General features: G+C 44.5%; 1 protein-coding gene across 1 annotated transcript; it reads left to right on the plus strand.

Annotated features, from left to right (window-relative positions):
- Nucleotides 1-10,697: 10,697 nt before the first annotated feature.
- zgc:64106 (uncharacterized protein LOC393348 homolog) lies at nt 10,698-121,035 on the plus strand. Its single transcript, XM_060827940.1, has 6 exons — nt 10,698-11,000; nt 34,392-34,631; nt 43,624-43,713; nt 98,289-98,480; nt 109,089-109,198; nt 119,715-121,035. Exons 1-6 carry the CDS (start codon nt 10,823-10,825, stop codon nt 119,919-119,921), a joined length of 1,017 nt encoding a protein of 338 aa, XP_060683923.1. The 5' UTR covers nt 10,698-10,822; the 3' UTR covers nt 119,922-121,035.
- Nucleotides 121,036-121,896: the final 861 nt, after the last annotated feature.

Genomic DNA, 121,896 nt, shown 5'->3' on the forward strand with positions numbered 1-121,896 from the left:
ATCTTACTGACCTGGACTGCAACCTTACCCACCTGGACTACAACCTTACTGACCTGGACTGCAACCTTACCCACCTGGACTGCAACCCTACCCACCTGGTCTACAAACTTACCTACCTGGACTACAACCTTAACCACCGGGACTACAACCTCACCGACCTGGACTACAACCTTACCGACCTGGACTACAACTTTACGACCTGGACTACAACCTTACCCACCTGGTCTACAACCTTACCGACCTGGACTACAACCTTACCCACCTGGACTACAACCTTACCCACCTGGACTACAACCTTACCCACCTGGTCTACAACCTTACCGACCTGGACTACAACCTTACCCACCTGGACTACAACCTTACCCACCTGGTCTACAACCTTACCGACCTAGACTGCAACCTTACCCACCTGACTACAACCTTACCGACCTGGACGGCAACCTTACCCACCTGGACTGCAACCTTACCCACCTGGTCTACAACCTTACCTACCTGGACTACAACCTTACTGACCTGGACTACAACCTTACCCACCTGGTCTACAACCTTACCGACCTGGACTACAACCTTACCCACCTGGACTACAACCTTACCCACCTGGTCTACAACCTTACCGACCTGGACTACAACCTTACCCACCTGGACTACAGCCTTACCGACCTGGTCTACAACCTTACCGACCTTGACTACAACCTTACCCACCTGGTCTACAACCTTACCGACCTGGTCTACAACCTTACTGGCCTGGACTGCAACCTTACCCACCTGGACTGCAACCTTACCCACCTGGTCTACAACCTTACCGACCTGGACTACAACCTTACCGAACTGGTCTACAACCTTACCCAGCTGGACTACAACCTTACCCACCTGGACTACAACCTTACCGACCTGGTCTACAAACTTACCGATCTGGTCTACAACCTTACTGACCTGGACTGCAACCTTACCCACTTGGACTACAACCTTACCGACCTGGACTGCATCCTTACCCACCTGGACTGCAACCTTACCTACCTGGTCTACAATCTTACCTACCTGGACTACAACCTTACCCACCGGGACTACAACCTCACCGACCTGGACTACAACCTTACTGACCTGGACTACAACCTTACGACCTGGACTCCAACCTTACCCACCTGCTCTACAACCTTACCCAACTGGTCTACAACCTTACCCACCTGGTCTACAACCTTACTGACCTGGTCTAGAACCTTACGTACCTGGACTACAACCTTACCCACCTGGTCTACAATCTTACCCACCTGGACTACAACCTTACCCACCTGGTCTACAACCTTACCGACCTGGGCTACAATCTTACCGACCTGGACCACAACCTTACCGACCTGGTCTACAAACTTACCGACCTGGATTACAACCTTACTGGCCTGGACTACAACCTTACCCACCTGGATTACAACCTTACCGACCTGGTCTACAACCTTACCGACCTGGACTACAAACTTACCGACCTGGACAACAAACTTACACACCTGGTCTACAACCTTACCCACCTGGATTACAACCTTACCGACCTGGTCTACAACCTTACCGACCTGGACTACAACCTTACACACCTGGTCTACAACCTTACCCACCTGGTCTACAACCTTACCGACCTAGACTGCAACCTTACCCACCTGACTACAACCTTACCGACCTGGACGGCAACCTTACCCACCTGGACTGCAACCTTACCCACCTGGTCTACAACCTTACCTACCTGGACTACAACCTTACTGACCTGGACTACAACCTTACCCACCTGGTCTACAACCTTACCGACCTGGACTACAACCTTACCCACCTGGACTACAACCTTACCCACCTGGTCTACAACCTTACCGACCTGGACTACAACCTTACCCACCTGGACTACAGCCTTACCGACCTGGTCTACAACCTTACCGACCTTGACTACAACCTTACCCACCTGGTCTACAACCTTACCGACCTGGTCTACAACCTTACTGGCCTGGACTGCAACCTTACCCACCTGGACTGCAACCTTACCCACCTGGTCTACAACCTTACCGACCTGGACTACAACCTTACCGAACTGGTCTACAACCTTACCCAGCTGGACTACAACCTTACCCACCTGGACTACAACCTTACCGACCTGGTCTACAAACTTACCGATCTGGTCTACAACCTTACTGACCTGGACTGCAACCTTACCCACTTGGACTACAACCTTACCGACCTGGACTGCATCCTTACCCACCTGGACTGCAACCTTACCTACCTGGTCTACAATCTTACCTACCTGGACTACAACCTTACCCACCGGGACTACAACCTCACCGACCTGGACTACAACCTTACTGACCTGGACTACAACCTTACGACCTGGACTCCAACCTTACCCACCTGCTCTACAACCTTACCCAACTGGTCTACAACCTTACCCACCTGGTCTACAACCTTACTGACCTGGTCTAGAACCTTACGTACCTGGACTACAACCTTACCCACCTGGTCTACAATCTTACCCACCTGGACTACAACCTTACCCACCTGGTCTACAACCTTACCGACCTGGGCTACAATCTTACCGACCTGGACCACAACCTTACCGACCTGGTCTACAAACTTACCGACCTGGATTACAACCTTACTGGCCTGGACTACAACCTTACCCACCTGGATTATAACCTTACCGACCTGGTCTACAACCTTACCGACCTGGACTACAAACTTACCGACCTGGACAACAACCTTACACACCTGGTCTACAACCTTACCCACCTGGATTACAACCTTACCGACCTGGTCTACAACCTTACCGACCTGGACTACAACCTTACACACCTGGTCTACAACCTTACCCACTTGGACTACAACCTTACCAACCTGGATTACAACCTTACTGACCTGGACTACAACCTTACCCACCTGGTCTACAACCTTACCGACCTGGTCTACAACCTTACGAACTGGACTACTACCTTACCCACCTGGACTACAACCTTAGCGAACTGGTCTACAACCTTACCGACCTGGTCTCCAACCTTACCCACCTGGAATACAACCTTACCGACCTGATCTACAACCTTACGACCTGGACTACAACCTTACCGAACTGGGCTAAAACCTTACCCAGCTGGACTACAACCTTACCCACCTGGACTACAACCATACCCACCTGGTCTACAAAATTACCAACCTGGTCTACAACCTTACACACCTGGACTACAACCTTACCCACCTGGACTACAACCTTACCGACCTGGTCTACAACCTTACTGACCTGGACTGCAACCTTACCCACTTGGACTACAACCTTACCTACCTGGACTGCAACCTTACCCACCTGGACTGCAACCTTACCCACCTGGTCTACAAACTTACCTACCTGGACTACAACTTTAACCACCGGGACTACAACCTCACCGACCTGGACTACAATCTTACTGACCTGGACTACAACTTTACGACCGGGACTACAACCTTACCTGCCTGGTCTACAACCTTACTGACCTGGTCTACAACCTTACCTAACTGGTCTACAACCTTACACACCTGGACTACAACCTTACCCACCTGGTCTACAACCTTACCGACCTGGTCTACAACCTTACCCACCTGGACTGCAACCTTACCCACCTGGAGTACAACCTTACCGACCTGGACTACAACCTTACCCACCTGGACTGCAACCTTACCCACCTGGTCTACAACCTTACCTACCTGGACTACAACCTTACTGACCTGGATTACAACCTTACCGACCTGGTCTACAACCTTACTGACCTGGACTACAACCTTACCCACCTGGTCTACAACCTTACCGACCTGGACTACAACCTTACCCACCTGGACTACAACCTTACCCACCTGGAATACAACCTTACCCACTTGGTCTACAACCTTACCAATCTGGACTACAACCTTACCCACCTGGTCTACAACCTTACCGACCTGGACTACAATCTTACTGACCTGGACTGCAACCTTACCCACCTGGACTACAACCTTACCGACCTGGACTGCAACCTTACCCACCTGGACTGCAACCTTACCGACCTGGTCTATAAACCTACCTACCTGGACTACAACCTTAACCACCGGGACTACAACCTCACCGACCTGGACTACATCCTTACCGACCTGGACTACAACTTTACGACCTGGACTACAACCTTACCCACCTGGTCTACAACCTTACCGACCTGGGCTACAACCTTACGACCTGGACTAAACCTTACCCACCTGCTCTACAACCTTACCCACCTGGTCTACAACCTTACTGACTTGGTCTAGAACCTTACCTACCTGGACTACAACCTTACCCACCTTGTCTACAATCTTACCCACCTGGACTACAACCTTACCCACCTGGATTACAACCTTACCGACCTGGTCTACAACTTTACCGACCTGGACTACATCCTTCCCCACCTGGTCTACAACCTTACCCACCTGGTCTACAACCTTACCGACCTGGTCTACAACCTTACCCACCTGGTCTACAATCTTACCCACCTGGACTACAAACTTACCCACCTGGATTACAACCTTACCCACCTGGAATACAACCTTACCGACCTGGTCTACAACCTTACCTACCTGGACTACAACCTTACCCACCTGGTCTACAACCTTACCGACCTGGACTACAACCTTACCCACCTGGACTACAACCTTACCCACCTGGAATACAACCTTACCCACCTGGTCTACAACCTTACCAATCTGGACTACAGCCTTACTGACATGGACTACAACCTTACCCACCTGGTCTACAACCTTACTGACCTGGACTACAACCTTACCCACCTGGACTACAGCCTTACCGACCTGGTCTACAACCTTACCGACCTGGACTACAACCTTACCCACCTGGTCTACAACCTTACCGACCTGGTCTAAAACCTTACTGGCCTGGACTACAACCTTACCCACTTGGACTACAACCTTACCCACCTGGTCTACAACCTTACCAACCTGGACTACAACCTTACTGACCTGGACTACAACCTTACCCACCTGGACTACAACCTTACCCACCTGGAACACAACCTTACCCACCTGGTCTACAACCTTACCAATCTGGACTTCAACCTTACTGACATGGACTACAACCTTACCGACCTGGACTACAACCTTACCCACCTGGACTACAACCTTACCGACCTAGTCTACAACCTTACCGACCTGGTCTACGACCTTACCCACCTGGTCTACAACCTTACCGACCTGGTCTACAACCTTACTGACCTGGTCTACAACCTTACCTACCTGGACTACAACCTTACCCACCTGGTCTACAATCTTACCGACCTGGACTACAACTTTACCCACCTGGATTACAACCTTACCGACCTGGTCTACAACATATTGACCTGGACTACAACCTTACCCACCTGGAGTACAACCTTACCCACCTGGAATACAACCTAACCCACCTGGTCTGCAACCTTACCAATCTGGACTACAACCTTACTGACATGGACTACAACCTTACCCACCTGGTCTACAACCTTACCGACCTGGACTACAACCTTACCCACCTGGACTACAGCCTTACCCACCTGGTGTACAACCTTACCGACCTGGTCTACAACCTTACTGGCCTGGACTACAACCTTACCCACTTGGACTACAACCTTACCCACCTGGTCTACAACCTTACCAACCTGGACTACAACCTTACTGACCTGGACTACAACCTTACCCACCTGGACTACAACCTTACCCACCTGGAACACAACCTTACCCACCTGGTCTACAACCTTACCAATCTGGACTACAACCTTACTGACATGGACTACAACCTTACCGACCTGGACTACAACCTTACCCACCTGGACTACAACCTTACCGACCTAGTCTACAACCTTACCGACCTGGTCTACGACCTTACCCACCTGGTCTACAACCTTACCGACCTGGTCTACAACCTTACTGACCTGGTCTACAACCTTACCTACCTGGACTACAACCTTACCCACCTGGACTACAATCTTACCCACCTGGACTACAACTTTACCCACCTGGATTACAACCTTACCGACCTGGTCTACAACATATTGACCTGGACTACAACCTTACCCACCTGGAGTACAACCTTACCCACCTGGAATACAACCTTACCCACCTGGTCTGCAACCTTACCAATCTGGACTACAACCTTACTGACATGGACTACAACCTTACCCACCTGGTCTACAACCTTACCGACCTGGACTACAACCTTACCCACCTGGACTACAGCCTTACCCACCTGGTCTACCACCTTACCGACCTGGTCTACTACCTTACTGGCCTGGACTACAACCTTACCCACTTGGACTAAAACCTTACCCACCTGGACTACAACCTTACCCTCCTGGTCTACAACCTTACCGACCTGGACTACAACCTTACCCACTTGGTCTACAACCTTACCGAACTGGGCTACAACCTTACTGGCCTGGACTACAACCTTACCCACCTGGACTACAACCTTACCCACCTGGTCTACAACCTTACCGACGTGGACTACAACCTTACCCACCTGGACTACAACCTTACCCACCTGGACCACAACCTTACCCACCTGGAATACAAGCTTACCCACCTGGTCTACAACCTTACCAATCTGGACTACAACCTTACTGACATGGACCACAACCTTACCCACCTGGAATACAACCTTACCCACCTGGTCTACAACCTTACCGACATGGACTACAACCTTAACGACCTGGACTACAACCTTACCGACCTGGTCTACAAACTTACCGACCTGGTCTACAACCTTACTGACCTGGACTGCAACCTTACCCACTTGGACTACAACCTTACCGACCTGGACTGCATCCTTACCCACCTGGACTGCAACCTTGCCTACCTGGTCTACAATCTTACCTACCTGGACTACAACCTTACCCACCGGGACTACAACCTCACCGACCTGGATTACAACCTTACCGACCTGGACTACAACCTTTCGACCTGGACTACAACCTTACCCACCTGCTCTACAACCTTACCCAACTGGTCTACAACCTTACCCACCTGGTCTACAACCTTACTGACCTGGTCTAGAACCTTAAGTACCTGGACTACAACCTTACCCACCTGGTCTACAATCTTACCCACCTGGACTACAACGTTACCCACCTGGATTACAACCTTACCGACCTGGTCTACAACCTTACCGACCTGGACTACAACCTTACCGACCTGGACTACAACCTTACCCACCTGGAATACAACCTTACCCACTTGGTCTACAACTTTACCAATCTGGACTACAACCTTACTGACATGGACTACAACCTTACCCACCTGGTCTTCAACCTTACCGACCTGGGCTACAACCTTACCGACCTGGACCACAACTTTACCGACCTGGTCTACAACCTTACCGACCTGGTCTACAACCTTACCGACCTGGATTACAACCTTACCTACCTGGTCTACAACCTTACCGACCTGGTCTACAACCTTACTGGCCTGGACTACAACCTTACCCACTTGGACTACAACCTTACCGACCTGGTCTACAACCTTACCGACCTGGTCTACAAACTTACCCACCTGCTCTACAACCTTACTGACCTGGACTACAACCTTACCCACCTGGACTACAACCTTACTGACCTGGACTACAACCTTACCCACCTGGACTACAACCTTACCCACCTGGACTACAACCTTACCGACCTGGACTACAACCTTACCCACCTGGAATACAACCTTACCCACTTGGTCTACAACCTTACCAATCTGGACTACAACCTTACTGACATGGACTACAACCTTACCCACCTGGTCTACAACCTTACCGACCTGGGATACAACCTCACCGACCTGGACCACAACCTTACCGACCTGGTCTACAACCTTACCGACCTGGACTACAACCTTACCTACCTGGTCTACAACCTTACCGACCTGGACTACAACCTTACCCACCTGCTCTACAACCTTACTGACCTGGACTACAACCTTACCGACCTGGTCTACAACCTTACTAGCCTGGACTACAACCTTACCCACTTGGACTACAACCTTACCCACCTGGACTACAACCTTACTGACCTGGACTACAACCTTACCCACCTGGACTACAACCTTTAGGGATCTGCGCACTCTAAGATCTGTGCCTTCATCCACCCCTGTCAGTATATTCCCGTTGATTGTGTATTTCCCATTGACTGTTTGCCCACCCCCTTACCAGAGTTGACTTCAGTTCATCTCTTTCCTGCCCACTCCACTGATCCATCTGTGCCAGAAAAAACAAAAAATCTGTCAATCAGAAACAAAAACAGTAGTTGCTGGAAAAGCTCAGCAGGTCTGGCAGCATCTGTACCATTGTGGAGCTTACAGCTATCTTCAACACTATCCACCTCATGGCTAATCTTTGTGAAATCTGCAAAATGTCCCAATTGTGCTGCCCATGTTCAAGTCCAACTCGATACTGTACAAAACCAAGCAGAGGTCCCAGCACCAAGCCAAATGGAACACCACTTGAAACCGCTTTCCACTCACAAACCATCGACCATTACCCTTTGGTTCCTGTCACTGAGCCAACTTTGGATCCAATTCATCACATTCCCCTGTATCCTATTGGTTTTTATGTTTTTTGACCAGTCCGTCATGTGGGACCTTGTAAAACCTTTTGGACATCCACAGCGTTGATTCTCTCTGTCATTTCCTCAAAGAATTCAATCAAATTTGTAAGGCATGACCTTCCCTTAACAAAGCCAAGCTGATTATCCCTGGCCAGTCCATATTTTTCTGAATGACAGTTTATCCAATCTCTCAGGTTTGATTCTCACAATTTTCCCACGACTAAAGTCAGACTAACTGGCCTATAATTGCCTGGCATTTCCTTTGTCCCCTTTTTAAACAATGGAACCACATTTGCATTCCTCCAGTCCTCTGGCACCTCACCTGTGACCAGTAAAGATTGGAAAATAATTCTCAGAGCATCATCCTTCCTTCCGAACGGCTATGTCCTTTTGAACCAGACCAACCTGATCAGTAGTACTGCTGCCAAGCCACTCTTGATAGTGGGCATTGAAATGCCCCACCCAGAGTAGATTTAGTGTCCTTTCCACCTTCAGAGCTTCCCAAGTGTTGTTCAACATGGAGGAGTACCGATTCATCAACCGAGGGAGGACATATGTGGTAATCAGCAGGAGATTTCTTTGTCTGTGTTTAACCTGAAGCCATGAGACTTCCTGGGCTCTGGAATCAATGTTGAGGAATCCCAAGGCAACTCCCTCCCAACTGCATCCCACTGTGCCACCACCTCTGCTGGGTCTGTTCTGCCGGTGAGACAGGACATATTCAGGGGTGGTGATGGTAGTGTCTGGGACTTTGTCTGTGAGGTATGATTTCATGAGTATGACTAGTTTGTGAGACAGGATGGAAGTGAGTACTGTGAATGCTGGGGATTAGAGTCAAGATTAGAGTGGCGCTGGAAAAGCACAGCAGGTCAGGCAGCATCTGAGGAGCAGGAAAGTCAATGTTTCGGGCAAAAGCCCTTCATCAAAGGCCACTGATCTACTCTGTGAGACAGTTCTCCCAACTTTGGCATTAGCCTCCTGATATTTGTAAGGAGGACGTTGCAGAGTCAACAGGGCTGTTTCTGCTGTTGTCTTTTCCAGTGCCGAGGTTGATACCAGGTGATCTCTCTGGTTTTCTTTTTTTGAGATTTTTGTAGCGATTAGTACAACTGAATGGTTTACTCGGCTGCTTCAGCTGGCGATTGAGAATCAGCCACATTGCTGTGGGTCTGGAGTCACATGTCGTCCAGACCGAGTAAGGATGGCAGATTTCCTTCCCTGAAGGGCATTTGTGAACCAGATGGGTTTTTCTGTCAATTGACAGTAGATTTTCTCGATGTTTTACTGAATTCTTATCCTACTGTTTGCTGTGTGGGGGATTGAAACTGGGGTCCCCAGAAAATTCACTTGGTCTCTGGATTACAAGTCCATTGCCAATACCCTGTGCAATTGGCTCCCCTAATCAGCAGATTACTGTCCAGAGGGTGGGATGCAGTGAAGGTGGGGGAGATGTAGCAGGAAGTGAGGGATTAGGACGAGGTCTGTGATGGGGGAGGGCAGGTGCTTTGTTTCAGGACTGCATCTTAGACCAATTGGAGTGCTCTCTTGCCAGCAACACTTACAATCCTGAGAATTCACCATTATGGACATTATCGACAATAACAAACAACTTTGCACATGAAAGGGCGTGAGAGAATCTGAATGTGGTTCAAGATCATTTAAAAATACTTTAAAAACTGAGATGAGAGGAACCTTCTATTTCAGAGGTTTAGGAGACTTCAGAATCCCCTTGATGTCCAAGGGGATTAAAGATGATTGGGGATTTGCAGGAGTGTAGAGTTAAGGTTAAAATCAGATCAGTTTATTGAATAGTAAAGCAATCTTGTCCCTTGTTGGTGTGAGCAAGCAAAGAAGTAAGATGCTCCAATGTTGGCTGTGATATCTGACAAGGGTCACTGGAAGGTTAACTCTGCTTTCTCCCACAGCTGCTGCCAGACCTGCTGTTTCTCCAGCAATTTCTGAGGGATTTTTGTTTTCTGATTTCCAGCCTCTTTTGGCTTTTTTAGGCTCGAGCTGACGTGGATGAATTTTCCATTCGTTATCATCTGTAAACAAGTTCTATGACGTTGTTTGTCCAATAAACCAAACCCCTCTGGACAGGATCCCACCTCCTTTGCGAATCCTGACTGACAAGTTTTTAAGATCTAGCAGAAGTTTCGAAATCGCAAGTTGATGTTTAATTGTTCAGACATCAGCGCCCTCGCTCCCGTGCCTGAGCCTTGCTCTGTACACGCTCACTCAGTAAGAGCATGGAACTAACTCAGCTCTCTGCCCAGCTCCTCTCACTGATCTCTCATCCTGTGTGGTTTGCCATCTCTGTGCTTCTGTACCTTATTGTCAGGCTACTGAAGAAGGGGTCATGGAAACCGAGACAGTGTCCAGTGGATCTCAGCGGCAAAACGGCCATTGTCACTGGAGCGAACACAGGTAAGAGTTTTCCATTAGGTTCCCCCCTTCCCCTCTCAGTGCAGAATTGCCCATTCCTCCGCACCAGGGACTGGAGACACTGTCTTGCTGATTAAAAAAAGTGAAACGGAAACCCTTGCTCCTGGGACAAGTCCCTGGATACTACACTCAACAGGTCCTCCCTCAAGAAAGTTTGATAGAATCTTAATTTTAATGATTTTTTTCTGAGTTAAACTCAGCAAAACAGTCCCAGCGATTTGCAAACGAAATGTTGCGATGGAATCTACATTTTAATGAGTCATTGGTCTTCTCAGAGAGATTCCTGCACTCAACTGATTAGCTTTCCAGACGCCAGAGCACTTCTTAGTTACACATCCAGTAAATACACAAAACAGTTCCAGTCCTCAGACGCTGCACATTTTTGTTTTGTATTTCAAAAATATACTTTATTCCTTAAAAAAAACTTTGTCTATCTGCATTGACATAAAAGCAATTCTGTTCTGTACAGTTGCACATCAAGTAAATACACAAAACCAAAGATCTCTCTTACACATACAGTCTAATATTTACATAGACTATACCGGCCAGCTGTCAATATCCAGACTTGTACATACGAATGATTAATTCCGATCTCTGTATGTAAAGAAATGGGATTTCTACATACGTATAGCATCACCAATTGTATAGATATCAAAATAATTTTATGAATAAAGTATATTTTTGAAATAAAAATAACGATAAACTGGGAGGGTCGGATAACTGAACGGATCACCATTTACCTTCAGCAGAAAGACCCTATTACAGTACAAACTCTGCAGCTGGTGGGATATCAAAAGAGTTGTGTCTGCCTGATGCCTTTTCGAACCTCCCAAAGTGATTTCAAGTTGAAGTGCTATTTTGAAACGTTACCACGGAATGACAGAATTCATTCTGCACTAATTCTTTTGACTCAGTCACAATCAATTGTTTTCACCCAAACCCTTGTGTTTTGTTTATATCCAAGTAACCCTTCTGATGTATATTATCATAGAATCCCTACAGTGTGAAAACAAGCCATTTGGCCCAACAAGTCCACACCAAACAAATGACTTAACAGTTAATTAAATGCAAACTAACTGGGTATTCAAAATGGCGGTGAGTCTGTCCTGCTGATCTCTGCACCAGAACTCAGACAGAGTGGGCACTCACCCTCTCTTTATTACCTAATGTGGTAGAAGTAAATATTTTTGATCCCTAGAACGGTCCTATGTTAGTTTAAAATTATTAGGAAAATGACCAAAGGGAGGGGAACGTGAGGATTGCAACACGCAGGGCACCCCCACCACATGCAGCAATGGATGTGCCTGTGGCTGCAGTGTCAGTCTCTGTGGTCACCCCAGGGAACCTACCAACGGAGCAAAGCCTGATCTCGGAATTTGTGAAACTCCGAGAGAAGACTGATTCAGTGATGGAGGAGACCTGGGTCTGGCCTGAATTGATCTTGGTCAGGCTGCAGAGGCATGACCAGGAGCGCCTCGGGCAGTGTGTCAGGGAGGCAGAGGAACAGGTCATGGCCTCCAAGACCGTGGTGGAATCCTCGACAGGTTGGCTTCAGGCCTTAGAGTGGGCCTTGGAGGAATACCCACCTGGTGGGGCTTCCTGAACGGGAGGAGGAAGGCCAGCTTGTCAGCTTTCTGGAGCAATGGCTCCCGCAGTTTCTGAGGCTGGAGGCTGAAGTAGGCCAGATGTGGGTCGAGCAGACCCACCAGTGCACAGGCCTGGATCAGACCAGCATCCCCACCCACTCCCAGTGCGACTCCAGCACTATAGAGACAAGCAAATGATGCTGGGAGCCTCGAGAGCACTGGGACAGGATCCACAGGCTGTGATATATAAAGGATCATGAATTATGCTTTTCCAAGACTTCTTTCCAGTCGTGATTTGTAAGAGGTAAAAAAGACAGCTGATGGACTTGAATATCCAATATTCCATCAGCTATCCGGTGATACTGCGTTTTAGCCACGGAAGGTCCGTGTTCAATTTTGACTCACCGGAAAAGGCAAAGGACTTCTTGGAGGCTCTAAAACAGACTGGCTTAAACTATATATTTATTTTGTCTTTTTCTCTGTAATTTGCCTGGTTTGCCTGGTTGTTGGGGTGGGAGTTTTTTTTAATATATATGTCGGGGTCATAATTGTTTCTTCTTTTTCTCTCTCCTCTCCCTTCTCCCTCCCCGTCCTGTCATCCTTCGTTTCCCTGTTTGCTTCTCTTATTATTTTTCTTTTCTGGTGTGGGATGCGGGGTGTGGGCGTGGGTGGAGGCAGCAGGGAGAGGTTACATTATTTTGTTCTACTCGGAGTGTCTCGGGTTACATTATGGAGGGAGCGGGTTGAGTGCCCACTTTTAACTTTCTTGCTACAAGATTTTTTTTCTTACTTTGTGATGTCTGGGGCGAGGGCATGGCTTCAGCTCGAAGGAGCCATGGGTGGTATGAGTGCCTCTTGTGGGCAAGGGTGAAAGTCTCCTTTCATAGAACATAGAACATAGAAAAATACAGTGCAGTACAGGCCCTTCGGCCCTCAATGTTGCGCCGACCAAATCCTACCTAACCTACACTAGCCCAATAACTTCCATATGTCTATCCAATGCCCGCTTAAATGACCATAAAGAGGGAGAGTTCACCACTGCTACTGGCAGGGCATTCCATGAACTCACAACCCGCTGCGTAAAGAATCTACCCCTAACATCTGTCCTATACCTTCCACCCCTTAATTTAAAGCTGTGTCCCCTAGTAACAGCTAACTCCATTAGCGGTAAAAGGTTCTCAGTGTCTACCCTATCTAAACCCCTAATCATCTTATACACCTCTATCAAATCTCCCCTAAACCTTCTTTTCTCCAATGAGAACAGCCCCAAGTGCCTCAGCCTTTCCTCATACGATCTTCCTACCATGCCAGGCAACATCCTGGTAAACCTCCTCTGCATTCGTTCCAATGCCTCCACATCCTTCCTATAGTATGGCGACCAAAACTGCACACAATACTCCAGATGAGGCCGCACCAGAGTCTTATACAACTGCAACATGACCTCAGGACTCAGGAACTCAATTCCTCTACCAATAAAGCCCAGTACACCATATGCCTTCCTCACAGCACTATTTACCTGGGTGGCAACTTTCAGAGATCTGTGTACATGGACACCAAGATCCCTCTGCTCATCCACACTACCAAGTAGCCTACCATTAGCCCAGTAATCCATCTTCTTGTTACTCCTACCAAAGTGAATGACTTCACACTTAGCTACATTGAATTCCATTTGCCACCTTTCTGCCCAGCTCTGCAACCTATCTATATCCCGCTGTAACCTGCCACATCCTTCTTCACTGTCCACAACTCCACCGACCTTTGTGTCATCCGCAAACTTGCTCACCCAGCTTTCAAGCCCCTCCTCTAGATCATTTATAAAGATGACAAACAGCAACGGTCCCAAAACAGATCCCTGTGGTACACCGCTAGTAACTGCGCTCCAAGATGAACCTAGTCCATCAACTACTACCCTCTGTCTCCTTCCAGCCAGCCAATTCCTAATCCAAACCTCTAATGCACCCTCAATGCCATACCTCCGTAGTTTTTGCATTAGCCTACCATGGGGTACCTTATCGAACGCCTTGCTAAAATCCATATACACCACATCTACTGCTTTACCCTCATCCACCTCCTTAGTCACCTTCTCAAAGAACTCAATAAGGTTTGTGAGGCACGACCTGCCCTTCACAAAACCATGCTGACTATCCTTGATCACATTATTCCTATCCAGATGTTCATAAATCTTATCCCTTACAATTCTCTCTAAGACTTTACCCACAACAGAAGTGAGACTCACTGGCCTATAGTTACTCGGGCTGCCCCTATTCCCCTTCTTGAACAAGGGGACCACATTCGCTATCCTCCAGTCTTCTGGTACTATTCCCGTTGACAATGACGACATAAAAATCAAGGCCAATGGCTCCGCTATCTCCTCCCTAGCTTCCCAGAGGATCCTAGGGTAAATGCCATCAGGCCCAGGAGACTTATCTATTTTCATCCTTTCCAGTATTCCCAAAACGTCTTCTCTACATACCTCAAGGTCATACATTCTAATCACTTGTGACTCAATATTCACACCAGCAACAGAGTCCCGTTCCTGAGTGAATACTGACGAAAAGTATTGATTTAGTGTCTCACCAATCTCCTCCGCCTCCACGCACAACTTCCCACTACTATCCTTGATTGGACCTATTCCTACCCTAGTCATCCTTTTATCCCTGACATACCTATAGAAAGCCTTTGGGTTTTCCCTAATCCTACCAACCAAGGACTTTTCATGTCCCCTTCACGCTGCTCTTAGCTCTCTCTTCAGATCCTTCCTGGCTACCTTATAACTCTCAATCGCCCCAACTGAACCTTCACGCCTCATCCTTACATAGGCGGCCCTCTTCCCTTTCACAAGGGATTCCAATTCCCTATTAAACCACAGCTCCCTCACAAGACCCTTTACTCCCTGCCTGACTGGTACATACTTATCAAGGACACTCAGTAGGTGTTCCTTGAACAATCTCCACATATCATTAGTGTTCTTCTCCTGAAGCCTGTTTTTCCAATCCACGCATCCTAAGTCATGCCTCACCGCATCATAATTTCCCTGCCCCCAGCTATAACTCTTGCCCTGCAGTGCACACTTATCCCTCTCCATCACTAAAGTAAAAGTCACTGAGTTGTGGTCACTGTCCCCGAAGTGCTCACCTACCTCCAAGTCTAACACCTGGCCTGGTTCATTACCTAGAACCAAATCCAGTATAGCCTCACCTCTTGTTGGCCTGTCTACATATTGTGTCAGGAAACCCTCCTGCACACATTGGACAAACACCAACCCATCTAACGAACTCGAGCTATAGCTTTCCCAGTCAATATCTGGGAAGTTAAAGTCCCCCATAACAACCACCCTATTACTTTCACTCTTCTCCTGAATCATCCTCGCAATACTATCCTCTACTTCTCTCGGACTATTGGGAGGCCTGTAGAAAACACCTAACAGGGTGACCTCACCTTTCCTATTTCTAACCTCAAATCTTCCTCCATCGTCCTTTCCACCGCTGTAATGCTATCCTTGACAAGCAATGCCACACCTCCCCCTCTTTTACCCCCATGTCTGACCCTACTAAAACATTTAAACCCTGGAACCTGCAAAAGCCAATCCTGCCCCTGTTCTACCCACGTCTCTGTAATGGCCACAACATCGAAGTCCCAGGTACAAACCCACGCTGCAAGTTCACCTACCTTATTTCTTATACTTCTGTCATTGAAGTATACACACTTCAAGCCACCTTTCTGTTTACAGGCACCCTCCTTCGAAATCGATGCCTTGTTCCTAACCTCCCTACACTCAAGGTCCTGTACCCTGAAGCTACAGTCCAGGTTCCCATACCCCTGCAGAGTTAGTTTAAACCCTCCCAAAGAGCACTAGCAAACCTCCCCCCAAGGATACTGGTGCCCCTCAGGTTCAGGTGGAGACCATCCTGTTTATAGAGGTCCCACCTTCCCCAGAAAGAACCCCAGTTGTCCAGAAACCGGAATCCCTCCCTCCTGCACCATCCCTGTAGCCACGCATTTAACTGCTCTCTCTCCCTATTCCTCAACTCTCTATCACGTGGCACGGGTAACAAACCAGAGACAACAACTCTGTTCGTTCTAGCTCTGAGCTTCCAACCTAGCTCCCTGAAAGCCTGCCTGACATCCTCACCCCTCTTCCTACTTATGTCGTTGGTGCCAACGTGGACCACGATCTGGGGCTGCACCCCCTCCCCCTTAAGGACCCGGAAAACACGATCAGAGACATCACGTACCCTTGCACCTGGGAGGCAACATACCAATCGTGAGTCTCTGTCGCCCCCACAAAACCGCCTATCTGTACCCCTCACTATTGAGTCCCCAAGAACTATCGCTGTAACTTTCTCCACCCTTCCCTTCTGAGCAACGGGGCCAGGCTCCGTGCCAGAGGCCTGAACCTCGTTGCTTATCCCTGATAAGCCATCCCCCCCACAAGTATCCAAAACGGTATACTTGTTCTTGAGGGGAATGACCGCAGGGGGTCCCTGCACTGGCTGGTTCCTCCCACTCCCCCTCACTGTCACCCATCTGTCTATAACTTTCGGTGTAACTACTTCCCTAAAGCTCTGATCTATGACCACCTCTGCCTCCCGAATGATCCGCAGTTCATCCAACTCCAGCTCCAGTTCCCTAACACGGTCTTGGAGGAGCTGGAGATGGATGCACTTCTTGCAAGTGTAATCAGCAGGGATACTAATGGCTTCCCTCACCTCATACATGTTGCAAGAGGAACATTGCACTGCCTGCACTGCCATCCCTCTAAAAAGTAAGCTTTAAAACTAAATCTAAAGAAACAAACAAGTAAAATGCAGCACTTACCTGCTTGCCACAACGGGTCTTATTATTAGGTTAGAGGAGGAGGGCGGGTGGGAGGCTCTACCCCTGTAGTGCCTCGGCTTCCTCGCCTGCGCGCTTATATCAGAAAAAAAAACCCTACCCAGGTAACCTAGCGCGGCACCAGCTTCCGGGTCCGCTAGACGCTTAAAAAAACACTTTAAAACTTTTAGCTGTTTGAAAAAAAACACGAACTGGACTTACCCCGCGACATGTTTTATATGTTAGTTTGTTGGAGAAGTAGCTGTTAGAAGTTTTGACTTGGTAGTTTTGGAAGTTGTATTTTTAAATTTATACAAACTGTTCATGGTTTTCACTCGGCGTGCTGTGAGTGGGGTTCTTCCTCCCGGGGAGTCACAGATTGTTTCGGATGGTGCACCTGAAATGTTAAGGGGAGTCACTCACCAATTAAGTAAAGAAAGATACTGTCATGCCTTAGAAAAGAGAGGGTCGATGTAGCCTTGCTGCAAGAAACACATTTCACTGATAAGGAGCATTTGAAGTTGCAACAGGGAGGATTCGGCCAGGTGTTTTTCTCATCCTTTAATTCGAAAAGTAGACGAGTTGCTAACCTCATTCGGAAGAACCTCCCATTTCAAATGTTAGGCCAAATCAAGGATGAATGTGGGCAATTTATATTCTTAAAGCTTTAATACATGGAGAGGAATATGGGATTTTGAATGTATATTGCCCTCCGGCACATCCTCTCAAATTTTTAACGGATGCGCTTTCCAGGTTGTTGGCTTTTGGGCACGTCACATAATTATAGGGGGAGACTTTAATCATATTATTGACCCCAAGGTGGACAGGATGCCTGGGGGTCTCACAGGTATGTCTCTGCAATCCAGGCAGTTGATGGATCTGAATAGGGTGTTGGGGTTGGTGGACGTGTGGAGATGTCTTCACCCTGAAGATAGAGATTTCACCTCTCTATCTAACCCATATAAGTGCTGTACTAGAATTGACATGTTTTTTGTCCCATTGACCTTTTTGAACTCGGTGCTGTCTTGCACAATAGGGAACATAGCCTTTTCTGATCAGGTGGCAGTGTACATGGAGGTCAAGGCTGGTGGTAGTGGGATGCGCTCCCAGCACTGCAGCATGGGCCCTTTCCTCCTGAAAGATAGCAAGTTTGTAAAGTATTTTTCACAGGAAATTAAAATCTTTTGGGATATGAGTTTAGATACAGCCAGTAATCCATTGGTGCAGTGGGAGATTGCCAAGACCTATGCACGGGGTTTGATTATTTCTTACTCTGCGACTCGGAAGTGACAGAGGGGAGAACAGCAACGTTTGCGTGAGACTCGCCTGAAGGCAGCTGAGACAGCATACTTTAACAGACCATCTATAACTAAATTGCAGCGGATTATAGCCCTTAGGGCTACTTTGAATGCTGCTCTCACCCAAACAGCAAAGAGGGAAATCTCTTTTGCAAAACAGAGATTATTTGAGTACGATGATAAACCAGGTAGATATCTAGCGTACTTGGCCAGAAAGAAGATCTATCACATCCATCAGAGAGAGTGCTGGTACTCTTACTTGTAATGTTAAAAAGATTAATGTAGCATTTAGAAAGTTTTACTCTGAGCTGTATCAGTCGGAGGGCTGTGAGGTCAGAATGATGAAGCTGGAATCCTTTTTTAGGATCCTGGACCTTCCGGAGCAGGTGTCCTTTCTGAATGCCCCCCTGACAATTCAGGAAGTACAGGAGGCAGTGAGACTGCTCCTGAGTGGTAAAGCGCCCAGACCAGACAGATTTCAGAGTGAGTTTTATAAGGAGTTTATTGCCTTCCTGGCTGGGCCACTCTTGGAGATGTACAATTATTCATTCAATCAGGACCGCCTCCCATCCTACTCAAGAGAAGCAAATATCTCTCTTATCCTGAAGAAAGGGAAAGCCCCAGAGGATTGCACTTGGTACAGGCCCAGAGCATTACTGAAAATGGATTTTAAAATCCTGTCGAAAATGCTGTGCTAGGGTGGAGAGGGTATTGCCTTTTATTGTAAAGGAGGACCAGACAGGTTCTATTAAGGGTCGCAGGTCTACCAACAATGTTAGAAGAGTATTAAATATGGTCCAAATATGCCAACAAAAAGCAATACTGGGTTTGGTGGTCTCCCTAAACACAGAGAAAGCATTTGATCAGGTGGAGTGGCCGTACCTCTTTTACCTTATGGAAGGGTTTGGTCTTGGAGACGTTTTTACCAAGTGGGAGGCAGTGTTGTAGAGTGATCCGAAAGCAGAGGTTCTCACTAATGGTATACGGTCAGATAGTGTTAGTGTTGGCAGAGGCTGCCATCAGGGGTGCCCTCTCTCACCACTATTATTTACATTGGTGAGTGAGCCACTGGCAGAAGCCATCCAGACAGATCCCAATATAACTGCCCCGGAGGTGGGGTCAGGCAGGCATTAAATTACCCTCTATCCAGACGATGTCCTTCTCTTTTTAACTGATCCAATGACATCTTAATACAAGTGATTAATGTATTTGTCCTGTTGTCAGGGCATAAAATTAATTCCATGAGGTGGGAGGCCATGCCTGTGGGAGGCCTTACTGGTATATCTGATTTTGGGGATGGAACCTGTTTCCCTTTCCAGTGGTGATAGGAAGGATTCCTGTGTGTAGGAATTTTTAATACCCTGGTCTTCAATCAACTATATTAAGCTACTGTGTGCAGTTGCTAGAGAAGATAAGGTAGGACCTTCGGCTCTGGGAAGATCTTCCAATATCTTGGTTGGGCAGATTGGTCTGGTTAAAATGAATGTTTTTCTCGCTTATTATATCCATGGGAATGTTCCCTTTGATGCTGACAAGGCAAACACTGTTCAAGCTTTACAGTTGGTTCAGATCTTTTATCTGGCGTCATAGGCGGCCTCTTATTAAGCTGGATAAATTGTAGCTTCCACAGGAGAGGGGAGGTTTGGATTTTCGGACTTTAAGAAATATCAGTTGAGTTCCTTACCATCCGATGTGGGTGACTGGGCCTGCCAGGACCTGCGACCAATCTGGTTGGTCATTGAAGCCTCCGAGACAAAATGCCCCCTTATTAATTTGTTGTTTATAGACATGACGAGAATCGTTATGGACCACTGCACAAACCTGATTGTCCATAACACGGTTAAAGGAAGGAGAATAACGCAGCAAGGTGTGGACAACTTACAAAAACCTTCCCCTTTCACACCCGTCGTAGGCATGTTGGGATTCCAGCCGGGATTAATGGACTCTGGCTTTAAGTTCTGGGAGTCTAGGGGAATCTCCTGCCTGGGAGATTTATTTGACGGGGAGGTCATGATGTCTTTCAAGCAGCTGAATCAGCACTCTGAGCTACCTAGGAGAGATCTCTTTCGTTACTTCCAGGTTAGGGACTTTATACAAAAGAAGACTACATCGATGGTTAGTCCCTGCAAGTTGGATATGGAAAGGAGAGTGCTCCAGTCTACAGGCACTCTCTCGGTCAGCACCATCTGTCGCTTGCTAGGAAGTAATGTTTCAAAGGACATTGAGCAGCTATGCAGAATCGGGACTCAAGCCTTCGGGGTGGAAATTTCATCAGAGACGTGGGAGGATATTTGGGAGAACGTTTGGAAGGTTTCGATTTGTAACAGGACCCAGGCTATCCAACTGAAGGTACTCCACAGGGTTCATTTGGCACCGGAACGGTTTGTGAAATTCAAGACAGGACTGTCCCCAGTGTTCCTCAAATGTAAAATGGAGGTTGGTACTCTTACTCATTTTGGAAGAGGTTTTGGGAACTGAGGTCAAGTTGGATCTGGTGTCCCTCCTTTTGGGTCTTCCAAATCTTCCCTCTCTGGACGTACATGGGACACAATTATTTAATATTCTTTCATTTTGTGTGAGGAAGAACATTCTAATGAGCTGGGTGTTGGAGAATCCCCTGGGACTTTCAGGCTGGCGTAGATTAGTTACGGAGCACATCCCCCTGGACTTCCTTATGAGTAAGGTGCACCAGGAAACGGAACTGTTTTATAGAACATGGTGGCCATTTTTGAATTATATTGATGCAGACGTGTTGGCTATATTGATCAGGGCCTTAGTGTAGTCATGACGGCTATGTCTGGCAGTCTGGGAGACCCTGAAAGGGGGAAGAATCCTGTGTTTGCTCACTAATGCCCCCAATGGTGGGGAGCTTTGGTGGGATTGCACCCAGTGTAGGACTTAATTGAATATAATTTAAGTTACCTTGGTATAACTTGGTTTAATTTTATTTTGGTTATCTATTTCTTTTTTATTTTTTTCCTCTAGTTATTTATTGAACTGTAGTTTTTATAGGTATTTTCTTTTTCTCTCTCATGTTAGTGGAGTAGAGTAGTAATTTGTTTACTGTTGTTGTCATTATATTATAAAGTTGCCACTCTATTTTGTAGTGATTCTATAATTTTGTAAAAAACTTTAAAAAATTTTTCTCAATATAGGTATTTACAAAAAAAAATACAAACTAACGTTAGCAGAAAGAAAATTAAACTCAAAACATTTGCTTTCAGTCCCATTCCCACAAAAGACAAACAAACACAGTTAAAGGATAAATAAAAGAAAATAAAAAATATCTTGCCACATTGCTTAAATAGGATAAAGGTCCTATAATTGCTTAAATAGAACAGGTCCTTGGACTCCTCCATCACCAGATCATAACAACAAGACGGTTGGAGGAAGAGCGCCTCATCTTCCGCCTGGGAACCCTCCAACCACAAGGGATGAACTCAGATTTCTCCAGTTTCCTCATTTCCCCTCCCCCCACCTTGTCTCAGTCGATTCCCTCGAACTCAGCACCGCCCTCCTAACCTGCAATCTTCTTCCTGACCTCTCCGCCCCCACGCCACTCCGGCCTATCACCCTCACCTTGACCTCCTTCCACCTATCGCATCTCCATCGCTCCTCCCCCAAGTCCCTCCTCCCTACCTTTTATCTGAGCCTGCTTGGCACACTCTTCTCATTCCTGATGAAGGGCTTATGCCCGAAACATCGAATTTCCTGTTCCTTGGATGCTGCCTGACCTGCTGCGCTTGTCCAGTAACACATTTTCAGCACATTGCTTAAATACCCTTCATGATGTGTTGGTCACAGACAGAAGTGTGGACTGTTTTCCAAAACACTGACAGGAATCACCTCCTCAGTTCACCCAGGCAAAGATAGCAACTGTGCTGATGCTTTCCTCTCTTTGGGAAGTTGAGCTATCAGATCAGGCAGGGAGATTTCAAACTCGGCACTCTCTCAGCAGCATCCCAGAACCAACTCTCAGAAAGCATAGTTCAAAATAACAACATGTAAATTTGGAATAAAAAATGAAAGAACTGCAGATCCCGTAAATCTGAAACAAAACCAGAAATTGCTGGAAAAGCTCATCAGGTCTGGCAGCATCTACAGAGAGGAATCAGAGTTAACGTTTCAGGTTGAGTGACCCTTCCTCAGAACTTTGAATTCTTGTTTCAGGTTGACTGATTGAGGACTCAGTCACTATTCAATAACAAACAGAGCAGGACTTTTACACTTAATGGTAAGGTCCTAGGGAGTCTTGCTGAACAGAGATCTTGGAGTACAGGTTCATAGTTCCTTGAAGGTGGAGTCACAAATAGATAGGATAGTGAAGAAGGCATTTGGTATGCTTTCCTTCATTTGGTCAGAACATTCAGTGCAGGAGTTGGGAGGTTCTTGTTGCAGCTGTACAGGTCGTTGTTTAGGCCACTTTTGAAATACTGCACAAAATTCTGGTCTCCCTGCTATAGGAAGGATGTTGTGAAATTTGAAAGGGTTCAGAAAAGATCTACAAGGATGTTGCCAGGGATGGAGGGTTTCAGCTATAGGGAGAGGCTGAAAAGGCTGGGACTGTTTTACCTGGAGCGTCGGAGGCTGATGGGGTGACCTTTTGTTGTTTATAAAATCATGAGGGGCATGGATAGGATAAATAGCCAAGGTTGTTTCCAAAACTAGAGGGCATAGGTTCAGGGTGAGAGCAGAAAGATTGAAAAGGGACTTAAGGGACAAATTTTTCACACAGAGTGTGGTGCGTGTATGGAATGAGCTGGCAGAGGAAGTGGTGGAGGCTGGTACAATTGCAACATTTAAGAGGCATTTGCGTGGGTATATGAATAGGAAGGGTTTGGAGGGATATAGGCCAGGTGCTGGCAGGTGGGACTAGATTGGGTTGGGATATCTGGCCAGCATGAATGGGTTGGACTGAAGGGTCTGTTTCCATGCTATACATCTCTATGACTCTATCTGCTTGAACATAGACTCCCAGCTCCCAGATACTGACCTCATTAATAGCTGTCTGGAAAACACAGCAAGACAGACAGCACCAAGAAATGGAGAAGTCAATATTTTGGGGGTAACCTTTCTTAAACTCGAGACGTTAACTTTTCCACCTCCTGGTGCTGCCTGGCTTGCTGTGTTCTTCCAGCCTCCTGCCTGTCCACCTTTGATTCCAGCATCTGCAGTTTTTATTTTGTCTCTAATTTCTGTTGTCTAGCTGTGGGGTCGAACAGGAGGGTCACTGCGTCCGTTAGAAGCTCTTCGTGAAGGATGCAATTAATGTCCAGGCATGTCCTCACAAACAAACAAAACTTATCTGGTCTATTTTTTCCTAAGCTAAGAACCTAAGCTGTCCCAAAGTCCACCAGTCCACGCCATCATTCCAAATTGATAAAAGAACTGACAGAGCAGGATGCAGTGTACAGCTGTTGTGCCAACCCCATTGACAGTATTCTGAACGTGGAGGTACTGGTGTTGGACTGGGGTGGACAGGGTCAGAAGTGACATGACACCGAGTTATCGTCCAATAGGTTTGTTTGAAACCGCAAGCTTTCGGAGTCCCTGCTCCTTCCACTATCATGAGAGAGCATATATTATTATGAGAGAGAATATAAACTATGAGGGGCATGGATAGGATAAATAGACAAAGTCTTTTCCCTGGGGTCGGGGAGTCCAGAAGTAGAGGGCATAGGTTTAGGGTGAGAGGGGAAAAGATATAAAAAGAGACCTATGGGGAAATCTTTCTCAGAGGGTGGTACGTGTATGGAATGAGCTGCCAGAGGAAGTGGTGGAGGCTGGTACAATTGCAACATTTAAGAGGCACTTGGATGTGTATATGAATAGGAAGGGTTTGGAGGGATATGGGCCGGGTGCTGACAGGTGGGACTAGATTGGGTTGGGATATCTGGCCGGCATGGACAGGTTGGACCAAAGGGTCTGTTTCCGTGCTGTACATCTCTGTGACTCTATATTGGACACAAACTTTATAAGTGAAAGATCAAAGGGCTTTTTCTTTAATGACCGGTGATTATTGTACAATGTCCATTCATCAACACGGCCTTCCACCCTGTCACCTGAGGTGTTCCCTTTATTCTGATAAAACCTGAAGTTATCTCGGGGTAGTGACTTGAATGAAATGCTGAGATTTACATATTAATCCCTGCATCTCCATTCTAACTGATTAGAGACTGAACAGCCATCTAGATTTGTTCAATGCATTCACATCAGTTGGATGAGCCTTTGATTTTTAATTTATCAATTCTATGTCCAATGCATTCTCTCCCACGAGCTGTCTGAGGAAGGAACGGGGGTTCCAAAAGCTTGCAGTTTCAAATAAACCTGTTGGAATATAACTTGGTGTCATGTGATTTTTGACAGTATTCTGAAATATGACAAGAAGTTTCTTTCCCAGCAAACACTTCAAGCGATGCGCTCCATACAGTCTGTGGCCTCCAGTAAAGTGCAAAGTGAGGGTACGCTGAGAAATTAATGTAAGAAACATCTTGTGCAACTAAATGGACTTTGATTTATGGACCAACCCATCATCATTAACTATTTCAGCTGGTAATCTTGTTTTTTTGAATCTCTGCTCTTCCACATAAGTTCTCATTACCTCAGGAAGTGAATTTTGAATTCTTCCAAAACAATAATCTCTCTACAAGCATCATATGTTTGATTTATTTTCAATGCCTTTACCCACCTAATGAAGTTAATTTGTTTGATCCTTTCAATCTCAGTGCATGTTTGACCTGGGTCCCTCCTTCGATTCCTGAAACACTGTCTATCGGCTTCTGGTACAAGCTCATATGCACTTAAGCTGGTTTTCGTCACTTCCTCATACTCCCCAGATCCCTCCTCTGATAGTGATACGAATACCTCACTAGCTCCACCTACAAGTTTTGTTTGGATCAACAAAACCCGCATGATCACTGGCCATTTCATTTGTTTAGCCACTTTCTCACATGAATTGAAAATGGTTTCTACATCATTCCCATCAAACTTAGTCGACGCTTGAACATTTAAACAGATTCCTGTTTTTAAACAGGCCTGTGGTGACAATGGGATAGCTCTCCATCACTATCCTCCTCACTACTTCTACCTTTCACTCCGCCCGCCACCATTTTAAGCCCGATTCTAACCTCCAAAGTTCAAAATCTCTCTGTTTCTCCCTCTCTTCAATTACAATTCAAACTGTTTCATTTCCTTTCCATGTTCAAGCTATTTCATTTACAATCAAATTTTAGCCATTTACACACATTCCGATTATGTTCCTGGCAATTGTAAATGTTGGTGTATCGCTACAATTACCCTTTCTCTCACAGATAAACGCAATGCCAACTCCAACTTGTCTGCCGATTCCAATGGTTTTGTCTTCCCCACTCCCAAAGTGACTTCTTCCACCCCCGGGAAACTCTTACTGACAGAAATAGCCGTTATTACACAAGGCACACTGTTTAAATGAACCAAATCCAAATGAAAAGAGAAAACATACAATCACCGCTCACTGTCTTTTGAGTCCAATAATCCTAAACCCGATCTGGAATTGGAGATTTTGACCCTGACAAGAGCCCCCAGTTTGCTATGGGCCAGACTAAACCTCCTCAAAATATATTAGGAAGATAGCCTAGGCCCCAGTGTTTCTAATTGTTAAAAGCAAGTGCAAGGCATTGTATTTTGGATGCAATTCAATTGATCAAACTACCAGGCTTGAAGCAAAACACACTTTACTCTTACACTGTAGTTAAAATACAGACAAAAGAAGAAGAATTAGAATAACTTAACTCTAGTGGAAAACTTGGACGAGCGCCCAAACGGCTAAATCCCAGCAACGAGCCCCCAAACTGTTAAGACACGGGCTAAACTGCCCCTCCCCCTGCTAATTTAAACCAGCAACACAGAAAATATTTACCCGTGCGGTAATCTGTGAAAATTTGAGAGGCAAGGAACTATCCCAGAAGTCACTATTTAAAATAAAAACTAACAATTTTATTTGTTTTAAGTCTGACAGAGAATAATTAATTAGTAACCATTTACATCTCCTTTCTCTAAGCTATCTTATACTTTCCTTTCTAAAATACCAGTCCGATAAAACCCCTGATGAAGATTTACCAAAAAGTTCAAATTTCAAAACCAGCCAGCTGTCAAATTAGATTACCTACAGTGTGGAAACAGGCCCTTCGGCCCAACAAGTCCACACCGACCTGCCAAAGCGCAACCCACCCATACCGCTAACCTAACACTACAGGCAATTTAGCACGGCCAATTCACCTGATCCACACATCTTTATGACTGTGGGAGGAAACCAGAGCACCCGGAGGAAACCCACGCAGACACGGGGAGAACATGCAAACTCCACACAGTCAGTAGCCTGAGGTGGGAATTGAACCCAGGACTCTGGCGCTGTGAGGCAGCAGTGCTAACCACTGTGCCACTGTGCTGCCCACAAATCTTCTCTTTGTATCTTCCTCTGTCTTTTTTTCCTTCTTCTTAGAGGTTTCTGTTTTATAGGTCCTCGATAGATAAAGGTACTTTTAAGAGAGCTATTCTTGGTGGCTTGGCAGTTCTCCCTTAAGTTATCCCAAAACATTGGATTGTTTCATTGGTTTTAATATTGTCAAAATACTAAACTCAAACTTAATTGGAGTTTGGTATCTTGGGGCATAATTTAAACTGATTGTCTGAATTTGAATTTGATTTTGTATCAAGGCAACCAAGCTTATCTAACTGTTCAATCATAGGTTACATTTTAAAGTTTCCAGTACTGTTTGTCCTTGCTAGCTTTTCTACTCCCTTAAAGGTACAGTACCCCTTGCACCTTCATAACATGGCTCTCCACTGGGGAGTTGAATCCCGGTCTCCCACATGACAGGCAGGGATACTAACCACTCAGAGATGATGAAAGATCAGCGCTCTGAAAGCTTGTGATTTCAAATAAACCTGTTGGACTCTTACCTGGTGGTTGTGTGATATCTGACCTATTTCAAGAAGAAAGAGCATTCAAAGAAAATTTTGAGAGAGAGGGAACCCAAGTAATTTGCTGTAGCAAGGAGAGATGTATAGCAGCTTCCAAACCCCAACAGCCACTGAAAGTTAAATTGGTTCTTTGGGAGCTTGACCCCGCCCCTTCAGGCTGCTTCAATTATTCCAGCATAAAGAAAACGCAAGACCTCTCACACTGTTTACTTTATGGGCTTGGAACAGACAGCTCACCATCGCTCTCTCAACTCTCTTCATAAAAGAAATCCAGCACAAAATACACCTTTTGAAGCCACAGAGTCGTTACAAAATGGAGATTCAACCAGCCACAAGCAGCTGATTTGGTCTGTGGACTAGATATCAATAATAGCACTGGGGAAACAATGGCCCAGTGGTATTATTGTTGGACTATTAATCCCAAAATACAGCTCATGTTTTGGGGGCCCGAGTTTAAATTCCACAAAGGCAGATCATAGAATTTAAATTCAGTAAAGGATCTGGAATTAAGGGTCTAATATTGACCATGAACCATTGTTAATTGTCAGGAAAAATCCATCTAGGGTGGTTATGGTAGGGGATTTTAACTTTCCAAACATCGACTGGGACTGCCATAGTGTTAAAGGTTTAGATGGAGAAGAATTTGTTAAGTGCGTACAAGACAATTTTCTGATTCAGTATGTGGATGTACCTACTAGAGAAGGTGCGAAACATGACCTACTCTTAGGAAATAAGGCAGGGCAGGTGACAGCAGGGGAGCACTTTGGGGCCAGCGACCATAATTCTATTCGTTTTAAAATACTGATGAAAAAGGATAGACCAGATCTAAAAGTTGAAGTTCTAAATTAGAGAAAGACCAATTTTGACGGTATTAGGCAAGAACTTTCAAAAGTTGATTGGAGGCAGATGTTCGCAGGTAAAGGGACGGCTGGAAAATGGGAAGCCTTCAGAAATGAGATAACGGGAATCCAGAGAAAGTATATTCCTATCAGGCTGAAAGGAAAGGTTGGTAGGTATAGGGAATGCTGGATGACTAAAGAAATTGAGGGTTTGGTTAAGAAAAAGAAGGAAGCATATGTAAGGTATAGACAGGGTAGATTAAGTGAATCCTTGGAAGAGTATAAAGGAAGTAGGAGTATACTTAAAAGGGAAATAAGGAGGGAAAAAAGGGGACATGGGATAGCTTTGGCAAATAGAATTAAGGAGAATCCAAAGGGGTTTTTACAAATACATTAAGGACAAAAGGGTAACTAGGGAGAGAATAGGGCCCCTCAAAGATCAGCAAGGCGGCCTTTGTGTGGAGCCGCAGAAAATGTGGGAGGTACTAAATGAGTATTTTGCGTCAGTATTTACTGAGGAAAAGGATATGGAAGATACAGACTGTAGGGAAATAAATGGCGACATCTTGCAAAATGTCCAGATTACAGAGGAGGAAGTGCTGCATGTCTTGAAACGGGTCAAGGTGGATAAACCCCCAGGACCTGATCAGGTGTACCCGAGAACTCTGTGGGAAGCTAGGGAAGTGATTGCTGGGCTTCTTGCTGAGATGTTTGTATTATCGACAGTCACAGGTGAGGTGCAGGAAGACTGGAGGTTGGCTAACGTGGTGCCACTGTTTAAAAATAATGGTAAGGACAAGCCAGGGAACTATAGACCAGTGAGCCTGACCTCGGTGGTGGGCGAGTTGTTGGAGGGAATCCTGAGGGACAGGATGTACATGTAATTGGAAAGGCAAGGACTGATTAGGGATAGTCAACATGGCTTTGTGGGTGGGAAATCATGTCTCACAAACTTGATTGAGTTTTTTGAAGAAGTAACAAAGAGGATTGATGAGGGCAGAGCAGTACATGTGATCTATATGGACTTCAGTAAGGCGTTTGACAAGGTTCCCCATGGGAGACTGATTAGCAAGGTTAGGTCTCATGGAATACAGGGAGAACCAGTCATTTGGACACGGAATTGGCTCAAAGGTAGAAGACAAAGGGTGGTGGTTGAGGGTTGTTTTTCAGACTGGAGGCCTGTGACCAGTGGTGTGCCACAAGGATTGGTGCTGAGTCCTCTACTTTTTGACATTCATATAAATGATTTGGATTCAAGCATGAGAGGTACAGTTAGTAAGTTTGCAGATGACACCAAAATTGGAGGTGTAGTGGACAGCGAAGAGGGTTACCTCAGATTACAACAGGATCTGGACCAGATGGGCCAATGGGCTGAGAAGTGGCAGATGGAGTTTAATTCAGTTAAATGCGAGGTGCTGCATTTTGGGAAAGCAAATCTTAGCAGGATTTATACACTTAATGGTAAGGTCCTAGGGAGTGTTGCTGAACAAAGAGACCTTGGAGTGCAGGTTCATAGCTCCTTGAAAGTGGAGTCGCAGGTAGATAGGATAGTGATGAAGTTGTTTGGTATGCTTTCCTTTATTGGCCAGAGTATTAAGTACAGAATTCTGGATTAGTGGTGCTGGAAGAGCACAGCAGTTCAGACAGCATCCGAGGAGCAGCGAAATCGACGTTTCGGGCAAAAGCCCTTCAGGAATAAAGGCAGAGAGCCTGAAGTGTGGAGAGATAAGCTAGAGGAGGGTGTGGGTGGGGAGAAAGTAGCATCGAGTACAATAGGTGAGTGGGGGAGGGGGTGAAAGTGATAGGTCAGGGACGGGGGGAGGGTGGAGTGGATAGGTGGAAAAGGAGATAGGCAGGTAGGACAAGTCATGGGGACAGTGCTGAGCTGGAAGTTTGGAACTACGGTGAGGTGGGGGAAGGGGAATCACCTTCACCCCCTCCCCCACTCACCTATTGTACTCTATGCTACTTTCTCCCCACCCCCACCCTCCTCTAGCTTATCTCTCCACGCTTCAGGCTCTCTGCCTTTATTCGTGATGAAGGGCATTTGCCCGAAACATCGATTTTATTGAGTACAGGAGTTGGGAGGTCATGTTGCAGCTGTACAGGTCATTGGTTAGGCCACTGTTGGAATATTGTGTGCAATTCTGGTCTCCTTCCTATTGGAAAGATGTTGTTAAACTTGAAAGGGTTCAGAAAAGATTCACAAGGATGTTGCCGGGATTGGAGGATTTGAGTTATAGGGAGAGGCCGAACAGACTGGGGCTGTTTTCCTTGGAGCGTCGGAGGCTGAGGGGTGACCTTATAGAGGTTTACAAAATTCTGAAGGGCATGGATAGAGTAAATAAGCAAAGTCTTTTCCCTGGGGTCGGGGAGTCCAGAACTAGAGGGCAAAGCTTTAGGGTGAGAGGGGAAAGATATAAAAGAGACCTAAGGGGCAACGTTTTCACGCAGAGGGTGGTATGTGTATGGAATGAGCTGGCAGAGGATGTGGTGGAGGCTGGTACAATTGCAACATTTAAGAGGCATTTGGATGTGTATATGAATAGGAAGGGTTTGGAGGATTATGGGCCGGGTGCTGCCAGGTGGGACTAGACTGGGTTGGGATGTCTGGTCGGCATGGAGGGGTTGGACCGAAGGGTCTGTTTCCGTGCTGTACATCTCTATGACTCTCTCTCTGGTTCACTAATGTTCTTAAGGGAAGGAAATTGCCATTCTTATCTGGTCTGGCCTACATGTGACTCCAAACCCGTAGAAATGTGGGTGACTCTTAACTACCCTCTGGGAATAAATGCTGTCCTCACCAGTGAGGCCGTCTTTCTGTGACTGAATTTAAAAAGCCTGTTCCGAAATCTGGTCTGTGCTTTCTGTGGGTCTAAAAGAGAGTGGAACTCGGGAAATTTTCGTTGCTTTTAAAATCTGTCACTCGTACTCCAGAGATAGCAGGACTTGATTTCCAGTACTTAGCCAGTGAGGTGCAGCACGACAACATGTTCAGACAATTTCCTGCAGATTGTAAACACCGAGAAGAGTTTGTTTAACATTGGATATTTACGCAAGCAGCTGTCGAGGGAGGGGATGTTGCAAAAATTCTCCACTGTCAGATTTATAGACTGCACATAAAGAGGCCATCCAGCCCATCTGGTCAGATCTACCCTTTCAAGGAGGAATCCCGTTCCTACCACTCCCCCCTAACTCAGGAGTTTTTTTCCTCATTCAAACCCAGATCCAATTCCTGAAGGCAAAATGATTGTGCTTTGCAATGTCAGGAGAGGAGGGGGTGTGGCGTTTTTGATAAGGGATAGCAATACAGCTGTACTGAGGGAGGATATTGCCGGAAATATATCCAGGGAAGTTATTTGGGTGGAACTGAGAAATAAGAAAGGGATGATAACCTTATTGGGATTGCATTATAGACCCCCTAATAGTCAGAAAGAAATTGAGAAACAAACTTGTACAGAGATCTCCGCTATCTGTAAGAGTAATAGGGTGGCTATGGTAGGGAATTTTAACTTTCCAAACATAGACTGGGACTGCCATAGTGTTGAGGGTTTAGATGGAGAGGAATTTGTTAAGTGTGCACAAGACAATTTTCTGATTCAGTATGTGGATGTACCTACTACAGAAGGTGCAAAACTTGACCTACTCTTGGGAAATAAGGCAGGGCAGGTGACTGAGGTGTCAGTGGGGGAGCACTTTGGGACCAGTGACCATAATTCTATTGGATTTAAAATAGTGATGGAAAAGGATAGACCAGATCTAAAAGTTGAAGTTCTAAATTGGAGGAAAGTAAATTTTTACGGTATTAGGCAACAACTTTAGAATGTTGATTGGGGGCAGATGTTCGCAGGTAAAGGGACGGCTGGAAAATGGGAAGCCTTCAGAAATGAGATAACGGGAATCCACAGAAAGGATATTCCTGTCAGGGTGAAAGGGAAGGTTGGAAAGTATAGGGAATGCTGGATGACTAAAGAAATTAAGAAAAAGAAGGAAGCATATGTAAGGTACAGACAGGATAGATCGAGTGAATCCTTAGAAGAGTATAAAGACATAAGTATAAATATATTACGAACAAAAGGGTAACTAGGGAGAGAATAGGGCCCCTCAAAGATCAGCAAGACAGCCTTTGTGTGGAGCCACAGAAAATGGGAGAGATGCTAAGTGAGTATTTGCATCAGTATTTACTGTGGAAAAGGACATGGAAGATATAGACTGTAAGGAAATAGATAGCGACATCTTGCAAAATGTCCATATTACAGAAGAAGAAGTGCTGGATGTCTTGAAACGCATAAAGGTAGATAAATCCCCAGGACTTGATCAGGTGTACCCTAGACCTCTGTGGGAAGCAAGAGAAGTGATTGCTGGGCCTCTTGCTGAGATATTTGTATCATCCCTAGTCACAGGTGAGGTGCCGGAAGACTGGAGGTTGGCTAACGCGGTGCCACTGTTTAAGAAGGGTGGTAAGGACAAGCCAGGTAACTATAGACCAGTGGTGGGCAGGTTGCTGGAGGGAATCCTGAGGGACAGTATGTACATGTATTTGGAAAGGCAAGGACTGATTAGGGATAGTCAACATGGCTTTATGCATGGGAAATCATGTCTCACAAACTTGATTGAGTTTTTTGAATAAGTAACAAAGAGGATCAATGAGGGCAGAATGGTAGATGCGATTCAATAAGGCGTTCAACAAGGTTCCTCATGGGAGACTGATTAGCAAGGTTACATCTCACAGAATACAGGGAGAACTAGCCAGTTGGATACAGAACTGGCTCAAAGGTAGAAGTCAGAGAGTGGTGGTGGAGGGTTGTTTTTCAGACTGGAGGCCTGTGATCAGTGGAGTGCCACAAGGATCGGTGCTGAGTCCTCTACTTTTTGTCATTTATATAAATGATTTGAATCCGAGCATAAGAGGTATAGTTAGTAAGTTTGCAGATGACACCAAAATTGGAGGTGTAGTGGACAGCGAAGAGGGTTACCTCAGATTACAACAGGATCTTGACCAGATGGGCCAATGGGCTGAGAAGTGGCAGATAGAGTTGAATTCAGATAAATGCGAGGTGCTGCATTTTGGGAAAGCAAATCTTAGCAGGACTTATACACTTAATAGTAAGGTCCTAGGGAGTGTTATTGAACAAAGAGACCTTGGAGTGCAGGTTCATAGCTCCTTGAAAGTGGCGTCCCAGTTAGATAGGATAGTGAAGAAGGCGTTTGGTATGGTTTCTTTTGTTGGTCAGCGTATTGAGTACAGGAGTTGGGAGGTCACATTGTGGCTGTACAGGACATTGGTTAGGCCACTGTTGGAATATTGCGTGCAATTCTGGTCTCTTTCCTATCGGAAAGATGTTGTGAAACTTGAAAGGTTCAGAAAAGATTTACAAGGGTGTTGCCAGGGTTGGAGGATTTGAGCTACAGGGAGAGCCTGAACAGGCTGGGGCTGTTTTCCCTGGAGCGTCGGAGGCTGAGGGGTGACCTTATAGAGTTTTACAAAATTATGAGAGGCATGGATAGGGTAAATAGGCAAAGTCTTTTCCCTGGGGTCGGGGAGTCCAGAAATAGAGGGCATAGGTTTAGGGCGAGAGGGGAAAGATATAAAAGAGACATAAGGGGCAACATTTTCACACAGAGGGTGGTACGTGTATGGAATGAACTGCCAGAGGGAGTGGTGGAGGCTGGTACAATTGCAACATTTAAGAGGCATTTGGATGGGAATATGAATAGGAAGGGTTTGGAGGGATATGGGCCAGGTGCAGGTGGGACTAGATTGGGTTAGGATATCTGGCGAGCATGGATGGGTTGGATCGAAGGATCTGTTTCCGTGCTGTACATCTCTATGACTCTATGACTCTGTGAGTATTTCTCTGTCTCTATGCTCAGGCATTGGGAAGTTCATTGCACAGGACCTTGCCCAGAGAAAGGCCCGTGTGATCCTGGCCTGCCGCAGTGTGGAACGAGGAGAGAGAGCAGTGCGAGAAATTCGACGCCAGACAGGAAACAGCGACATTCACCTCCGTCTCCTGGACACCAGCTCCATGGAATCCGTGCAGAGGTTCACAGAGCAGATCAGGAAGGAGGAGAAGCAACTGGACATCCTTGTAAACAATGCAGCTGCCTCAGGTAATGGGAAGAGACAAAAAAATAGAAACTGCAGATGCTGGAATCAAAAGTAGACAAACAGGAGGCTGGAAGCACACAGCAGGCCAGGCAGCATCAGGAGGTGGAGATGTTCATGTTTCGGGCGTAACCCTTCTTCAGGAATGGGGGCGGATATGGGGGGAGCTGCAGGTAAAGGGGGTGGTGGAGGCAGGGTGGTGAAGCAGAGATAGGCGATGACAGGTAGAGGGTACGACCTGGTTGGTCAATGGGAGGAATGAATCCGATTGGTAGTAGGGAGGATGGAAGGGAGCCGGGGGATGGGGAGGGAGGTTATTTGAAATTGAAGAACTCAATGTTGAGTCCTCCGGGCTGTAGGCTGCCCAGGCGGAAGATGAAGTGCTGTTCTTCCACTTTGCGCTGTGGTTCATTGTGGCAATGGAGGAGGCCAAGGATGGTCATGTCAGAAAGGGAGAGGGAAGGGGAATTAGAATGGGCGGTGACTGGGAGTCTGGTCGGCCCCTGTGGGTCCAGCTGAGATACTCAGCAAACTGTTCCCTAAGTTCAAGTTTAGTGTCCCCTATGTAGGGAAAACAAATTCTCCTTCCCACTCCCTTTCTGATATGACCAGCCTTGGCCTCCTCCATTGCCACAATGAACCACAGTACAAACTGGAGGAGCAACATCTCATCTTCCGCCTGGGCAGCCTGCAGCCCGGAGGACCCAACATTGTGTTCTTCAAATTCAAATAACGTCCCTGCCCATTCCCTGACTCCCTTTCACTCACCCCAACTACCAACCAGATTCATTCCTCCCCCTGACCAACCAGGTCGTACCCTCTACCTGTCTTCACCTATCTCCACTTCACCACCCCTACCCCCCCTCACCCCCTTTCTCTGCACCCACTCCTAGTCCTGAGGAAAGGTTACACCCGAAACAATGACATCTCCACCACTTGATGCTATCGGGCCTGCTCTGTTCTTCCAGCCTCCTGCTTGTCTACCTCAGGTAATGGGAAGGCTGTAACTAAGCAGAGGGTTAGGGAAGGTTCTGGAATTCTGCTCCAGGAAACATAGAGATGTACAGGATGGAAACATACCCTTCAGTCCATGCTGACCAGATATCCCAACCAAATCTAGTCCCACCTGCCAGCACCTTGCCCATACCCCTCCAAACCCTTCCTATTCATATACCCATCAAATACCTCTTAAATGTTGCAATTGTACCAGCCTCCTACACTCCCTCTGCCAGCTCATTCCGTACATGTACCACCCTCTGTGTGAAAACGTTGCCCCTTAGGTCTCTTTTATATCTTTCCCCTCTCACCCTAAACCTATGCCCTCTAGTTCTGGACTCCCCGACCCCGGCCTATTTATCCGATCCATGCCCCTCAGAATTTTGTAAACCTCTATAAAGTCATCCCTCAGCCTCCGACGCTCCAGGGAAAACAGCCCCAGCCTGTTCAGCCTCTCCTTGTAACTCGAATCCTCCAACCCTGGCAACATCCTTGTAAATCTTTTCTGAAGCCTTTCAAGTTTCACAACATCTTTCCAATAGGAAGGAGACCAGAATTGCACACAATATTCCAACAGTGGCCTAACCAATGTCCTGTATAGCTGCAACATGACCTCCCAACTCCTGTACTCAATACGCTGACCAATAAAAGAAAGCATACCAAACACCTTCACTATCCTATCTACTTGCGACTCCACTTTCAAGGAGCTATGAACCTGCACTCCTAGGTCTCTTTGTTCAGCAACACTCCCTAGGACATAGAACATAGAACAGAACAATACAGCGCAGTACAGGCCCTTCGGCCCTCAATGTTGCGCCGATCCAAGCCCACCTAACCTACACTAACCCACTATCCTCCATATGTCTATCCAATGCCCGTTTAAATGCCCTTAAAGAGGGAAGTCCACCACTGCTACTGGCAGGGCATTCCATGAACTCACGACTCGCTGAGTAAAGAATCTACCCCTAACATCTGTCCTATACCTACCACCCCTTAATTTAAAGCTATGCCCCCTCGTAATAGCTGACTCCATACGTGGAAAAAGGTTCTCATGGTCAACCCTATATAAACCCCTAATCATCTTGTACACCTCTATCAAGTCACCCCTAAACCTTCTTTTCTCCAATGAGAACAGCCCCAAGTGCCTCAGCCTTTCCTCATACGATCTTCCTACCATACCAGGCAACATCCTGGTAAACCTCCTCTGCACCTGTTCCAGTGCCTCCACATCCTTCCTATAGTATGGCGACCAAAACTGCACACAGTACTCCAGATGCGGCTGCACCAGAGTCTTATACAACTGCAACATGACCTCAGGACTCCGGAACTCAATTCCTCTACCAATAAAAGCCAGTACACCATATGCCTTCTTCACAGCACTATTTACCTGGGTGGCAACTTTCAGAGATCTGTGTACATGGACACCAAGATCCCTCTGCTCATCCACACTACCAAGTATCTGACCATTAGCCCAGTACCCCATCTTCTTGTTACTCTTACCAAAGTGAATCACTTCACATTTACCTACATTGAACTCCATTTGCCACCTTTCTGCCCAGCTCTGTAGCTTATCTATATCCCGTTGTAACCTACCACATCCTTCCTCACTGTCAACAACTCCACCGACTTTCGTATCATCCGCAAACTTGCTCACCCAACCTTCTAGCCCCTCCTCCAGGTCCTTTATAAAAATGACAAACAGCAATGGTCCCAAAACAGATCCTTGCAGAACACCGCTGGTAACTGCACTCCAAGATGAACCTTTACCATCAACTACTACCCTCTGTCTTCTTCTACCCAGCCAATTCCTAATCCAAACCTCCAACTCCCCTCAATGCCATACCTCCGTAAGTTTTGCAGTAGCCTACCATGGGGAACCTTATCAAACGCCTTATTAACATCCATATACACCACATCTACCGCTTTACCCTCGTCCACCTCCTTACAGGTGAATTGTCTCAAAGAATTCAATAAGGTTTGTGAGGCACGACCTGCCCTACACAAAACCATGTTGACTATCCTTGATCATATTATTCCTATCTAGATGGTCATAAATCCTATCCCTTACAATTCTCTCTAAGACTTTGCCCACAACAGAAGTGAGACTCACTGGCCTATAGTTACTAGGGTTATCCCTACTCCCCTTCTTGAACAAGGGAACCACATTTGCTATCCTCCAGTCTTCTGGCACTATTCCTGTAGACAACAAGGACATAAAAATCAAGGCCAATGGCTCTGACATCTCCTCCCTTGCTTCCCAGAGAATCCTAAGATAAAGCCATCAGGCCCAGAGGACTTATCTATATTCACCCTTTCCAGAATTTCCAACACCTCTTCCCTACATACCTCAAAGCCATCCATTCCAATTAATTGTGACTCAATATTCACATTGGCAACAATGTCCTGTTCCTGAGTGAATACTGACGAAAAGTATTCATTCAGTGTCTTCCCAATTTCTTCAGCCTCCACACGCAACTTCCCATTACTATCCTTGACTGGACCTATTCCTACCCTAGTCATTCTTTTATTCCTGACATACCTATAGAAAGCCTTTGGGTTTTCCCTAATCCTACCAACCAAGGACTTTTCATGTCCCCTCCTTGCTGCTCTTAGCTCTCTCTTTAGATCCTTCCTGGCTACCTTATAACTCTCAATCACCCCAATTGAACCTTCACGCCTCATCTTTACATAGGCCGCTCTCTTCCCTTTAACACGGGATTCCAATTCCTTATTAAACCACAGCTCCCTCACAGGTACATACTTATCAAGGACACTCAATAGTTGTTCCTTGAACAAGCTCCACATATCATTTGTGTTCTTCCCTTGAAGCCTACTTTTCCAAGCCATGCATCCTAAGTCATGCCTCACCGCATCATAATTTCCCTGCCCCCAGCTATAACTCTTGCCCTGTAGTGCACACTTATCCTTCTCCATCACTAGAGTAAAAGTCACCAAATTGTGGTCACTGTCCCCAAAGTGCTCACCTACCTCCAATTCTATCACCTGGCCTGGTTCGTTACCCAGAACCAAATCCAGTATGGCCTCACCTCTTGTTGGCCTGCCTACATATTGCGTCAGGAAACCCTCCTGCACACATTGGACAAACACCGACCCATCTAACATACTCGAGCTATAGCTTTCCCAGTCAATATCTGGAAAGTTAAAGTCCCCCATAACAACCACCCTATTACTTTCACTCTTCTCCTGAATCATCCTCGCAATCCTTCTTCTACATCTCTAGGACTATTGGGAGGCCTGTAGAAAACTTCTAACAGGGTAACCTCACCTTTCCTATTTCTAAGCTCAGCCCAAACTACCTCAGATGGCGAGTCTTCATCCATCGTCCTTTCCACTGCTGTAATACTATCCTTGACAAGCAATGACACACCTCCCCCTCTTTTACCCCCACCTCTGACCCTACTGAAACATTTAAACCCTGGAACCTGCAACAGCTAATCCTGTCCCTGTTCTACCCATGTCTCCGTAATAGCCACAACATCGAAATCCCAGGTACCAACCCGCGCTGTAAGTTCACCTACCTTATTTCGTATATTTCTCGCATTGAACTATACACACTTCCTGTTTACAGGCACCCTCCTTCGAGATTGATGCCATGTTCCTAACCTCCCTACACTCCAGGTCCTGCACCCTAAAGCTACAGTCTAGATTCCCATGCCCCTGCAGAGTTAGTTTAAACCCCCCGTACCATTAAGTGTATAAGTCCTGCTAAGATTTGCTTTCCCAAAATGCAGCACTTCACATTTATCTGAATTAACCTCCATCTGCCACTTCTCAGCCCATTGGCCCATCTGGTCCAGATCCTGTTGTATTCTGAGGTAACATTCTTTGCTGTCCACGACACCTCCAATTTTGGTGTCATCTGCAAACTTACTAACTGTACCTCTTATGCTTGCATCCAAATCATTTATGTAAATGACAAAAAGTAGAGGACCCAGCACCGATCCTTGTGGCACTCCACTGGTCACAGGCCTCGAACGCCTTACTGAAGTCCATATAGATCACATCTACCGCTCTGCCCTCATCTATCCTCTTGTTACTTCTTCAAGTTTGTGAGACATGATTTCCCATGCACAAATCCATGTTGACTATCCCTAATCAGTCCTTGTCTTTCCAAATACAATTACATCCTGTCCCTCAGGATTCCCTCCAACAACTTGCCCATCACCAAGGTCAGGCTCACTGGTCTATGGTTCCCTGGCTTGTCCCTACCACCCTTCTTAAACAGTGGCACCACGTTTTCCAACCTCTAGTCTTCCAGCACCTCACCTGTGACTAGGGATGATACAAATATCTCAGCAAGAGGCCCAGCAATCACTTTTCTAGCTTCCCACAGAGGTCTAGAGTACACCTGATCAGGTCCTGGGGATTTATCCACTTGACCGTTTCAAGACATCCAGCACTTCCTCTTCCGTAAAATGGACATTTTGCAAGGTGTCACCATCTATTTCCCTGCATGCTATGTCTTCTATATCCTTACCCACAGTAAATACTGATGCAAATGCTGGGCAGCATGGTGGCTCAGTGGTTAGCACTGTTGCCTCACAGTACCAGGGACCTGGGTTCAATTCCTGCCTTGGGCGACTGTCGGTGTGGAGTTTGTACGCTCTCCCTGTGCCTGAGTGGGTTTCCTCCCACAGACCAAAGATGTGCAGTTCAGGTGAATTGGCCATGCTAAAATTGCCCATAGTGTTAGGTGTATTAGTTGGGGTAAATGTAGGGGAATTGGTCTTGGTGGGTTGCTCTTTGGAGGATTTGTGTTGGCTTGTTGGACCAAAGGGCCTGTTTCCACACTGTATGTACTCTAATCTAACAAAATGCTTTTATGCAGCTCCACATAAAGGCCGCTTTGCTGATCTGTGTGGATCCCTATTCTCTCCCTTTTGTTCTTAATGTATTTGTAAAAACCCTTTGGATTCTCCTTAATTCTATTTGCCAAGGCTATCTCATGTCCCCTTTTTGCCCTCCTGATTTCCCTCTTAAATATACTCCTACTGCCTTTATACTCTTCTAAGGATTCACGCGATCTATCCTGTCTGTACCTGACCGTATGCTTCCTTCTTTTCTTAACCAAACCCTCAATTTTTTTAGTCATCCAGCATTCCCTATACCTACCAGTCTTTCCTTTCACCCTAAAACGAACATACTTTCTCTGGACTCTCGTTATCTAATTTCTGAAGGCTTCACATTTTCCAGCTGTCTCTTTACCAGTGCACGTCTACCCCCAATCAACTTTCGAAAGTTAGATTAGATTAGATTAGATTAGATTACTTACAACGTGGAAACAGGCCCTTTGGCCCAACTAGTCCTAATACTGTAAAAATTTGCCTTCCTCCAATTTAGAACTTCAACTTTTAGATCTGGTCAATCCTTTTCCATCACTATTTTAAATCTAATAGAATTATGGTCGCTGGTCCCAAAGTGCTCCCCCACTGACACCTCAATCACATGCCCTGCCTTATTTCCCAAGAGTAGGTACACCCACATACTGAATCAGAAAACAAATTCCTCTCCATCTAAACCCTTAACACTATGGCAACCCCAGTCCCAGTCTATGTTCGGAAAGTTAAAATCCCCTACCATAACTACCCTATTATTCTTACAGATAGCTGAAATGACACGACCAGCTATCCTTAGTAGCCACACACGCAGATGACAAGCAACATGAGTTTGACTGGGACAACACTACTATTATAGGACAAGCCAAACAGAGAACAGCCAGGGAATTCCTAGAGGCAAGGCAGTCATCCACTGATTCAATCAACAAGCACATCGACCTGGACCCAATATACCGGCCACTGCAGCGGACAGCTGGAACTGACAACCGGAAGCGGCAGATTCAAACCACTACAAATGCCGGAGGAAAGATCACAGAAGCACTTCACAGGAGGCTCCCAAGCACTGAGGATGTCACCTAGACAGGGGACGAAACGTCTGCAACACAAATTCCCAGCTCGGCGAACAGAACCACAACAATGTTGTTTTAGCTGAGCTAGCAAGAGCCTTTTTCATGTTCAATGACTACGTGCCAGTATCAATGTAACTGCTTTACCTCGGCACTGATGTACACAGTTGTGTGCTTTCTGTACATTAGATTTAGAATTAAAAATTCATCAATTCGCATTCTTTCATAAACACAAAATTATTGATTTATTATAAAACAATAATTTTGGTCATCTCCAAACTTGTCAATGTTAGATCCCTCATGCAAGTCACCTATACATATTGTAAATAGTTGTGGCCTCAGCACTGATCCCTGTGGCATTCCACTCGTTATAAGCTGCCATCATGAAAATGATCCCTTTATCCCAACTCTGTGTCTTCTATTTGTTAGCTAATCCTGTATCCATGCTAATGTACTACTCCCAACACTATGGGCTCCCATGAAGTGGTGGAAGGTGTCATCAACAAGCAGCACCTGCTCAGTGACGCCCAGTTTGGGTTCCACCAGGGCCACTCAGCTCCTGACCTCACGACATAGGAACAGGCCATTCAGCCCCTCGAGCCTGTTCCCCCATTCAATGAGATCATGGCTGATCTGTTGCCTAACTCTATATTCCTGCCTTGGGCCCATAGCCCTGATACCCTTGCTTAATAAAAATATGTTGATCTCAGATTTAACTTTAACAATTAAATTAGTATTGACCACTGTTTGTGGAAGAGGGTTCCAAACTTCCACTACTCTTTTTGTGTAGAAGTGCTTTCTAACATCTCTCCCGAATGGCCTGGCCCGACTTCTGAAACTGTTCCCCTGGTTCTAGAATTTTCAACCAGTGGAAATTGTTAACCTTTATCTACTCTGTCTTTCCCTGTTAATATCCTGAAGACCTTGATTAGATCACTCCTTAACTTTCTAAATTCTTGAGAATTAGCTCAGTTTGCTGGATGATTGGATTGTAAAGCAGTGTGTTCCCATCACCAGTTGAGGTTTCCATGAAGCTTCTCAACCTCTCCCTTTGTGTGTGAGGTACAGTGGCCCTCAGCTTAGCTCCACCACCAGTGCTCTCTTTCTCTCTCTGGTGAGAGAGTAGGCCTGTGGTCTGGTAAGACTATGGCAACACAACACCTCCCTTCAGCCTTTACAGCATTCAGCGCTTCCATCCATTTCTTGATATGACCTGGGGTGAATCACATCGGCTGAAGACTGGTATCTGTGATGCTGGGGACCACTGGAGGAGGCTGAGGTGAATCATCCATTCGGCACTTCTGGCTGCGATTGCTTCAGCCTTATTATTGCATTCGTTCGCTCTAAATGAATCACTCAATACCAGGTCTGTTCTAATCATCAAATGGTTTATTTTATATTGCGGGGTATGGTGTGGAGCAAGACACTGGGACTGCCAGCTACTTCTCCATTGAACAGAGGAAATAGTACAGGTCTTAAACCTTTACCTCAGTTCATCCTGGCTGGTTGAGTTATGTCATTGGAGACAGAGAGAAAGACAGGTTCTTGACTAGTAAGGGGATCAAGGGCTTCAGAGAAAAAGGGGTTGAGAAACATTTGCAGACACAGTGAGTAAAATGGCCTCCTCTATCTTATGTTCCTACTATAGCAAATCAATCACGATATGAATAGATTACAAACATGTCCAATCAAGTTAATAATGAGGCAACATGTAGCTGTGTGATTGGCTTTCAGACAACGCTGGCACATCTCACAATATTTACCAGACACTTTAAAACTGTTTCAGCTTAGTAATACTCCTTTTTATAACACACAGCATAGGGGGTTTGCTGCCTGAGCCATCGGTGACCCTTACATCCTGGGCTGAACTTGGACTCTCACTTACTCACTCCCAGCCTGTTCCCATTCCGAACCCAGACTATTAGTCGCACTCTCAAACCAGTCTCAATCTGATCTGAGTTTGGATACATCAGTGAAAGTAGCCTGCAGTATTTTTACAGCAGAATGGAACTGAAGGCACTTTATCATAGGTCAAAACTCTACATTGCGATTAATTGCTGCAAAATGTTCCCTCTCAGGTTTGGACCCAGCAATCACTTCTGAGGGTTTCGAACTGACTATTGCTACGAACTATCTCGGTCCATTCCTCCTGACCAACCTATTACTAGGTGAGTGCTTCACTGAATCATCGTTCATCTTCACAATATCATGATTCATCTTCACTCAATCACCATCTTCACTCAGTCACCATTGTCACTATCACCATCATCACTCAATCATCGTCCTCACTCAATCACCATCCTCACTCAATCACTATCTTCACTCAATCACCATCCTCACTCAATCACTATCCTCACTCAATCACCATCCTCACTCAATCATCAGCCTCACTCAATCACCATCCTCACTCAATCACCATCCTCACTCAATCACCATAATCACTCAATCACCATCTTCATTCAAACACCATCATCAATCACCATTCTCACTCAATCACCATCGCCACTCAATCACCATCCGCACTCAATCACCATCCTCACTCAATCACCATCCTCACTCAATCACCATCATCACTCAATCATCATCGTCACTCAATGCTCATCATCACTCAATCATCATCATCACTCAATCACCATCCTCACTCAATCATCATCATCATTGATCCACCATCATCACTCACTCATCATCGTCACTCAATCACCATCCTTGCTCAATCTCCATCCTGACTCAATCATCATTGACACTAAATCACAATCCTCACTCAATCACCATCCTCATTCAATCACCACCATCACTCAATCATCATCGTCACTCAATCACCATCATCACTCAATCACCATCCTCATACAATCGCCATCATCAGCTGAAAATGTGTTGCTGGTTAAAGCACAGCAGGTAAGGCAGCATCTCAGGAATAGGGAATTCGACGTTTCGAACATAAGTCCTTCATCAGGCTTATGCTCGAAACATCGAATTCCCTATTCCTGAGATGCTGCCTAACCTGCTGTGCTTTAACCAGCAACACATTTTCAGCTGTGATCTCCAGCATCTGCAGACCTCATTTTTTACTCAATCACCATCATCACTCAATCATGATCGTCACTCAATCATCATTATCACTCAATCACCATTGACACTCAATCACCATCGCCACTCAAACACAATCCTCACTCAATCACCATCTTCACTCAATCACCATCATCACTCAATCATCATCGTCACTCAATCACCATCCTCACTCAATCACCATCATTACTCAATCACCATCCTAACTCAATCAAAATCCTCACTCAATCACCATCGTCACTCAATCACCATCCTCACTTAATCACCAGCCTCAAACAATCACCATCATCACTCAATCATCAACGTCATTCAATCAGCATCCTCACTCAGTCACCGTCATCACTCAATCACCATCATCACTCAATCAACATCGTCACTCAATCACCAGCATCACTCAATCATCACCATCTCTCAATCACCATCATTACTCAATCACAATCAACACTCAATCATCATCCTCACTCAATCACCATCGTCAACCGATCATCGTTGTCAATCAATCACCATCATCACTCAATATTCTCCTCGATCAACATCGTCACTCAATCACCATCGCCACTCAATCACCATCTCCACTCAATCACCATCCTCACTCAATCACCATCCTCTCTCAATCATCATTTACACTTAATCACCATCCTCACTCAATCAGCTTCGTCACTCAGTCACCATCCTCACTCAATCACTATTCTCACTCAATCACCATCATCACTGAATCTCCATCCTGACTCAATCATCATCATCACTTAATCATCATCCTCACTCAATCACCATCCGCACTCAATCCTCATCACCACTCAATCACCATCGTTACTCAATCACCGTCTTCACTCAATCACCATCTTTATTCAATCACCATCCTCACTCAATCATCATCGTCACTCAATCACCATCCTCACTCAATCACCATCATCACTCAATTCCCATCCTCACTCAATCACCATCCTCACACAATCACCATCATCACTCAATCACCATCATCACTCAATTCCCATCCTCACTCAATCACCATCCTCACACAATCACCATCATCACACAATCACCATCCTCTCTCAATCATCATCATCACTCAATCACCATCCTCACTCAATCAGCATCGCCACTCAATCACCATCCTCACTCAATCATCATCGTCACTCAACCACCATCATCACTCAATCATCATCGTCACTCAACCACCATCCTCACTCAATCACCATCCTCTCTCAATCCTCATCATCACTCAATCACCGTCTTCACTCAATCACCATCCTCTCTCAACCACCATCCTCACTCAATCACCATCCTCACTCAATCACCATCATCACTCAATCACGATCCTCACTCAATCAGCATCATCACTTAGTCACCATCGCCACTCAATCACCATCCTCACTCAATCATCATCGCCACTCAATCACCATCATCACTCAATCATCATCGTCACTCAACCACCATCCTCACTCAATCACCATCCTCTCTCAATCCTCATCATCACTCAATCACCGTCTTCACTCAATCACCATCTTTACTCAATCACCATCCTCACTCAATCACCATCCTCACTCAATCACCATCGCCACTCAATCACCATCATCACTCCATCACCATCATCACTCAATCATCATCGTCACTCAATCACCATCCTCACTCAATCATCATCGTCAATCACCATCATTACTCAATCACCATCATCACTCAATCATCATTGTCACTCATACACCATCGCCACTCAATCACCATCATCACTCCATCACCATCATCACTCAATCATCATCCTCACTCAATCACCATCCGCACTCAATCCTCATCACCACTCAATCACCATCGTTACTCAATCACAGTCTTCACTCAATCACCATCTTTACTCAATCACCATCCTCACTCAATCGCCATCATCACTCAATCACCATCCTCACTCAATCATCATCGTCACTCAATCACCATCCTCACTCAATCATCATCACTCAATCACCATCATTGCTCAATTACCATCGCCACTCAATCACCATCCTCACACAATCTCCATCATCACACAATCACCATCCTCTCTCAATCATCATTTACACTTAATCACCATCCTCACTCAATCAGCTTCGCCACTCAATCACCATCCTCACTCAATCACCATCATCACTCAATCACCATCCTCACACAATCACCATCATCACACAATCACCATCCTCTCTCAATCATCATCATCACTCAATCACCATCCTCACTCAATCAGCATCGCCACTCAATCACCATCCTCACTCAAGCATCATCGTCACTCAACCACCATCATCACTCAATCATCATCGTCACTCAACCACCATCCTCACTCAATCACCATCCTCTCTCAATCCTCATCATCACTCAATCACCGTCTTCACTCAATCACCATCCTCTCTCAACCACCATCCTCACTCAATCACCATCCTCACTCAATCACCATCATCACTCAATCACAATCCTCACTCAATCAGCATCATCACTTAGTCACCATCGCCACTCAATCACCATCCTCACTCAATCATCATCGCCACTCAATCACCATCATCACTCAATCATCATCGTCACTCAACCACCATCCTCACTCAATCACCATCCTCTCTCAATCCTCATCATCACTCAATCACCGTCTTCACTCAATCACCATCTTTACTCAATCACCATCCTCACTCAATCACCATCCTCACTCAATCACCATCGCCACTCAATCACCATCATCACTCCATCACCATCATCACTCAATCATCATCGTCACTCATTCACCATCCTCACTCAATCATCATCATCAATCACCATCATTACTCAATCACCATCATCACTCAATCATCATTGTCACTCAATCACCATCACCACTCAATCACCATCATCACTCCATCACTATCATCACTCAATCATCATCCTCACTCAATCACCATCGTCCCCCGAACATCATTGACAATCAATCACCATCATCACACAATATTCTTCTCAATCATCATCGTCACTCAATCGCCATTGCCACTCAATCATCATCGTTATCACTCAATCACCATCGTCACTCAATCATCATCGTCACTCAATCACCATCATCACTCAATATTCTACTCAATCATCATCGTCACTCAATCACCATCATCACTCAATCATCATCGTCACTCAACTACCATCCTCACTCAATCACCATCCTCTCACAATCCTCATCACTCAATCATCATTATCACTCAATCAGCATCCTCACTCAATCATCATCGTCACTCATCCGCCATCATCACTCACTCATCATCGTCACTCAGTCACCATCCTCACTCAATCACCATCCTCTCACAATCCTCATCATCACTCAATCATCATCATCACTCAATCAGCATCCTCACTCAATCATCATCGTCACTCATCCGCCATCTTCACTCAGTCATCATCGTCACTCAGTCACCATCCTCACTCAATCACTATTCTCACTCAATCACCATCATCACTGAATCTCTATCCTGACTCAATCATCATCATCACTTAATCATCATCCTCACTCAATCACCATCCGCACTCAATCCTCATCACCACTCAATCACCATCGTTACTCAATGACCGTCTTCACTCAATCACCATCTTTACTCAATCACCATCCTCACTCAATCACCATCATCACTCAATCACCATCCTCACTCAATCACCATCGCCACTCAATCACCATCATCACTCCATCACCATCCTCACTCAATCATCATCGTCAATCACCATTATTACTCAATCACCATCATCACTCAATCATCATTGTCATTGAATCACCATCCTCACTCAATCACCATCCTCACTCAAGCACCATCACCACTCAATCACCATCATCACTCAATCACCATTGCCACTCAATCACCATCATCACTCATTCACCATCGCCACTCAATCACCATTGCCACTCAATCACCATCGTCACTCAAACATCATCGCCACTCAATTACCATCCTCACTCAATCACCGTCCTCACTCTATCACCATCATCACTCAATATTCTACTCAATCACCATCGTCACTCAATCACCCTTGCCACTCAAACATCATCATCGTCACTCAATCACCATCATCACTCAATATTCTACTCAATCACCATCGTCACTCAATCACCCTTGCCACTCAAACATCATCATCATCACTCAATCACCATCATCACTCAATCATCATCGTCACTCAATCACCATCATCACTCAATATTCTACTCAGTCATCATTGTCACTCAATCACCATTGCCACTCAATCATCATCATCATCATCACTCAATCAACATCATCAATCATCATCATCATCACTCAATCACCATCCTCACTCAATCACCATCCTCACTCAATCACCATCATCACTCAATTCCCATCCTCACTCAATCACCATCATCGCTCAATTACCATCGCCACACAATCACCACCCTCTCTCAATCATCATCATCACTCAATCACCATCCTCACTCAATCAGCATCGCCACACAATCACCATCCTCACTCAATCACCATCATCACTCAATCATCATCGTCACTCAATCACCATCCTCACTCAATCACCATTCTCACTCAGTCACCATCATTACTGAATCTCCATCCTGACTCAATCATCATCATCACTCAATCACCATCGCCACTCAATCACCATCATCACTCAATCACCATCATCACTCAATCACCATCATTACTCAATCATCATTGTCACTCAATCACCATCGCCACTCAATCATCATCATCACTCAATCATCATCGTCACTCATCCGCCATCATCACTCACTCATCATCGTCACTCAGTCACCATCCTCACTCAATCACTATTCTCACTCAATCACCATCATCACACAATCACCATCCTCTCTCAATCATCATTTACACTTAATCACCATCCTCACTCAATTACCATCGCCACTCAATCACCATCCTTACACAATCTCCATCATCACTCAATCACCATCCTCTCTCAATCATCATTTACACTTAATCACCATCCTCACTCAATCATCTTCGACACTCAATCACCATCCTCATTCAATCACCATCCTCTCTCAATCATCATCGTCACTCATCCGCCATCATCACTCAATCATCATCGTCATTCAATCACCATCCTCACTCAATCACCATTCTCACTCAGTCACCATCATTACTGAATCTCCATCCTGACTCAATCATCATCATCGCTCAATCACCATCATCACTCAATCACCACCATCACTTAATCATCATCGTCACTCAATCGCCATCCTCACTCAATCACCATCCTCTCTCAATCCTCATCATCACTCAATCACCATCATCACTCCATCATCATTGTCACTCAATCACCATCATCACTCCATCACCATCATCACTCAATCATCATCGTCACTCAATCACCATCCTCACTCAATCATCATCATCAATCACCATCATTACTCAATCACCATCATCACTCAATCATCATTGTCACTAAATCACCATCCTCACTCAATCACCATCATCACACAATCACCATCCTCTCTCAATCATCATCATCACACAATCACCATCATCACTCAATCACCATCATCACTCAATTCCCATCCTCACTCAATCACCATCCTCACACAATCACCATCATCACACAATCACCATCCTCTCTCAATCATCATCATCACTCAATCAGCATCATCACTTAGTCATCATCGTCACTCAATCACCATCCTCTCTCAATCCTCATCATCACTCAATCACCATCATCACTCCATCATCATTGTCACTCAATCACCATCATCACTCCATCACCATCATCACTCAATCATCATCGTCACTCAATCACCATCCTCACTCAATCATCATCGTCAATCACCATCATTACTCAATCACCATCATCACTCAATCATCGTCACTCAATCACCATCCTCACTCAATCACCATCATCACACAATCACCATCCTCTCTCAATCATCATCATCACACAATCATCGTTACTCATCCGCCATCATCACTCACTCATCATCGTCACTCAGTCACCATCCTCACTCAATCACTATTCTCACTCAATCATCATCATCACTGAATCTCCATCCTGACTCAATCATCATCATCACTTAATCATCATCCTCACTCAATCACCATCCGCACTCAATCCTCATCACCACTCAATCACCATTGTTACTCAATCACCGTCCTCACTCAATCACTATCTTTACTCAATCACCATCCTCACTCAATCGCCATCATCACTCAATCACCATCCTCACTCAATCACCATCGCCACTCAATCACCATCATCACTCCATCACCATCATCACTCAATCATCATCGTCACTCAATCACCATCTTCACTCAATCATCATCGTCAATCACCATCATTACTCAATCACCATCATCACTCAATCATCATTGTCATTGAATCACCATCCTCACTCAAACACCATCACCACTCAATCACCATCATCACTCAATCACCATCGCCACTCATTCACCATCATCACTCATTCACCATCGCCACTCAATCACCATCGTTACTCAATGACCGTCTTCACTCAATCACCATCTTTACTCAATCACCATCCTCACTCAATCACCATCATCACTCAATCACCATCCTCACTCAATCACCATCGCCACTCAATCACCATCATCACTCCAATAACCATCCTCACTCAATCATCATCGTCAATCACCATTATTACTCAATCACCATCATCACTCAATCATCATTGTCATTGAATCACCATCCTCACTCAATCACCATCCTCACTCAAGCACCATCACCACTCAATCACCATCATCACTCAATCACCATTGCCACTCAATCACCATCATCACTCATTCACCATCGCCACTCAATCACCATTGCCACTCAATCACCATCGTCACTCAAACATCATCGCCACTCAATTACCATCCTCACTCAATCACCGTCCTCACTCTATCACCATCATCACTCAATATTCTACTCAATCACCATCGTCACTCAATCACCCTTGCCACTCAAACATCATCATCGTCACTCAATCACCATCATCACTCAATATTCTACTCAATCACCATCGTCACTCAATCACCCTTGCCACTCAAACATCATCATCATCACTCAATCACCATCATCACTCAATCATCATCGTCACTCAATCACCATCATCACTCAATATTCTACTCAGTCATCATTGTCACTCAATCACCATTGCCACTCAATCATCATCATCATCATCACTCAATCAACATCATCAATCATCATCATCATCACTCAATCACCATCCTCACTCAATCACCATCCTCACTCAATCACCATCATCACTCAATTCCCATCCTCACTCAATCACCATCATCGCTCAATTACCATCGCCACACAATCACCACCCTCTCTCAATCATCATCATCACTCAATCACCATCCTCACTCAATCAGCATCGCCACACAATCACCATCCTCACTCAATCACCATCATCACTCAATCATCATCGTCACTCAATCACCATCCTCACTCAATCACCATTCTCACTCAGTCACCATCATTACTGAATCTCCATCCTGACTCAATCATCATCATCACTCAATCACCATCGCCACTCAATCACCATCATCACTCAATCACCATCATCACTCAATCACCATCATTACTCAATCATCATTGTCACTCAATCACCATCGCCACTCAATCATCATCATCACTCAATCATCATCGTCACTCATCCGCCATCATCACTCACTCATCATCGTCACTCAGTCACCATCCTCACTCAATCACTATTCTCACTCAATCACCATCATCACACAATCACCATCCTCTCTCAATCATCATTTACACTTAATCACCATCCTCACTCAATTACCATCGCCACTCAATCACCATCCTTACACAATCTCCATCATCACACAATCACCATCCTCTCTCAATCATCATTTACACTTAATCACCATCCTCACTCAATCATCTTCGACACTCAATCACCATCCTCATTCAATCACCATCCTCTCTCAATCATCATCGTCACTCATCCGCCATCATCACTCAATCATCATCGTCATTCAATCACCATCCTCACTCAATCACCATTCTCACTCAGTCACCATCATTACTGAATCTCCATCCTGACTCAATCATCATCATCGCTCAATCACCATCATCACTCAATCACCACCATCACTTAATCATCATCGTCACTCAATCGCCATCCTCACTCAATCACCATCCTCTCTCAATCCTCATCATCACTCAATCACCATCATCACTCCATCATCATTGTCACTCAATCACCATCATCACTCCATCACCATCATCACTCAATCATCATCGTCACTCAATCACCATCCTCACTCAATCATCATCATCAATCACCATCATTACTCAATCACCATCATCACTCAATCATCATTGTCACTCAATCACCATCCTCACTCAATCACCATCATCACACAATCACCATCCTCTCTCAATCATCATCATCACACAATCACCATCATCACTCAATCACCATCATCACTCAATTCCCATCCTCACTCAATCACCATCCTCACACAATCACCATCATCACACAATCACCATCCTCTCTCAATCATCATCATCACTCAATCAGCATCATCACTTAGTCATCATCGTCACTCAATCACCATCCTCTCTCAATCCTCATCATCACTCAATCACCATCATCACTCCATCATCATTGTCACTCAATCACCATCATCACTCCATCACCATCATCACTCAATCATCATCGTCACTCAATCACCATCCTCACTCAATCATCATCGTCAATCACCATCATTACTCAATCACCATCATCACTCAATCATCGTCACTCAATCACCATCCTCACTCAATCACCATCATCACACAATCACCATCCTCTCTCAATCATCATCATCACACAATCATCGTTACTCATCCGCCATCATCACTCACTCATCATCGTCACTCAGTCACCATCCTCACTCAATCACTATTCTCACTCAATCATCATCATCACTGAATCTCCATCCTGACTCAATCATCATCATCACTTAATCATCATCCTCACTCAATCACCATCCGCACTCAATCCTCATCACCACTCAATCACCATTGTTACTCAATCACCGTCCTCACTCAATCACTATCTTTACTCAATCACCATCCTCACTCAATCGCCATCATCACTCAATCACCATCCTCACTCAATCACCATCGCCACTCAATCACCATCATCACTCCATCACCATCATCACTCAATCATCATCGTCACTCAATCACCATCTTCACTCAATCATCATCGTCAATCACCATCATTACTCAATCACCATCATCACTCAATCATCATTGTCATTGAATCACCATCCTCACTCAAACACCATCACCACTCAATCACCATCATCACTCAATCACCATCGCCACTCATTCACCATCATCACTCATTCACCATCGCCACTCAATCACCATCGTTACTCAATGACCGTCTTCACTCAATCACCATCTTTACTCAATCACCATCCTCACTCAATCACCATCATCACTCAATCACCATCCTCACTCAATCACCATCGCCACTCAATCACCATCATCACTCCAATAACCATCCTCACTCAATCATCATCGTCAATCACCATTATTACTCAATCACCATCATCACTCAATCATCATTGTCATTGAATCACCATCCTCACTCAATCACCATCCTCACTCAAGCACCATCACCACTCAATCACCATCATCACTCAATCACCATTGCCACTCAATCACCATCATCACTCATTCACCATCGCCACTCAATCACCATTGCCACTCAATCACCATCGTCACTCAAACATCATCGCCACTCAATTACCATCCTCACTCAATCACCGTCCTCACTCTATCACCATCATCACTCAATATTCTACTCAATCACCATCGTCACTCAATCACCCTTGCCACTCAAACATCATCATCGTCACTCAATCACCATCATCACTCAATATTCTACTCAATCACCATCGTCACTCAATCACCCTTGCCACTCAAACATCATCATCATCACTCAATCACCATCATCACTCAATCATCATCGTCACTCAATCACCATCATCACTCAATATTCTACTCAGTCATCATTGTCACTCAATCACCATTGCCACTCAATCATCATCATCATCATCACTCAATCAACATCATCAATCATCATCATCATCACTCAATCACCATCCTCACTCAATCACCATCCTCACTCAATCACCATCATCACTCAATTCCCATCCTCACTCAATCACCATCATCGCTCAATTACCATCGCCACACAATCACCACCCTCTCTCAATCATCATCATCACTCAATCACCATCCTCACTCAATCAGCATCGCCACACAATCACCATCCTCACTCAATCACCATCATCACTCAATCATCATCGTCACTCAATCACCATCCTCACTCAATCACCATTCTCACTCAGTCACCATCATTACTGAATCTCCATCCTGACTCAATCATCATCATCACTCAATCACCATCGCCACTCAATCACCATCATCACTCAATCACCATCATCACTCAATCACCATCATTACTCAATCATCATTGTCACTCAATCACCATCGCCACTCAATCATCATCATCACTCAATCATCATCGTCACTCATCCGCCATCATCACTCACTCATCATCGTCACTCAGTCACCATCCTCACTCAATCACTATTCTCACTCAATCACCATCATCACACAATCACCATCCTCTCTCAATCATCATTTACACTTAATCACCATCCTCACTCAATTACCATCGCCACTCAATCACCATCCTTACACAATCTCCATCATCACACAATCACCATCCTCTCTCAATCATCATTTACACTTAATCACCATCCTCACTCAATCATCTTCGACACTCAATCACCATCCTCATTCAATCACCATCCTCTCTCAATCATCATCGTCACTCATCCGCCATCATCACTCAATCATCATCGTCATTCAATCACCATCCTCACTCAATCACCATTCTCACTCAGTCACCATCATTACTGAATCTCCATCCTGACTCAATCATCATCATCGCTCAATCACCATCATCACTCAATCACCACCATCACTTAATCATCATCGTCACTCAATCGCCATCCTCACTCAATCACCATCCTCTCTCAATCCTCATCATCACTCAATCACCATCATCACTCCATCATCATTGTCACTCAATCACCATCATCACTCCATCACCATCATCACTCAATCATCATCGTCACTCAATCACCATCCTCACTCAATCATCATCATCAATCACCATCATTACTCAATCACCATCATCACTCAATCATCATTGTCACTCAATCACCATCCTCACTCAATCACCATCATCACACAATCACCATCCTCTCTCAATCATCATCATCACACAATCACCATCATCACTCAATCACCATCATCACTCAATTCCCATCCTCACTCAATCACCATCCTCACACAATCACCATCATCACACAATCACCATCCTCTCTCAATCATCATCATCACTCAATCAGCATCATCACTTAGTCATCATCGTCACTCAATCACCATCCTCTCTCAATCCTCATCATCACTCAATCACCATCATCACTCCATCATCATTGTCACTCAATCACCATCATCACTCCATCACCATCATCACTCAATCATCATCGTCACTCAATCACCATCCTCACTCAATCATCATCGTCAATCACCATCATTACTCAATCACCATCATCACTCAATCATCGTCACTCAATCACCATCCTCACTCAATCACCATCATCACACAATCACCATCCTCTCTCAATCATCATCATCACACAATCATCGTTACTCATCCGCCATCATCACTCACTCATCATCGTCACTCAGTCACCATCCTCACTCAATCACTATTCTCACTCAATCATCATCATCACTGAATCTCCATCCTGACTCAATCATCATCATCACTTAATCATCATCCTCACTCAATCACCATCCGCACTCAATCCTCATCACCACTCAATCACCATTGTTACTCAATCACCGTCCTCACTCAATCACCATCTTTACTCAATCACCATCCTCACTCAATCGCCATCATCACTCAATCACCATCCTCACTCAATCACCATCGCCACTCAATCACCATCATCACTCCATCACCATCATCACTCAATCATCATCGTCACTCAATCACCATCTTCACTCAATCATCATCGTCAATCACCATCATTACTCAATCACCATCATCACTCAATCATCATTGTCATTGAATCACCATCCTCACTCAAACACCATCACCACTCAATCACCATCATCACTCAATCACCATCGCCACTCATTCACCATCATCACTCATTCACCATCGCCACTCAATCACCATTGCCACTCAATCACCATCTTTACTCAATCACCATCCTCACTCAATCGCCATCATCACTCAATCACCATCGCCACTCATTCACCATCCTCACTCAATCGCCATCGCCACTCAATCACCATCATCACTCAATCACCATCATCACTCCATCACCATCCTCTCTCAATCATCATCATCACACAATCACCATCATCACTCAATCACCATCATCACTCAATTCCCATCCTCACTCAATCACCATCCTCACACAATCACCATCATCACACAATCACCATCCTCTCTCAATCATCATCATCACTCAATCAGCATCATCACTTAGTCATCATCGTCACTCAATCACCATCCTCTCTCAATCCTCATCATCACTCAATCACCATCATCACTCCATCATCATTGTCACTCAATCACCATCATCACTCCATCACCATCATCACTCAATCATCATCGTCACTCAATCACCATCCTCACTCAATCATCATCGTCAATCACCATCATTACTCAATCACCATCATCACTCAATCATCGTCACTCAATCACCATCCTCACTCAATCACCATCATCACACAATCACCATCCTCTCTCAATCATCATCATCACACAATCATCGTTACTCATCCGCCATCATCACTCACTCATCATCGTCACTCAGTCACCATCCTCACTCAATCACTATTCTCACTCAATCATCATCATCACTGAATCTCCATCCTGACTCAATCATCATCATCACTTAATCATCATCCTCACTCAATCACCATCCGCACTCAATCCTCATCACCACTCAATCACCATTGTTACTCAATCACCGTCCTCACTCAATCACCATCTTTACTCAATCACCATCCTCACTCAATCGCCATCATCACTCAATCACCATCCTCACTCAATCACCATCGCCACTCAATCACCATCATCACTCCATCACCATCATCACTCAATCATCATCGTCACTCAATCACCATCTTCACTCAATCATCATCGTCAATCACCATCATTACTCAATCACCATCATCACTCAATCATCATTGTCATTGAATCACCATCCTCACTCAAACACCATCACCACTCAATCACCATCATCACTCAATCACCATCGCCACTCATTCACCATCATCACTCATTCACCATCGCCACTCAATCACCATTGCCACTCAATCACCATCTTTACTCAATCACCATCCTCACTCAATCGCCATCATCACTCAATCACCATCCTCACTCAATCGCCATCGCCACTCAATCACCATCATCACTCCATCACCATCATCACTCAATCATCATCGTCACTCAATCACCATCTTCACTCAATCATCATCGTCAATCACCATCATTACTCAATCACCATCATCACTCAATCATCATTGTCATTGAATCACCATCCTCACTCAAACACCATCACCACTCAATCACCATCATCACTCAATCACCATCGCCACTCATTCACCATCGTCACTCATTCACCATCGTCACTCAATCACCATTGCCACTCAATCACCATCGTCACTCAATCATCATCGCCACTCAATTACCATCCTCACTCAATCACCATTCTCACTCAAACATCATCGCCACTCAATCACCATCCTCACTCAATCACCGTCCTCATTCTATCACCATCATCACTCAATATTCTACTCAATCACCATCATCACTCAATCATCATCGTCACTCAATCACCATCATCACTCAATATTCTACTCAATCATCATTGTCACTCAATCACCATTGCCACTCAATCATCATCATCATCATCACTCAATCAACATCATCAATCATCATCATCATCACTCAATCACCATCCTCACTCAATCACCATCCTCTCTCAATCATCATCATCACTCAATCACCATCATCACTTAATCATCATCGTCACTCAATTCCCATCCTCACTCAATCACCATCATCGCTCAATTACCATCGCCACACAATCACCATCCTCTCTCAATCATCATCATCACTCAATCACCATCATCACTTAATCATCATCGTCACTCAATCGCCATCCTCACTCAATCACCATCATCACTTAATCATCATCCTCACTCAATCACCATCATTACTCAATCATCATTGTCACTCAATCACCATCGCCACTCAATCATCATCATCACTCAATCAGCATCCTCACTCAATCATCATCGTCACTCATCCGCCATCATCACTCACTCATCATCGTCACTCAGTCACCATCCTCACTCAATCACTATTCTCACTCAATCACCATCATCACTGAATCTCCATCCTGACTCAATCATCATCATCACTTAATCATCATCGTCACTCAATCACCTTCCGCACTCAATCCTCATCATCACTCAATCACCATCGTTACTCAATCACCGTCTTCACTCAATCACCATCATCACTCAATCATCATCCTCACTCAATCACCATACTCACTCAATCATCATCCTCACTCAATCACCATCGTCACCCGATCGTCATTGACAATCAATCACCATCATCACACAATATTCTTCTCAATCATCATCGTCACTCAATCGCCATTGCCACTCAATCATCATCATCATCACTCACTCACCATCATCACTCAATCATCATCGTCACTCAATCACCATCATCACTCAATATTCTACTCAATCATCATCGTCACTCAATCACCATTGCCACTCAATCATCATCATCCTCACTCAATCACCATCATCACTCAATCATCAGCGTCACTCAACCACCATCCTCACTCAATCACCATCCTCTCACAATCCTCATCATCACTCAATCATCATCATCTCTCAATCAGCATCCTCAATCATCATCGTCACTCATCTGCCTTCATCACTCACTCATCATCGTCACTCAGTCACCATCCTCACTCAATCACCATCCTCTCATAATCCTCATCATCACTCAATCATCATCATCACTCAATCAGCATCCTCACTCAATCATCATCGTCACTCATCCGCCATCATCACTCACTCATCATCGTCACTCAGTCACCATCCTCACTCAATCACTATTCTCACTCAATCACCATCATCACTGAATCTCCATCCTGACTCAATCATCATCATCACTTAATCATCATTCTCACTCAATCACCATCCGCACTCAATCCTCATCACCACTCAATCACCATCGTTACTCAATCACCGTCTTCACTCAATCACCATCTTTACTCAATCACCATCCTCACTCAATCGCCATCATCACTCAATCACCATCCTCACTCAATCACCATCGCCACTCAATCACCATCATCACTCCATCACCATCATCACTCACTCATCATCGTCACTCAATCACCATCCTCACTCAATCATCATCGTCAATCACCATCATTACTCAATCACCATCGTCACTCAATCATCATTGTCATTGAATCACCATCCTCACTCAATCACCATCCTCACTCAAGCACCATCACCACTCAATCACCATCATCACTCAATCACCATCGCCACTCATTCACCATCATCACTCATTCACCATCGCCACTCAATCACCATTGCCACTCAATCACCATCGTCACTCAATCATCATCGCCACTCAATTACCATCCTCACTCAATCACCATTCTCACTCAATCATCATCGCCACTCAATCACCATCCTCACTCAATCACCGTCCTCACTCTATCACCATCATCACTCAATATTCTACTCAATCACCATCGTCACTCAATCACCCGTGCCACTCAAACATCATCACTCAATCACCATCATCACTCAATATTCTACTCAATCATCATTGTCACTCAATCACCATTGCCACTCAATCATCATCATCATCATCACTCAATCAACATCATCAATCATCATCATCATCACTCAATCACCATCCTCACTCAATCACCATCCTCACTCAATCACCATCATCACTCAATTCCCATCCTCGCTCAATCACCATCATCGCTCAATTACCATTGCCACACAATCACCATCCTCTCTCAATCATCATCCTCACTCAATCACCATCCTCACTCAATCAGTATCACCACTCAATCACCATCCTCACTCAATCACCATCATCACTCAATCATCGTCACTCAATCACCATCCTCACTCAATCACCATCCTCTCTCAATCATCATCATCACTCATCCGCCATCATCACTCACTCATCATCGTCACTCAATCACCATCCTCACTCAATCACCATTCTCACTCAGTCACCATCATTACTGAATCTCCATCCTGACTCAATCATCATCATCACTCAATCACCATCGCCACTCAATCACCATCATCACTTAATCATCATCGTCACTCAATCGCCATCCTCACTCAATCACCATCATCACTTAATCATCATCCTCACTCAATCACCATCATTACTCAATCATCATTGTCACTCAATCACTATCGCCACTCAATCACCATCATCACTCCATCACCATCATCACTCATTCATCATCCTCACTCAATCACCATCCTCACTCAATCATCATCCTCACTCAATCACCATCATCCCCCGATCGTCATTGACAATCAATCACCATCATCACACAATATTCTTCTCAATCATCATCGTCACTCAATCGCCATTGCCACTCAATCATCATCATCATCATCACTCAATCACCATCATCACTCAATCATCATCGTCACTCAATCACCATTGCCACTCAATCATCATCATCCTCATTCAATCACCATCCTCTCACAATCCTCATCATCACTCAATCATCATCATCTCTCAATCAGCATCCTCAATCATCATCGTCACTCATCCGCCTTCATCACTCACTCATCATCGTCACTCAGTCACCATCCTCACTCAATCACCATCCTCTCATAATCCTCATCATCACTCAATCATCATCATCACTCAATCAGCATCCTCACTCAATCATCATCGTCACTCATCCGCCATCATCACTCACTCATCATCGTCACTCAGTCACCATCCTCACTCAATCACTATTCTCACTCAATCACCATCATCACTGAATCTCCATCCTGACTCAATCATCATCATCACTTAATCATCATTCTCACTCAATCACCATCCGCACTCAATCCTCATCACCACTCAATCACCATCGTTACTCAATCACCGTCTTCACTCAATCACCATCTTTACTCAATCACCATCCTCACTCAATCGCCATCATCACTCAATCACCATCCTCACTCAATCACCATCGCCACTCAATCACCATCATCACTCCATCACCATCATCACTCACTCATCATCGTCACTCAATCACTATCCTCACTCAATCATCATCGTCAATCACCATCATTACTCAATCACCATCATCACTCAATCATCATTGTCATTGAATCACCATCCTCACTCAATCACCATCCTCACTCAAGCACCATCACCACTCAATCACCATCATCACTCAATCACCATCGCCACTCATTCACCATCATCACTCATTCACCATCGCCACTCAATCACCATTGCCACTCAATCACCATCGTCACTCAATCATCATCGCCACTCAATCACCATCCTCACTCAATCACCATCATCACTCAATCATCATCGCCACTCAATCACCATCCTCACTCAATCACCGTCCTCACTCTATCACCATCATCACTCAATATTCTACTCAATCACCATCGTCACTCAATCACCCGTGCCACTCAAACATCATCACTCAATCACCATCATCACTCAATATTCTACTCAATCATCATTGTCACTCAATCACCATTGCCACTCAATCATCATCATCATCATCACTCAATCAACATCATCAATCATCATCATCATCACTCAATCACCATCCTCACTCAATCACCATCCTCACTCAATCACCATCATCACTCAATTCCCATCCTCGCTCAATCACCATCATCGCTCAATTACCATTGCCACACAATCACCATCCTCTCTCAATCATCATCATCACTCAATCACCATCCTCACTCAATCAGTATCACCACTCAATCACCATCCTCACTCAATCACCATCATCACTCAATCATCGTCACTCAATCACCATCCTCACTCAATCACCATCCTCTCTCAATCATCATCGTCACTCATCCGCCATCATCACTCACTCATCATCGTCACTCAATCACCATCCTCACTCAATCACCATTCTCACTCAGTCACCATCATTACTGAATCTCCATCCTGACTCAATCATCATCATCACTCAATCACCATCGCCACTCAATCACCATCATCACTTAATCATCATCGTCACTCAATCGCCATCCTCACTCAATCACCATCATCACTTAATCATCATCCTCACTCAATCACCATCATTACTCAATCATCATTGTCACTCAATCACCATCGCCACTCAATCACCATCATCACTCCATCACCATCATCACTCAATCATCATCCTCACTCAATCACCATCCTCACTCAATCATCATCCTCACTCAATCACCATCATCCCCCGATCGTCATTGACAATCAATCACCATCATCACACAATATTCTTCTCAATCATCATCGTCACTCAATCGCCATTGCCACTCAATCATCATCATCATCATCACTCAATCACCATCATCACTCAATCATCATCGTCACTCAATCACCATTGCCACTCAATCATCATCATCCTCATTCAATCACCATCCTCTCACAATCCTCATCATCACTCAATCATCATCATCTCTCAATCAGCATCCTCAATCATCATCGTCACTCATCCGCCTTCATCACTCACTCATCATCGTCACTCAGTCACCATCCTCACTCAATCACCATCCTCTCATAAGCCTCATCATCACTCAATCATCATCATCACTCAATCAGCATCCTCACTCAATCATCATCGTCACTCATCCGCCATCATCACTCACTCATCATCGTCACTCAGTCACCATCCTCACTCAATCACTATTCTCACTCAATCACCATCATCACTGAATCTCCATCCTGACTCAATCATCATCATCACTTAATCATCATTCTCACTCAATCACCATCCGCACTCAATCCTCATCACCACTCAATCACCATCGTTACTCAATCACCGTCTTCACTCAATCACCATCTTTACTCAATCACCATCCTCACTCAATCGCCATCATCACTCAATCACCATCCTCACTCAATCACCATCGCCACTCAATCACCATCATCACTCCATCACCATCATCACTCAATCATCATCGTCACTCAATCACTATCCTCACTCAATCATCATCGTCAATCACCATCATTACTCAATCACCATCATCACTCAATCATCATTGTCATTGAATCACCATCCTCACTCAATCACCATCCTCACTCAAGCACCATCACCACTCAATCACCATCATCACTCAATCACCATCGCCACTCAATCACCATCATCACTCATTCACCATCGCCACTCAATCACCATTGCCACTCAATCACCATCGTCACTCAATCATCATCGCCACTCAATTACCATCCTCACTCAATCACCATTCTCACTCAATCATCATCGCCACTCAATCACCATCCTCACTCAATCACCGTCCTCACTCTATCACCATCATCACTCAATATTCTACTCAATCACCATCGTCACTCAATCACCCGTGCCACTCAAACATCATCACTCAATCACCATCATCACTCAATATTCTACTCAATCATCATTGTCACTCAATCACCATTGCCACTCAATCATCATCATCATCATCATTCAATCAACATCATCAATCATCATCATCATCACTCAATCACCATCCTCACTCAATCACCATCCTCACTCAATCACCATCATCACTCAATTCCCATCCTCGCTCAATCACCATCATCGCTCAATTACCATTGCCACACAATCACCATCCTCTCTCAATCATCATCATCACTCAATCACCATCCTCACTCAATCAGTATCACCACTCAATCACCATCCTCACTCAATCACCATCATCACTCAATCATCGTCACTCAATCACCATCCTCACTCAATCACCATCCTCTCTCAATCATCATCGTCACTCATCCGCCATCATCACTCACTCATCATCGTCACTCAATCACCATCCTCACTCAATCACCATTCTCACTCAGTCACCATCATTACTGAATCTCCATCCTGACTCAATCATCATCATCACTCAATCACCATCGCCACTCAATCACCATCATCACTTAATCATCATCGTCACTCAATCGCCATCCTCACTCAATCACCATCATCACTTAATCATCATCCTCACTCGATCACCATCATTACTCAATCATCATTGTCACTCAATCACTATCGCCACTCAATCACCATCATCACTCCATCACCATCATCACTCATTCATCATCCTCACTCAATCACCATCCTCACTCAATCATCATCCTCACTCAATCACCATCATCCCCCGATCGTCATTGACAATCAATCACCATCATCACACAATATTCTTCTCAATCATCATCGTCACTCAATCGCCATTGCCACTCAATCATCATCATCATCATCACTCAATCACCATCATCACTCAATCATCATCGTCACTCAATCACCATTGCCACTCAATCATCATCATCCTCATTCAATCACCATCCTCTCACAATCCTCATCATCACTCAATCATCATCATCTCTCAATCAGCATCCTCAATCATCATCGTCACTCATCCGCCTTCATCACTCACTCATCATCGTCACTCAGTCACCATCCTCACTCAATCACCATCCTCTCATAAGCCTCATCATCACTCAATCATCATCATCACTCAATCAGCATCCTCACTCAATCATCATCGTCACTCATCCGCCATCATCACTCACTCATCATCGTCACTCAGTCACCATCCTCACTCAATCACTATTCTCACTCAATCACCATCATCACTGAATCTCCATCCTGACTCAATCATCATCATCACTTAATCATCATTCTCACTCAATCACCATCCGCACTCAATCCTCATCACCACTCAATCACCATCGTTACTCAATCACCATCTTCACTCAATCACCATCTTTACTCAATCACCATCCTCACTCAATCGCCATCATCACTCAATCACCATCCTCACTCAATCACCATCGCCACTCAATCACCATCATCACTCCATCACCATCATCACTCACTCATCATCGTCACTCAATCACTATCCTCACTCAATCATCATCGTCAATCACCATCATTACTCAATCACCATCGTCACTCAATCATCATTGTCATTGAATCACCATCCTCACTCAATCACCATCCTCACTCAAGCACCATCACCACTCAATCACCATCATCACTCAATCACCATCGCCACTCATTCACCATCATCACTCATTCACCATCGCCACTCAATCACCATTGCCACTCAATCACCATCGTCACTCAATCATCATCGCCACTCAATTACCATCCTCACTCAATCACCATTCTCACTCAATCATCATCGCCACTCAATCACCATCCTCACTCAATCACCGTCCTCACTCTATCACCATCATCACTCAATATTCTACTCAATCACCATCGTCACTCAATCACCCGTGCCACTCAAACATCATCACTCAATCACCATCATCACTCAATATTCTACTCAATCATCATTGTCACTCAATCACCATTGCCACTCAATCATCATCATCATCATCACTCAATCAACATCATCAATCATCATCATCATCACTCAATCACCATCCTCACTCAATCACCATCCTCACTCAATCACCATCATCACTCAATTCCCATCCTCGCTCAATCACCATCATCGCTCAATTACCATTGCCACACAATCACCATCCTCTCTCAATCATCATCATCACTCAATCACCATCCTCACTCAATCAGTATCACCACTCAATCACCATCCTCACTCAATCACCATCATCACTCAATCATCGTCACTCAATCACCATCCTCACTCAATCACCATCCTCTCTCAATCATCATCGTCACTCATCCGCCATCATCACTCACTCATCATCGTCACTCAATCACCATCCTCACTCAATCACCATTCTCACTCAGTCACCATCATTACTGAATCTCCATCCTGACTCAATCATCATCATCACTCAATCACCATCGCCACTCAATCACCATCATCACTCAATCATCATCGTCACTCAATCACCATCCTCACTCAATCACCATCATCACTCAATCATCATCCTCACTCGATCACCATCATTACTCAATCATCATTGTCACTCAATCACTATCGCCACTCAATCACCATCATCACTCCATCACCATCATCACTCATTCATCATCCTCACTCAATCACCATCCTCACTCAATCATCATCCTCACTCAATCACCATCATCCCCCGATCGTCATTGACAATCAATCACCATCATCACACAATATTCTTCTCAATCATCATCGTCACTCAATCGCCATTGCCACTCAATCATCATCATCATCATCACTCAATCACCATCATCACTCAATCATCATCGTCACTCAATCACCATTGCCACTCAATCATCATCATCCTCATTCAATCACCATCCTCTCACAATCCTCATCATCACTCAATCATCATCATCTCTCAATCAGCATCCTCAATCATCATCGTCACTCATCCGCCTTCATCACTCACTCATCATCGTCACTCAGTCACCATCCTCACTCAATCACCATCCTCTCATAAGCCTCATCATCACTCAATCATCATCATCACTCAATCAGCATCCTCACTCAATCATCATCGTCACTCATCCGCCATCATCACTCACTCATCATCGTCACTCAGTCACCATCCTCACTCAATCACTATTCTCACTCAATCACCATCATCACTCAATCTCCATCCTGACTCAATCATCATCATCACTTAATCATCATTCTCACTCAATCACCATCCGCACTCAATCCTCATCACCACTCAATCACCATCGTTACTCAATCACCGTCTTCACTCAATCACCATCTTTACTCAATCACCATCCTCACTCAATCGCCATCATCACTCAATCACCATCCTCACTCAATCACCATCGCCACTCAATCACCATCATCACTCCATCACCATCATCACTCACTCATCATCGTCACTCAATCACTATCCTCACTCAATCATCATCGTCAATCACCATCATTACTCAATCACCATCGTCACTCAATCATCATTGTCATTGAATCACCATCCTCACTCAATCACCATCCTCACTCAAGCACCATCACCACTCAATCACCATCATCACTCAATCACCATCGCCACTCAATCACCATCATCACTCATTCACCATCGCCACTCAATCACCATTGCCACTCAATCACCATCGTCACTCAATCATCATCGCCACTCAATTACCATCCTCACTCAATCACCATTCTCACTCAATCATCATCGCCACTCAATCACCATCCTCACTCAATCACCGTCCTCACTCTATCACCATCATCACTCAATATTCTACTCAATCACCATCGTCACTCAATCACCCGTGCCACTCAAACATCATCACTCAATCACCATCATCACTCAATATTCTACTCAATCATCATTGTCACTCAATCACCATTGCCACTCAATCATCATCATCATCATCACTCAATCAACATCATCAATCATCATCATCATCACTCAATCACCATCCTCACTCAATCACCATCCTCACTCAATCACCATCATCACTCAATTCCCATCCTCGCTCAATCACCATCATCGCTCAATTACCATTGCCACACAATCACCATCCTCTCTCAATCATCATCATCACTCAATCACCATCCTCACTCAATCAGTATCACCACTCAATCACCATCCTCACTCAATCACCATCATCACTCAATCATCGTCACTCAATCACCATCCTCACTCAATCACCATCCTCTCTCAATCATCATCGTCACTCATCCGCCATCATCACTCACTCATCATCGTCACTCAATCACCATCCTCACTCAATCACCATTCTCACTCAGTCACCATCATTACTGAATCTCCATCCTGACTCAATCATCATCATCACTCAATCACCATCGCCACTCAATCACCATCATCACTTAATCATCATCGTCACTCAATCGCCATCCTCACTCAATCACCATCATCACTTAATCATCATCCTCACTCAATCACCATCATTACTCAATCATCATTGTCACTCAATCACTATCGCCACTCAATCACCATCATCACTCCATCACCATCATCACTCATTCATCATCCTCACTCAATCACCATCCTCACTCAATCATCATCCTCACTCAATCACCATCATCCCCCGATCGTCATTGACAATCAATCACCATCATCACACAATATTCTTCTCAATCATCATCGTCACTCAATCGCCATTGCCACTCAATCATCATCATCATCATCACTCAATCACCATCATCACTCAATCATCATCGTCACTCAATCACCATTGCCACTCAATCATCATCATCCTCATTCAATCACCATCATCACTCAATCATCATCGTCACTCAACCACCATCCTCACTCAATCACCATCCTCTCACAATCCTTATCATCACTCAATCATCATCATCACTCAATCAGCATCCTCACTCAATCATCATCGTCACTCATCCGCCATCATCACTCACTCATCATCGTTACTCAGTCACCATGCTCACTCAATCACCATCCTCACTCAATCACTATTCTCACTCAGTCACCATCATCACTAAATCTCCATCCTGACTCAATCATCATTATCACTTAATCATCATCGTCACTCAATCGCCATCCTCACTCAATCACCATCCTCTCTCAATCGTCACCATCACTCAATCACCATCGTTACTCAATCACCGTCTTCACTCAATCACCATCTTTACTCAATCACCATCCTCACTAAATCACCATCCTCACTCAATCACCATCGCCACTCAATCAACCTTGCCACTCAAACATCATCATCTTCACTCAATCACCATCCTCACTCAATCACCGTCCTCACTCTATCACCATCATCACTCAATATTCTACTCAATCACCATCCTCACTCAATCACCATCATCACTCAATCATCATCGTCACTCAATCACCATCATCACTCAATCACCATCATCACTCAATCATCATCGTCGTTAAAATCACCATCCTCATTAAATCACCATCCACACTCAATCATCATCCTCACTCAATCACCATCATCACCCGATCATCATTGTCAATCAATCACCATCATCACTCAATATTCTACTCGATCATCATCGCCACTCAATCATCATTGCCACACAATCACCATCTTCACTGAATCACCATCGCCATTCAATCACCATCTGCATTCAATCGCCCTCCTCACTCAATCACCATCCGCACTCAATCGCCCTCCTCATTCAATCACCATCCTCACTCAATCATCATCATCACTCAATCATCATCATTATCACTCAATCACCATCCTCACTCAATCACTATCGCCACTCAATCATCATCCTCACTCAATCACCATCATCACTCAATCACCATCATCACTCAGTCATCATCGTCACTCTATCATCATCGTCACTCAATCACCATCCTTACTCAATCACAATCGCCACTCCATCACCATCATCACTCAATCACCATCATCACTCAATCACCATCCTCACTCAATCAGTATCCACACTCAATCAGTATCCACACTCAATAACCATCGCCACTCAATCACTCAATCGTCAACACTCAGACACCATCTTAACTCAATCACCATCTTCACTCAAAGATCTACTCAATCATCATCAACACTCAATCACCATCTTCACTCAATCACCATCTTCACTCAATCATCTACTCAATCATCATTTTCACTCAATCATCTACTCAATCACCATCATTACTCAATCATCATCCTCACTCAATCACCATCCTCACTCAATCACCATCATCACTCAATCACTATCGCCACTCAATCACCATCATCAGTCAATCATTATCCTCACTCAATCACCATCATCATTCAATCACCATCCTCACTCAATCACCATCATCACTCAATCACTATCGCCACTCAATCACCATCATCACTCAATCATTATCCTCACTCAATCACCATCATCAATCACCATCCTCACTCAATCAGTATCCACACTCAATAACCATTGCCACTCGATCAGCTCAATCATCATCATCACTCAATCACCATTGTCACTCAATTGTCAACACTCAGTAACCATCTTAACTCAATCACCATCTTCACTCAAAGAACTACTCAATCATCATCAACACTCAATCACCATCTTCACTCAATCACCATCTTCACTCAATCATCTACTCAATCATCATCTTCACTCAATCACCATCATTACTCAATCACCATCTTCACTCAATCACCATCTTTTCTCAATCACCATCCTCACTCAATCACCATCGCCACTCAATCACTATCATCACTCCATCACCATCATCACACGATCATCATCGTCACTCAATCACCATCCTCACTTAATCACCATCATCACTCAATCACTATCGCCACTCAATCACCATCCTCACTCAATCATTATCCTCACTCAATCACCATCCTCACTCAGTCATCATCATCACTCTATCATCATCGTCACTCAATCACCATCCTTACTCAATCACAATCGCCACTCCATCACCATCAACATTCAATCACCATCATCACTCAATCACCACCCTCACTCAATCACCATCTTCACTCAAAGATCTACTCAATCATCATCAACACTCAATCACCATCTTCACTCAATCACCATCTTCACTCAATCATCTACTCAATCATCATCTTCACTCAATCATCTACTCAATCACCATCGTTACTCAATCATCATCCTCACTCAATCACCATCCTCACTCAATCACCATCCTCACTCAATCACCATCATCACTCAATCACTATCGCCACTCAATCACCATCATCACTCAATCATTATCCTCACTCAATCACCATCATCACTCAATCACCATCCTCACTCAATCAGTATCCACACTCAATAACCATCGCCACTCAATCATCTCAATCATCATCATCACTCAATCACCATTGTCACTCAATCGTCAACACTCAGTCACCATCTTAACTCAATCACCATCTTCACTCAAAGATCTACTCAATCATCATCAACACTCAATCACCATCTTCACTCAATCACCATCTTCACTCTATCATCTACTCAATCATCATCTACACTCAATCACCATCATTACTCAATCACCATCTTCACTCAATCACCATCTTTTCTCAATCACCATCCTCACTCAATCACCATCGCCATTCAATCACCATCATCACTCCATCACCATCATCACTCAATCATCATCGTCACTCAATCACCATCCTCACTCAATCACTATCACCCCTCATTCACCATCCTCACTCAATCACCATCGCCACTCAAACACCATCCTCACTCAATCACGATCCTCACTCAATCACCATCATCACTTCATTACCATCGCCACTCAATCACCATCGTCACTCAATTACCATCATCACTCAATCATCATCCTCACTCATTCACCATCGTTCCCCGATCACCATCGTCACTCAATCACCATCATCACTCAATCACCATCGCAACTCAATCACCATCCTCACTCAATCACCATCCTCACTCAATCATCATCCTCACTCAATCATTATTCCTCAGTCAATCACCATCATTCCCAATTGTCATTGTCAATCAATCACCATCATCACTCAATATTCTACTCAATCATCATCGCCACTCAATCACCATCCTCACTCAATCACTATCATCACTCAATCACCATCCTCACTCAATCACCATCATCACTCAATCATCATCACCACTCAATCACCATCATCACTCAATCACCATCATCACGCAATCATCATTGTCACTGAATCACCATCATCACTCAATAACCATCATCACTCAATCATCATCGTCGTTAAAATCACCATCCTCATTAAATCACCATCCTCACTCAATCATCATCCTCACTCAATCACCATCGTCACCCGATCATCATTGTCAATCAATCACCATCATCACTCAATATTCTACTCGATCATCATCGCCACTCAATCACCATTGCCACACAATCACCATCTTCACTCAATCACCATCGCCATTCAATCTCCATCCGCACGCAATCGCCCTCCTCTCTCAATCACCATCCGCACTCAATCGCCCTCCTCACTCAATCACCATCCTCACTCAATCACCATCATCACTCAATCACTATCGCCACTCAATCACCATCCTCACTCAATTATTATCCTCACTCAATCACCATCATCACTCAATAACCATCCTCACTCAATCATCATCCTCACTCAATCATCATCCTCACTCAATCACCATTGTCACTCAATCATCATCGTCACTCTATCATCATCGTCACTCAATCACCATCCTTACTCAATCACAATCGCCACTCCATCACCATCATCACTCAATCACCATCATCACTCAATCACCATCATCACTCAATCACCATCCTCACTCAATCAGTATCCACACTCAATCACAATCGCCACTCAATCATCTCAATCATCATCATCACTCAATCACCATTGTCACTCAATCGTCAACACTCAGTCACCATCTTAACTCAATCACCATCTCACTCAAAGATCTACTCAATCATCATCAACACTCAATCACCATCTTCACTCAATCATCTGCTCAATCATCATCGTCACTCAATCACCATCATTACTCAATCACCATCCTCACTCAATCACCATCATTACTCAATCACCATCTTCACTCAATCACCATCTTTTCTCAATCACCATCCTCACTCAATCACCATCGCCACTCAATCACCATCATCACTCCAACACCATCATCACTCAATCATCATCGTCACTCAATCACCATCCTCACTCAATCACTATCATCCCTCAATCACCATCAATACTCAATCACGATCGCCACTCAATCACCATCCTCACGGTATCACCATCCTCACTCAATCACCATCATCACTCAATCATCATCGTCACTCAATCACCATCACCACTCAATCACCATCGCCACTCAATCACCATCATCACTCAATCACCATCATCACTCAATCAGCATCATCACTTAGTCACCATCGACAGTCAATCACCATTGTCACTCAATCACCATCCTCACTCAATCATCATCGTCAATCAATCACCATCCTCACTCAATCACCATCGCCACTCAATCACCATCGCCACTCATCCTCCATCATCACTCACTCATCATCGTCACTCAATCGCCATCCTGACTCAATCACCATCCCGACTCAATCACCATCCTCACTCAATCACCATCATCACTGAATCTCCATCCTGACTCAATCATCATCATCACTCAATCACCATCGCCACTCAATCATCATCGCCACTCAGTCACCATCCTCACTCAATCACTATCATCACTCAATCACCATCCTCACTCAATCACCATCATCACTCAATCATCATCGCCACTCAATCACCATCATCACTCAATCACCATCATCACGCAATCATCATTGTCACTGAATCACCATCATCACTCAATAACCATCATCACTCAATCATCATCATCACTCAATCAGCATCGTCGTTAAAATCACCATCCTCATTAAATCACCATCCTCACTCAATCATCATCCTCTCTCAATCACCATCATCACCCGATCATCATTGTCAATCAATCACCATCATCACTCAATATTCTACTCGATCATCATCGCCACTCAATCACCATTGCCACACAATCACCATCTTCACTCAATCACCATCGCCATTCAATCTCCATCCGCACTCAATCGCCCTCCTCACTCAATCACCATCCGCACTCAATCGCCCTCCACACTCAATCACCATCCTCACTCAATCATCATCATCACTCAATCATCATCACTCAATCATCATCGTCACTCAATCATCATCATTATCACTCAATCATCATCGTCACTCAAGCACCATCGTTACTCAATCACCATCCTCACTCAATCACCATCATCACTCAATCACTATCGCCACTCAATCACCATCCTCACTCAATCATCATCCTCACTCAATCACCATCATCACTCAATCACCATCCTCACTCAATCATCATCCTCACTCAATCATCATCCTCACTCAATCACCATCATCACTCAATCATCATCGTCACTCTATCATCATCGTCACTCAATCACCATCCATACTCAATCACAATCGCCACTCCATCACCATCATCACTCAATCACCATCATCACTCAATCACCACCCTCACTCAATCAGTATCCACACTCAATCAGTATCCACACTCAATAACCATCGCCACTCAATCATCTCAATCATCATCATCACTCAATCTCCATTGTCACTCAATCGTCAATACTCAGTCACCATCTTAACTCAATCACCATCTTCACTCAAAGATCTACTCAATCATCAACACTCAATCACCATCATCACTCAATCACCATCTTCACTCAATCATCTACTCAATCATCATCTTCACTCAATCATCTACTCAATCACCATCGTTACTCAGTCATCATCCTCACTCAATCACCATCCTCACTCAGTCACCATCATCACTCAATCACTATCGCCACTCAATCACCATCATCACTCAATCATTATCTTCACTCAATCACCATCATCACTCAATCAGTATCCACACTCAATAACCATCGCCACTCAATCATCTCAATCATCATCACTCAATCACCATTGTCACTCAATTGTCAACACTCAGTCACCATCTTAACTCAATCACCATCTTCACTCAAAGATCTACTCAATCATCATCATCACTCAATCACCATCTTCACTCAATCACCATCTTCACTCAATCATCTACTCAATCACCATCCTCACTCAATCACTATCATCCCTCATTCACCATCCTCACTCAATCACCATCGCCACTCAAACACCATCGTCACTCAATTACCATCATCACTCAATCATCATTGTGACTCAATCACCAGCCTCACTCAATCACCATCCTCACTCAATCATCATCCTCACTCAATCACCATCGTTCCCCCGATCATCATCGTCACTCAATCACCATCATCACTCAATCACCATCGCAACTCAATCACCATCCTCACTCAATCACCATCCTCACTCAATCACCATCCTCACTCAATCATTATTCCTCAGTCAATCACCATCATTCCCAATCGTCATTGTCAATCAATCACCATCATCACTCAATCACCATCTTCACTCAATCATCTACTCAATCATCATCTTCACTCAATCATCTACTCAATCACCATCGTTACTCAATCATCATCCTCACTCAATCACCATCCTCACTCAATCACCATCCTCACTCAATCACCATCATCACTCAATCACTATCGCCACTCAATCACCATCATCACTCAATCATTATCCTCACTCAATCACCATCATCACTCAATCACCATCCTCACTCAATCAGTATCCACACTCAATAACCATCGCCACTCAATCATCTCAATCATCATCATCACTCAATCACCATTGTCACTCAATCGTCAACACTCAGTCACCACCTTAACTCAATCACCATCTTCACTCAATCATCTACTCAATCATCATCAACACTCAATCACCATCTTCACTCAATCACCATCTTCACTCAATCATTATTCCTCAGTCAATCACCATCATTCCCAATCGTCATTGTCAATCAATCACCATCATCACTCAATATTCTACTCAATCATCATCGTCACTCAATCACATTGCCACTCAATCATCATCATCATCACTCAATCACCATCATCACTCAATATTCTACTCAATCACCATCGTTCCCCCGATCATCATCGTCACTCAATCACCATCATCACTCAATCACCATCGCAACTCAATCACCATCCTCACTCAATGACCATCCTCACTCAATCACCATCCTCACTCAATCATTATTCCTCAGTCAATCACCATCATTCCCAATCGTCATTGTCAATCAATCACCATCATCACTCAATATTCTACTCAATCATTATCGTCACTCAATCACATTGCCACTCAATCATCATCATCATCACTCAATCACCATCATCACTCAATATTCTACTCAATCATCATCGTCACTCAATCACCATTGCAACTCAATCATCATCATCATCACTCAATCACCATCATCACTCAATCATCTTTGTCACTCAATCACCATCATCACTCAATATTCTACTCAATCACCATCGTCACTCAATCACATTGCCACTCAATCATCATCATCATCACTCAATCACCATCCTCACACAATCATCATCATCACTCATTCACCATCATCACTCAATCACCATCCTCACTCAATCATCATCCTCACTCAATCACCATCGTCACCCGATCTTCATTGTCAATCAGTCACCATCATCACTCAATATTCTACTCGATCAACATCGTCACTCAATCACCATTGCCACTCAATCACCATCGCCACACAATCACCATCCTCACTCAATCACCATCCTCACTCAATCACCATCATCACTCAATCATCATCGTCATTCAATCACTATCTTCACTCAATCATCATCATCATCACTCAATCACCATCAATACTCAATCACAATCGCCACTCAATCACCATCCTCACTCTATCACCATCTTCACTCAATCACCATCATCACTCAATCATCATCGTCACTCAATCACCATCATCACTCAATCACCATCGCCACTCAATCACCATCATCACTCAATCACGATCCTCACTCAAAAATCACCATCATCACTTAGTCACCATCGACAGTCAATCACCATTGTCACTCAATCACCATCCTCACTCAATCATCATCGTCAATCAATCACCATCCTCACTCAATCACCATCGCCACTCAATCACCATCATCACTCATCCTCCATCATCACTCACTCATCATCGTCACTCAATCACCATCCTGACTCAATCACCATCCTGACTCAATCACCATCCTCACTCAATCACCATCATCACTGAATCTCCATCCTGACTCAATCATCATCCTCACTCAATCACCATCGCCACTCAATCATCATTGTCAATCAATCACCATCATCACTCAATATTCTACTCAATCACCATCGTCACTCAAACACATTGCCACTCAATCATCATCATCATCACTCAATCACCATCCTCACACAATCATCATCATCACTCATTCACCATCATCATTCAATCACCATCCTCACTCAATCATCATCCTCACTGAATCACCATCGTCACCCGATCATCATTGTCAATCAGTCACCATCATCACTCAATATTCTACTCGATCAACATCGTCACTCAATCACCATTGCCACTCAATCACCATCGCCACACAATCACCATCCTCACTCAATCACCATCCTCACTCAATCACCATCATCACTCAATCATCATCGTCACTCAATCACCATCATCACTCAATCACCATCATCACTCAATCACCATCCTCACTCAATCAGCATCATCACTTAGTCACCATCGACAGTCAATCACCATTGTCACTCAATCACCATCCTCACTCAATCATCATCGTCAATCAATCACCATCCTCACTCAATCACCATCATCACTCATCCTCCATCATCACTTATCCTCCATTATCACTCATCCTCCATCATCACTCACTCATCATCGTCACTCAATCACCATCCTGACTCAATCACCATCCTGACTCAATCACCCTCCTCACTCAATCACCATCATCACTGAATCTCCATCCTGACTCAATCATCATCATCACTCAATCACGATCGCCACTCAATCATCATCGCCACTCAATCACCATCCTCACTCAATCACTATCATCACTCAATCACCATCCTCACTCAATCACCATCATCACTCAATCATCATCGCCACTCAATCACCATCATCACTCAATCACCATCATCACGCAATCATCATTGTCACTGAATCACCATCATCACTCAATAACCATCATCACTCAATCACCATCATCACTCAATCATCATCGTCGTTAAAATCACCATCCTCATTAAATCACCATCCTCACTCAATCATCATCCTCACTCAATTACCATCATCACTCAATCATCATTGTCACTCAATCACCATCCTCACTCAATCATCATCCTCACTCAATCACCATCGTTCCCCCGATCATCATCGTCACTCAATCACCATCATCACTCAATCATTATTCCTCAGTCAATCACCATCATTCCCAATCGTCATTGTCAATCAATCACCATCTTCACTCAAAGATCTACTCAACCATCAACACTCAATCACCATCATCACTCAATCACCATCTTCACTCAATCATCTACTCAATCATCATCTTCACTCAATCATCTACTCAATCACCATCGTTACTCAATCATCATCCTCATTCAATCACCATCCTCACTCAATCACCATCATCACTCAATGACTATCGCCACTCAATCACCATCATCACTCAATCATTATCCTCACTCAATCACCATCATTACTCAATCACCATCCTCACTCAATCAGTATCCACACTCAATAACCATCGCCACTCAATCATCTCAATCATCATCATCACTCAATCATCATCGTCAATCAATCGTCAACACTCAGTCACCATCTTAACTCAATCACCATCTTCACTCAAAGATCTACTCAATCATCATCAACACTCAATCACGATCGCCACTCAATCATCATCTTCACTCAATCATCTACTCAATCATCATCTTCACTCAATCACCATCATTACTCAATCACCATCCTCACTCAATCACCATCATTACTCAATCACCATCTTCACTCAATCACCATCATCACTCCATCACCATCTTCACTCAATCATCATCGTCACTCAATCACCATCCTCACTCAATCACTATCATCCCTCATTCACCATCCTCACTCAATCACCATCGCCACTCAAACACCATCATCACTCAATCACGTTCCTCACTCAATCACCATCATCACTTCATTACCATCGCCACTCAATCACCATCGTCACTCAATTACCATCATCACTCAATCATCATCATCATCACTCAATCACCATCCTCACACAATCATCATCATCACTCATTCACCATCATCACTCAATCACCATCCTCACTCAATCATCATCCTCACTCAATCACCATCGTCACCCGATCATCATTGTCAATCAGTCACCATCATCACTCAATATTCTACTCGATCAACATCGTCACTCAATCACCATTGCCACTCAATCACCATCGCCACTCAATCACCATCGCCACACAATCACCATCCTCACTCAATCACCATCCTCACTCAATCACCATCCTCACTCAATCATCATCCTAACTCAATCACCATCGTTCCCCCGATCATCATCGTCACTCAATCACCATCATCACTCAATCACCATCGCAACTCAATCACCATCCTCACTCTATCCCCATCCTCACTCAATCACCATCATCACTCAATCATCATTGTCACTCAATCACCATCATCACTCAATCACCATCGCCACTCGATCACCATCATCACTCAATCACCATCATCACTCAATCACGATCCTCACTCAATCAGCATCATCACTTAGTCACCATCGACAGTCAATCACCATTGTCACTCAATCACCATCATCACTCAATCATCATCGTCAATCAATCACCATCCTCACTCAATCACCATCATCACTCATCCTCCATCGTCACTCACTCATCATCGTCATTCAATCACCATCATCACTCAATCACCATCGCCACTCGATCACCATCCTCACTCAATCACCATCATCACTGAATCTCCATCCTGACTCAATCATCATCATCATTCAATCACCATCGCCACTCAATCATCATCGCCACTCAATCACCATCCTCACTCAATCACTATCATCACTTAATCACCATCCTCACTCAATGACCATCATCACTCAATCATCATCGCCAATCACCATCATCACTCAATCACCATCATCACGCAATCATCATTGTCACTGAATCACCATCATCGCTCAATAACCATCATCACTCAATCACCATCATCACTCAATCATCATCGTCGTTAAAATCACCATCCTCATTAAATCACCATCCTCACTCAATCATCATCCTCACTCAATCACCATCGTCACCCGATCATCATTGTCAATCAATCACCATCATCACTCAATATTCTACTCAATCACCATCGCCATTCAATCTCCATCCGCACTCAATCGCCCTCCTCACTCAATCACCATCCGCACTCAATCGCCCTCCTCACTCAATCACCATCCTCACTCAATCATCATCATCACTCAATCATCATCATTATCACTCAATCATCATCGTCACTCAAGCACCATCATTACTCAATCACCATCCTCACTCAATCACTATCGCCACTCAATCACCATCCTCAATCATCATCCTCACTCAATCACCATCATCACTCAATCACCATCCTCACTCAATCATCATCCTCACTCAATCATTATTCCTCAGTCAATCATCATCATTCCCAATCGTCATTGTCAATCAATCACCATCATCACTCAATATTCTACTCAATCATCATCGCCACTCAATCACCATCCTCACTCAATCACCATCATCACTCAATCACCATCCTCACTCAATCACCATCATCACTCAATCATCATCGCCACTCAATCACCATCCTCACTCAATCACCATCATCACTCAATATTCTACTCAATCACAATCGTCACTCAATCACATTGCCACTCAATCACCATCATCATCACTCATTCACCATCCTCACACAATCATCATCATCACTCAATCACCATCATCACTCAATCACCATCCTCACTCAATCATCATCCTCACTCAATCACCATCGTCACCCGATCTTCATTGTCAATCAGTCACCATTATCACTCAATATTCTACTCGATCAACATCGTCACTCAATCACCATTGCCACTCAATCACCATCGCCACACAATCACCATCCTCACTCAATCACCATCCTCACTCAATCACCATCGCCACTCAATCATCATCGCCACTCAATCACCATCCTCACTCAATCACTATCATCACTCAATCACCATCCTCACTCAATCACCATCATCACTGAATCTCCATCCTGACTCAATCATCATCCTCACTCAATCACCATCGCCACTCAATCATCATCGCCACTCAATCACCATCCTCACTCAATCACTATCATCACTCAATCATCATCCTCACTCAATCACCATCGTCACCCGATCATCATTGTCAATCAATCACCATCATCACTCAATATTCTACTCAATCACCATCGTCACTCAAACACATTGCCACTCAATCATCATCATCATCACTCAATCACCATCCTCACACAATCATCATCATCACTCATTCACCATCATCACTCAATCACCATCCTCACTCAATCATCATCCTCACTGAATCACCATCGTCACCCGATCATCATTGTCAATCAGTCACCATCATCACTCAATATTCTACTCGATCAGCATCGTCACTCAATCACCATTGCCACTCAATCACCATCGCCACACAATCACCATCCTCACTCAATCACCATCCTCACTCAATCACCATCATCACTCAATCATCATCGTCACTCAATCACCATCATCACTCAATCACCATCATCACTCAATCACCATCCTCACTCAATCAGCATCATCACTTAGTCACCATCGACAGTCAATCACCATTGTCACTCAATCACCATCCTCACTCAATCATCATCGTCAATCAATCACCATCCTCACTCAATCACCATCATCACTCATCCTCCATCATCACTTATCCTCCATTATCACTCATCCTCCATCATCACTCACTCATCATCGTCACTCAATCACCATCCTGACTCAATCACCATCCTGACTCAATCACCCTCCTCACTCAATCACCATCATCACTGAATCTCCATCCTGACTCAATCACCATCAATACTCAATCACAATCGCCACTCAATCACCATCCTCACTCTATCGCCATCCTCACTCAATCACCATCGTCACCCGATCATCATTGTCAATCAATCACCATCATCACTCAATCACGATCCTCACTCAATCACCATCATCACTTCATTACCATCGCCACTCAATCACCATCGTCACTCAATTACCATCATCACTCAATCATCATTGTCACTCAATCACCATCCTCACTCAATCATCATCCTCACTCAATCACCATCGTTCCCCCGATCATCATCGTCACTCAATCACCATCATCACTCAATCATTATTCCTCAGTCAATCACCATCATTCCCAATCGTCATTGTCAATCAATCACCATCTTCACTCAAAGATCTACTCAACCATCAACACTCAATCACCATCATCACTCAATCACCATCTTCACTCAATCATCTACTTAATCATCATCTTCACTCAATCATCTACTCAATCACCATCGTTACTCAATCATCATCCTCATTCAATCACCATCCTCACTCAATCACCATCATTACTCAATCACTATCGCCACTCAATCACCACCATCACTCAATCATTATCCTCACTCAATCACCATCATCACTCAATCACCATCCTCACTCAATCAGTATCCACACTCAATAACCATCGCCACTCAATCATCTCAATCATCATCATCACTCAATCATCATCGTCAATCAATCGTCAACACTCAGTCACCATCTTAACTCAATCACCATCTTCACTCAAAGATCTACTCAATCATCATCAACACTCAATCACCATCTTCACTCAATCACCATCTTCACTCAATCATCTACTCAATCATCATCTTCACTCAATCACCATCATTACTCAATCACCATCCTCACTCAATCACCATCATTACTCAATCACCATCTTCACTCAATCACCATCATCACTCCATCACCATCTTCACTCAATCATCATCGTCACTCAATCACCATCCTCACTCAATCACTATCATCCCTCATTCACCATCCTCACTCAATCACCATCGCCACTCAAACACCATCATCACTCAATCACGTTCCTCACTCAATCACCATCATCACTTCATTACCATCGCCACTCAATCACCATCGTCACTCAATTACCATCATCACTCAATCATCATCATCATCACTCAATCACCATCCTCACACAATCATCATCATCACTCATTCACCATCATCACTCAATCACCATCCTCACTCAATCATCATCCTCACTCAATCACCATCGTCACCCGATCATCATTGTCAATCAGTCACCATCATCACTCAATATTCTACTCGATCAACATCGTCACTCAATCACCATTGCCACTCAATCACCATCGCCACTCAATCACCATCGCCACACAATCACCATCCTCACTCAATCACCATCCTCACTCAATCATCATCCTCACTCAATCACCATCGTTCCCCCGATCATCATCGTCACTCAATCACCATCATCACTCAAACACCATCGCAACTCAATCACCATCCTCACTCTATCCCCATCCTCACTCAATCACCATCATCACTCAATCATCATCGTCACTCAATCACCATCATCACTCAATCACCATCGCCACTCGATCACCATCATCACTCAATCACCATCATCACTCAATCACGATCCTCACTCAATCAGCATCATCACTTAGTCACCATCGACAGTCAATCACCATTGTCACTCAATCACCATCCTCACTCAATCATCATCGTCAATCAATCACCATCCTCACTCAATCACCATCATCACTCATCCTCCATCATCACTTACTCATCATCGTCATTCAATCACCATCATCACTCAATCACCATCGCCACTCGATCACCATCCTCACTCAATCACCATCATCACTGAATCTCCATCCTGACTCAATCATCATCATCATTCAATCACCATCGCCACTCAATCATCATCGCCACTCAATCACCATCCTCACTCAATCACTATCATCACTTAATCACCATCCACACTCAATGACCATCATCACTCAATCATCATCGCCAATCACCATCATCACTCAATCACCATCATCACGCAATCATCATTGTCACTGAATCACCATCATCGCTCAATAACCATCATCACTCAATCACCATCATCACTCAATCATCATCGTCGTTAAAATCACCATCCTCATTAAATCACCATCCTCACTCAATCATCATCCTCACTCAATCACCATCGTCACCCGATCATCATTGTCAATCAATCACCATCATCACTCAATATTCTACTCGATCATCATCGCCACTCAATCACCATTGCCACACAATCACCATCTTCACTCAATCACCATCATCACTCAATCATCATCGTCGTTAAAATCACCATCCTCATTAAATCACCATCCTCACTCAATCATCATCCTCACTCAATCACCATCGTCACCCGATCATCATTGTCAATCAATCACCATCATCACTCAATATTCTACTCGATCATCATCGCCACTCAATCACCATTGCCACACAATCACCATCTTCACTCAATCACCATCGCCATTCAATCTCCATCCGCACTCAATCGCCCTCCTCACTCAATCACCATCCTCACTCAATCATCATCATCACTCAATCATCATCATTATCACTCAATCATCATCGTCACTCAAGCACCATCGTTACTCAATCACCATCCTCACTCAATCACTATCGCCACTCAATCACCATCCTCACTCAATCATCATCCTCACTCAATCACCATCATCACTCAATCACCATCCTCACTCAATCATCATCCTCACTCAAACATTATCCTCACTCAATCACCATCCTCACTCAATCACCATCATCACTCAATCACCATCCTCACTCAATCATCATCCTCACTCAATCATTATTCCTCAGTCAATCATCATCATTCCCAATCGTCATTGTCAATCAATCACCATCATCACTCAATATTCTACTCAATCATCATCGCCACTCAATCACCATCCTCACTCAATCACCATCATCACTCAATCACCATCCTCACTCAATCACCATCATCACTCAATCATCATCGCCACTCAATCACCATCCTCACTCAATCACCATCATCACTCAATATTCTACTCAATCACCATCGTCACTCAATCACATTGCCACTCAATCACCATCATCATCACTCATTCACCATCCTCACACAATCATCATCATCACTCAATCACCATCATCACTCAATCACCATCCTCACTCAATCATCATCCTCACTCAATCACCATCGTCACCCGATCTTCATTGTCAATCAGTCACCATTATCACTCAATATTCTACTCGATCAACATCGTCACTCAATCACCATTGCCACTCAATCACCATCGCCACACAATCACCATCCTCACTCAATCACCATCCTCACTCAATCACCATCATCACTCAATCATCATCGTCATTCAATCACTATCCTCACTCAATCACCATCATCACTCAATCACCATCATCACTCAATCATCATCGTCACTCAATCACCATCATCACTCAATCACCATCGCCACTCAATCACCATCATCACTCAATCACGATCCTCACTCAAAAATCACCATCATCACTTAGTCACCATCGACAGTCAATCACCATTGTCACTCAATCACCATCAATACTCAATCACAATCGCCACTCAATCACCATCCTCACTCTATCACCATCCTCACTCAATCACCATCCTCACTCAATCATCATCGTCACTCAATCACCATCATCACTCAATCACCATCGCCACTCAATCACCATCATCACTCGATCACGATCCTCACTCAAAAATCACCATCATCACTTAGTCACCATCGACAGTCAATCACCATTGTCACTCAATCACCATCCTCACTCAATCATCATCGTCAATCAATCACCATCCTCACTCAATCACCATCGCCACTCAATCACCATCATCACTCATCCTCCATCATCACTCACTCATCATCGTCACTCAATCGCCATCCTGACTCAATCACCATCCTAACTCAATCACCATCCTCACTCAATCACCATCATCACTGAATCTCCATCCTGACTCAATCATCATCATCACTCAATCACCATCGCCACTCAATCATCATTGCCACTCAATCACCATCCTCACTCAATCACTATCATCACTCAATCATCATCGCCACTCAATCACCATCATCACTCAATCACCATCATCACGCAATCATCATTGTCACTGACTCACCATCATCACTCAATAACCATCATCACTCAAACACCATCATCACTCAATCATCATCGTCGTTATAATCACCATCCTCATTAAATCACCATCCTGACTCAATCATCATCCTCACTCAATCACCATCGTCACCCGATCATCATTGTCAATCAATCACCATCATCACTCAATATTCTACTCAATCACCATCGTCACTCAAACACATTGCCACTCAATCATCATCATCATCACTCAATCACCATCCTCACACAATCATCATCATCACTCATTCACCATCATCACTCAATCACCATCCTCACTCAATCATCATCCTCACTCAATCACCATCGTCACCCGATCATCATTGTCAATCAGTCACCATCATCACTCAATATTCTACTCGATCAACATCGTCACTCAATCACCATTGCCACTCAATCACCATCGCCACACAATCACCATCCTCACTTAATCACCATCCTCACTCAATCACCATCATCACTCAATCATCATCGTCATTCAATCACTATCCTCACTCAATCATCATCATCATCACTCAATCACCATCAATACTCAATCACAATCGCCACTCCATCACCATCCTCACTCTATCACCATCCTCACTCAATCACCATCATCACTCAATCATCATCGTCACTCAATCACCATCATCACTCAATCACCATCCTCACTTAATCACCATCGACAGTCAATCACCATTGTCACTCAATCACCATCCTCAATCAATCATCATCGTCAATCAATCACCATCCTCACTCAATCACCATCATCACTCATCCTCCATCATCACTCACTCATCATCGTCACTCAATCACCATCCTGACTCAATCACCATCCTGACTCAATCACCCTCCTCACTCAATCACCATCATCACTGAATCTCCATCCTGACTCAATCATCATCATCACTCAATCACGATCGCCACTCAATCATCATCGCCACTCAATCACCATCCTCACTCAATCACTATCATCACTCAATCACCATCCTCACTCAATCACCATCATCACTCAATCATCATCGCCACTCAATCACCATCATCACTCAATCACCATCATCACGCAATCATCATTGTCACTGAATCACCATCATCACTCAATAACCATCATCACTCAATCACCATCATCACTCAATCATCATCGTCGTTAAAATCACCATCCTCATTAAATCACCATCCTCACTCAATCATCATCCTCACTCAATCACCATCGTCACCCAATCATCATTGTCAATCAATCACCATCATCACTCAATATTCTACTCGATCATCATCGCCACTCAATCACCATTGCCACACAATCACCATCTTCACTCAATCACCATCGCCATTTAATCTCCATCCGCACTCAATCGCCCTCCTCACTCAATCACCATCCGCACTCAATCGCCCTCCTCACTCAATCACCATCCTCACTCAATCATCATCATCACTCAATCATCATCATTATCACTCAATCATCATCGTCACTCAAGCACCATCGTTACTCAATCACTATCCTCACTCAATCACCATCATCACTCAATCACTATCGCCACTCAATCACCATCCTCACTCAATCATCATCCTCACTCAATCACCATCATCACTCAATCACCATCCTCACTCAATCATCATCCTCACTCAATCATCATCCTCACTCAATCACCATCATCACTCAATCACCATCATCACTCAATCAACATCGTCACTCGATCATCATCATCACTCAATCACCATCCTTACTCAATCACAATCGCCACTCCATCACCATCATCACTCAATCACCATCATCACTCAATCACCATCCTCACTCAATCATCATCCTCACTCAATCACCATCATCACCCGATCATCGTCAATCAGTCACCATCATCACTCAATATTCTACACGATCAAAATCGTCACTCACTCACCATCATCACTCAATCATCACCGTCATTCAATCACCATCCTCACTCAATCACCATCCTCACTCAATCACCATCATCGCTCAATTACCATCGCCACTCAATCACCATCATCACTAAATCATCATCGTCACTCAATCACCATCATCACTCAATCACGATCCTCACTCAATCAGCATCATCACTTAGTCACCATCGCCAGTCAATCACCATTGTCACTCAATCACCATCCTCACTCAATCATCATCGTCAATCAATCACCATCCTCACTCAATCACCATCGCCACTCAATCACCATCATCACTCATCCTCCATCATCACTCACTCATCATCATCACTCAATCACCATCCTGACTCAATCACCATCCTCACTCAATCACCATCATCACTGAATCTCCATCCTGACTCAATCATCATCATCACTCAATCACCATCGCCACTCAATCATCATCGCCACTCAATCACCATCCTCACACAATCACCATCATCACTCAATCATCATCGCCACTCAATCATCATCGTTGTTAAAATCACCATCCTCATTAAATCACCATCCTCACTCAATCATCATCTTCACTCAATCACCGTCGTCACCCGATCATCATTGTCAATCAATCACCATCATCACTCAATATTCTACTCGATCATCATCGTCACTCAATCACCATCGCCATTCAATCACCATCCGAAGTCAATCGCCCTCCTCACGCAATCACCATCCGCACTCAGTCACCCTCCTCACTCAATCACCATCCTCACTCAATCATTAACATCACTCAATCACCATCATCACTCAATCATCATCGTCACTCAAGCACCATCGTTACTCAATCATCATCCTCACTCAATCACCATCCTCACTCAATCACCATCCTCACTCAATCACCATCATCACTCAATCACTATCGCCACTCAATCACCATCCTCACTCAATCACCATCATCACTCAATCACCATCCTCACTCAGTCATCATCATCACTCAATCACCATCCTTACTCAATCACAATCGCCACTCCATCACCATCATCACTCAATCACCATCCTCACTCAATCAGTATCCAACTCAATCACCATCACCACTCAATCATCTCAATCATCATCATCACTCAATCACCATTGTCACTCAATCATCAACACTCAATCACCAACTTCACTCAATCACCATCTTCACTCAATCATCTACTCAATCATCGTCTTCACTCAATCGTCTACTCAATCACCATCATTACTCAATCATCATCCTCACTCAATCACCACCATCACTCAATCACCATCCTCACTCAATCACCATTATCACTCAATCACTATCGCCACTCAATCACCATCCTCACTCAATCATTATCCTCACTCAATCACCATCATCACTCAATCACCATCCTCACTCAATCACCATTATCACTCAATCACTATCGCCACTCAATCACCATCCTCACTCAATCATTATCCTCACTCAATCACCATCATCACTCAATCACCATCCTCACTCTATCACCATCGGCACTAATCACCATCCTTAATCAATCACAATCGGCACTCCATCACCCTCAACATTCAATCACCATCATCACTCAATCTCCATCTTCACTCAATCAGTATCCACACTCAATCACCATCGCCACTCAATCATCATCATCACTCAATCACCATTGTCACTCAATCATCAACACTCAATCACCATCTTCACTCAATCACCATCTTCACTCAATCATCTACTCAATCATCATCTTCACTCAATCATCTACTCAGTCACCATCCTCACTCAATCACCATCATTACTCAATCACCATCTTCACTCAATCACCATCTTTTCTCAATCACCATCCTCACTCAATCACCATCCTCACTCAATCACCATCGCCACTCAATCACCATCTTTCTCAATCACCATCGTCACTCAATCATCAATATCACCATCGCCACTCAATCACTATTGCCACTCAATCACCATCTTTCTCAATCACCATCGTCACCCGATCATCATTGTCAATCAATCACCATCATCACTCAATATTCTACTCAATCATCATCGTCTCACTCAATCACTATTGCCACTCAATCATCATCATCAATCACCATCATCACTCAATCATCATCGTCACTCAATCACCATCCTCACTTAATCACCATGCTCACCCTAACATCATTTTCAATCAGTCACCATCATCACTCAATATTCTACTCGATCATCATTGTCACTCAATCACCATCATCACTCAATCACCATTGCCACTCAATCATCATCATCATCACTCAATCACCATCATTACTCACTCATCATCATCACTCAATCACCATCCTCACTCAATCACCATCCTCACTCAATCATCATCATCATCACTCAATCACCATCAATACTCAATCACAATCACCACTCAATCACCATTCTCACTAATCACAATCCTCACTCAATCATCATCATCACTCAATCACCCTCCTGAATCATCATCGCCACTCAGTCACCATTCTCATTCAATCACCATCATCACTTTTTCATCATCATCACTCAATCATCATCGTTACTCAATCACCATCTCACTCAATCACCATCATCACTCAGTCACCATCCTCACACAATCACCATCCTCACTCAATCATCATCATCACTCATTCACCATCATCACTCAATCACCATCCTCACTCAATCATCATCCTCACTCAATCACCATCGTCACCCGATCATCATTGTCAATCAATCACCATCACCACTCAATATTCTACTCGATCAACATCGTCACTCAATCACCATTGCCACACAAGCACCATCGCCACTCAATCACCATCCTCACTCAATCACCATCCTCACTCAATCACCATCATCACTCAATCATCATCGTCATTCAATCACCATCCTCACTCAATCACCAACATCACTAAATCACCATCCTCACTCAATCGCCATCATTGCTCAATCACCATCCTCACCCAATCACCATCATCACTCAGTCATCATTGTCACTCAATCACCATCATCACTCAATCACAATCGCCACTCAGTCACCATCATCACTCAATCTCCATCATCACTCAATCACAATCCTCACTCAATCAGCATCATCACTTAGTCACCATCGCCAGTCAATCACCATTGTCACTCAATCATCATCGTCAATCAATCACCATCCTCACTCAATCACCATCGCCACTCAATGACCATCATCACTCATCCTCCATCATCACTCACTCATCATCGTCACTCAATCTCCATCCTGACTCAATCACTATCCTCACTCAATCACCATCATCACTGAATCTCCATCCTTTCTCAATCATCATCATCACTCAATCACCATCGCCACTCAATCATCATCGTCACTCAATCACCATCCTCACTCAATCACCATCATCACTCAATCACCATCATCACTCAATCATCATCGTCATTGAATCACCATCCTCACTCAATAACCATCGTCACTGAATCACCATCATCACTCAGTCACCATCATCACTCAATCATCATCGCCACTCAATCACCATCATCACTCAATCACCATCATCACTCAATCATCATCGTCACTGAATCACCATCCTCACTCAATAACCATCATCACTCAATTACCATCATCACTCAATCATCATCGTCATTAAAATCACCATCCTCATTAAATCACCATCCTCACTCAATCATCATCCTCACTCAATTACCATTGTCACCCGATCGTCATTGTCAATCAATCACCATCATCACTCAATATTCTACTCGATCATCATCGCCACTCAATCACCATTGCCACACAATCACCATCTTCACTGAATCACCATCGCCATTCAATCACCATCCGCACTCAATCGCCCTCCTCACTCAATCACCATCCTCACTCAATCATCATCATCACTCAATCATCATCATCACTCAATCATCATCATCACTCAAGCACCATCGTTACTCAATCATCATCCTCACTCAATCACCATCCTAACTCAATCACCATCCTCACTCAATCACCATCATCACTCAATCACTATCGCCACTCAATCACCATCCTCACTCAATCATCATCCTCACTCAATCACCATCATCACTCAATCACCATCCTCACTCAATCATCATCCTCACTCAATCATCATCCTCACTCAATCACCATCCTCACTCAATCACCATCCTCACTCAATCATCATCCTCACTCAATCATTATTCCTCAGTCAATCATCATCATCACTCAATCACCATCCTCACTCAATCATCATCACTCATTCACCATCATCACTCAATCACCATCCTCACTCAATCATCATCCTCACTCAATCACCATCGTCAGCCGATCGTCATTGTCAATCAATCACCATCATCACTCAATATTCTACTCAATCATCATCGCCACTCAATCACCATCCTCACTCAATCACTATCATCACTCAATCACCATCATCACTCAATCACCATCATCACGCAATCATCATTGTCACTGACTCACCATCATCACTCAATAACCATCATCACTCAATCATCATCGTCGTTAAATTCACCATCCTCATTAAATCACCATCCTGACTCAATCATCATCCTCACTCAATCACCATCGTCACCCGATCATCATTGTCAATCAATCACCATCATCACTCAATATTCTACTCAATCACCATCGTCACTCAATCACATTGCCACTCAATCATCATCATCATCACTCATTCACCATCATCACTCAATCATCATCATCACTCATTCACCATCATCACTCAATCACCATCCTCACTCAATCATCATCCTCACTCAATCACCATCGTCAGCCGATCGTCATTGTCAATCAATCACCATCATCACTCAATATTCTACTCAATCATCATCGCCACTCAATCACCATCCTCACTCAATCACTATCATCACTCAATCACCATCATCACTCAATCACCATCATCACGCAATCATCATTGTCACTGACTCACCATCATCACTCAATAACCATCATCACTCAATCATCATCGTCGTTAAATTCACCATCCTCATTAAATCACCATCCTGACTCAATCATCATCCTCACTCAATCACCATCGTCACCCGATCATCATTGTCAATCAGTCACCATCATCACTCAATATTCTACTCGATCAACATCGTCACTCAATCACCATTGCCACTCAATCACCATCGCCACACAATCATCATCCTCACTCAATCACCATCCTCACTCAATCACCATCATCACTCAATCATCATCGTCATTCAATCACTATCCTCACTCAATCATCATCATCATCACTCAATCACCATCAATACTCAATCACAATCGCCACTCAATCACCATCCTCACTCTATCACCATCCTCACTCAATCACCATCATCACTCAATCATCATCGTCACTCAATCACCATCATCACTCAATCACCATCGCCACTCAATCACCATCATCACTCAATCACGATCCTCACTAAAAAATCACCATCATCACTTAGTCACCATCGACAGTCAATCACCATTGTCACTCAATCACCATCCTCACTCAATCATCATCGTCAATCAATCACCATCCTCACTCAATCACCATCGCCACTCAATCACCATCATCACTCATCCTCCATCATCACTCACTCATCATCGTCACTCAATCACCATCCTGACTCAATCACCATCCTCACTCAATCACCATCCTCACTCAATCACCATCATCACTGAATCTCCATCCTGACTCAATCATCATCATCACTCAATCACCATCGCCACTCAATCATCATCGCCACTCAATCATCATCGCCACTCAATCACCATCATCACTCAATCACCATCATCACGCAATCATCATTGTCACTGACTCACCATCATCACTCAATAACCATCATCACTCAATCACCATCATCACTCAATCACCATCATCACTCAATCATCATCGTCGTTAAAATCACCATCCTCATTAAATCACCATCCTGACTCAATCATCATCCTCACTCAATCACCATCGTCACCCGATCATCATTGTCAATCAATCACCATCATCACTCAATATTCTACTCAATCACCATCGTCACTCAAACACATTGCCACTCAATCATCATCATCATCACTCAATCACCATCCTCACACAATCATCATCATCACTCATTCACCATCATCACTCAATCACCATCCTCACTCAATCATCATCGTCACTCAATCACCATCCTTACTCAATCACAATCGCCACTCCATCACCATCCTCACTCAATCACCATCATCACTCAATCACCATCCTCACTCAATCACCATCCTCACTCAATCACCATCTTCACTCAATCATCTACTCAATCATCGTCTTCACTCAATCGTCTACTCAATCACCATCATTACTCAATCATCATCCTCACTCAATCATCACCATCACTCAATCACCATCCTCACTCAATCACCATTATCACTCAATCACTATCGCCACTCAATCACCATCCTCACTCAATCATTATCCTCACTCAATCACCATCATCACTCAATCACCATCCTCACTCAATCATCATCGTCACTCTATCATCATCGGCACTAATCACCATCCTTAATCAATCACAATCGGCACTCCATCACCCTCAACATTCAATCACCATCATCACTCAATCTCCATCCTCACTCAATCAGTATCCACACTCAATCACCATCGCCACTCAATCATCATCATCACTCAATCACCATTGTCACTCAATCGTCAACACTCAGTCACCATCTTAACTCAATCACCATCTTCACTCAAAGATCTACTCAATCATCAACACTCAATCACCATCTTCACTCAATCATCTACTCAATCATCATCTTCACTCAATCATCTACTCAGTCACCATCCTCACTCAATCACCATCATTACTCAATCACCATCTTCACTCAATCACCATCTTTTCTCAATCACCATCCTCACTCAATCACCATCCTCACTCAATCACCATCGCCACTCAATCACCATCTTTCTCAATCACCATCGTCACTCAATCATCATTATCACCATCGCCACTCAATCACTATTGCCACTCAATCACCATCTTTCTCAATCACCATCGTCACCCGATCATCATTGTCAATCAATCACCATCATCACTCAATATTCTACTCAATCATCATCGTCTCACTCAATCACTATTGCCACTCAATCATCATCATCAATCACCATCATTACTCAATCATCATCGTCACTCAATCACCATCATCACTCAGTCATCATCATCACTCAATCACCATCATCACTCAATCATCATCGTCACTCAATCACCATCCTCACTTAATCACCATGCTCACCCTAACATCATTTTCAATCAGTCACCATCATCACTCAATATTCTACTCGATCATCATTGTCACTCAATCACCATCATCACTCAATCACCATTGCCACTCAATCATCATCATCATCACTCAATCACCATCATTACTCACTCATCATCATCACTCAATCACCATCCTCACTCAATCACCATCCTCACTCAATCATCATCCTCACTCAATCATCATCATCATCACTCAATCACCATCAATACTCAATCACAATCACCACTCAATCACCATTCTCACTAATCACAATCCTCACTCAATCATCATCATCACTCAATCACCCTCCTGAATCATCATCGCCACTCAATCACCATTCTCATTCAATCACCATCATCACTTTTTCATCATCATCACTCAATCATCATCGTTACTCAATCACCATCTCACTCAATCACCATCATCACTCAATCACCATCCTCACTTAATCATCATCATCACTCAATCGTCATCATCACTCAATCATCATCGTCACTCAGTCACCATCCTCACACAATCACCATCCTCACTCAATCATCATCATCACTCATTCACCATCATCACTCAATCACCATCCTCACTCAATCATCATCCTCACTCAATCACCATCGTCACCCGATCATCATTGTCAATCAATCACCATCACCACTCAATATTCTACTCGATCAACATCGTCACTCAATCACCATTGCCACACAAGCACCATCGCCACTCAATCACCATCCTCACTCAATCACCATCCTCACTCAATCACCATCATCACTCAATCATCATCATCATTCAATCACCATCCTCACTCAATCACCAACATCACTAAATCACCATCCTCACTCAATCGCCATCATTGCTCAATCACCATCCTCACCCAATCACCATAATCACTCAGTCATCATTGTCACTCAATCACCATCATCACTCAATTACAATCGCCACTCAGTCACCATCATCACTCAATCACAATCCTCACTCAATCAGCATCATCACTTAGTCACCATCGCCAGTCAATCACCATTGTCACTCAATCATCATCGTCAATCAATCACCATCCTCACTCAATCACCATCGTCACCCGATCATCATTGTCAATCAATCACCATCATCACTCAATATTCTACTCAATCACCATCGTCACTCAAACACATTGCCACTCAATCATCATCATCATCACTCAATCACCATCCTCACACAATCATCATCATCACTCATTCACCATCGTCACCCGATCATCATTGTCAATCAGTCACCATCATCACTCAATATTCTACTCGATCAACATCGTCACTCAATCACCATTGCCACTCAATCACCATCGCCACACAATCACCATCCTCACTCAATCACCATCCTCACTCAATCACCATCATCACTCAATCATCATCGTCATTCAATCACTATCCTCACTCAATCATCACCATCATCACTCAATCACCATCAATACTCAATCACAATCGCCACTCAATCACCATCCTCACTCTATCACCATCCTCACTCAATCACCATCATCACTCAATCATCATCGTCACTCAATCACCATCATCACTCAATCACCATCGCCACTCAATCACCATCCTCACACAATCACCATCGTCACCCGATCATCATTGTCAATCAATCACCATCCTCACTCAATCACCATCCTCACTCAATCACTATCATCACTCATTCACCATCCTCACTCAATCACCATCGCCACTCAAACACCATCATCACTCAATCACGATCCTCACACAATCACCTTCATCAGTTCATTACCATCGCCACTCAATCACCATCGTCACTCAATTACCATCCTCACTCAATCGCCATTGCCACTCAGTCACCATCCTCACTCAATCATCATTATCACCACCGCCACTCAATCACCATTGCCACTCAATCACCATCTTTCTCAATCACCATCGTCACCCGATCATCATTGTCAATCAATCACCATCATCACTCAATACTCTACTCAATCATCATCGTCTCACTCAATCACTATTGCCACTCAATCATCATCATCAATCACCATCCTCACTCAATCATCATCGTCACTCAATCACCATCATCACTCAATCACCATCTTCACTCAATCATCTACTCAATCATCATCATCAGTCAATCACCATCATCACTCAATCACCATCGCCACTCAATCATCTCAATCATTATCATCACTCAATCACCATTGTCACTCGATCATCAACACTCAGTCACCATCTTAACTCAATCACCATCTTCACTCAATCATCTTCTCAATCATCATCTTCACTTAAAGATCTACTCAATCATTATCAATACTCAATCACCATCTTCACTCAATCATCTACTCAATCATCATCCTCACTCAATCACCATCCTCACTCAATCACCATCCTCACTCAATCACCATCGCCATTCAATCACCATCCTCATTCAATCATCATCATCACTCAATCATCTATTCAATCATCATCACTCAATCACTATCTTCACTCAATCACCATCTTAACTCAATCATCACTGTCACTCAATCACAATCATCACTCAAACAACATATTTGCTTGTCATCATCTTCACTCTGCCGTTATTCATCTTCACTCACTCATCATCGTCGTCCGACTATCATCATCATCTCCGATCCATCTTTATCTTCACATCATTCATCGTTCATCACTCGTCTTCACTCCCTTATCACCATTTGTCTTCACTTAATGACCATGTTCACCCAATCACTCACTCTATCATTATTCATCACCAGATTTGCTGAAACGTTCTGCAAATGCCCGGATTGTGAATGTCTCTTCGATGAACCACAGTTCTGGGAAGGTCGACTTTAGGCATTTTAAAGGGGAGAATGTGCAGACATCCCGAAGGGATGGGATGTACAACAACACCAAACTGATGAATGTATTATTTACCATGGAACTGTCTCAGCAACTCCAGCAGACAGGTATGAATAGCACTCTGAAGGCTGAGACTGATGTGGGTCTGAGCCTTTTATATACTGACACATCCAACACTTTCCATCAAAAAGGGCCACATATTGAATATTGTAGTAGGAGACTGCACAAGCTATTGGTGCAATTGTATAGTTTTGTGAGCGATGTTATAGGTTTATTGGAGAAAAAGATAGAATCAATGTTGGTGGAAATTAGAAATAGGAAAGTTCACTGATAGGTGTAGTCTAGAGGCCACCCAATAATAACATCATGGGTTTGAATTTAAATTCAGATCCAGGGTGAGATAGTAAAATCCAATATCAGGGTCCTGTCCTTAAAAAAAGGAGACTACAATGGGATGAGGAAGGAGTTGGCTAAGATAGACTGGGAACAAAGATTGACTATATGGTGGGACAGTTGAGGAACAGTGGAGGACTTTCAAAGTGATTTGTCACAGCACTCAGCAAAAATATATCCCAGTGAAAAGGAAGGACTGTTGGAAAAGGGATAATCTTTAAATCAGACAGGGCAAGTGACTGAAGTGTGTAGGGGGAAGCATTTGGGGCCAGCGACCATAGTTCTATTAGTTTTAAAATAGTGATGGAAAAAGATAGACTTGATCGAAAAGTTAAAGTTCTAAATTGGAGGAAGGCTAATTTTGACGGTATTAGGCAAAAAAGTAAAAACAATGTCTGCAGATTCTGGAAACCAGATTTTGGATTAGTGGTGCTGGAAGAGCACAGCTACAGCCTGAACTGCTGTGGTCTTCCAGCACCACTCATCCAAGAACTTTCAAAAGCTGATTGGAGGCAGATGTTCGCAGGTAAAGTGACAGCTCGAAAATGGGAAGCCTTCAGAAATGAGATAACAAGAGTCCAGAGATAGTATATTCCTGTCAGGGTGAAAGGGAAGGCTGGTAGGTGTAGGGAATGCTGGATGACGAGAGAAATTGAGGGTTTGGTTCAGAAAAAGAAGGAAGCAAATCTTAGGTGTTGACAGGATAAATCGAGTGAAACTCTATAAGAGTATAAAGGCAGTAGGAGTGTACTCAAGAGGGAAATCAGGAGAGTAAAAAGGGGACATGAGATAGCTTTGGCAAAGTAGGGTTAAGAAGAATTCAAAGGGATTCTACAAATACATTACGACAAAAGAGTAACTAGGGAGACAATAGGCCCCTTAAAGATCAGCAAGACAACCTATGTGGGGAACCACAGGCGTTGGGGGACATACTAAAGTATGAGTATTTTGCATCAGTGTTTACTGTGGAGAAGGATGTGGAAGCTAGAGAAAGTAGAACATAGAACATAGAACATTGCAGCACAGTACAGGCCCTTTGACCCTCAATGTTGCGCCGCCTTGTGAAACCAATCTGAAGCCCATCTAACCTACACAATTCCATTCTTATCTATATGTTCATCCAATGACCATTTAAATGCCCGTAAAGTTGGTGAGTGGATGCTGCCTGAACTGCTGTGCTCTTTCAGCACCACTAATCCAGAGTCTACAACTGTTGCAGGCAGTGCGTTCCATGCCCCTACGACTCTCTGAGTAAAGAAACTAACTCTGACATCTGTCGTACATCTATTGCCCCTCAATTTGAAGCTATGCCCCTTGTGTTATCCTCACCATCCTTGGAAAAAGGCTCTCACTGTCCGCCGATTATGCGGTATACTCCCTCGTACATTTGACTGTACATTTACCATTCTGATGCAAACCCCTCATCTGCATCACAATGGCCTGGATCAAAGAATGGACTGTGTTTTATTTAAACTCGGGCCATGGTTGCATAAGAAAGTTATCAGTCATAGTTGCAGCGCATTGATCAATTCTCCAGTAACTAGAACTGGGAGAAATATCTAGCAACATCTTGAAAAGTGTTTGCATGACAGATGTTGTGCCTGCTACATGGTGTGTTTTAACACATATCCAGCAAAAGAACTGCAAGTCAACTCTTAGTTATAATAAACAATAATATTCATTCATTTGTCACAGTTAATACTAGAACAACAAAATACACTATAAAGTAACAATTTACACTATAAATCAAATCAACGATCTAGAACTTTACCTTAACGCTGGACGATTATATCTCACCACACCAGATCTTGACCTTGATCCATGAGGCGATGATCATCTGGTTGTCCTCTCCCGGTTGGTCCCAGGGGTTGCTTTTCTTCATGGTGGTTGCTCTTGAGCTACTGCTCCAGAGCGATTCTTACACTCAGTAGTTGTTTGCGGCCTTTTGGAAGGATCTTTAGTGTCCCCCAATAGATTGATCAGGGCTGGATCGCCCTGATCGGTTGGACCCAACCAAGCGTTGACATGTTGATGACAGGCTGGCCCTTGGATATCCATTCGTGGGGAAGTTTGGTGCTCATTGGTCAGTAGCCCTCTGCAAATAAGGATGTGAGGTGCCCCTGTGTCTGGTAAACAATTTGACGTTTCTGATTGCCTGAGGGATGGCATTCAGATTGATTCATTCAATACAAATTCACTTGGGGGAGGTGAAGGCCAAGTGGTATTATTGCTGGACTGTTAATCCAGAGAGAAAGCGAGGACTGCAGATGCTGGAGATCAGAGTTGAGAGTGTGGTGCTGGAAAAGCAAAGCTGGTCAGGCAGCATCCGAGGAGCAGGAGAATCGACATTTCAGGCATCAGCTCTTGTGCTCAAAATGTCGATCCTCCTGCTCCTCGGATGCTGCCAGACCAGCTTTGCTTTTCCAGCACCACACTCTCGATCCTGTTAACCCAGAGAACCAGGCAATGTTCTGGGAAGCTGGGTTCGAAACCTGTCACAGCAGATGGTGGAATTTCAATTCAACAAAAATCTGGGATTAAGAGTCTAACGATGGCCATGAATCCATTGTCGATTGTTGGAAAAACCCATCTGGTTCACAAACGTCCTTTAGGGAAGGAAATTGCTATCCCTACCTGGTCTAGCCTACATGCGACTACAGACTCACAGCAACACGGTTGACTCTTAACTGCCCTCTGAGCAGTTAGGGATGGGCACCAAATGCTGGCCGAGCCAGTGATGTCCACATCCCATGAATGAATAAAGGAAAAAAAGTGTATATTATATTGTCTGCATCTGCTAGGTCAGTTGCATCGTGTCTGTCTGTAACCCTGGACTCTGCAGCACGTTTATTAACACAGTCACTTCAGTCAAGGCTTGTCTCAATTTCCCAGTATGCCTTATTTATTATCCATTTTTCATTAAATCCATCATAAATCCCCCAATTTTAGGGGTCTGTCCAGCCACACAACGAAAGAGGATGTCTTAAAATGCATAAAGGTGGATAAATCCCCAGGGCCTGATCAGGTGTACCCGAGAACTCTGTGGGAAGCTAGAGAAGTGATTGCTGGGCCTCTTGCTGAGATATTTGTATCATCAATAGTCACGGGTGAGGTGCCGGACAACTGGAGGTTGGCTAATGTGGTGACACTGTTTAAGAACAATGGTAAGGACAAGCCAGGGAACTATAGACCAGTGAGCCTGACCTCGGTGGTGGGCAAGTTGTTGGAGGGAATCCTGAGGGACAGGATTTACGTATATTTGGAAAGGCAAGGACTGATTAGGGATAGTCAATATGGCTTTGTGCATGGGAAATCATGCGTCATGAGCTTGAATGAGTTTTTTGAGGAAGTAACAAAGAGGATTGATGAGGGCAGAGTAGTAGATGTGATCTATATGGATTTCAGTAAGGCGTTCAGCAAGGTTCCCTATGGGAGGCTTGTTGGCAAGGCTAGATCTCACAGAATACGGGGAGAACTAGCCATTTGGATACAGAACTGGCTCAAAGGTAGAAGACAGAGGGTGGTGGTGGAGGGTTGTTTTTCAGACTGGAGGCCTGTGACCAGTGGTGTGCCACAAGGATTGGTGCTGGGTCCACTGCTTTTTGTCATTTATGTAAATGATTTGGATGTGAGCATTGGAGGTACAGTTAGTAAGTTTGTAGGTAACACCAAAATTGGAGGTGTAGTGGATTGTGAAGCAGGTTACTTCAGACTACAACAGGACCTTGTTCAGATGGGCAATTGGGATGAGGAATGATGTTTGAGTTTAATTTGGATGTGAGGTGCTGCATTTTGGGAAAGCAAATCTTAGCAGGACTTATACACTTAATGGTAAGTTCCTAGGGAGTGTTGCTGAACAAAGAAACGTTTGAGTGCAGGTTCATAGTTCCTTGAAAGTGGAGTTGCAGGTACATTGGATAGTGAAGAAGGCGTTTAGTATGCTTGTCTTTATTGGTCAGAGTATTGAGTACAGGAGTTGGGAGGTCATGTTGCGGCTGTACAGGACATTGGTTAGACCACTTTGAAATACTGTGTTCAGTTCTGGTTTCCCTTCTATAGAAAGGATGTTGTGAAACTTGAAAATGTTCATAAAGATGTACAAGAGTGTTGCCAGGGTTGGAAGGTTTAAGCTATAGGGAGATGCTGAAAGGTTGGGGCTGTTTCCCTGGAGCATCGGACACTGAGTGGTGACTTTATACAAATTTATAAAATCATGAGAGGCATGAAGAGCCAAGGTCTTTTTCTGGGGTGGGGAAAACTAGAGGGCATAGGTTTAAGGTGAGAGGGGAAAGATTGAAAGGAACCTAAGGGACAACTTTTTTCACGCAGAGGGTGGTACGTGTATGGAATGAGATGCCAGAGGAAGTGGTGGAGGCTGGTACAAATACAGCACTTAAAAGGCATCTGGATGGATATATGAATAGGAAGGGTTTGGAAAGATATGGGCCAAGTGCTAGCAAATGGGCCTAGATTAATTTAGGATATCTGTTAGGCATAGATGATTTGGACTGAAGGGTCTGTTTCTGTGCTGTACATCTCTATGACTCTCTGAGTGGACAAAGGACCAGCAGATGGAGTACAATGTTGGTAAATGTGCAGTTATCCATTTCGATAGGAATAACAGCAAAATGGACTACTATTGAAACGGTGAAAAATTGCAGCATGCAGCTGTGCAGAGGGACCTGGGTGTCCTTGTGTATGAATCACAGAAGATTGGTCTGCCGGTACAACAGATAATTAGGAAGGCAAATGGAATTTTGTCCTTCATTGCTAAAGGGATTAAGTTTAAAAGCAGGGAGATTATGTTGCAGCATGTGCAGGGTGAGGCCACACCTGGAGTACTGCATGCAGTTTTGGTCTCCTTACTTGAGCAAGAAGTTTTTGGCACTGGAGGGGGTGCAGAGGAGGTTCACTTGATTGATTCCAGAGTTGAGAGGGTTGGCTTATGAGGAGATACTGAGTAGGCTGGGATTATATTCACTGGAATTTTGAAGGATGAGGAAGAATCTTATGGAAACAAATAAACTTATGAAGGGAATAGATAAGATAGAAGCAGGGAGGTTGTTTCTACTGGGGTGGGGGTGAAACTAGAACTAGGGGGTATCGCCTCAAAATAAGGGGGAGCAGATTTAGGATGGAGCTAAGGAGTAACCTCTTATCCCAAAGGGTTGTGAATCTGTGGAATTCCCTGGCCAGTGAAGCAGCTGAGGCTCCCTCACTGAATGTTTTTAAGGAAAAGGTAGAACGATTTTTGAACAGTGAAGGAAATAAGGGTTATGATGAGAGGCCAGTTAAGTGGAGATGAAGCCATGAAAAGATCAGCCCTGATCTTATTGAATGGTGGAGCGGGCTCGAAGGGCCAGACGGCCTACTCCTGCTCCTGGTTCTGATGTTCTCCAGACCTTACTTTTGCCACATTGCTGTGGATATGGAGTCACATGTAGGCCAGTCCAGGTAAGGATGGCAGTTTCCTTCCCTAAGGAATGTGAGTGAACCAGACGGGGTTTTCTGATAACAGGTACAAGGTCATCACTAGATTCTTAAATTCAGATGTTTTTATTGAATTCATATTCCATCATGTGCCATGACAGGATTTGAACCTGAGTCCCCAGAATGTGATCCAGGGCTCTGAATTAACAGCCTAGTGATACTCTCACTAGGCCATTGCCTCGTAGAGCACAGAGCATAGTCATAGAACATTACTGTGCAGTACAGGCCCTTTGGCCCTCAATGTTGTGCCAACCAGTGAAATTAATTGCATGCCCATCTAACCTATGCTGTTCCATTATTGTCCATATGTATGTCCAATGCCCATTTAAATGCCCTTACCGTCGGCAAGTCTACTACAGTTGCAGGCAGTTCCAGTTCTCTGAGTAAAGAAACTACCCCTGATATCTTGTCCTAAATCCATCACCCCTCAATTTAAAGCTATGTCCCCTCATGTTAGCCTTCACCATCTGAGGAAAAAGGCTCTCCCTGTCCACTCTATCTAAACCTCTGATTATCTTATACGTCTCAATTAAGTCACTTCTCAACCTTCTTCTCTTTAATGAAAACAGCCTGAGTTCCCTCAGCCTTTCCGCATAAGACCTTCCCTCCATACCAGGCAACATCCTGATAAATGTCCTCTGAACCCTTTCCAAAGCTTCAACATCCTTCCTATAATGCAGTGACCAGAACTGCACACAATACTCCAGATGCGGTTTTACCAGTGTCTTGTGCAGCTGAATCTTGACCTCATGGCTACGAAACTCAATCCCCATACCAATAAACGCCAACACACCATATACCTTCTTAACAACCCTATCAACCTGAATGGCAATGTTCAGGGATTTATGCACCTGGACACGGAGATCTCTCTGCTCATCTACACTACCAAGAATTTTACCATTAGCCTAGTACTCTGCATTCCTGTTACTTCTTCTGAAATGAACTGCCTCATACCTTTCCACATTAAACTCCAACTGCCACTTCTCAGCCCAGCTCTGCATCTTATCTATGTCCCTCTGTAACTCACAACACTCTTTGGCATTATCCACAACTCTGCCTACCTTACTGTCATCTACTAATTTACTAGATTAGAGTGGTGCTGGAAAAGCACAGCAGGTCAGGCAGCATCCGAGGAGCAGGAAAATTGACATTTTGGGCAAAAGACCTTCATCAAGAATAGAGGCAAGGAGCCTGCAGGGTGGAGAGATAAATGAGAGGAGGGGTGGGGTTGGGGAGAAAGTAGCATAGAGTACAATGGGTGAATGGGGGTGGGGATGAAAGTGATAGGTCAGAGAGGAGGGTGGAGCAGATGAGTGGGAAGGGAGATTGGCAGGTAGGACAGGTCATGAGGGCAGTGCTGAGCTTGAAGGTTGGAACTGGGGTGAGGTGGAGGAAGGGGAAATGAGGAAACTGGTGAAGTCCACATTGATGCCCTGAGGTTGAAGTGCTCCAAGGCGGAAGATGGGGCGTTCTTCCTCCGGGCGTCTGGTGGTGAGGGAGCAGCGGTGGAGCAGTACCTCCATGTTCTCGGCAGAGTGGGAAGGGGAGTTGAAATGTTGGACCATGGGGCAGTGGGATTGATTGGTCCGGGTGACCTGGAGATGTTCCCTAAAGCGCTCTGCTAAGAGGTGTCCAGTCTCCCCAATGTCGAGGAGACCGCATCGGGAGAAACGGATACAATAAATGATATCGGTGGATGTGCAGGTAAAACTTTGATGGATGTGGAAGGCTCCTTTGGGGCCTTGGATGGAGGTGAGGGAGGAGGTGTGGGCACAGGTTTTGCAATTCCTGTGGTGGCAGGGGAAGGTGCCAGCAGAGGAGGATGGGTTGTTGGGGGGCGTGGACTTGACCAGGTAGTCACAGAGGGAACGGGGTGGGGAGGGAAATATATCTCTGGTGGTGGGATCCATTAGGAGGTGACAGAAATGCCGTCAGATGATGTGGTTTATGCGAAGGTTGGTAGGGTGGAAGGTGAGGACCAGGGAGTCTGTCCTTGTTATAGTTGGAGGGGTGGGGTTTGAGGGTAGAGGTGCAGGACGTAGATGAGATGCGTTGGAGGGCATCTTTAACCACATGGGAGGGAAATTGCAGTCTCTAAAGAAGGAGGCCATCTGATGTGTTCTGTGTTAGAACTGGTCCTCCTGGGAGCAGATATGGTGGAAGAATTGGGATAGCATTTTTGCAGGAGGTAGGATGGAAAGATGTGTAATCCACTCTGCCTCTATTCCTGATGAAGGGCTTTTGGCCAAAATGTCGATTTTCCTGCTCCTTGGATGCTGCCTGACCTGCTGTGCTTTTCCAGCACCACACTAATCTAGACTCTGGTTTCCAGCATCTGCAGTCCTTGTTTTTACCTTGCAAATTTACTAACCCATCCTTCTCCCTAAGCCATCTTTCTATGCCCACATCCAGATCATTTATAAAAATGACAATAGCAGTGGCCCCAGAACGAATCCTTGCGGTATACCACTGGTAACTGAGCTCCAGGATGAACATTTCCCATCAACCACCACCCTCTGTCTTCTTTCAGCAAGCCAATTTCTGATCCAAAACGTTAAATCACCTTCAATCCCGAACCTCCGTGTTTTGTGTAATAGCCGACAGTGTGGAACCTTATCAAATGCCTTTACTAAAGTCCATATACACCACATCAACCATTTTACCTTCATCCATCTGTTTTGTCACCTTCTCGAAGAACTCAATAAGGCGAGGGATAGTCAACAAAACCATGTTGACTATCCCTACTCAAATTTTTCCTTTCCAGATGATTATAAATCCTATCTCTTCTAACCTTTTCCAACACCTTACCCACAACCCCATAATTAACAGGGTTGTCCCGCCCCCCGCCCCCCCTTCTTAAACAACAGAATAGCATTTGTTATCCTCCAGTCTTCTGGCACTACTCCTGTCGACAATGATGATAAAAAGATCAAAGCCAAAGGCTCTGCAATCTCCTCCCCGGCTTCCCAGAGAATTCGAGGATTAATCCCGTCCGGCCCAGTGGTCTTATCTATTTTCAGATCTTCCAAAATTGCTACAACTTCCTCTCTGTCAACCACGATCCCATCTAATCTAATGGCCTGTACCTCCGTATTCTCACTCACATTGCCCATTTCCAGTGTGAATACTGACGAAAGTATTAATTAAGCGCTTTTCCTACGTCCTCAGATTCTGCACAGAACTTCCCACTACTATCTTTGTTTGGCCCTAATCTTACTTTGGTCATTCTTTTATTCCTGATATAGCTATAGAAGGCCTTAGGGTTTTCCTTGATCCTGTCTGCCAACAACTTCTCATGACCTCTCCTGACTCTTCTTAGCCCTCTCTTTAGAGCTTTTCTGGCTAACTTATAACTCTCAAGCCCCCTAACTGAGCCTTCACGCCTCATTCTGACATAAGCCTTCTTCTTTCTCTTGACAAGAGCTTCAACTTCTTCAGTAAATCACGGCTCCCTCTCTCGACAACTACCTCCCTGCTGATGGGTATATACTTCTCAAGGATCCGCAGTAGCTGTTCCTTGAATGAGCTTCACATTTCAAGTGTGTCTATCTCCTGCTGTTTCCTTCCCCCATCCTATGCATCCTCAATCTTGCCTAATCGTATCATATTTGCCTTTCCCCCAGTTATAACTCTTTCCCTGCTGTATATACCTGTCTGCCCATTGCTATTGTAAACATAACTGAATTGCGGTCACTATCACCAAAGTGCTCACCTATCCCCAAATCTAACACCTGGCTGGGTTCATTCCCAGTACCAAATCCAATGTGGCATCTCCCCTTGTTGGCCTATCTATATACTGTGTCAGAAAACTCTCCTGCACACACTGAACAAAAACTGACCCGTCTAAACTACTTGCACTTGCACTATAGTATTCCCAGTCAACATTGGGGAAGTTAAAGTCCCCCATAACAACTACCCTGTTACCCTCACTCCTACCGAGAATCATCTTTGCTATTCTATCCTCTACATCCGTGGAACAATTCAGAGGCCTGTAGAAAACTCTTGTTCTCGGAATACCTCCTATCTGTCCCCCTAACTATGGAGTTCCCAATAACTAATGCTCTGCTCCTCTTCCCCCTGCTGCCCGTCTGAGCAACAGGGGCAGACTCTGCACCAGAGACCTGTGCTCCACTGCTTACCCCTGGTAAGTCATCTCCCCCAACAGTATCCAAAACGGTATACTTGTTGCTGAGGGGAGCCACCACACTGCCTGCTGGTTCTCTTTCCTACCCGTGACGGTAATCCATCTATCTTCTTCACATGGCTATGGAGTAACTACCTTCATAACTCTCCTCAATAATCCTCTCTACCTCCTGAATGATCCAAAGTTGCTTCCCCAATGCAGACTGTTTTGCCTCATCTTAGTCCCACGTGGGTGGGTCCCACGCTCCTAAACTGGGACTAAAGTCTCTCACTCAAAACCCAACCACCAGGGAAAATTGTCTTTCAGCATTAACTCCAACTACCATGAAGTGTTAACCCCATAAAAATATTCCTCCCCCCCCGAGCATTAACTTCCCAAAGCAGTCATCCTATGTACCATTAATCCCTCCCCCAAATCACTGAGCCCCTCCATGAACCATTAACCCCTCCCTATGGAGAGAGTTGGGCGGTGGGGATAATTTTGCTTTCTTCTTTGAGAGAGTTTGGATCAATATGATGGGCTGAGTGGCCTGTCTCTGTAACCTGAAGCCAAATGGTTGAGTAGAAATCACAGCGACTTGGTGGGGGCCATGGGGGTGGAGGGTGGGGGGGATGTTGGATATTTGGGTTTGTCAATGGGCTTTGTGTTGGGATTGTGTCTGACGCTCCCCCCCCCCGATTTCCTCCAGGAGTGACAGTGAATGCTGTCCACCCGGGAGTGGTGATGTCGGAAATTCTGCGGAACTACAATATAATCCTGAGGATTATCTTCAACCTGATTGGAATCTTCTTCTTCAAGGTCAGAGCTCATAGGAAGCTGCTGGTGCACTGGCCAGAGGCAGTACTCAGTTCCTGGTCATTGTCGGTGTGTTGGTAACTCAGAAAGAGAAGTCTTATATGTCTGTGCCACCATTTACATCCTCATAACATGCTGAAAGCTACAAGCAGGAAGAGGCCATTTGAACTCTTTCACCACCTCATGGGAACACGGTCAATCTGTGGTGTCAACCCAGTCACTTGACTTTGGCTCCTGTCCATTTAAATAAAGGTAGTAGAAAGAGAGATTGGATAGACTGGAGTTGCTTTACTCGGAGCAGAGCAGATCGAGAGGGGATGTGTTTGAGATGTATAAAATTATGAGGGACATGGGATTGACAGGAAGAACCTTTCTCCTTGATGGAGAGATCAATTCAGGGAGTGGTAATTAAAGGTGTAGCTGGGATGTGAGGAAAACCTTTCTCATCCAGAGGGTGGTGAGAATCTGGAACTCACTGCCTGTGAGGGTGGGAGAGACAGAAACCCTCATCACATTGAAGAAGGAGTAAGATGTGCACTTGCGATAAACAAAATTAAAAATCACACAACACCAGGTTATAGTCCAACAGGACCGCGCGTGCTCAAAAATCTAGTGCTTCCAAATAAACCTGTTGGACTATAACTTGGTGTTGTATGATTTTTAACTTTGTCCACCCCACTCCAACACCGGCTCTTCCATATCATGTGATAAACAAGGCCATGAACCAAGGGCCAGCAAATGGGATTAGAATCATTAGGCGGTTGTTTCTGACTGGTTTGAATATGAGGGGGGGCAAAGGGCCTGTTTCGGTGTTGTGAATCTCTCTGATTCTGTGATTTTATACAAGCAGTTGGGCTCGCAGCCGATTGTCACTCATATAGGAGAGTTCCAAACCTTTACTGTCCACTGTCTGCGGAAAGCTTTCCTGAATTCACTCCCGAAATGTCTGACCGTGGGAACAGCAGAAGTATTTTCTGTTCATCCTGTCAATTCCCCTTAATGTTTTGATAACTCTGATTAAAACCCTCCTGCCTCCCACCCCCTCACTACTCTTGTAAAATTCTCCTTTGTACAATCTCTCCTCATAACTCAACATCCAGGTGTCATTTCTGTGTGCTCTCTCCCACACTGATACAGTACAATCTTCTGATATTCAGAACAACTCACATCTCTCCAAATGTGGTCTAATGAGGGTTAGGTATGACTCCCACCCGCCTCTTATCCAATTCCATTCCTTTGATATTAAGGCTAGTCTAGGGGAGGCCATGGACTAGTAGTCCAAACGCAAAACTGTTAATCCAGAAATCCTGGGGACCTTAGTTCAAATCCCACCATAACAGATGGTGGAATTTGAATTCAATTAAAAATCTGGGATTAAAAGTCTAATGGCGAACATGAATCCATTGTCAATTGTCAGGAAAATCCCATCTAATTCATTTAGGGAAGGAAACTGCCAAGCTTACCTGGTCTGGCCTACAAGTGACTCCAGACCCACAGCAATGTGGTTGACTCTGAACAGTCCTGTCTGATGAGTAATAATTGCTACCTAGGAGGGATGCATTCACCACATGGGAGGGAAATTGCAGTCTCTAAAGAAGGAGGCCATCTGATGTGTTCTGTGTTAGAACTGGTCCTCCTGGGAGCAGATATGGTGGAAGAATTGGGATAGCATTTTTGCAGGAGGTAGGATGGAAAGATGTGTAATCCACTCTGCCTCTATTCCTGATGAAGGGCTTTTGGCCAAAATGTCGATTTTCCTGCTCCATGGATGCTGTCTGACTGCTGTGCTTTTCCAGCACCACACTAATCTAGACCTGGTTTCCAGCATCTGCAGTCCTTGTTTTTACCTTGCAAATTTACTAACCCATCCTTCTCCCTAAGCCATCTTTCTATGCCCACATCCAGGTCATTTATAAAAATGACAATAGCAGTGGCCCCAGAACGAATCCTTGCGGTATACCACTGGTAACTGAGCTCAGGATGAACATTTCCCATCAACCACCACCCTCTGTCTTCTTTCAGCAAGCCAATTTCTGATCCAAAACGTTAAATCACCTTCAATCCCGAACCTCCGTGTTTTGTGTAATAGCCGACAGTGTGGAACCTTATCAAATGCCTTTACTAAAGTCCATATACACCACATCAACCATTTTACCTTCATCCATCTGTTTTGTCACCTTCTCGAAGAACTCAATAAGGCGAGGGATAGTCAACAAAACCATGTTGACTATCCCTACTCAAATTTTTCCTTTCCAGATGATTATAAATCCTATCTCTTCTAACCTTTTCCAACACCTTACCCACAACCCCATAATTAACAGGGTTGTCCCGCCCCCCGCCCCCCCTTCTTAAACAACAGAATAGCATTTGTTATCCTCCAGTCTTCTGGCACTACTCCTGTCGACAATGATGATAAAAAGATCAAAGCCAAAGGCTCTGCAATCTCCTCCCCGGCTTCCCAGAGAATTCGAGGATTAATCCCGTCCGGCCCAGTGGTCTTATCTATTTTCAGATCTTCCAAAATTGCTACAACTTCCTCTCTGTCAACCACGATCCCATCTAATCTAATGGCCTGTACCTCCGTATTCTCACTCACATTGCCCATTTCCAGTGTGAATACTGACGAAAGTATTAATTAAGCGCTTTTCCTACGTCCTCAGATTCTGCACAGAACTTCCCACTACTATCTTTGTTTGGCCCTAATCTTACTTTGGTCATTCTTTTATTCCTGATATAGCTATAGAAGGCCTTAGGGTTTTCCTTGATCCTGTCTGCCAACAACTTCTCATGACCTCTCCTGACTCTTCTTAGCCCTCTCTTTAGAGCTTTTCTGGCTAACTTATAACTCTCAAGCCCCCTAACTGAGCCTTCACGCCTCATTCTGACATAAGCCTTCTTCTTTCTCTTGACAAGAGCTTCAACTTCTTCAGTAAATCACGGCTCCCTCTCTCGACAACTACCTCCCTGCTGATGGGTATATACTTCTCAAGGATCCGCAGTAGCTGTTCCTTGAATGAGCTTCACATTTCAAGTGTGTCTATCTCCTGCTGTTTCCTTCCCCCATCCTATGCATCCTCAATCTTGCCTAATCGTATCATATTTGCCTTTCCCCCAGTTATAACTCTTTCCCTGCTGTATATACCTGTCTGCCCATTGCTATTGTAAACATAACTGAATTGCGGTCACTATCACCAAAGTGCTCACCTATCCCCAAATCTAACACCTGGCTGGGTTCATTCCCAGTACCAAATCCAATGTGGCATCTCCCCTTGTTGGCCTATCTATATACTGTGTCAGAAAACTCTCCTGCACACACTGAACAAAAACTGACCCGTCTAAACTACTTGCACTTGCACTATAGTATTCCCAGTCAACATTGGGGAAGTTAAAGTCCCCCATAACAACTACCCTGTTACCCTCACTCCTACCGAGAATCATCTTTGCTATTCTATCCTCTACATCCGTGGAACAATTCAGAGGCCTGTAGAAAACTCTTGTTCTCGGAATACCTCCTATCTGTCCCCCTAACTATGGAGTTCCCAATAACTAATGCTCTGCTCCTCTTCCCCCTGCTGCCCGTCTGAGCAACAGGGGCAGACTCTGCACCAGAGACCTGTGCTCCACTGCTTACCCCTGGTAAGTCATCTCCCCCAACAGTATCCAAAACGGTATACTTGTTGCTGAGGGGAGCCACCACACTGCCTGCTGGTTCTCTTTCCTACCCGTGACGGTAATCCATCTATCTTCTTCACATGGCTATGGAGTAACTACCTTCATAACTCTCCTCAATAATCCTCTCTACCTCCTGAATGATCCAAAGTTGCTTCCCCAATGCAGACTGTTTTGCCTCATCTTAGTCCCACGTGGGTGGGTCCCACGCTCCTAAACTGGGACTAAAGTCTCTCACTCAAAACCCAACCACCAGGGAAAATTGTCTTTCAGCATTAACTCCAACTACCATGAAGTGTTAACCCCATAAAAATATTCCTCCCCCCCCGAGCATTAACTTCCCAAAGCAGTCATCCTATGTACCATTAATCCCTCCCCCAAATCACTGAGCCCCTCCATGAACCATTAACCCCTCCCTATGGAGAGAGTTGGGCGGTGGGGATAATTTTGCTTTCTTCTTTGAGAGAGTTTGGATCAATATGATGGGCTGAGTGGCCTGTCTCTGTAACCTGAAGCCAAATGGTTGAGTAGAAATCACAGCGACTTGGTGGGGGCCATGGGGGTGGAGGGTGGGGGGGATGTTGGATATTTGGGTTTGTCAATGGGCTTTGTGTTGGGATTGTGTCTGACGCTCCCCCCCCCCGATTTCCTCCAGGAGTGACAGTGAATGCTGTCCACCCGGGAGTGGTGATGTCGGAAATTCTGCGGAACTACAATATAATCCTGAGGATTATCTTCAACCTGATTGGAATCTTCTTCTTCAAGGTCAGAGCTCATAGGAAGCTGCTGGTGCACTGGCCAGAGGCAGTACTCAGTTCCTGGTCATTGTCGGTGTGTTGGTAACTCAGAAAGAGAAGTCTTATATGTCTGTGCCACCATTTACATCCTCATAACATGCTGAAAGCTACAAGCAGGAAGAGGCCATTTGAACTCTTTCACCACCTCATGGGAACACGGTCAATCTGTGGTGTCAACCCAGTCACTTGACTTTGGCTCCTGTCCATTTAAATAAAGGTAGTAGAAAGAGAGATTGGATAGACTGGAGTTGCTTTACTCGGAGCAGAGCAGATCGAGAGGGGATGTGTTTGAGATGTATAAAATTATGAGGGACATGGGATTGACAGGAAGAACCTTTCTCCTTGATGGAGAGATCAATTCAGGGAGTGGTAATTAAAGGTGTAGCTGGGATGTGAGGAAAACCTTTCTCATCCAGAGGGTGGTGAGAATCTGGAACTCACTGCCTGTGAGGGTGGGAGAGACAGAAACCCTCATCACATTGAAGAAGGAGTAAGATGTGCACTTGCGATAAACAAAATTAAAAATCACACAACACCAGGTTATAGTCCAACAGGACCGCGCGTGCTCAAAAATCTAGTGCTTCCAAATAAACCTGTTGGACTATAACTTGGTGTTGTATGATTTTTAACTTTGTCCACCCCACTCCAACACCGGCTCTTCCATATCATGTGATAAACAAGGCCATGAACCAAGGGCCAGCAAATGGGATTAGAATCATTAGGCGGTTGTTTCTGACTGGTTTGAATATGAGGGGGGGCAAAGGGCCTGTTTCGGTGTTGTGAATCTCTCTGATTCTGTGATTTTATACAAGCAGTTGGGCTCGCAGCCGATTGTCACTCATATAGGAGAGTTCCAAACCTTTACTGTCCACTGTCTGCGGAAAGCTTTCCTGAATTCACTCCCGAAATGTCTGACCGTGGGAACAGCAGAAGTATTTTCTGTTCATCCTGTCAATTCCCCTTAATGTTTTGATAACTCTGATTAAAACCCTCCTGCCTCCCACCCCCTCACTACTCTTGTAAAATTCTCCTTTGTACAATCTCTCCTCATAACTCAACATCCAGGTGTCATTTCTGTGTGCTCTCTCCCACACTGATACAGTACAATCTTCTGATATTCAGAACAACTCACATCTCTCCAAATGTGGTCTAATGAGGGTTAGGTATGACTCCCACCCGCCTCTTATCCAATTCCATTCCTTTGATATTAAGGCTAGTCTAGGGGAGGCCATGGACTAGTAGTCCAAACGCAAAACTGTTAATCCAGAAATCCTGGGGACCTTAGTTCAAATCCCACCATAACAGATGGTGGAATTTGAATTCAATTAAAAATCTGGGATTAAAAGTCTAATGGCGAACATGAATCCATTGTCAATTGTCAGGAAAATCCCATCTAATTCATTTAGGGAAGGAAACTGCCAAGCTTACCTGGTCTGGCCTACAAGTGACTCCAGACCCACAGCAATGTGGTTGACTCTGAACAGTCCTGTCTGATGAGTAATAATTGCTACCTAGCTAGTGATGCCCTCACCCTGTGAATGAACTTAAAAAAAAAACCTCATTAGGTTTTTTTTGGTGCTTTTCTGTACTTAAAACATCAATTTTGTTTTGGACCTCACCCTGGTATCGGGACACTGATTCTATTCCAATATGACAGCTGAGTAAATTCAATGAATAAACCATGAACTGTCACTTGGTTTTAGCAATATTGACCACGATACCATAATTGGTTCTTGTAAAATTAATCTGGTTCTTTAATGTCCTTTAGGGAAATCAGCCATTCTCACCTGGTCTGGCCTCCATGTGACTCCAGTCCCACAGTGATGTGGTTGACTCTGGAAAGCACAGGATGGACAGAAAACACTGGTTTTGCAAGCAACGCCCACACATCCCATGAAAGAATAATTAAAAAAGAAAAAAACCTCATGAAATTAGTTCGACACAAAGTGTTTAGATAAATTTATGCTTTCAGTTATGGTATTGAACTCACTATAACACAGAAGGAGTTCATTTGGCCCATTGACTTTATGCCAGCTCTCTTCTGTTCCTCCATGCCCCTAACTCTAAAGGTTTCTTTCTTTAGACACCTACGCAATTTCCTTTTGAAATCATTCATTGTCTCCACTTTCATCCACTTCATCAGCTGTGAGTTGCAAGACTGAGTTTCTGTGCACTATATATACCTTTCTGTTCTCCTATACACATTCCACACGAGTGTAGTGGACACAAGTTTCAGGGCAGCATGGTCGGGTAGTTTAAGGCAGTCGATCCAGACTCTGATGGGGCTTGGGTTCAAACCTTGACCTACCAATTCTGAGGAATGTGCATGTTTCTGCAGCTTCTGCTTTTTGTTACACAGTGAATGGTAGAGTCCTGAGGAGTGTTGTCAAACCTAGGGGCACTTTCCTTGAAAGTGCCATCGCAAGTAAACAAGGTGATGAAGAAGCTGAAAATGTGTTGCTGGAAAAGCGCAGCAGGTCAGGCAGTATCCAAGGAACAGGAGAATCGACGTTTCGGGCATAAGCCCTTCTTCAGGAATGAGGAGGGTGTGCCAAGCAGGCTAAGATAAAAGGTAGGGAGGAAGGACTTGGGGGAGGGGTGTTGGAAATGCGATAGGTGGAAGAAGGTTAAGGTGAGGTGATAAGCCGGAGTGAGGGTGGGGGCAGAGAGGTCAGGAAGAAGATTGCAGGTTAGGAAGGTGGTGCTGAGTCCGAGGGTTGGGACTGAGACAAGGTGGGGGGAGGGGAAATGAGGAAACTGGAGAAATCTGAGTTCATCCCTTGTGGTTGAAGGGTTCTTAGGCGGAAGATGAGGCGCTCTTCCTCCAGCCGTCGTGTTGCTATGGTCTGGTGATGGAGGAGTCCGAGGACCTGCATGTCCTTGGTGGAGTGGGTGGGGGAGTTGAAGTGTTGAGCCACAGGGTGGTTGGGTTGGTTGGCCCGGGTGTCCCAGAGGTGTTCTCTGAAACGTTCCGCAAGTAGGCGGCCTGTCTCCCCAATATAGAGGAGGCCACATCGGGTGCAGCGGATGCAGTAAATGATGTGTGTGGAGGTGCAGGTGAATTTGTGGCAGATATGGAAGGATCCCTTGGGGCGTTCGAGGGAGTTGAGGGGGGGAGGTGTGGGCGCATGTTTTGCATTTCTTGCAGTTGCAGAGGAAGGTGCCGGGAGTGGAGGTTGGGTTGGTGGGGGGTGTGGACCTGACGAGGGAGTCATGGAGGGAGTGGTCTTTTCGGAACACTGATAGGGGAGGGGAGGGAAATATATCCCTGGTGGTGGGGTCCGTTTGGAGGTGGCGGAAATGACGGCGGATGATACGATGTATATGGAGGTTGGTGGGGTGGTAGGTGAGAACCAGTGGGGTTCTGTCCTGGTGGCGATTGGAGGGGCGGGGCTCAAGGGCAGAGGAACAGGAAGTGGAGGAGATGCGGTGGAGAGCATTATCGACCACTTCTGGGGGGAAATTGTGGTCTTTGAAGAAAGAGGCCATCTGGGTTGTTTGGTATTGGAACTGGTCCTCCTGGGAGCAGATGCGGCGGAGACAAAGGAATTGCGAATATGGGATGGCATTTTTACAGGGGGCAGGGTGAGAAGAGGTGTCGTCTAGGTAGCTGTGGAAGTTGGTCAGTTTATAATAAATGTCTGTGTTGATTCGGTCGTCCAAGATAGAAAAGGAGAGGTCGAGGAAGGGGAGGGAGGAGTCTGAGACGGTCCAGGTAAATTTGAGGTCGGGGTGGAAGATGTTAGTAAAGTGGATGAACTGTTCAACCTCCTCGTGGGAGCACGAGGCAGGCATAGCTGGGGCTACCAAAGGAGTAGCCATGGGCACCCGCATGGGCCCAGCTATGCCTGCCTCTTCATAGGATATGTGGAACAGTCCATCTTTCACAGCTACACTGGCACCACCCCCCACCTTTTCCTCCGCTACATCGATGATTATATCGGCGCTGCCTCGTGCTCCCACGAGGAGGTTGAACAGTTCGACCACTTTACTAACACCTTCCACCCCGACCTCAAATTTACCTGGACCGTCTCAGACTCCTCCCTCTCCTTCCTAGACCTCTCCATTTCTACCTTGGGCGACCGAATCAACACGGACATTTACTATAAACTGACCGACTCCCACAGCTACCTAGACTACACCTCCTTCCACTCTGCCCCCTGTAAAAATGCCATCCCATATTCCCAATTCCTTTGTCTCCGCCGCATCTGCTCCCAGGAAGACCAGTTCCAATACCAAACAACCCAGATGGCCACTTTCTTCAAAGACCACAATTTCCCCCCAGACGTGGTCGACGATGCCCTCCACTTCCCGCTCCTCCGCCCTTGAGCCCCGCCCCTCCAATCACCAGCAGGACAGAACCCCACCGGTCCTCACCTACCATCCACCAACCTCCATATACATCGTATCATCCTTCGTCATTTCCGTCACCTCCAAACGGACCCCACCACCAGGGATATATTTCCCTCCCCTCCCCTATCAGCGTTCCGAAAAGACCACTCCCTCCATGAGTCCCTCGTCAGGTCCACACCCCCCACCAACCCAACCTCCATTCCCGGCACCTTCCCCTGCAACCGCAGGAAATGTAAAACTTGCGCCCACACCTCCCCCCTTACTTCCCTCCAAGGCCCCAAGGGATCATTCCATATCCGCCACAAATTCAACTGCACCTCCACACACACCATTTACCGCATCCGCTGCACCCGTTGTGGCCTCCTCTATATTGGGGAGACAGGCCGCCTACTTGCGGAACATTTCAGAAAGCACCTCTGGGACACCCAGACCAAGCAACCCAACCGCCCCATGGCTCAACACTTCAACTCCCCCTCCCACTCCGCCAAGGACATGCAGGTCCTTGGACTCCTCCATTGCCAGACCATAGCAACACGACGGCTGGAGGAAGAGCGCCTCATCTTCCGCCTAAGAACCCTTCAACCACAAGGGATGAACTCAGATTTCTCCAGTTTCCTCATTTCCCCTCCCCCCACCTTGTCTCAGTCCCAACCCTCGAACTCAGCACCACCTTCCTAACCTGCAATCTTCTTCCTGACCTCTCCGCCCCCACCCCCACTCCAGCTTATCACCATCACCTTGACCTCCTTCCACCTATCGCATTTCCAACACCCCTCCCCCAAGTCCTTCCTCCCTACCTTTTATCTTAGTCTGCTTGGCACACTTTCCTCATTCATGAAGAAAGGGTCATGCCCGAAACGTCAGTTCTCCTGCTCCTTGGATGCTGCCTGACCTGCTGCGCTTTTCCAGCAACACATTTTCAGCTCTGATCTCCAGCGTCTGCAGTCCTCACTTTCTTCAAGGTGATGAAGAAGGCTGTTAGCATGCCTGCTTTCATTGGTCAGAGCACTGAGTACAGGAGTTAGTGTGTCATGTAACGGCTGTACAAGACATTGGACAGGCCACAGTTTGGAGTCCTGTGTACAGTGTGGTCGCCTTGCTATAGGAAGGATGTTAAACTGGAAAGGGTGCTGAAAAGATTTACAAGTATGTTACTGAAACTGGAGAGTTTAAGTTATAAGGAGAGACTGGATAGGCTGGGACCTTTTCCCCTGGAGCATGGGAGGCTGAAGGGTGACCTTACAGAGATCGATAAAATCATGAGCACCATAGATAAGACGAATAGCCAAGGTCTTTTCCCTGGGATAAGGTGAGAAGAGAAAGATTTAAAAGGGACCTGAGGGACAACTTTTTCACACAGAGGGTGGTGCTGTGTAAATGGAATGAGCTAACAGAAAGTGGTGGAGTTAAATACAATTACAACGTTTAAAATACATTTGGGCGGGGCTTGAATAGGAAAGGTTTAGAGGAATATGAGCCAAATGCTGACAAATGGGACTAGTTCAGTTTGGGAAACATAGTCGGCATGGACTGGTTGGGCCAAAGGGAATGTTTCCATGCTGTATGATCTTTGGCTCTATATAGCTTTCCATTCTCATATACATATTTCTATGCTCAAAGATGTTTGGAATTCAATATTTGAGCAATTTGGTTTGTTGATCTTCTATTGCTTGACATTTTGAAATGATCTTCTGTTCCAGTCTTCAGAGGAAGGAGCTGTAAGTCCCATCTACTGTGCTGTATCAAAGGAAATGGAAGGTGTCTCTGGAAAGTACATCGATAGTGACTGCTCCCTCACTCTGCCCAGTCCATCAGCACAAGACCAAGCTTTAGCTAAAAAGCTGTGGGAAGTCAGTGAGTCATTCACTGGCCTTGCAAATGACAAGAGTCAAGTTAATGCAATGTGAATGATTCCTCCAGGTATCTCCTCAGGCATTAACCCCACTGTCAAAAATCTCCACTTCCCCAAAATCCTCCTGTCTCCTGCCCTCCATTCTATCTCTTTGCAGCAAGACCAGGGCACTGTCTAGCCTTGAGCTGACAAATGGACAATTAATATTCATGCCACATAGGTGCCACACAATGACCATTCCTGACAAAGTTAAAAATCACGCAACACCAGGTTGTAGTCCAACAGGTTTATTTGGAATTACTAGCTTTCATCAGGTAACTAGTGGGGCAGGATCATAAGGCACAGAATTTATAGCAAACGATCAGAGTGTCATGCAATTAAAACAATATATTGAGCAAACCTAGATTGCTGTTAAGTCTTTCATCTTGTTATGAAGTAGTAGGTGTACTCTACCTTTAAGAGAGAGTGAAAGCTGGCAAGGACTTAACAAGCACAGAGCATTCTAAAAAAATTAAAAATGTAACATTTGGCAGTGAAATAAATAGCTGAGCTGTTGCTCTGGTATACAACAAATTCGAATTTGACCAATCGGTTTAGATTATGCCTAAAGATACCAAAGTCCAAACAAATTTGAATTTTATTGTTTTGATGACATCAAACCAATGAGATGATCGAACGTCTTGGGGTATAAAAATCTGGCATTTTGAACAGTTAGCCAGAGCAGCAAAGAGCACACACAGACACAGACGGCTTGCAGAATCGCTCTCTGAAAGGTACCTGTTCATATGAAATCTGTGTAGCAGAAGACCGAAGACCCAGAAAAATCTGCAGTGGAACATTCAGAGGAGAATCGACACAGCTGACTGGTTTTGAAATTTGAATTTTTTGTAAATCTTAATCGGATCAGTATATTGTTGTAGAGTGGGAGGTAGATAAATCATTAAGTCAAAGGAGGTTTACAATATAGATAGTTGTTGTTTAATGTTTTATTTTTCTTGTAAAATAATAAATTGTTAATTTTTTAAATAGTGGGATTTGGTAGTTCTTTGTCACTCAGTTTTACAGATTATGAGCGAGGTGAGCTTTTCTGTGTCTGGTTTAAATTAACAGAAGGGTTTACCCTGTGTCATAACAATCTTTTATAATGGGTTGCAGGTTTTGGTTCATTAAGATGCAAATTTCAAAATTTCTTTTAAGTCACCTTCTCAAGATAACTTATGGTTTTATAAAAAAAGTCACCTCTCAGTTAGACAATGCATTAAAGGTGTGAGGTTAGAGTCTGTCTGTATCTCAATCTTGAGTCAGACTGGTTTTATTTCCAAAGTAAGAATTTATAAACTGTTATATGGATTGACTGCCTTTTGGCTATGGTTGTGCGCTTTTTGGGCAAAATATTCTGCAAATGGAATTTCACCCCACAGACGCTCTTTGTCTCTCAGACATACAAACTACACCCTCACATTCACACCCATGCACGCACCCTCTCACAGGCTTATACTTCGTCACACTCTACCAAGCACGCACACAAACACACACTCTCTCATATGCACTCAGACTCACATACGCATACATACAAATACACATATAAGTCTATGGGGTAAATTTGCATTTACAGAATTTTATTTGCAGTTTCATTCTATTTTGCTCAAAAAGCACACAATCTGCAGGCAGTCAATCCATATAACACTTTATAAATTCCTATTTTGGGAACAGAACCAGTCTGACTCAAGATTGGGAAACAGACAAACTCTAACCTCACACCTTTAATACATTGTCTGAGCTGAGAAGTTACCTTTTATTTTATAAAACCTTAAGTTATCTTGAGAATGTGACTTAAAGCAAGTTCTGGGATTTACATATTAATGAACCGAAACTTGCAACACATTCTCAAAGATGAAAACTTAACAATCCAGGTTTGTTCAATATATCACTTCAACTTCTATAATCTTTGACACTATAATCTTTTGCATAAAGTTTGTGTCTTTTGATCTTATACTCCACAACCACCAGATGAAGGAGCAGCGCTCTGA

Source organism: Hemiscyllium ocellatum, chromosome 1 (genome assembly GCF_020745735.1).
Source record: "Hemiscyllium ocellatum isolate sHemOce1 chromosome 1, sHemOce1.pat.X.cur, whole genome shotgun sequence".
In the NCBI taxonomy this organism is placed as follows: Eukaryota; Metazoa; Chordata; class Chondrichthyes; order Orectolobiformes; family Hemiscylliidae; genus Hemiscyllium; species Hemiscyllium ocellatum.

Bases quoted from the DNA above. Each gene is read 5' to 3' on its own strand.
- zgc:64106 (XM_060827940.1), top strand. From the start codon at position 10,823: ATGGAACTAACTCAGCTCTCTGCCCAGCTCCTCTCACTGATCTCTCAT. The intron at 11,001-34,391 runs GTAAGAGTTTTC...CTCTATGCTCAG, and splicing joins TGTCACTGGAGCGAACACAG to GCATTGGGAAGTTCATTGCA. The intron at 34,632-43,623 runs GTAATGGGAAGA...GTTCCCTCTCAG, and splicing joins AAACAATGCAGCTGCCTCAG to GTTTGGACCCAGCAATCACT.